The sequence below is a fragment of the Cornus florida genome, unplaced genomic scaffold (assembly GCF_030987335.1).
Source record: "Cornus florida cultivar Cherokee Brave unplaced genomic scaffold, ASM3098733v1 CherokeeBrave_3.0.0_Hap2_Chr03, whole genome shotgun sequence".
Lineage (NCBI taxonomy): Eukaryota > Viridiplantae > Streptophyta > Magnoliopsida > Cornales > Cornaceae > Cornus > Cornus florida.
Window position 1 is genome coordinate 16,350,554 of NW_026775573.1, and position 123,845 is coordinate 16,474,398.

At 35.3% G+C, this 123,845-nt stretch overlaps 9 protein-coding genes across 12 annotated transcripts; 7 read left to right on the forward strand and 2 right to left on the reverse strand.

Moving 5' to 3' along the window:
• The first annotated feature begins 361 nt into the window (after positions 1-361).
• On the forward strand, positions 362-18,661 carry LOC132299690 (mannosylglycoprotein endo-beta-mannosidase). Its single transcript, XM_059796455.1, has 11 exons — positions 362-695; positions 2,508-2,646; positions 5,162-5,389; positions 10,030-10,088; positions 12,437-12,485; positions 12,985-13,215; positions 13,555-13,724; positions 13,823-14,027; positions 16,468-17,136; positions 17,229-17,456; positions 17,578-18,661. Exons 1-11 carry the CDS (start codon positions 550-552, stop codon positions 18,373-18,375), a joined length of 2,922 nt encoding a protein of 973 aa, XP_059652438.1. The 5' UTR covers positions 362-549; the 3' UTR covers positions 18,376-18,661.
• A 1,642-nt stretch (positions 18,662-20,303) lies between these two features.
• Positions 20,304-24,959, forward strand: LOC132299691 (chaperone protein dnaJ C76, chloroplastic). Its single transcript, XM_059796457.1, has 7 exons — positions 20,304-20,688; positions 21,032-21,112; positions 21,839-21,876; positions 22,490-22,569; positions 23,611-23,694; positions 23,930-24,038; positions 24,413-24,959. The coding sequence occupies exons 1-7, from the start codon at positions 20,395-20,397 to the stop codon at positions 24,552-24,554; spliced, it is 828 nt and encodes a 275-aa protein (XP_059652440.1). The 5' UTR covers positions 20,304-20,394; the 3' UTR covers positions 24,555-24,959.
• A 9,267-nt stretch (positions 24,960-34,226) lies between these two features.
• Positions 34,227-66,493, forward strand: LOC132301174 (putative disease resistance protein At3g14460). Its single transcript, XM_059798449.1, has 15 exons — positions 34,227-38,130; positions 38,639-38,712; positions 38,902-39,048; positions 39,688-39,793; positions 39,943-40,068; positions 46,350-50,367; positions 50,482-50,559; positions 50,865-50,936; positions 51,205-51,285; positions 51,475-51,621; positions 51,733-51,817; positions 52,261-52,366; positions 65,257-65,426; positions 65,549-65,647; positions 65,956-66,493. The coding sequence occupies exons 1-6, from the start codon at positions 34,312-34,314 to the stop codon at positions 50,280-50,282; spliced, it is 8,205 nt and encodes a 2,734-aa protein (XP_059654432.1). The 5' UTR covers positions 34,227-34,311; the 3' UTR covers positions 50,283-50,367; positions 50,482-50,559; positions 50,865-50,936; positions 51,205-51,285; positions 51,475-51,621; positions 51,733-51,817; positions 52,261-52,366; positions 65,257-65,426; positions 65,549-65,647; positions 65,956-66,493.
• On the forward strand, positions 38,099-41,062 carry LOC132299692 (putative boron transporter 5). Of its 2 annotated transcripts, none has more exons than XM_059796458.1 (8): positions 38,099-38,218; positions 38,291-38,362; positions 38,639-38,712; positions 38,902-39,048; positions 39,688-39,793; positions 39,943-40,068; positions 40,191-40,289; positions 40,585-41,062. In XM_059796458.1, exons 2-8 carry the CDS (start codon positions 38,303-38,305, stop codon positions 40,594-40,596), a joined length of 624 nt encoding a protein of 207 aa, XP_059652441.1. In that variant the 5' UTR covers positions 38,099-38,218; positions 38,291-38,302; the 3' UTR covers positions 40,597-41,062. The 2 variants fall into 2 exon arrangements, with proteins under 2 accessions (XP_059652441.1, XP_059652442.1); XM_059796459.1 differs by having other exon boundaries at positions 39,712-39,793.
• On the reverse strand, positions 53,982-73,512 carry LOC132299693 (uncharacterized). 2 transcript variants are annotated; one of them, XM_059796461.1, is made up of 4 exons: positions 73,192-73,512; positions 72,584-72,672; positions 69,525-69,638; positions 53,982-54,326 (listed from the first exon to the last, which is right to left on the reverse strand). In XM_059796461.1, exons 1-4 carry the CDS (start codon positions 73,379-73,381, stop codon positions 54,117-54,119), a joined length of 603 nt encoding a protein of 200 aa, XP_059652444.1. In that variant the 5' UTR covers positions 73,382-73,512; the 3' UTR covers positions 53,982-54,116. The 2 variants fall into 2 exon arrangements, with proteins under 2 accessions (XP_059652444.1, XP_059652443.1); XM_059796460.1 differs by lacking the exon at positions 53,982-54,326 and adding an exon at positions 66,829-67,162 and having other exon boundaries at positions 73,192-73,511.
• Positions 73,513-75,874: 2,362 nt separating this feature from the next.
• LOC132299694 (kinesin-like protein KIN-14S) lies at positions 75,875-81,101 on the forward strand. Its single transcript, XM_059796462.1, has 13 exons — positions 75,875-76,064; positions 76,214-76,297; positions 76,390-76,422; positions 76,801-76,931; positions 77,049-77,148; positions 77,244-77,540; positions 77,641-77,920; positions 78,700-78,861; positions 79,005-79,220; positions 79,330-79,367; positions 79,632-79,795; positions 79,879-79,992; positions 80,108-81,101. Exons 1-13 carry the CDS (start codon positions 76,058-76,060, stop codon positions 80,876-80,878), a joined length of 2,397 nt encoding a protein of 798 aa, XP_059652445.1. The 5' UTR covers positions 75,875-76,057; the 3' UTR covers positions 80,879-81,101.
• A 919-nt stretch (positions 81,102-82,020) lies between these two features.
• LOC132299695 (mitogen-activated protein kinase kinase kinase NPK1) lies at positions 82,021-90,407 on the forward strand. The gene is made up of 17 exons (XM_059796463.1): positions 82,021-82,517; positions 82,630-82,671; positions 83,077-83,142; positions 83,224-83,334; positions 83,417-83,497; positions 83,603-83,680; positions 83,789-83,871; positions 84,699-84,780; positions 84,922-85,022; positions 85,247-85,286; positions 85,402-85,458; positions 85,547-85,596; positions 85,710-85,908; positions 86,009-86,245; positions 86,363-86,697; positions 86,781-86,848; positions 89,840-90,407. Exons 1-17 carry the CDS (start codon positions 82,248-82,250, stop codon positions 89,941-89,943), a joined length of 2,004 nt encoding a protein of 667 aa, XP_059652446.1. The 5' UTR covers positions 82,021-82,247; the 3' UTR covers positions 89,944-90,407.
• A 2,012-nt stretch (positions 90,408-92,419) lies between these two features.
• Positions 92,420-109,964, reverse strand: LOC132299697 (mitochondrial Rho GTPase 1-like). 2 transcript variants are annotated; one of them, XM_059796465.1, is made up of 15 exons: positions 109,619-109,964; positions 109,306-109,531; positions 108,754-108,886; positions 108,363-108,512; positions 107,651-107,827; positions 107,199-107,450; positions 104,499-104,567; positions 104,365-104,420; positions 102,916-102,997; positions 101,357-101,568; positions 101,163-101,232; positions 99,110-99,222; positions 96,581-96,731; positions 94,261-94,447; positions 92,420-92,823 (listed from the first exon to the last, which is right to left on the reverse strand). In XM_059796465.1, the coding sequence occupies exons 2-15, from the start codon at positions 109,527-109,529 to the stop codon at positions 92,750-92,752; spliced, it is 1,950 nt and encodes a 649-aa protein (XP_059652448.1). In that variant the 5' UTR covers positions 109,530-109,531; positions 109,619-109,964; the 3' UTR covers positions 92,420-92,749. The 2 variants fall into 2 exon arrangements, with proteins under 2 accessions (XP_059652448.1, XP_059652447.1); XM_059796464.1 differs by having other exon boundaries at positions 109,709-109,963.
• Positions 109,965-114,250: 4,286 nt separating this feature from the next.
• On the forward strand, positions 114,251-121,748 carry LOC132299698 (peroxisomal adenine nucleotide carrier 1). Its single transcript, XM_059796466.1, has 4 exons — positions 114,251-114,669; positions 119,565-119,796; positions 120,536-120,840; positions 120,920-121,748. The coding sequence occupies exons 1-4, from the start codon at positions 114,527-114,529 to the stop codon at positions 121,215-121,217; spliced, it is 978 nt and encodes a 325-aa protein (XP_059652449.1). The 5' UTR covers positions 114,251-114,526; the 3' UTR covers positions 121,218-121,748.
• Positions 121,749-123,845: the final 2,097 nt, after the last annotated feature.

The following is a 123,845-nucleotide window of genomic DNA, read 5'->3' on the forward strand; positions in this document are numbered from 1 at the left end:
CCTTTGTCAAGCATAAATAATTACTAATATATATATATATATATATATATATATATTTATAAAACAAAATTAAATTTTTTTCTCTCTATTCAAGATTCTATAATGTTAAAATGTACTGAGTCCAACCAACTCTAATTAGAAAAATGGAAGAAGTTTCTTTTAGAATCTTTCTTCTTTATAATTTACAAAAAGGATAAGAAATACAGGACGAAGTTTAGTATATTGTTCGTAATACAATAATCAGACATCAAAACGATAAATTATTGTTAGCTCCGTCAAGGCAGAGAATTTACTGTCTTACGCGGCTCATGGATGAAGCTGGGCCCACACTGATCTCAAAAGGCCAAATTCCACGCACACTCCGTCGTCTTGCTTCACGCTGTCACCGACCGACAAGGCGACAAAGGCCCATAAACACTGACCCTCACAGAGTCATGTATAGGGAGAGAGTGCAGAGAGAAGTAATGTAGAGAGAGAGAATTTCTCATCTCTGGCTTCCGCAACCCATTGTGTATGGTCTAGGGTTTTCTAGGCTCAGTTCGCCCAGCAATGGCGGAGATAGGGAAGACGAAACTCGATTCCGGATGGTTAGCAGCGAGATCCACCGAGGTCGACCTCACCGGCGTTCAGCTCACCACCACTCAACCTCCCTCCGGCCCGAATTCGCCTTGGATGGAGGCTGTTGTCCCCGGAACGTAATTATCATATCATTCCATTTCTTCTATATATATATATATATGTTTTGTATTGATCCGTTAATTGAAATTGAATTTTGAAATGGTATTGTTCTTGTTTTTTTGTTCTGTTAATGAATGCGCGTGAATTGATAGTTCGCCTACTTGCCTTTGCTCACAAATTCAACAATTAAATATGATCATTGGTTTGGTTCTAAATTTCGTGTAGGAAGGACATAGAGCTAAGGGCAATGAAAAAAGTTCAATTGGATCTGAAGGTAGTACTTAAAAAAAAAATGTAGAAGATAAAAAGGCAAAAGAGACTCTCTTTTTCTCTTAATAGACACTCATACATCAAATGCAAAAGGTGAACTAAGTGATCTATATATGTGTACATGTCAATATCTGACAGACACTAATTAAAGGATGTGTAGATAATAAATGCAGGTTTAATTGTTTACATTTTGATTCAGATATCAATTCAAATTTAGTTTGGAATTCAATTAACGTCCATATGTGGGTTAATTGCTGGTTTCGGATGTATATTTATTTTATTTTATTAGGATTAGAATATTATAGAGTTCGCGTTATTTATCTTCTTCCCTTCAGGAATTAGGGTTGAAAAATCCAAACTCACTCTTGTAAGAAGCATTACCTTTGAATTGTAAAACTATGATATTTTTTGTATGATATTTTGAAGAGTACAAATAAGTGGAATGAATTTCACCAGAACCTAATTATAGCTCAAGAGCATGATTGGAGCTCTTCATGTGAACATGTTATATCAATAAAAACTGTAACCAAAAACTGCATCAACACATTATGCAAATACCTTGGTCCTGTGGTTGGTTGCACAAGGAATTGGTGGAAAAGAATGAAAAAAAAAAATGTTGTTTAGATTTTAAAGAGATTAAAATCACATTGTATAAGGCAAGGACTTATAGTAGGCCAGTTGCACGGACCGCAATTGTCAAATCGAGAGACAATTTGTGAATTGGTATGAGACATCCCTTTCTATGAATTGCAAACTGAACAGCATCATGAACTGTGAGATATACTGACAATTTTAAAAATAGAAAGGTATATGTATACAATCAATGATATATTGAAAACAATAGGACAATATTGTATATCCTTTTCAGTGACATGATCTTGTCATCTAATGTTTAAGGGGCTTACAGTATTCACTATCTTACTTTCATTTATTTAATTATTTATTATTTTTTTTTTGGGGTGGGGAGGACTTATCTAAAATTGCATTGATGATGTTCTTAACATTGTCTTTTTTATTCTTCAAGAAGATGACTCTAATAACAAAAAAAGAAGGGAGATATATGTTGTTATGATATTTAAGTATTAGATAATTTCATCGTCTTAGGGGACATATGGTTCTAAATTAGATTAAAAACTGTCACGAGTATAAAAAATCTCAAGTAATTTGAATAGCTGATTTCTACTTAAGATTTTATTGGCGAGAAAGAATTTTGAAAAAAACAAAAAAAGAAGAAATAAGGGTTTTGATTTTTAATTCTATAGCGTGAAAGATCAAATTATTTATTTCATTAAGAGTCTAAAGATAGTCAGTAAACAGAAAAGAAAGCCAACTATGGAAGGACATTTTGTAAGACTTTAAAACTGTAAAAGTCTATACACCATAACAAATTTTAAAATCGCTTGAGTTATGATCCTTTGATCACATATATCATGTATGTATTCGTTATGTAACATCTACCATTCTGTATGTGAAAACTGAAAGGACAAAATAGTAGCTTATGCTTGTCTTTTCCTAGTTATTTGTTTACTTATTTAGGCTAACGATGATTTGATTGACAGCGTTTTGGCAACTCTTGTAAAAAACAAACTCGTGCCAGATCCTTTCTACGGGTTGGAAAATGAGTCGATCATAGATATTGCTGATTCAGGAAGAGAGTACTACACATTTTGGTTTTTCACAACTTTTCGGTGTAAGCTGGTATGCAATACTCTAGAACAATAGTTTATGTGCTTGAATACATGTGCTTACTCATGGTTTTTACTTTCAATATTGTTGGTTTTAAGTTTATGCATTCTTGATTAATTACAATTTGAAATATTTATATGCCGGTATATATGTGGACATCTGAACATCTTCTCGTTCCTTTTATTTTCTAGTGATGCTTTGAACTTACTACATTTTGTGGCAGTGTTTGATAACTGAATAAATAGGTAAATGGGAGGTTAAATAGTCTAAGTGATGGATAAGTGGCATTTTCTCTTCTTACTTTTTATTTTTTTGAAAAGCTAGTTTTTGTAGGTAATGTATCTACTACATTTTCTTTCTGAAGACAAGTGAAATTCTTCTTGTGACTATATAGTTAACGACTTTATTCCACTCATCCTCTTGCCAGATAAATCCATTCTCTTTCACAATACTTTCTTTTGTTCCTAGTCTGTCTCTAATGCTTCATTCGGTAGGAAGGAAGAAAATTGGATGGAAGGAAGAGAAGAATGGATGGATAAGACATCTCTAGGGAAGAGATTGCGTTCTTCCCTCTTTTTGATCGGTTGGATGAAAAAGGAGAAGAAGCTGGCAACTTACATTGTACGGTAGGAGAGAAGGGGAGTGAGAGTTTTAAATTGTTTTTACCGTTATACCCATTACTTACTTTGTTTACGGGGTTTATCTAATATTTATGAAGCATGGTATTGTAATTTAAAACTTCAATAATAGCCCCACTTATCTTCCCTCCTCTCTTCCGTCCATATTTGGAGGGATGGAAATTTGTGAAGGAGGCGACTCATCCATCCTATTATCCTCTCTTTCTTTATCTCCTCTTTACCGAATGAAGAAAGCTTGTTACTTCATTCCTATCTTCTCTCCACCACTCTTCCTTCCTTCCTACCGAACGAGGCATAAGCGACTCGCCTTCTATCCACAACACCAGTTCTTCAAAATCTTGCCTGAGTAATCAAAACTTGCTCCTCCTTCTCATCATGTTTATTTCATCATGATCTCACTCGCATTCTGCTTCAGCCCTACGAAGCTCATTCGTATGGAACCCCAAAATGTGGGATGGTCAGGAAGCATCAAGCTAATGAAAGGGACGAGGCAGAATGAGAATATAAAAATGAGTGAGCATCACAATGATAGATTTAGATATTAGCAGCAGCACCATTATTGGCTGAGGCGAGAGAAAGATGATCGAAATGTTTTGATCATGTGGAATTGGAGATGTATGTTTAAGTTGAAGGTGCTACAAGAACAAAAATGACGATAAAGATGATGTGGATCAAAGTTGTGAAAGAAAATGCAGTGGCCTATGATTGAACATATCTTTGGTTAGTGGGATGAGAAACTCACATTTATATAGCTGACCCAAGTAGCTACGATAAGCCTTTGTTTAGTTGTTTTAATTGAGGAAGCCCCAATTATCACAATAGATAGGCTGATTCAGATGAACAGTCTATGCACTATGATTGAGATTTTTCAACATTTGCTTTTTCATGGCATCCAAATCACTAATTGAAAAAGTTATTATTTTAATGCCTTTGAACTTTCAATATTTTATACTCATTATACTATCTACTGTGTTCTATATATTCATAGATAGATGATGTTTAATTATGAGTAATTTCCATGGCATCCAAATCACTAATTGAAAATGTATCTTTTAATGCCTTTGAACTTTCAATATTTTGTACTCCGTATACTATCTACTGTGTTCTATATACTCATAGATAGATGATGTTTAATTATAAATAATTATATTTCTATCGCTGATATGGAATCTAGATTTGTCTCTTGAGGCCCTTGTCTGCAATGGCTTATTTGAAACTTACACTAACATATGCTTGTGTCCGAAGGAGATAATAAAGACCTTGTTTTTCTGTCATTCTAGCACATGATTGAGTGTTTCTTTCTGGTGGTGAACAATTTATGTTCTTTTGACTGGACTGATGTCATAATTATTTCCGTGTTCATGCTCATACTTAAGGTTACTCCTTGTGAGGTATAGGATCTTAGTTTAGCTAAGAACAGAGGTAGATCTGCTAAAAAAAACAAGGTAGGGTAGATGCTATGAATATGTTTTGGAAGGGTGAAAGTTAAATTTTCAATCTGCAAGTTTTGTTACTAAGAAATAAATGGTTTACAAAGCTTATTGTGCTTTATGGAAAATATACATTACACAATTTTAGCATTGATATGCATTTGAATGAGAGAATAAAAGAAGAGGATCATTGCGATTGAGGACGATTGTCTCCATTTTTGCGCGCCTGTCCTCTGTATTTACAGTTCTTGTTTCTTTCTATTTCTTCCTTTCCTTTTCATTTTAGCTCATTTATTTTGTTTAGTTTATAGCATTGTTCTTGGTATTTTTGTTTTACTGTTACTATATTTTCAATATTTCTGTTGTGTTAACTGCTGCTACTAGTACTATCCTCTTTGTCGTTGTTGTTCTCGTTCTTGTCTGTAAATGACTTCTAGAACTTTCTTGAACTTCTTTCAGTCAGGTAATCAGCACGTGGATCTAAATTTCCGGGCAATTAATTACTCTGCGGAGGTCTATTTGAATGGGCACAAAAAGATCCTGCCAAAGGGGATGTTTCGGAGACATTCTCTTGACATCACAGACATTCTGAATCCTGATGGTGAGAATTTGCTTGCTGTTCTCATTCACCCTCCTGATCATCCTGGGACGATTCCTCCTGAAGGGGGTCAAGGTGGTGATCATGAGGTATTTAGCTATTTCCCTGGAACCCAATGGTTAAGTTGTTTTTTTTTCCTTCCCCTGTGCATGTCCATGATTAGTTTCTGTTGCTTACGTAGCGGCTTTCCTGATAGTAAACTAATTGAATCTCATGCGAGTAATATGATGATGTCTAAGAAATCAGAATCTAAAAAGACATGATATTAAAATGTCACAAAATAAAAATCATTTACCGGTTTAATTGAGGATCTGATGTAGGTATTTATAGTACAAGATTAAAAACTAAAGCAGAAAAAAAAAACTTGCTTAGAAAAGAGTAAATATTTTAAGGGGCCATTGCTTGTGTGCATTGGTAAAATGACTCGGGATGCCAAGTGTGAGAAACGGTTCAAATCCTGAAAGCAGTCACCTTGTACAAATTATAACCTGTACAAGTAATGCCAAGGTTGGGTTTTGTGATACCCCTCGATTCTAGAGCCACGGGTGATCAAGTCCGAGCACAGATCCAAGGGATATCAAACAATTAATATTTAAACAAGCATTGGAATACAAGATGAATTAAAAATAAATAGATAAGCTGAAAGGAAAACTAAATAATAAATTCTTATTTAAAAATCCTCAAATAAATAATGATTAAAATCCCATAATAAAATCCTCCAATCTTCTGATACCAGTAATTAATTAAACTACAACTCGGGAATCCATACTGTGGACCCCTAATAATATCCTAACTGAAATAACTGAATCGAAATAAAAATAATAAGTTACTAATGAAGAAGAGTCCTACGTAGAGTCGGAAGAATGAATGGCTGTCTCTGCTCGGCACGAACAATCTCTAAGACTGGAATTGACGAACACCTGAAAAATAATGGTGGGTCAGGCCCACATACAAGTTCTAATCTATTACATCCCAAACAGAGACCCGATACACGTACACATCCTAATTAATTCAGCAATAACTAAATAGTCCATATATAGATATATATACACACTAAAGGAACCTCACTAGACTATAGAGTTGTCTCAACCTGAATAGTAGGCAACATGCAAAACGCACATATAGTGGGCATGAGTACCTAGACCTACCAGGGTACACAACCACACTATATCTAGTTACACATCCCTGGCAATATACGCACCCTAACCACTGATCCTGAGACTCAAGCTCATATCATGGCATATAATTCTATATGTAAAATCCATCATATCCAACCATCCAAATAAACTATCCAATTATTATTTCAATAATATGTCATCCAACTATTCCGTTGACCTGACACGAATAAGTAGGACTTAACACTGTGGTTAATCCGTTCCCTTATTAAAAATAGGTAGGACTTAACTCTTAAGTTAATCCGTCCCTAATATGCCCCCATCCCATAATGGTGCATTAATCCATATCACAACCAAATAAAAGTTTCCAATTCAAGGATAATGTAAATAATATTTACATTTAATAATCCAAATAAATATGATATAAATCTTATATACATCCTTTGCATTTACTTAAGCAAAAATATCAATTCTAATTAGCATGCATTTAATTTACATCACAACAAATTAACATGCATCTCGACTAAATTGTACATCTCCATGTTCTGATTAAATTAATTTAAATCTAAACAATTGATTAAAATAATTTAATCCAACAATATTTAATTAATTTATCCTTTTAAAATTAATTAAATTCCATACATAGCATGTAAACTTAAATCATGCATTCCAATTCAAGGATAATGTACTTAAATTAAATAGATATTTAATTCAGATCCATCATTCAAAAATAATAAATACTAATTTAACATTCTAATATTAATCAAAATAACATTTAAAAAAAATATTTAATGCATAACTAAGTATTATTATTATTATTATTATTATTTTTTCATGTACAAGATTTATTTCTAACCCATATAGCATATCAGATTGTAATTGTTGCTTGTTTCCTCCTCGTGCAGCGTGTGAACCTTATGAAAACAATGAAACTTCAATTTAAAGAAAACAGCAAACTGATACATGATTCATATCACTTTGTAATGCTTTGTTTTCTTTCCCCTCGTGTGGCGTGTAGTCTTATGAAACAATGAGATTTAAATTACAATGAAACAAAACTGATATACCACATGTTTCCTTCCTCGTTCGGCGTGCGTACCTTATGATGAGTTACCAATTTTGATTTTTCTATCTATCACACACAGACACACACACAGACTGATACATACGAACATCATGTGAACAAAAATTTAAACACTACATAAACACATAATGGAAACCATAACTCAAACATATGTATCGATTTGTCAATATTAAAATTCATTACAAACCTATTATTAAAACACATGAACTGAAATTTTCAAATAGATCCATGTAATTAGATTCAATTAATTTATTTAAGAACATAGAATTAATCTAGCATGCATAGGGTACGAATCAAAGGAGAAGAGAAAGATTAAAACTTGCTTTCAGGGATTAGATAAAACCCTAGCCTCCTTCTTCCTTTTCTCTTCCTTCCTCTTCCTTCTTTCTCTCTCTAAAATATAGTACGTAATATATTTCTAACCTCTTTCACAACCCTATAATTATATATTTATAGGCAAATAAAAATAACCCTAATCCTTTTTCTAATCCAAGCCAAACTAATAATAAAAACAAAATAAAATCTAAATACCAAAAAGGTAACTAAAATATATGGTACGTATAATCTATGTGTAATCCTTTTTATATGTAATATATAAATATATATGACTTTCCTTATATATATATATATATATATATATATATATTTATTTATTTATTAAATATACATATACATGGGTAATTGTCCGTCCCCATTAAACCCCTTATCCAAGTAGTCCATGGAGCCCAATTGGTTGGTCCATTACTACTATTCATATCCAATTCCTTAAAAATATGAAAATAAAAATAAAATAAAAGAATTAAATTCCTAAATAAATACACACCATCACACAATTTCATTTAAACAATTAAATCAATTAACACATTTAATAAATAATTAAATCAATTAAACAAGTAAACAATTAGCCAAGAAATCAACTAAATAATTAAATGCAATTAAAATAATTTTTAAAAAATACCGAGACTATCCTTTTAAAATCAGGGGTATTACAGGTTTGTATTGAGAGTCGAGACCGCTCGTCCTAGCACTCTCGGTTAATAGGGAGGGCACTCAGTAATCATCCTTTTTTGTAGGAAGAGAGTATATATTTTGTTCTTATAAAAGATAATGTAACAAACATAGCTCGTCAAAATAAAAATATATCAATTTATGTGAGATACCATGAAAAAGTATGAAAAATGATCGCAAAAAATGTATTACCAGTGTTTGATTGGTACTGAGACAGAGAAGCCTTTTTTTGTTGTATTGTTTCTGTAGATTTAACCCATTGATATCTCAATATAATATTTATTGATTTAGATTTCTTCTACAGTGGGCTGCTTTATAGAAAGTTTTGTTATTTGGGAAGAAAGGGGTTCTAAACTTCCTAGAAAATACATTGGCATCATCAATGACATTTTAAGTATGACCATAAGACCTATCACAAAATTGTATGACTAACGATCACTACTGAGGAAAAGCAGTTCCCTTTCTGCTGTATTATTACTGTTAATTTAGTCCATGTCCATTAAATACGTTTTCTGATTTTTAAGATACTTTTCTTCAGTTTTGTCATTTGTGGTTAAGGGTGGTCTTTCCTGATAAGTTATAGTAAATTAGTAAATTTTAAACTGGCAATTCTGCTTTGAAATTGACGAATTACAGAATATGTTGGACCAAGGTATAACATACAGATCATGTTTGTGAGAGAATGAACCTGATAATAAGATATTGATATTGTTATTTAAAAGTTGATTTCTCTGATACACTTTAATAAGTAACAATGTTAGTTACCAGATGTACCACAGGCTTAAATTAGCACTGGTCTGCCAAAGATTTGTTTCGTTTGTTTGTGTGTGTGTGTGTTTTTTTGGTTTTGTTTTTTTTTTTTTTTTTTGGGGGGGGGGGGGGGGGGGGGTAGGGGGGATGGACTGGTATGTCAAAGTTAGAATGATATGTTAGCCTGTGTCATCTTTGAAGATTGTAATATACTTGTGCCTACCAACACTTCAGCATAGCTAAATTTTTAATTGAAGGTAATAGCCTTCATAACAGTAATGGCTGTGGTGTAGCAAACATGTTGGGTATCCTTTATGGCTGTTTTGAACTTTTGACTCTCAGGACATGTCTGAACAGAGAAATCTATGTAAATTTATATAAAAACTGGGATTGTTAAATATGCTTGCTAGGTGTATGTTTGACCACACATATAATTTGGTGCATAACTTACCACTAATAGATTGTTGTATGTCACATGGTTCCTTCTTTTACTGATTAGATCTTCAAGATTTGCTCTTTCTATTTGTTGTCCACATATTTTGATTAAACAGAAACTATGGACAACCTTGCATAAGTTGAATGGACAAATCATCTTTGAAGTTTTGAGCATATGAGCATTCTAGATAAACTCCATTTGTGGATATCCATGTATTTATGTGTATTTGATGCTAGAGCGCTCAAGAACGCACAGTTTCGCACAAATCTAGGCCTACTTAAGTGCATTGTTATTTTTCTTGTCACCCTAGTATGATCATTTTCTTTCTCAATGTAGATTGGTAAAGATGTTGCTGCTCAATATGTTGAGGGTTGGGATTGGATGGCTCCTATAAGGTGACTGATTTATCTGTCTGACAGATTACCCAAACTGCAGTTTTACGCTATTTGTTTCCATGTTGACATTGTTTCATAAGGTATTCTATTGTTCAGAGTTCCATTAAAAAAAATATTTTTTGCATTAATAATTATATTGATGCTTGAATAGAGCATGGCTTTCATCAATTTCTGAGCATATACTTCTTTGAAATTCAAAGGCAAAAGCCTTTATGGATAATTTGCAAATTCATTCATTTCATTGTTAATAATTTCAGCCTCACTTTAAGATAATACTTTACTGCAATGCTTTATGTGATTGAGAAATTGCTTGTCCAAGTCTTGGTTATAGAAACATTATAAATAAGCTTAATTCTCTATATTTACATATAGACATATGTATATATAAAACCATACTATTGGAAACTACAAGGCTTTGCTCAAATTGCTGGAAGAGTGGGTCCTTTGCTACGAGACAGAAAATAAAGTCAAGCTAGGAACTTGAGACGATGAGATGGTAAACTTTGTGTTCCCGTGCTTTATCAGACAAAATTTGTGTTACGGAATGTTGGGACACAATGATTCTTGACCTTACTTTAAAGTTCAGATTTTAGAATATAGAATTCCATCTGGAGTTATTTAATGATAATTAAGTACAAATTTGAAGTTGGTCCCTTGTGATCCCTGACAAACTTGGTGGTGAGGTTGTTGAATGCACTGGTTTTGAGAGTCTGAGAGAGGAAAGGGGGAAGAAGAGAGTTAATATGAGACAGAAGGGGGTTTGCTCCTCCGTATATCCTTTACCAGTTGCTAAAAATAAGACTGAAACTACAGTTATATTCCTAGTACATTTTATTACTTTTCGTACTCTTAACCTGGAATATGGGTGTCTATCATGCTCAGCTTGTTTTGTTTATGAAAATGACTCTTAATATAGGCTATGGCAATTCTCTTCTCCTTCATCTAATCCCAAGCAACATGGCAGTCTGCTTCTATATGCTCGCTTTTCATAAATATTATTTGGTGTCGGGTCGCATTGTGACCCACTTACGACCCGTTGGATGAGCCCCTGAGGAAATTTTTTGATCCATTTGTGCTCATGGGCTGCGGACCCTAATTAGTCTCTTGTAGCCCGATGTATAAGGGTGCTTAGGGTTTGGAGTGGGGTAAGAGAGACTCTCAAATTCGTACAAAAATAGAGTGGGGCTGAAAACTTGTAATTTCCGATTTTACACATAGTGAAACTTTCGCCGGATCCCAACCGTGGACGTAGGCTATTGCCAAACCACGAATAAATCTTTGTGTTCTTTGTGTGGCGTGTTTACTTTTCTATCGTGATTCTTGGTTCAACTTGGGTTCGTTGCGTTTGTCATAACATATTGAATTAGAAACAATATTTGTAGAAGTATGACTATTGTAAAACATTTTCACGGGTGAGCCATTGGCAAAATCCACTTCCTACAAAAGTGATCTGACTCTCATTTTCTATAATAGCTCTTTGTTTAGTATTCAAACCAAATCTTGCTACCACATTTTGTTTCTTGCTGTTCTATGTAGTGTGGCTTTCAGGCATGCTACCTAAAAACTGATATCTCCTACTGATCTCCATAGAAATGATCCACATCATCAAGAATAGTAAAAGGCCTAAATATTAGACCAACTTTGGAACTCCATTTAAGCACCTTTAGATAAGAACCAATGTCGTGGCCCTGGACTCTTCGTAAATTGCATACGATTCCAACTGCAAATGCAATACTGAATTAGTTATAGTTTCATATACAAGCTTTACTACCAATTTTTGCTTCTGCCTGTGAACCTCTTAATTGTCTAGTTCTTCTTATCTCTCACCTCTCTCAAGGGATGCCTCTTCCTTTTTCTTTTTTTTTTTCCCCCACACATTTCCCCCTTTTCTTTGATAGAAGTTTGCTTCCTACCAGAAAGGGTAGAAGAGAACAGAAGGATATATTCCAATTACTAAAAAAGTTCAGAGAGTAAATATTTTATATTGGTTTTAGTTGCCAAGCTTGCTGCTCTCCACTTCAATCACGTTGTATTTGACCCCCACCCCGAAGAAGGTGGGGAAGAAAGAAAGAAAATTAGTTTTGTTTTGCCAATGCTCTTGTATTATTTAATAACTGATTCAACAGATGGCTTTGTTTGTCATCAGTTACAGCTTGCAAATCTTTGCTAAGAATTCATCATCTAAAGATAAATAAGGCTAGTTTCTATTTTATTTTTAGAATTTTTGCTGCAATAACATGTTTTTTTCCCCTATTTTCTTAGTTTTTAATTGTAACTATATATTATTTTGATCAAATGGAAGCAAGAACTACTCGTTATTACCATAAATGACCTTTATCTCATTACAGGGATAGGAACACTGGCATCTGGGATGAGGTATCCATTTCTGTTACCGGGGTGAGCATTGGTTCAAATTTTGCAGTGTTTCATTTCCTTTAACAACCTTTTCTGTGGTGTTTTGTCATCAGTTCTTTGTTGGACAAACTATAAAGCAAGCTGTTGAAGGTGCAACTTGTTTAATGATGGAATGACTAGATTTAAAGTGGTTGTCTCATGATAAACGATTCTTAATTTGATATATCTTGAATTACTAGACAAATGTAACTTGGTCTTTTGACTATAGGTGCATGAGAGAAGGAAATAAGTATTATTTCCTTTCCTTCTTGATTTTAAATGCAATTTATTGGGTACAGTGTACACTATGTCCTGTGCTAGTTCCGAGCGAAAAGGGAAAATAGGCATCAACTACAAGCCTACAATATAATCTCCCTCTCTCTCTTTCTCTCTCACTTGATAAAAAATAAATAAAGCAATCTACTAAATAAAACTAAATTGCATTCGTCATGTAATTCATAAAATTTCCAATTCTTCATTGATGCATTGCCATTTGGTGCAGCCTGTGAAAGTAGTGGATCCCCACTTGGTTTCAACATTCTTTGACAATTACAGAAGGGTATATCTGCATGCCACCACTGAATTGGTAAATAGAAGTGCATGGGTTGCTGAGTGTACTTTGAACATCCAAGTGACAATTGAACTTGAGGGAAGCTTTTGCTTAGTAGAGCATTTTCAGAAAGAACATTTGTCAATCCCTCCTGGAGCACATGTTCAATATACGTTTCCTGAGGTCTGTTCTCGTATAGCTTTTGTTGAGCCAAGTAGATGATGATTATTATTATTTTTTCTAAGTTATTTATTTATTAATTTTTTCATAAACGAACTGTTTTGATAAAAAAATTAAAAATAAAAAATAGCATTTTTTGTTTTATTTTGCTGTATTTATAGCATAGCTACACCTCGATATTGATGTCAATTTGGGAGGTGTTACAATTCTTGATGGCAATGTAGCAAACTTCTTAATTTAAAATTTTAAAACATGTTATATGCTTAGCTTGACACTTGGTATCAAGTTGCTAATTTTGCTTGCAATACTCCAGTTGAAATGTTAATAATTTTGTATTTACAGCTTTTTTTCTACAAGCCCAATTTATGGTGGCCAAATGGCATGGGAAAGCAATCCCTGTATAATGTTGGAATGAGTGTTGATGTCAAGGGATATGGAGAGTCTGATTTATGGAGCCAACTTTTTGGATTCCGCAAAATTGAGAGCCATATTGATAGTGCAACAGGTGGAAGGTATATGCTTACTTTCTTTAAATTAGTTTTTTAAACGAACATTATTTCCGAGGTGGTTTATATGTATGCCTTTTACCTTATACTTTTCTACTGCACAGGTTGTTTAAAGTTAACGGGCAGCCAGTTTTCATCCGAGGGGGTAATTGGATACTGTCAGATGGATTACTACGCCTTTCAAAGAAACGTTATAAAACAGACATCAAGTTTCATGCAGATATGAACTTTAACATGATTCGCTGCTGGGGTGGTGGACTGGCTGAGAGGCCAGAGTTTTATCATTACTGTGACATGTATGGTCTGCTGGTAGGATCTCTCTCTCTCTCTCTGTTTTTGTGTGTGTGTGTGTTGAAAAAGAGGGTGTATGGATATGAGAGGGTGAATTAACTTGATATTTCCTGTGATGTTGAAGTCAGAGTGGTAAAATTTATTTTGCTGCTTACTTATCAAATATATATATATATATATATATATATATTTTGCTGCTTAGTTTCATCTTGTGGGAGATATGATCATATTAATTAAATGAATATTGCCAAAGAATCTCTGCCAACCAACTTGAAGACATAATTTTGGAAATCTAGCATAAATTGCATAGAAAACTTATAAAACCCACATATTTTTTAATCTGCATGAGAACTTTGATAAAGTGATATTGTCAATAAAATTATTTATAAACAAAAAGGTCCTTATCCCGTATGATCCCCATCAATTGAGGGCGTTGCCAAAAAAAAAACTTGGATAAAGACCTAAAATTTGACATTATATGCACGAAATGGTTGTGTATTCAAACAAGAACCCCTGTTCTCATGCTTGGTAGCGTGGTCTCTTTAACCACCACGATGAGCGATACCCCTTGCATGTATTTATAGAAAATGTAATGCAAATGCTGATATTCTTGTTCTGCCATACATTGATGACATGTGCTAATTGAATTGAGTCTATTGATGAAGAAAATATTAAATAATTTTGGCGTAGCACGAAAGATGAATGTTAACGTTATAAAATAGGGCATCCTGGTCAATTGGGTCCAGAAGCAACAGGCTATATATGATATTTTTGTATATTTACTATCTGTCTGTTGCTTGGTATGCCTTGATAAGTATATTAAGATTCTGGCTAGTGGCTAGTGATTGTGAGGCCCTAACTCTTGAGTGGAGAGGACACCAGAGACCTTTGCCCTTCCATACCTTTAAGAGAACATTCTCTAATCTTCATTCTCCTATACATTCCGTTCCATGTAAAGGATGTAGTGAGGCTGAAGTTCAGAGTTGGAGAATTTCTGCAGTTGTATATATAATCATTCCCAAGTATTAGCTTGAATGGTATCTCCTACGCACCTCCAAAACCCCCTCCCAAAAAAGGAGGTTGAGGGTTCAAGTCTAGAATAGGATATTTACCGATCAGAAGAATCTTTGTTCTTTCTTGTAGTGAGATGTTTTGTCTTGGAAGTGCCACAGAAAATAGGTAGAGTTCATAGATTTAGATTAAACAGGAAAGTATTAGCTAGAAATGTAGTTCTAGAATTATATTTTCCTTTCCTTTTCTTTTTAAGTAAATATTTCTGGAACTGAACATATTGATGTTCCATTGACTAGTGGTCGTCTAAATGCATCCTTTCTTCCCTTACTCTAGACAGGTTTTTTTTCTTTTCTAAATCATAGAAGGTTCGTATAATTACTTATCTTTCCTGGTGCATTTACTAGTCTTTGTTGTTCGTGAACAATCCATGTTACAATTTCCCCCTTAATTACTGCTAGCTTCCCAAGAATGCATTCATTTTCTTTTTGTATCTTCTTATGTATTGCCAGTTTCCAGGTATCCATCTCCCACCTGGGTTGTAGCTAAATTTGCCGTGTTCTTGTTTTTTTTAAACAATGTAATTTATATTTCCAGCAATACATTTTTACATGTAGTAAGGTGATTTAACAAAATAGAGTTCTGAAAGGCCTTTACTGGAAAAAAAATCTAGTCTGCAGATGAATAAACTCTTCTGGACTTTTCATCACGGTTCTAACCCAGGTGTGGAGTGTTGCAACAATGGCAGCTTTTGTTGGGCTTCATTTAATTTTAATTCAGGAATCTAATGTGATGCAAGGTCCTGTTCTGCATCTTCTAATGTAATGCGAGGTCCTGTTCTGTGTCTTCCAAGAGAATTGATGGAGGACCATCTCGCTCCAGAACATAACCTTTTGGCCCCTCCCAGTGGGATTATTTGAAATTTTTTATTTAAGAAGACTCCTGCAGGTTCATCAAAGCTTATGGAAGCAAAGAATGGCTGTTCACTATTTCAAAAGGGCATTCCAACACCTAAAGTAATAATGGTTTCATATCTAAAACAAACTACCAATTCCTTTGAAGCTACTATCACACTACCCAATAACTGGGATTAGGCACAAAAGAATAGGATTGAATTAAGATATATACTGACTTTCAGCTGACCCCAAGTAATTGGGAAAAGGCTTGGTGGTTGTTATTGTTGTACTGTCTTTCAGCTGACCTTTCCAAAAATGTTCCAATCCTTTCCAGCAATGGGGCCTTTTGACCAATATATGATTAGTTTAGGAAGGTTGGCTGGCCTACAACAGGCAAGGTGTGTGGGAGAAAGGATGCTAAAAAGAGAGGATTTTGTCCAATCGGGGTACAGTGGACCTCATTGGATTAATCTTATTCTGTTTGAAGTTAAATTTATAAAATCTGCCATTCTGCCAGAATTTTCATTCTTTCCCTGGTATGCTTTTTGTAGGTGTGGCAAGAGTTTTGGATAACTGGAGATTGTGATGGGCGAGGTATCCCAGTATCAAACCCAGATGGTCCCTTGGACCATGAACTTTTCTTGCTATGTGCAAGGGACACCATCAAGCTTCTGAGGAATCATCCTAGTCTTGCTCTTTGGGTTGGGGGGAATGAACAAGTTCCGCCAGAGGACATCAACACAACTTTGAAAAATGACCTGAAACTCCATCCACACTTTGAAGGCTTAAATGAAAGTGGCAAGTCACAAGAAGACATTACCAAAACTTTAATAGATCCTAGCCAATTTCTTGATGGCACGCGCATTTACATTCAAGGATCTATGTGGGATGGCTTTGCAAATGGTAAGGGGGACTTCACTGATGGCCCTTATGAAATTCAGAATCCTGAAAACTTCTTTAAGGATGACTACTACAAGTATGGATTCAATCCTGAGGTCGGCTCTGTGGGAATGCCTGTTGCAGCTACTATCAGAGCAACAATGCCTCCAGAAGGGTGGCAGATTCCATTGTTCAAAAAGTTATCCAATGGCTACGTAGAAGAAGTTCCAAACCCCATATGGGAATACCATAAATACATACCTTATTCAAAACCAGGCATTGTTCATGATCAGATTTTACTTTATGGGACACCAATCGATCTTGATGATTTTTGTCTCAAGGTAAATACAATCTCTATCTGTTGATGCAAGATTCCTTTAGTCTCCTCTTCTCTCCTTTTCTTGTATTGACTAATTCCAAATAACATTGTCAGGCTCAACTTGTTAACTATATTCAGTATAGAGCACTCTTAGAGGGTTGGACTTCCCATATGTGGAGCAAATACACTGGTGTCTTGATTTGGAAAACTCAGAATCCTTGGACGGGTCTTAGAGGTCAGTTTTATGACCATCTCCACGACCAAACAGCCGGGTTCTATGGCTGTCGTCATGCTGCAGAACCAATCCATGTCCAGCTGAATCTAGCAACGTATTTTGTAGAGGTAATTTGTGCATCTATAACAATTTTAATGTCTTTATCATGCAAATCATACATAAATGGAACACACTAGGTGTTTGAGATTGGAGAGGAAAGTTATGGTCGTTTCTTACTTCCATATGCAGGTGGTTAACACTACATCCGAGGAACTATCTAACGTAGCCGTGGAAGTTTCAGTGTGGGATCTGGAAGGAACATGTCCATACTACAAAGTTTCCGAAAAGCTATCAGTGGCATCTAAAAGAACAGTTCCTATTTTTGAGATGAAGTATCCGAAGTCTAAAAATCCAAAGCCAGTCTACTTTCTTCTTCTCAAACTCTATACTATATCAGACTATGGTATTTTATCTAGGAACTTTTATTGGTTACATCTGTCTGGAGGAGATTACAAACTGTTGGAACCGTACAGAAACAGCAAAATACCCCTCAAGATAAAATCTCAGGCTTTCATAAAAGGTTCCACTTATGAAATCCAAATGCATGTACAGAACACATCAAAGAAACCATCCTCTACAATTCCTCTTGACAAGAATAATTTCACTGTAATAAACAGTGATGATAATTTTGATATGGCCTCATTGGAACCTGTGCATAGTGAGATCGAGAAGAAACAGGAAGTTGGTTTAGTTCAGAGGATTTATAGGCATTTTTCAAGGGAAGACGGTGGTTTGAAGGTTGCTGAAATTAATGGAGCTGAAGTTGGAGTTGCCTTCTTTCTTCATTTCTCTGTTCATGCTTCGAAGACGGATCATAAGGAAGGGGAAGACACGAGGGTTCTACCTGTTCATTATTCTGATAACTATTTCTCACTGGTGCCAGGGGAGGTGATGCCTATCACTCTCTCTTTTGAGGTCCCTCCGGGTGTCACCCCACGAGTTACTCTTGAGGGCTGGAATTACCACGGTGGGCATACTGTTTATTGAGCAAGGTAAAATAGTTTTATATTTATTGTCTGTGGTGCTGCATAATGATTTCAACGAATTTTTACTGCCAATCTGACAACCGAGGATAAACTTTAATTTCTGTTTTTGCTGCTGTTGGAACATTATCACTGAAGTGCTCTTGGTGATACCAGAAACTAAGTGACATTGTAGTTCAAAGGACTCTCAATTCAATACCTTCAATTGGATGCTTATTCGCGCCAATACATGCAGTATGCGTGATATATATTTATGAGGATTATAAAATCCCAATTATTGATACCCTTCAGACTTTCGTGTGATTGGTGTTCCACATTATTTGGTTAGTGTGATTGCAATTTCAATCAAACCTAGAATCATTTTCAATCTCAGACCATTGCCTAATAGCAATGTACAAAAATCAGGCATTGAACTACAGAGGACAAACAATGCATCGAAGCATTTCTTTTACTTAAATTCTTTTTAGATATTGAACCTTTTTTTCTTCTCAGTTTTCCCGGATATGAGGACGAGGTAAGGTTGTTCCATTGTGACCTAGAGGTCACGGTTTCGAAACAAGGAAACAACATCTTCATATACGGAGGTAAGGCTACGTGTATCTCCCCAAATTCCGCAATAGCTGGATCCTTGTGCACTGGATCAAGGGAAAGGATTTGAATCTTTACCTTTTTCTTCTCAATTTTCTTTCTGGATATAGTCCTGAGAATAAAGAAAAGATGAGCCCTTATTTCAACTTTAAATGTTTTCTTCCTTCTTGTAATGAAAGGGTATCTCTACTCTTTGGGTATCCCTGAGGCTGGTCCCAAGATCAGGAAAACCAGTTTTTCCTCTTCATTTTTTTTTTGGGAAAAAAATAAATGAAAAGAAATTCCAAATATAACTGTGGCAGAAATTTCAAATTCAACTGTGGAAAAGTTTATCATGGGACATTGCTAAAATAAAAGGAGTTGATAATGCTAGATATTGTTTAAAAAAATAATGCTGGATATTGAGAAAAGAAAAAACAAATAGAAAGAAACAATAATGTTAACTTTTCTGAAACAATTCATAACTAGGAAGAAAAAATAAAGAGAATGATGGTGACAATCTCTTCATACGATTTCATAAAAAGCAAAAAGAAATAGTGAATTTTCATGGACCACGAAATTGAATAAAAGTTTTATGGGAATGGATTCTTTACAATAGTTTTCCTCTGCAGCATTTCTGGTCCCAGTTGACTAAGAACCAGTTCTTCATATATCTTCACGTTTCAATGCTAGTACATCACTATTTTGTTTTGGATTAAATTGGTTATGAAACCATTTTTTCTTGTTGGATGAAGCCCTGAAATTCTATTTGACATTCTCAATTTTATTATTATTTTTTGTCTTTTCGCGTAACTATATGGTTGGCCCCTATGTTACATAAAGTGGAAGAGGAAGCAGTAAATTTGAAAGCGAGAGCGCAAAATTGACAGATTAAATCATAAATAGTGCGAATGGGAGTTAAATCACGTGAAGAGTGAGAGGAGTAGTGCGCTTAAGAGTGGAAGACTTGGGTTGGCCTTTACAAAATTATAAAGAATTCTAAAAAAATATCTGTAAATAATAGCAAGTTTAAAAAAAACACACAAAATAATTGGATTAAAAATCTAACACATGGTCCCTCAAACTATATAAGAAAACTCAATTTAAGTCCTTTATGTTTTGTTTCTCAATTCGAAAAGCATAATAATTTCAAATATAAATCATATTCCAATTATATTTCTCATTCTATACACTTATTAGTTCTTTATGAAATATTTTCAATTAGTAAATTAACTTTTTTGAATCTACCTTTCCCAAAGTTCTATTGTAAAGAAAAATATTTTACGTATTAATTTTTTAAAATCCTATTTTCATTTATGCACCTATTAGTGTAAGGACACTCACTGAGTCACTTCCTCTCTTCAGAACATGTGGCGGTTGAACGAAGGAGAACCAAGTAATAACACAGTGGAAGCAGAGCATCTAGAGAGAGAAAGTGCGAGTCCGTTAGAGAGAGATGGGATGCTTGTCCCTCTACAACAAAACCGTTCCACTCCCTCCCTTTCGAAAAACCGTTGCAGATCATAACGGTCTCAAATTTCCCTCCATGCCCTTCTCATCGCCATCCCCTTTCAGCTTCCCAATTCTGAAGAACCCATTTCCTTTCTCTTCTCCTTCAACATCTCCATTTACAGTCAATTGCAGAGACACAACTGGAGATTCACCTCTCTCCACTTCTTCGGCTTACGACTTGCTCGGCATCAACCCCAATTGCTCTCCGTCCGAGCTCAAATCCGCTTTTCGAACAAAGGTAAGATACACTTGCGACTTTGCTTGGTTCAGTCTTTCGAGAACAGTGTTCTTTTTTTTTTTTCTTTTTTTTTAATTAAAAATCCATAATCTGTACAAAAATCGTTTAATAATTTTTAAAATCAATTTTAAAAAGAAAGTTGTTTTTAGTAAAGTGCCTTTTGTAGTGTTATGAGTTTCTTCTTGTTTTTAGAAAACTGAAGTAAGCAGGCCCTAATGTTTGGAATTAATTCAACAATTAATTATTTTTTCTTTTACCTATTTGATATATATAGATTTTGTGGGTGGGTTTGCTATATATATATATTTTTTGTTACTTTTTCTATATGGATTTGTTGGTACAGGTGAAGCAGTTTCATCCAGATGTAAGAAAAGATGGGGAAGAGTCAGATACTATGATTCGTCGTGTAATTCAGGCTTATCAGGTACAAATTTTTACAGTTGCTAATCAATTTAGTTTCTTTTTATACCTTCTGTCATAGTAGCAAGATTAAAGAAATAAAAGAGTTGATGAAAAGAAAGCAAACAAGTTTACAAATTTTCATAAAAGATCCAGGAAAGGGTAAGATAACCTCATTTGAACAAGTTACCAATCAGAATCAGTATGCTCTTTCACCTACTAGTAATGATATGACAATATATATATATATATATATATATATATATATATAGTAATGATCTCTTGCTCACCGGTGAGCAAGAAATTCATCCGCACCAAACATGATAACCACCAAACATGGTAACCATTAGATGTTAAAAAGGTAGTTTACCAAAATAAGATAGCAATCACATCCAACTATCATCATGCATGGTGCGGATAGATTTCTTGCTCGCCCGTGAGCAAGAGATCATTTCTGTATATATATACAAGTACATTGAAGAAATTTAAAGAAGTTCATGAAAAATTGCAAGTGTAATCAATATTAATTATATAATTTTTTGTACTATTTATTTCTAGAAGTTTTCCTGTTCTATTGCTATGAAGTGCCATTTTTAGTTGGATGCTTCATTTCAATTACCCACTTTGACTTCTCTCATTTCATCTGTGTTTTCCAACTATACCAACTTTATGGTGCCGGATTGTTTTTTTAGCTCTAAACATGTTACTATTGATGGTAATTAATGCATGGCGTGGCTGTTAATGTGTGCAGATGTTATCCAACTACAGCAGATCAGAAATTATTGAGAGGTAACCTCAGTGTCATTTTATTCAGAGTTCACTACTGGAAGTGTATCAATATGTTCTCTTTTCATTGTTTTTAAAGATTTCTGTCCATTTTGAATTCTTTCCTCATCATATTGGCACCATTACACTTCATCTTTTTCCGGTTTATCAGTTTTGTAATGAAACATATAAGTTTTGTCACCTTTCCAACTATCTCTCCAGTATGTAGGACTTTGTTGGCCCAATCACTGTTTTGTTGAGGAAAAACTAATCCAATTCGGAGTTGTTGATTTTTATACTGATCGATCGTAGAAGAAAACTCCTAATTCGTTCTTATTAAGCTTCCTTCCCTAGTGTATCAATTCATTCTCCTTTCATTGTTTTCACAGATTTTCTGTCCATTTTGAATTCTTTCCTCTGTATATTAACCATCATATTGGCACTTTTACACTTTTCAATATAGAATACTTTCATGGTTCATATTGTTTGTCTCAATTAAGTTGCATCGTGATCCATAAACCATAGTCCTCGCCTTCGGGCTGATTGGTGGTTTATTATTTCTTTTACCTTTTTTTTTTTGTTTTGTTCATGTTTCAACTTTGTGTACCCATTCTCACTGTTGGAGATGCATTTGTAGGGAATGCCTTGATCCTTTCGATGAACCAGAATGTGAGGCATTTGACCTCTTCGTCAATGAGGTTCTTTGTGTTGGCAGAGGTACCAATGTTTTCATTTTATTGTTCCAGACAGCCTTCTATCATCATTACTTAAGAAACCATTATAGTGGGATTGGAAGTTTTGGGTTTTAGACTAATAATTGATGTTCCTCTTTTAGACTGGGATTTTAAGAGAATAAATCATAGTCAAAGATACTCAGAAACTGTTTAAATCCTCTTTTCCGCGATGATGTGATTACAATTTGATATTCTGTAAAAGTGAAAGAAAGTTTGCATGGGGAAATTGTTTCCCACAGTTCGGACCGAGCTGGAACAGCAAAAGGTGAACTTTTACCTAGAAAATAATACTTATGATGTTAACATTATTGATATCATTGTTAAGCTGCAGGAGGTCAGTAGTAATACAATATGATATCGTCTCAGATATCCACGTTTATTGCACATTGGAATCCCTTACAAAAACATTTCATGAGCATAAAAAGCTCATATTCATTTTGTTACCTTATTACTTATTCCAGAAATTCGGGTGCTTATCCGTGCGCTGTGAATGGTCCTGTTTAGACAAAATTACTTTTTAATGATACTGAAGCCTTATATTTTTCCTTACTGGAAAGAAACAAGCCTGATTTATTATTATTATTCAAAAAAAAAAAAATTATTCATCTAAACACTCTAGCTGCACACTATGAAAAAGAAATCCAAGTAACTATTCGTAATTATATTGTAATGAATTCCAAAAGTGAGGGAAAATCATCCATCTGATTTACTAAATATTTATGCAGTATATATGATCTTTTGCTGCTTTGGCTAGTACATATATTGGTCTTGAAGAATGTGAAGTATGGTTCTGTTAATCATCAATCACACTAGAATAGTTTACTTCTAGATAATTAATGCACCAATGGATTGTCTACTTATTCTGTACAACCGGCTTTCAAAAAAAAAAGAATGTGTGAGAATGATTACTCTCATAAACTGTATTCTTTGGAAAAAGCACACTAATTCAATATTTCTTAAGTACTACAAAATGATATAAATTTATATTTTCTTTTTAAAATATCATTGTGCAAGTGATCTGCAGGGTGTCCATATTCATGTGTAAAAAGAGCGCCTCATGCCTTCACCTTTGCTTCTTCGACGGGAACTGCACGTGCAACTTCTCAAGGTTAGTTTATTCTTTCATTCTGTTATTCTAATATTATCTGAAAAATAGTAGGCAGGGAAGAAAAAAAAAGATTGCAAGATGGTTAGAAAATATGCCATTTACTGCACAATATTTTCAACGACCTAGGTTCTTGACATGATTTTTCTTGATAGTTGTAATGTATTATTATTTCAATAAAATAGAATATTAGTCCTGCAGTGCGTCATTAATTTCGACACTTTCCTCCTTCAATCAGGGCATGGCGAAGATTACCAAGTTCAGCTTGCCGTTGGTCAGTGCCCAAGAAATTGTATTCATTATGTTACACCTTCTCAGAGAGTTATTCTGGAAGAGCTGCTTGACAGGTTGTAACACATCAAACTCTTGAAACTTTCGTTAATGCACATGAACCAAAAAATTTTACCAGAGAGAAAATTCATCTGAAAATAACCATATAGAACAACTCACATTTAGCCACATTTTGTGAAATAATGGAGCTTGTCTCCTTTCTTGCGTCAGTTCGATCGCATGGAATATACATTATGAAATGGGGAATCCAATTGATTTGTCACCAAACCAGATTAGGATGAGCCTTGCCACGAACTTGAATTCCTGACATGCAGATGAATTAACCACCACTTGTGCCTCTTGTGGGTTGCTGCTAGCTTTACAATTTGTAAAAATCTCTTTCATGTTTATACCTAAATTCTCATTTATATCATTTATTTTGAACTTGCAGTATCTTGAACGTGCCTTATGCTAGTTTGGCCGAGGCAGACTTGCTTTATTCGCTTATCACAAAAGCAAAATTTGAGAACAACCGATACCAGAAGCCAAAGCAAAGACCTAAGGCTTCAACCAAACATGTAGATTGGTTTTAATATCCGAACACCTGGAGGTGATATGCTGCATAAAATTTCTCTTCATTCACCAAATTCGGCATGCAGTACATTTATATGGAGGAAACTAGGAACCACTAGTAACGGTGATCATTATCTATGGAATTAATTGGCAAGGGGAATTCTGCTTCACGTGTTGTTTCGGTTAAATGAAATCCAATGAAGTATGATCAGGGAAATATTTTGGTGAAGCTACTTCCTTAAAAGCTCTCTTATTAGCTAGGAAATGTGAAATTGCTACAGTTTCTATTTTCTCGTCTTTTCGGTATAAAATGAAATCGCTGTCTAGATGAAAAATGTGTAGTTATCATTAATGATATACATTACAAACATGGAATAACTCATCCCTGTATATACTCTAGATGAAAATTTTCTATTTAAAGCTCATTTATCTGTCTGCTACACGAAAATGGTGTTTAAGGACTTTCCTGATGTATTGAGATTACAGGCTTATGCTGATGTTGAAAATAAGGTCTATCTTAAGGGAAATTTCAAGGACTTGGTTGTCTATAGTTGTGTATCTAAATATACCATTACGGCATGTCTTTAAAAGTTACTTGCAGTTTGTGAGAAGCTATGAGCCACTGGTTATATTATGTTATAAATTATATGGGCACTTGGGTACAGTTGCTTGGATTCTTTTCAGTTTGTGAGTAGCTCCCTTGTTATACATACATCTATACATATGTAGGCGCTTGCACGCAGTTGCTTAGACTCTTTCAGTTTGTGTGTAGCTCTGGCAATTGTTATATTTATTTATATATGTGAAGTTATGGCCCTAATTGTAATGACCTGATTTTTTTTACCTGTTTTGTCTTGCGGGTCATGGGCCTGGTTTGTTGACTCTCTTGTGACCCAGTATATAAGGGAATATAGAACTTTGTTAGGGTTAGCCGGTTGTGAGAGAGAAAGAGGGGGTTGGGGGCTTGAAACTTGTAATCTCCTATTTTTTTTGCATGGTAAAACCTTTCGTTGAATCTTCATTGTGGATGTAGGTTATACGTCAAACCACATGAACTTTTGTATTTGCATAGACTTGACTAAAATTGCATTGATTGGGACACTTTTAGCTTCCTTATGTATGCAGGTTCTTGGACTCTTGATGAAGATTTTGTTTTCTAAAAAAACTTGGAAAAATAAAATTGAACTGAAATTAGAATCCCCAATTTGCATTTCCAGTATACAAAAATTGTCATGATGGAAGTTTATGGCATGTAATTAAAAGATCAATGAAATTTTTTAGAACATTATATCCGTTGTCGTACTCCACCTTACATTTATTAAGTTGATTCATTGTTAGGAGCCCTTTAATAGCTGACGAAAGACTTAGTTGAATGTGGTAACGAGAAATTATTATATGGTTCTCAAATCATATGCGTAGGTCAAGATATTCAATGTACCAAGTGCATTAGACTAATATCTACGTTACACTACGTATTGCGTACAACTAGGTAATGCCTACTCCGGTCACACAATTAAAGTTCAAGAAAACAAACATGCCCTTGCGGTTCCCACTCATTACTAGGTTTTATCTGAGTCTCTGTCTCTATTTTTAACCTGTGGATTACATAAATCTTTCTTTCGTTCGTGGTGGATTCCCTGCTATGTTCAATCAACTAGTTGGATATTTCTTTCGGTGCTTCAGGTAAGAATTATTGGTCAGAAAAGTATATTTATTTGGTCCATCTTAACTTTATGCTATATATATATAGAGAGAGAGAGAGAGAGAGAGAGGGTAAAGTGCAAAATCCTCCTTCAATTATGTCTAAATTTGCAAATAACCCCCTAAACTATGTTTTATGCATAAAACCCTCTTAACTATCACATTTAGTTGCAAAATGCCCCATTCTCTTACCTATTTTTCATTAAATGACCAAAATACCCTTTCTTAATGAATTACACTTGATATTTTTTTCTTGTTGAAATAAATTATGAAAAAAATTCTAACTAATTTGAAGAAATATTCTCCATTAAATTTGCATAAGTTTGCCTTTAATTTTTTAAAATTAATTATTTAAATAAAAATCTTAAACAGAAAATTTTGAAATAATTTAAGCAATTTCTTAATTTTCTTGAATATATTCCATTAAAAAGAAGAGATTTTTTATTTATGTAATTTATTAATTTTTTATGAATATTGTTTGAAAAAGAAGATTTTTTTTTTATACTACATTTTTTTTTAAAGTGAGTACAATAAATTTTATTATAGTAAGTTAATCATTTAAAAAATGATAGCTAAAAATCTTTCTTTTTTTTTTTTCATTTTTATAATCAATTGATACAAATTATAAAATTAAGGTAAATGGTATAATTAATATCTAAATAAGAGAAAATATAATAAGAAATAACAAATTAAATAAGAAAGGTAAAATAGTCTTTTGAGATGGGTTTGTCCTTAATTGCAGCAAATCAATAGTTTAGGGGGACAATCTTTAGTTCAGGGGGGGTTAGTTGTAAAAGGCCAATAGTTCAGGTTTTTTTTTTTTGCTCTTTACCCACATATATATATATATATATATATATATATATATATATATATATATCAAAAGGCAAATTAATTTTATGTAATTCATTATACCAAACATCCAATGTAAAAAACCAGAAAATTGAAAATTGTTTAGGCTTTCCCCTGGTAATACCAATTTAGCCCTAACAATACAAGTCAAAAAATTTACCCCAAACCCAAGGTTACCCTGATCCGTTAATTAAAAAAAAATGTCCGCAAATGCATTGTATAGTTGCAATCAATTCCTAAGTTATATCCACAAAACAACAAAATTTAAATATAAAAAAAATTACCAAAAATCCCAGAAGGAGTGATCAATTTTTATTTTATTTTTTTTTTAAAAAAATTATTCATACTCGGGCTGATGTTCCGTGAATAAATCCCAAATATGAGTTTCAACGTGTTTTACATATTTTGAGCAGTAGATAGCATTGTTGGTGCAGATTTTCATATCAATTTGGCAACATTAAACTATATCAAGTACCAGATGCAAAAATTATATAATGACATTTGCAAGAACTACTAGCTTCAATAGTTAAAATTAACAAGACATCCTCCACCCAACATAAGAAAACCTTTTTCACAATTATTTGTGGTCAAACACAAGATCCAGGTCTCAATACTTGATGGTGGACCTTTTTCTAAAGAATTAGAATTGGGCATGGATTAAAAAATATCAATCCAAATTTAATTAGGGTTGGGGTTGGATTGAAATGCTAACAACTCAAATCAACCCAAACCTGAATTCTAATATTATTTTCATATATATTTTTATTTTTAAATACATTATATATAATATTTAAATTATGATTACTTTTTTTTTTTCAACTTTTTTTTTATTAAATGTTAACTTATTGTATGTTAATATTTAGGAGAATTAATTTTCTAAAAATTTGTTTGTGAGTTATTAAAAGTTTACAAAAAAATCTTTAAACTTCTTCTTACTTAAGAGTAATTTAATTTAAAACTAATTCAAAATCATATTAAATTTTCAGTATAAAGATTAGTCATATCAATAACCCGAATTAACCCAAAATCTAATCCCAAGTTACAAGTCCGAATTTAAAAGTATAAGGATGGTTGGGCTCGGGTTGATTAGTTAAGGTTGAGGATAGAGTTAAGGTCAGGTTTAACATTTTATAGGGTAAAGTGCAAGAAACCCCCCTATATTTTCAGTAAAAAACACAAAACCCCCCTGAACTAAGTAATACTCACTAAACTATTCAAAATTTGCAATTTAAGGACAAATTCTAAAATCATAGGCACCGGAGCTTATCAGAAATATTAAATTACCAAATTGGCCTTAAATCAACCGACACCGTTTGGAATGTTTATTGTCGTTTGTTAAGTAGCAATCTTAAAAACCAATGATATGGCGACAACCCAACACCTTATCAACAAGCTTCACTTACCCTTCACCGTTTTAGCGCCAAACAACTTCCATACAGACTCCAATCTAAGAAGTTGACTCTGAAACTCAATTTGGAAACCATTGCTCATTCCATACAGAATTACACTACTCACTTTAGCACCAAACACCAACACTTGTACCAGACCCACCTGTATTTAAGCCACACACGCACGCATATATATATATATATACATACGGTCGACTTTCCATCTGCACCTTCGATCGAGAATTTTTTTCCTGATTTTTCAAAATTGCCAATTTGTTTCCTCAATTGCCTCCAAAATTTCTCTCTTAGGCAATCTTAACCGCCGCCGGCGCAATATTGCCTCCCCTCGGCAATCTTCATCGCCGCTGGGGCGATATTGCCTCCAATCGACAATCTTCATCGCTGCCGGGGCGATATTGCCTCCCATCGGCAATCTTCATCGCTGCCGGCGCAATATCGCCTCCCTTCGGCAATCTCCATCGCTGCCGGCGCAATATCGCCTCCCTTCTGCAATCTTCATCGCTGTCGGCTCAATATCGCCTCCCCTCACCACCAGTCAACGGAGGGAACTTTTCATAACCCGCCGTCGCAATATATATATATATATATATATATATATATATATATAGTTGAACAGAAGCCATGGATCTTGTATACTGTTGATTTGTTAGTTCCAATAAAATAATGTTAAGCCATTTCAATGCATACTTGGTTTTGGAAAACAAAGAGAACCCAAATAAAAGGGATTTTACAAACTTAATTGTGGAGAAGGAGTAGTTCAGATTGAGGTTTGTTTGTTTGTTGCGCGAATGGTACAAGTGCGGTGATTGATTTATCAAATAACTTCAGGCACCAGTGGTGAAGAAGATGAACGTGACCGGCGTGACTTGTCTTGTTGTGGTAATTGAAAGATGGAGTACATGTAGTTGGAGTTGGAGGGTCTCTTTCTTCCATTGGAGTTTTGACGCACTCTATCTGATCATTTTTTTTTTTCTTCAAAAGGTAACTCTATCTGATCATTTTGTGTGTCGCTTCAGTTGGGGTTGCAAGGTGAGACCTCCACAGGGATGGCAATGGCGATTTGTGAATTTGGGGTTTCATTAATTATCCCATAAGTAATAAGGGTAGTACCGGCATTTTGAAATTATAACCTAATTTACATGATAATCAGATGACGGAACAGTGTCATTTGGGTTTTTTCTCAAAAATTAAAATAGTTTAGGGAGTTTTCTTTTAAAATAAAAGTTCAAGGGGGTTTTTTACAAGAGAGAGTAAAGATTAGGGGGGTTTTTTGCACTTTACCCCATTTTATATGATAAATTGGGTTCAAATTATACCTCAAACCCGTCCGAGATGCAGCCGTACCAAGCATGTAGATTCGTTTTGACATCTGAACACCTAGAGGTACCAAGCATGTAGATTCGTTTTTTTCATCAGCAGGAAATGTGAAATTGCTACAATTGTCTTCTTGGTATAAAATACGATCGCTAGATAGACGAACTTAATTTGTAGCTATCATTAATGATATACATCACGATCATGGAATAAGTCTTCATCCTTGTATACACTAGAGTAGAAAATTTTGGATTCAAAGCTCATTTCTTGGTCTGCTACACAAAACCCGTGTCGTGTTAATGATATGTACTAATGCAAAGCTCAAGGGATGGTTCTACTGTCACGATGTGAAAATTCTAATAAAATTCTCAATTTATACAAATTTAAATATATCAAAATACACTCAGGATCATAAAAAAATATCCTCTTTTATACAAAATTCTCCAAATAAATAAAATAAATCCTACAATGCCGACTCTTCCATCTAAGCCCGAAACTAACAATCCATGTTCATCTTCGGTACCTAAAACTAGAGGGTGGTGAGACAAAAAGTCTCGATAGGAAAAATCATAACAAAAATTTCATGAAAGTTTAATAAAATAGCTTCACAAAATATACATGTGAGTATATAAACAAAATACATATACATTTAATTAAAATATTTTATAAAAACCATTGAATCAAAATCACTCCAAGCCATTCAAGGTATAAAGAATCCTACACTTAAAAAAGAATTTCCTCACTCGATCACAAAGTCTCAAGCCTCCGGCCTCCTCTGCAACCCTCGGCGCTCTCTCTCTCTCTCTCCTCTGTCCTCAAACTCGGCCCTCTCTGTCTCTCTCTAATTTCACTCTAATTTTTCCTTCTGTTTCATTTTCTAAAGTCACAAAACTGATACTGATATTTAGGACTGCAAATGAACCTAGCCGAGCCGAGCCGAGCTTTGGCATGCTCGGGCTTGGCTAGCCACAATTAGGGAGGTGCTCGGGCTCGGGCGAGCCTAGAATAGCCAAGCTCGAGCTCGGCTCGTCAGAAAATCGATGAGCTCGGGCTCGGCTGCACACATATTGGGGAAGCTCTCAAAGGATATAAGAAGAAACTAAGAACCACTAAAAAAAATGGCAGTATTCATGTAGTCACATTCGCGTAGATAGATGGAAGTCATCAAAGTAGACCTTGAAAGTGAAATCAACCTTTAGAATAACAAGCGGCTTTGCTTCTTGAATTAGATACACAGCGCGCACACACACACACATATATAGCCCACGTATATATACACAGCGCACATATATACAAATATATATAATACAAGACATATTAGTGTATATATATAACACAAATATATCATATATATATATATATATTAATGTGTTGGGCTATGGATCTCTCTCGCCCTCTATACATATATATATATATATATGCACATACATACCTTCAGAATCGTTGCAGAGAAGGAAACTCGTTGCAGAGAAAGAAAGAAGAGAATAGAGAAGATGACAGGCTGTCGCTGGCCCGCTGCTTCATGAATGAAAGTATAATAGGGTTTGTGTGTTAACATGTGATTAAGTGGGTTGGGTCTTAAAAATGAATATGGGCCATTTATTTTGGGCTTTGTTATTTAAATTGCAGTAATGATTTTCAAATGGACTTATCATGTATAATTGTACTGGACTCACACATATGAGCTGGATCAAGAACTTATAAATGGCTAATAAACGAGCCTTCTATGAGCTTTGTTCACAAGCCTAAACGAGCTTTACATGAGCCTTGTTCACGAGCTCATACCAGTCGAGCCTAATGTTGTTTGGGCTCGGCTCGTTTACTAAACGAGCTTAAAAATTGGAATCGAGTTCGGCTCATTTGCTTAACGAACGAGCCCGAGCTGAACTTCAACGGTTCATGAACAGTTCGATTCATTTGCAACCCTACTGATATTTAAAGGCAAACCCACCGACAAACCCACGTGAACCCCGTTACTTTCCTTCCTTACATTGTTTTTCCAATTTTTTTTACTTCACAAACACTCCAATTAGACGACAACCCACGTGAAGGCAAAACAATTTTGCCCAAAAATCAAAAAGTTGCAAAAAAGCTTCCAAGTAGGTACCGCCCACCACCTTTCCAATCTTTTCTTTCTTTTTTTACTTCATTATATTGGCAGACCACCTTTCCTCCACCATCATGCACAATATATATATATATATATATATATATATATATATAAACATGTGACAAATATCAAAACCCATAAAAACTCTTTTGCATCATTCAAGGGAACCCGCGCCAATTACCATTTCCTTTGTTCCACTTCGGCTGCCTTCTTCAAATCTCTCTCTCTTTATTTCCATTACACAGCGCACACAAGATATATATATATACACACACAAAAACAATGCGACAATTATCAACCCAAATAAATATCTCCAATTGGGTAACTCTCTAATTAAAATAAAATACTCAACCCTAACTAAAAATAATGGAATGAATTAAATTAAAATGTTAAAAAAATCTTGGTTATCACACCTACAATGTATATCGAGTTATCAATTCCAACACAATGTAAATCAAGTTCTCAAATCCTTAAAAGTTACTTGCAGTTTGTGAGAAGCTATGAGCACTTGTTATATTATACATTTTATATATATATATATATATATATATATATATATATATATTATTATTATTATTATTATTCACTGGGACTCCTGTATGTGCAGTTGCTTGTATTTTTGCATCGACTAGGCTAAAATTGCCTTGACTTGGAACACTTTTAGCTTAATGTCCGTTTGACATGCGCTTTGTTTTAGGCATTTTGTTTTTGACTAAAACAGAAACAGTGTTTTTGCTATAAGAGTGTTTTGGAAAAAAAAAATCAAGAGTACGTTTGGGAACGATATTTTAGGTGCCTTGTTTTTGACCCATGTTGCGCTACTGTTATGGTTTTTGACATTAAAAATTGTCAAAATAAGAAAAAATAACTTTTTGATGTTTTGATTTTGACACTGTTCACCAAGTGTTTTGGCACTATGTAAAATAAAATAAGGTTGCACCAAACATACTTTTGTTGCTAAAATCTTGTAGGCAGCCAAAAATAAAAATAGAAGAAACAAAACACATGTCAAACGGGACCTTAATTATGTATGCAGGGTTTTTTGGACTCAAAAGAAGAATTTTATTACCTAAAAATCAAAACTAGAATCCCCAATTTGCATTTTCCTGGTTTCTCCGGTTTGGTTTGTTTACATTAAATATGCTGATCATATATCATTTGTGTTCACTATTTATGTCTGGTAAGACGCAGTAGATAAACCAGGTGCAAGCTTTAACAACAATGAAATGTTAGTTAATTATCAAAAAAATAAAAATAAAAATTGTTCGGCTTGTGAACATCAAAATTCAATGAAAATTAAAGAATTATTGTAATAATAGAGTACCGACACGGTCTATATGTCTTTTCATCATAAGTCGTCATTTTACGAGTTCATTTCCTCTTTATGAGTGTAGTATTTTTTCTACCCTATTTTTATCCTATCAATTCGTAAACTACCTCTATCCAATCTAAAAGTTCCAAACACATCATAATTCCTATTAAAATAAAATATCACTAACAATAATTAAAGTCTAATCAGCAAGCATGCACTGTGGATTCAAGACAATTAAAGTATAATCAGCAAGCATGCAATTCAGCTACCAAACAAATACTACGTAGCTAAGAAAAGAGGACTTCTATAAGCAATTAAGATTATTTTTGGATTCAATCTATTTTAATGGGCCCACATAGAAGAGTTGGACAGGATTTTCCCTATAATAATGAGATTTCATACTTGCCACCGAAAAAAACCAAAAGAAAAATTACTAAAAAAATCTAAAATAAATTGTTATTATTTGGGGCCATCTCTTAATGGCCCAAATATTGTCAATATATATATATATACAAATTATTAGGTACATTTTACAATTTGTGCACATAAAGATAGAATTTTAATTTAGTCAAAAATATACTAACAATCATACACCCAGTCAACATTAGTAGTGAGGACCTAAGTCATATAAAACGAAAGCAAAAATGAATTTGAGAGCGAGAGCGAGAGCGTAAGAGTGACAAAATTAAGTCATAAATAATGAGAATTTGAGTCAGAGTGCGTGTGAAGCGTAAGAGTAAAAATGCATTGTATAACTTAGGTGAAAACATGTAATCTTAACCTTAGATACAAGAGAAAAATATATGTTCTTGGTTTAAGTCATTGGGTCTTTGGCATGGTCGGCGAAAAAATATGTGCAACAGTGCAAAACCTCCACAAATTATTCCAAGTAGTAGGTGAAATGTTGTTGTCTAAGCAGCTGGACTAATTAACGATTTTAATTGGAAGGACGCTGCATTTTGGCATTTCTTTATATTCTCAATACCCTCTCTTGGTCTGAAGAAGTCTCCTTCTTGACAACCACTCTCTCTCACTCTCTCTCTCTCTCTCTCCCCGGTTACTCTGCAGAAGAAAAGAACATGGCTGAAGCTTTAGTGGGTGGAGCTTTTCTCTCGGCTTCCCTTCAAGTTCTGTTTGATCGGATGGCTCCTCATGATTTCAAAAACTTCTTCTCGAGACGAAAAGATGGTGATAGACTCCTAAAGAAGCTGAAGATGACTTTGCTGGCCCTTAGAGCAGTGCTCAATGACGCGGAGGACCAGCAGATTACCAACCAAGCAGTGAATGATTGGCTCGACGAGCTTCAAGATGCTATCTACCATGCCGATGATCTACTGGATGAGATCGCCACCAAAGCCTTGCAAAGCAAGCTGGATGCTGAGTCCAGAGGCAGCACAAATCAGGTACAAGCCATCATCTCTGCTTCTACTAGTTCATCTAATACTAGTGATTTAGAATTGAGGATGGAGGAGATCATTGATACGTTCGAATCTTTTCTAAAACAAAAGGATATCCTTGGTTTGAAAGAGGATGTTGGAAAGAAAAAGTGGCAAAGGCTGCCAACCACTTCTTTGGTAGATGAATCTGATGTCTATGGTAGGGATAATGAAAAAGAGAAGATAATTGAATTGTTGTTTTCTGGGAATGGTATTCAAGTGATCCCCATTGTAGGAATGGGCGGGGTGGGCAAGACAACCCTTGCTCAACTTGTATACAATGATGCTAGAGTCGGTCAGAATTTTGAAATGAAAGCATGGGTCTGTGTTTCTGATGAATTTGATGTTTCTTTGATTACAAAAAGAATTGTTGAGGCTGTGACGACATCAACCACTGAAACTAATGACCTTAACCAACTTCAAATCAAGTTGAAACAGAGCCTAGCACGGAAGAAATTTCTAATTGTTTTGGACGATGTTTGGAATGACAATTCAATTTACTGGGACCTCTTAAGAAGACCATTCAGAACTGGAGCACCGGAAAGTAGAATTATCGTAACCACACGGATTGATAAAGTTGCATTAGTCATGGGCACTGTTCCTAGTTATTGTCAATTGAAGCAATTGTCATCAGAAGATTGTTGGTCATTATTTGCAAAGCATGCATTTGAGAATGGAGATTATATGGCTTATCCAAACCTAGAGACAATTGGTAGAGATATTGTGAAGAAGTGTGGAGGCCTGCCTTTAGCGGTAAAATCGCTTGGAGGGCTCTTGCGGTCTAATTTGGAAACTGAGGAATGGAAAAATATATTAAAAAGCAATATATGGGATTTGGATCCTAACATTCCTCCAGCTTTAAGATTGAGCTATCATTATCTTCCTTCGTATTTAAAGCGATGCTTTGCATATTGTTCAATATTTCCCAAAGATTACAAATTTGAAAAGGAACGATTGATCCATTTATGGATAGCCATAGATCTTGTGCAGCAACCCAAAAATAACATATTATTGGAAGATGTAGGTAATTACTACTTTCGTGAACTATTGTCGAGATCTTTCTTTCAGAGATTAAGTCACGACTCCGATTCTAATTTTGTAATGCATGACCTAATCAATGATCTAGCTCAACAGATATCTAGAGAGTTTTGTTTTAGGTTGGAAGATGGCAAACCCATTAATCATATCTGTGAGAAAGTTCGCCATTTCTCATACGCTAAGGACAATTGTGACGGATTCCAGAAATTCAAGGCTGTTAACGAGGTTAAGTATTTACGGACCTTCATATCATTTAATTCAAAAGATCACTATAATTGTATCTTAGGCAATAAGGTACTACGTGATATGTTGCCAAGCCTGAGATGCTTAAGGGTTCTATCTTTGTCTCAGTATCGTATTTCTGAATTGCCTCAATCGATCGAAAGTTTGATACTTTTACGCTATTTGGATCTCTCTTATACAAATATCATACAATTGCCTGATGCAGTAACAACATTGTGCAATTTACAAACATTAGATTTGTCATATTGTTGGAAACTCACTAAGTTGCCTTCAAATATGGGAAAACTAATAAACTTGCGCCATCTTCATATCGAAGGAACTGAATTGACCGAAATGTCGACGCAAATGAGCAAACTGAAAGATCTTCAGCATTTAGCATATTTTGCAGTTGGCAAGAATAGTGGCTCAAGGATTAGTGGGTTGAAGGAACTCCATCAACTTCGGGGGCAACTCCGTATTTTAGGGCTGAAAAATGTGACATGTGGTCCGGATGCATCAGAGGCGAATCTAAAGGGAAAGGAGCACCTTGAAGTGTTAGAGCTTAAGTGGGATGGCGATACTGACGATTCACAAAAAGAATGTGATGTACTTGACAAGTTACAGCCTCATCCGGGAGTGAAGGATCTTAGCATCATTGGCTATGGGGGTACAAAATTTCCAGATTGGTTAAACAGAGCTTATTCATTTCATAATATGGTGTCCTTAAAACTAATAAGGTGTGGAAATTGCTGTTCTTTGTTGTCGATTGGTAAGCTACCCTCTCTGAAGCATCTAAGAATTGAAGGGATGAATGCAATAACTAAGGTGAGTCACGAGTTCTATGGGGATGCTGCTTCTTTTTCTTTGGTCAAACCATTTCAATCTCTAGAGATATTAAGTTTTGAGAAAATGGAAGAGTGGGAGGAATGGCATGCATTAGGGGCTGGAGAGTTCTCTCACCTTTTAGAATTCTCTTTGGTGGATTGTCCTAAGTTGATCGGTGAATTACCCATTCGCGTCCCTTCTTTAAGGAAAATAGAAATTTCTGGATGTCAAAGGCTTGTGCCAAATCAAGTGAGGCAGCTGCTGCTGCACGTACCTTATCTTGAGAAATTGACGATTTCGGATGTGTCGGACTCGGTGGAATTGCAGCCGGGATTTTGCAAATTAATAAAACTTGAAAGGTTGATTATAGAGAAATGGCCGAGCCTTGTGTCATTTCTGGATTTGGAGTTGCCGAACAATTGTCTTCAAGAGTTGCACATCTCTAAATGTTCATCTCTTCTTCAGTTGCCTTTAGCCATTGGTTGCCTACCTGCTACATTGAAAAGACTTTCCATCTCCTCTTGTAGTAGTTTAGAGTTTCACCTGATGGAGCAAAATCACCATACATGTTCCATTGACAATCTGAGCATAATCAACTGTGACCTTCTGAAGACTTTTTCATTGAGTTTCTTTCCAAAGCTTACAAAGCTCACGATCGCAGAGTGTATTAATTTTGAAACGCTTTCAATCCCAAACAGCGAAGAGCTTCAAAATCTTCAATCTCTTGAAATAATAGATTGCCCTAAAATTGTATCTTTTCCCCATGGAGATGGAGGATCATTGGCTGCTCCCAATCTGACCACGTTTTTGGTTTGGGATTGTAAGAATCTGAAGTCGCTTCCGCAACGAATGCACACCCTCCTCCCATCTCTTCATACGCTGTCGATTCAAAACTGTCCAGAAGTTGAATCATTTCCAGACGGTGGTTTGCCATCAAACTTAACTAATTTTGTGATTCGCAATTGCGAGAAACTGATGAAGGCCCGGAGGGGATGGAGTTTGCAAACACTCCCATCTTTTCAACATTTCAGAGTAGAAGGTGAATATAAAGAAGAAGTGTTGGAGTCATTTCCAGAGGAGTGGCTATTGCCCACCACTCTTACTTCTCTTACAATTGGTAATCTTCCAAATCTGATATCTCTGAACCACAAGGGCCTTCAACACCTCACCTCTCTTAAAGATCTGTACATCCACAGATGCCCTAAGCTCCAGTCCTTGCCAAAAGAGGGGTTGCCCAATTCCCTCACTGTACTTTCTATACACGGATGCCCGTTGCTGAAATCACGTTGTCAAAGGCAGAAAGGGGAAGATTGGCCCAAAATTTCTCAAATCCCCCGCATACGGTTCGATTTAAAGGAAGACGTCATAAACTTAGAGTGACAAACACTCATCCATGCTCGCATTGGATGGATTCCTCTGGTTTCTATTCATACAGGAAGAGCCATCCGTAATTCCTTCCACTCAGGTACTACACGTTCTTTCTTTCTTTCTTTTTTTTTTTAATGGACCCAACCTTAGGTCTCTATTTGATTCTCAGAAACAATGATGGATGGCAAAGGAAAAGGAAAAGGAAAGAAGAAAGCAGAAGTCGAATAAAAACAATCCACAGGTAGAAGTTTTGTATTTCTTTTACTGATTTCCCCACATATCCTTATTGCTCTGTATGCTAAATTGTTTTCTTATAAGATATAGAAGTCCTTTTTTTTTTTCTTTTTTTTTTTTTCACGCACACAAAATAAATTGGCTCTAATGGATAAGAATTTGACCCTCCTGCCTCGGAAAGTATCATAATTCTTTGAGGGAGGGTGTGTGAGTACCAACTAGGATAAAAAAAAAAAAAACACTCAGTTAACTTCTTCTTTCCATTTTGATTTCAAGTTTTCAGTGGATCTTCCAAAGAATTGCCAGCCTCCGATTTTCTCGTAACTTGCACTATTTCCAGGCAAATATTGATATTGGGTAAGTCACATTCTCAATACAATCATTGATCACAAACATCAATATCAAGATTTTTGAAATTCTCTCAATTTCTCTTGCATGAGCCACTCAGGCTGTTAGGCACACGTTAAAATTCTAGCTTGCATTAGTTATTCAAGATTTATTTGTTTTGATACAATTCGTGACACACATGTTATCTTCTGCCTGCAGAATGTTTTCGACAATAGACTTCCCGAGCTATGGGACAGAAATCAGTTCTGTTTTGGTTTATGAAGCAAGCAAATCCCTCAATGTTCTACTAGTTACAGTATACATTTTATGTCCTGAACTATTGAACCCATTCAGTACAATGATCAGGTATGCAAACATGTAGTAACAGCTTTTTGGAACATATGCAGAATTCTATTTGAATCATTTTTTGGTGAATATTCCACTACATATTGCCCAACTAGCCTATATTGGTTTCAGAATGCTAAAAGCTCAGCTTGATTACCACGAGGACACGGGTTTGAGACTTTGAGGCTAACTACTTTGCAAAAAAATGTGCCCAAAGGTTATGTTTGTCTCTAGTTCTGTCCTCCTATAACAGTGTTAAATAATCTCTCAACTGAGGAAATTTTTCTAGCATCTTTTCAAAACACATGCAGACTATAGTAGAATCATTTTCTTGTGAATATGCTTATACTTGGAGTTGCAGAGACAATACCACAATAGATTTGCTAAGATATGCTTCGTTTACTGGTCATGTATGCTTTATTGTTTGAAACTCTAGATTAAATTCATTCCTTACATGTTATGGATTTAGATTTCTAATTTAAATATCTATTGCTTACTCTTAGCAATCATGAGCTGCTTATAGTTTGGGGGCTACCTCCTCTGTCCTCGTAATCAATCGGTTTTGTGCTGTTAAGATTACAATTATTTTTGTGCATTTTGATAAAAATACTTGGTATGTTTTTATCTTTTAGTTTTCTGAATCTAAGATGTGCTTTCAAGGTTGGCTATGGGGATTTATTGCAGATTACGACGTCCCACTAATGGTGCTTGTGTGGAAATCTGTATCTTACATACCGGTAAACAACTTCCCAAGAGGGACACCAAGGTAGCTTTTCAGTTCAAATCCATGGTCTCATGGTGCAGATTACATCAGTGTAAAAAATGATTCTTTTTTTTTTTTTTTTTTTTTCCCGCCCTATTAAGCTCTATTGCTTCCTAATTTTTCTTGAAACTCGTGGTTGAGTATTTGAACAGGAAATGTTGATTGTTGTACTTTACCACTTTGATAACAGCGTCGCATCTCAACTTTGCACAACCAAAGGAGTTCTATCTGAAAAAACCAGTTCATATCATTACGATCTTCTTCTTTTGGGATTCTTGGTGAGCTATTATCCTAAAACTTCAATGTTTCTTTAATCTTTGCATTTCAATTGAAAGTCACACCAATTATTGAACCAGAGGTTTTTGTATTTGATTCTAAGAAAATTTAGTTTTTCAACCAGGTCATACGATACAGTCTCATTGGCTTCCTCCTTCCAATGGAGTTATTCCACAATCTACAATGCATGCACACAAAAACCTTACCCTGCCTAAAACATCAGGTAATATCTGATTATTCAAGTTAGTGAAAGTTACATCTCATGTGTTGTGTTATTGAAAGAGTCCTCTTTTCTGTAGATTGTAAATTAAAAAATTTTGAACTATAGGATTTTTTTTCTTCTAGTGTTGTCTCTTTACCTTTCCTATCCCATGAGCAAACACCCAAATTTCGATAGGAAGATGTCTTGCCCTCTTATTGATATATATGCCTGCCCTCTCCATAAAAGTAGTAATTGTCTCGGTATTTTTAGCACTGTTTCCGAGTTATGACATTGATACATGCTTTTTTTTGTACAGGACTATCTATAGATGTGAGTCGATTCTGGTGTTCAAAACTAATGCGAGGCACAAAAAGATGGCCTCCTCTGTGGGTTGCAGTAAGGCAATGGAAAGAGATTATCCCTTCATTATTGGACGCATTTCTTGAATGAGCGTACCATGTTGTTCTCTCATCTCATTTCTACCTCAGCAACGGCAATTTCATTCAGAGTTTACGTATAGTTTACAAGTTTATTTCAAGTTTTATCATCAAACTGAACTGTATATTATTTTAACCATAGCCAAGGGAGACTATTATTGTATTCAGAACTAGGATCGAAAAACTGTTTTCTTTATCTATTTTCATTTTTGGAGGGTTGGAGAGAGCATAGTAAGAATTGTAATCTTCGTAAGAGACTAGCTTTTCTTTTCATGTTTTCTTTTATCACTAAATTACACTGGTACACTAATTTGTGAGTTAATACTGAACTTTTGTGATCAACTCATAAAATTTTCAGGTGGGATCTTTGTAGTGCATTTCTAAGGTGTCGTATTTCCTAAAGGTTCTGGACAGTTTGATTGCTGAGCAAAACAAAAGCGACAACCTTGAAACTGTCCAGATGAGATTTGCCAATGTGCTCCTGAGTTGTGTAAGCCACATCCTGCAAGTTTTAATCTTACAAACTGCATCCACCAAAGAAAACCCTAAAATCTACTTGTTTGGGGAGAAAAAATAACTCAGAATGATGAAAATGGCAGTCCAAAGCCTGAGCTTTACAAATACAGCTCCGGGTCAATGGAGTCTATTCACCAAATTCATTCTGCGGGATATCCATCAAAAAGCCTCCTAGTCAAAACCCAACTTCAGCATATCCATTCAATGGATGTTTATGACCTTGATTCAATGTCTGGATATCAATTTTACAATTTGTCCACAACAATTATTTAATACATTTGTCGAGAGAAAAACAGGGGAAAAAAATGTCTCGAGTTGCACCTTAGTTCCTTCTACCCCCATTCCGCCTAGAGGCAACCACCGTCCACCCATCCTCCACTTGAGCCGCTTCATTAGGTCTCGGGTCATCAACCATCACATCTGTGCAATTCGAATTCAACTGAAGTTCCGGACCATCAACTGCCATTTCTGTTAAATCATCATTGTCCAAGCTCTGATCATCATCGCTATCATCATCATCATCACTGACAGTCTGACACATGGTAGGGAAGCAAAAGCAAAAGAAACAAACATAAAATAACAGATATAGTCCCTGAGATGTGGTAGGGAAGCAAAAAAAATAGAAACAATACACAATCATAAAACTATTTTGAGATCTAGCATACAAATGTTGGTTTCTTGCATCTAAGGAACACTTGGTGAGCAAATATTTTCAACCAGAAAAGTTTTTGTCCTCACAAAAAACTGTCATGATGCTATTTCAAGAATGGGTTTGAAATGCACCTAGATCATAAGAGTAATTGAGACAAAATATCCTCATCACAGAGATATCGATTGTATTTGCAAGGGTGTTGGACCACCTTGTTGTCCAGTTCAGGATGTGGGCACTGGGGCCTGAAGGAGGTGCAAAACCAGAATAGGACCCCAAGCATTCCTTCATTCTCTCGACATGCCGTGAGGAACCCTCTCCCACTGTGGACGCCAAAATAATGTGGTGAAGAGGGTGGTGTTGATTAAAGGTTTTCGCAACAAAATTGAGAATCAAAGAGAAATGGTTGGCATTCAGCTACAGTCTTCACTCTAGCCATTTCTCTTTGATTCTCGATTTTGTTGTGAATAACTCCAATTAACACAACCCTCTACACCACAGAGACCATTTCCTACTTCAAAGAAGGGAGCAGGAAACATGCTAAGATGGCAGCCTTCGCATGCCAAAGAGGGTGAACAGCACGTCCAAAATGGACCAGTAAAAGATTATAAATAATGGATTGATAAGAGACTAAAAGTCAGTCTCCTCAATAGCATCATCCACTCAGCACTAATCCAGGAACAATTCCCTTCACAGCCCCGACTATCAATAATCAAAATTGCCTCCAAGGCCATTGCATAAATGAAAAGGAGATATTGCCATGTCGCACCATGGTTCGCCCTTGCAACCACTACACATGGCATCTCTCCAGCCACATCAAATGATCTAAACATGGGCACATCTCTTGCGCACACATGGTGTATCACCATTCTAGCACACTACCTCAGTGCCATACAAGTCCCCCTGAGGTTAAAACAAGTGGTGCCTGAATCGCAAACCTCAACCTTGGGAGGCATGAGTGGGGTTTTCCTGCACTTTGAGTTCACATCCAACTAAGTTTATCAACATGACTGTGTGTTCTGACATCGTCCCTAGTTCAAGAATTCCCCCGTTGATCTCAGCCTTGATCTACTAGCCTTGCTCTACAACACCTCAAACCCACTAAACCGCCAACTTACACACGCAACCTGACACACCTATGCCCATTTGGGTGATGAAGATCAAGAAGCTCCTCAAGCCAGCCATGATGTGAGCTCTAAGTTGCACAGTAGTCCTTCATGAAATTATAGGGATTCTGTAACTTGGCCACCGACTAAGGGTTCACCAAAGCGTAACTCTGGTTTACGTTTACATCTTGATCAGACTTGGACAAAGATAGCACATGCGTTCCGAAATTATATTCGCCATGTGTTGCACTCGGCATTTCTCCACCTTGCCTATGTATATTCTCCCAGCCTCACTGGTTTCTGCACCTCCCAAGTGCTTGATATATCTGCAGCTATTACCCAGTATCCTTCCTTCTCTCTCTCTCAAGCTGCCTCGAATTTCACCTCGTTCATTCTCCTGAGACCTTCATTTTTATGTGTAAACTCTTCACCTTCAAAACCCAACTCAGACACCTAACTGTACCTTAACTTGCAAAACACCCTGCCTAGAAAAACCTAGTGCATTATCACCGCACGAAACTCTATAAAATGACATTACATCATCACCTCAATTTTGCCAACGGTTTCAGCCTTCCACCATGAATCATCCTCCTCAAGCACATACACTCATACACCATATATTATCTCAAAGAAGCATTATCGACCGTGAATCGTGCATTATCGGCTGCCTACACCACCGTCCTCCCAGCCAAAAAACTTGGCATCCTGATATTTTTGAAAGCTCGGGCATTACATAATAGCCTAGTTGGTAAAACATCTAGCCCTACAAATGGATGTGTCCGTGTTCGAAGGAAAAAAAAAAAAAAAAAAATTATGAATGATAGAAAATATATTATCTTCACAACATTTGCAGATAGGAATTTGCCACAACATCCCTTCCTAGTAGTTGACTCAATTATAAAGTTCTCATTGTTACATAATAGTAGTAAAACTTTAAGCAGCAAATATCACTAACTCTACATTCTACTAACAAAATTATTTGGAACAAAAAAAAGGACAGTTATATTTAAGTATCACATCTAAAAGGAAATTATATTCTATAGGGATCATCCGGCGAGAGTAATTCACATTTTATTATTGTTAAATATAAAATTCAATCTAATGTAAAATCAGATGTTGGAGATACCATACAACACTTCTCAATTTATTCTTATGGGAAAATTAGAATTTAGTACCAAACACAAACAAAATTGTTCTGAAGCGAACCCGATGAATAGTAACCAAATTCTAATCTTTTTATTTCCATTACACAGCACACACAAGATATATATATATACACACAAAAACAATGTGACAATTATCAATCCAAATAAATATCTCCAATTGGGTAACTCTCTAATTAAAATTAAATACTCAATCCTAACTAAAAATAATGGAATGAATTAAATTAAAATCTTAAAAAAATCTTGGTTATCACATCCACAATGTATATCGAGTTATCAATTCCAACACAATGTAAAACAAGTTCTCAAATCCTTAAAAGTTACTTGCAGTTTGTGAGAAGCTATGAGCCCTTGTTATATTATAAATTATATATATATATATATATATATATATATATATATATATATTCACTGGGACTCCTGTATGTACAGTTGCTCATATTTTTGCATAGACTAGGCTAAAATTGCCTTGACTTGGGATACTTTTAGCTTAATGTCCGTTTGGCATGCGCTTTATTTTAGGCGTTTTGTTTTTGGCTAAAACAGAAACAGTGTTTTTGTTGTAAGAGTGTTTTGGAAAAAAATCGGAAGCACGTTTGGGAACGATATTTTAGGCGTTTTGTTTTTGACTTATGTTGCGCTACTGTTATGGTTTTTGGCTATTAAAAATTGGCAAAATAAGAAAAAATAACTTTTTGGTGTTTTAGTTTTGATCACTGTTCACAAAGTGTTTTAGCACTATGTAAAATAAAACAAGGTCGTACAAACATGCTTTTGTTGCCAAAATCTTGTAGCAGCCCAAAAATAAAAATAGAAGAAACAAAACGCATGCCAAACAGGACCTTAATTATGTATGCAGGGTTCTTTGGACTCAAAGAAGAATTTTGTTACCTAGAAACCGAAATTAGAATCCCCAATTTGCATTTTCCTGGTTCCTCCGTTTTGGTTTGTTTACATTAAGTACGCTGATCATATATCATTTGCGTTCGCTATTTATGTCTGGTAAGGCTCAGTAGATACACCAGGTGCAAGTTTTAACAACAATGAAATGTTAGTAAATTATCAAAAAAATAAAAACAAAAATAAAAATTGTTCGGCTTGTGAACATCAAAATTCATGGCAAATTAAAGAATTGTTGTAATAATAGAGTACCGACACAGTCTATATGTCTTTTCATCTTAAATCATCATTTTACCAGTTCATTTCCTCTCTATGAGTAGTATTTTTTTCTACCCTATTTTTAATCCTATCAATTCATAAACTACGTCTACCCAATCGTAAAAGCTCCAAACATATCACAATTCCTATTAAAATAAAATATCACTAACAATAATTAAAGTCTAATCAGCAAGCATGCACCGTGGATTCAAGACAATTAAAGTATAATCAGAAAGCAAGCAATTCAGCTACCAAACAAATACTACGTAGTTAAGAAAAGAGGACTTCTATAAGCAATTAAGATTATTTTTGGATTCAATCTATTTTAATGGGCCCACATAGAAGAATTGGACAGGATTTTCCCTATAATAATGAGATTTTTCATACTTGCCACTGTACAAAACAAAAGAAAAATTACTAAAAAAATCTAAAATAAATTGTTATTATATGGGGCCATCTCTTAATGGCCAAAATATTGTCAAAATATATATATATATATATATATATATACAACTATATACAAATTGTTAGGTACATTTTACAATTTGTGCACATAAAGACAAAATTTTAATTTAGTCAAAAATATAATAACAATCATACACCAGTCGACATCAATAGTGATGACCTAAGTCATATAAAACAGAAGCAAAAACGAATTCAAGAGCGTAAAACAGAAGCAAAAACGAATTCAAGAGCGGGAGTATAAGAGTAACAAAATCAAATCATAAATAATGAAAATTTGAGTAAGAGTGCGTGCGGAGGAGCTTGAGAGAGCAAAAATGCTTTTGAAATGTAAAAGTGACACTCATGAAAAAGAACTGTGTGAGTTAGGTGAGGGCATGTAATCTTAACCTTAGATACAAGAGAGAGATATATGTCCTTGGTTTAAGTCATTGGGTCTTTGGCATGGTCCGTAAAAAAAAAGTGCAAGAATGCAAAACCTCCACAAATTATTCCAAGTAGTAGGTGAAATGTTGTTGTCTAAGCAGCTGGACTAATTAATGATTTTAATGAGAATTTGAGTCAGAGGCTGAATTTTGGCATTCCTTTATATTCTCAATACCCTCTCTTGGTCTGAAGAAGTCTCCTTCTTCACAACCACTCACTCTCTCTCTCTCTCTCTCTCTCTCTCTCTCTCTCTCTCTCTCTCCGGTTACTCTGCAGAAGAAAAGAACATGGCTGAAGCTTTAGTGGGTGGAGCTTTTCTCTCGGCATCCCTTCAAGTTCTGTTTGATCGGATGGCTCCTCATGATTTCAAAAACTTCTTTTCAAGACGAAAAGATGGTGATAGACTCCTAAAGAAGCTGAAGATGACTTTGCTGGCCCTTAGAGCAGTGCTCAATGACGCGGAGGACCAGCAGATTACCAACCAAGCAGTGAATGATTGGCTCGACGAGCTTCAAGATGCTATCTACCATGCCGATGATCTACTGGATGAGATCGCCACCAAAGCCTTGCAAAGCAAGCTGGATGCTGAGTCCAGAGGCAGCACAAATCAGGTACAAGCCATCATCTCTGCTTCTACTAGTTCATCTAATACTAGTGATTTAGAATTGAGGATGGAGGAGATCATTGATACGTTCGAATCTTTTCTAAAACAAAAGGATATCCTTGGTTTGAAAGAGGATGTTGGAAAGAAAAAGTGGCAAAGGCTGCCAACCACTTCTTTGGTAGATGAATCTGATGTCTATGGTAGGGATAATGAAAAAGAGAAGATAATTGAATTGTTGTTTTCTGGGAATGGTATTCAAGTGATCCCCATTGTAGGAATGGGCGGGGTGGGCAAGACAACCCTTGCTCAACTTGTATACAATGATGCTAGAGTCGGTCAGAATTTTGAAATGAAAGCATGGGTCTGTGTTTCTGATGAATTTGATGTTTCTTTGATTACAAAAAGAATTTTTGAGGCTGTGACGACATCAACCACTGAAACTAATGACCTTAACCAACTTCAAATCAAGTTGAAACAGAGCCTAGCACGGAAGAAATTTCTAATTGTTTTGGACGATGTTTGGAATGACAATTCAATTTACTGGGACCTCTTAAGAAGACCTTTCAGAACTGGAGCACCGGAAAGTAGAATTATCGTAACCACACGGATTGATAAAGTTGCATTAGTCATGGGTACTGTTCCTAGTTATTGTCAATTGAAGCAATTGTCATCAGAAGATTGTTGGTCATTATTTGCAAAGCATGCATTTGAGAATGGAGATTATATGGCTTATCCAAACCTAGAGACAATTGGTAGAGATATTGTGAAGAAGTGTGGAGGCCTGCCTTTAGCGGTAAAATCGCTTGGAGGGCTCTTGCGGTCTAATTTGGAAACTGAGGAATGGAAAAATATATTAAAAAGCAATATATGGGATTTGGATCCTAATATTCCTCCAGCTTTAAGATTGAGCTATCATTATCTTCCTTCGCATTTAAAGCGATGCTTTGCATATTGTTCAATATTTCCCAAAGATTACAAATTTGAAAAGGAACGATTGATCCATTTATGGATAGCCATAGATCTTGTGCAGCAACCCAAAAATAACATATTATTGGAAGATGTAGGTAATTGCTACTTTCGTGAACTATTGTCGAGGTCTTTCTTTCAGAGATTAAGTCACGACTCCGATTCTAATTTTGTAATGCATGACCTAATCAATGATCTAGCTCAGCAGATATCTAGAGAGTTTTGTTTTAGGTTGGAAGATGGCAAACCCCTTGATCATATCTGTGAGAAAGTTCGCCATTTCTCATACGCTAAGGACAATTGTGATGGATTTAGGAAATTTAAGGCTATTAATGAGGTCAAGTATTTACGGACCTTCATATCATTTAATAGAAAAGGTAATATCTTAGGCAATAAGGTGCTACGTGATATATTGCCAAGTCTGAGATGCTTAAGGGTTCTATCTTTGTCCCTGTATTGTATTTCTGAATTGCCTCAATCGATCGAAAATTTGATATTTTTACGCTATTTGGATCTCTCTTTTACGAATATTGTACAATTGCCTGATGCGATAACAACATTGTGCAATTTACAAACATTAGATTTGTCAAATTGTTGGAATCTCACTAAGTTGCCTTTGAATATGGGAAAACTAATAAACTTGCGCCATCTTTATATCGAAGGAACTAGATTGACTAAAATGTCGACGCAAATAAGCAAACTGAAAGATCTTCAGCATTTAGCATATTTTGCAGTTGGCAAGAATAGTGGCTCAAGGATTAGTGGGTTGAAGGAACTCCATCAACTTCGGGGGCAATTCCGTATTTTAGGGCTGAAAAATGTGACATGTGGTCCGGATGCATCAGAGGCGAATCTAAAGGGAAAGGAGCACCTTGAAGTGTTAGAGCTTAAGTGGGATGGCGATACTGACGATTCACAAAAAGAATGTGATGTACTTGACAAGTTACAGCCTCATCATGGAGTGAAGGATCTTGGCATCATTGGCTATGGGGGTACAAAATTTCCAGATTGGTTAAATAGAGCTTATTCATTTCATAATATGGTGTCCTTAAAACTAATAAGGTGTGGAAATTGCTGTTCTTTGTTGTCGATTGGTAAGCTACCCTCTCTGAAGCATCTAAGAATTGAAGGGATGAATGCAATAACTAAGGTGAGTCACGAGTTCTATGGGGATGCTGCTTCTTTTTCTTTGGTCAAACCATTTCAATCTCTAGAGAGATTAAGTTTTGAGAAAATGGAAGAGTGGGAGGAATGGCATGCATTAGGGGCTGGAGAGTTCTCTCACCTTTTAGAATTCTCTTTGGTGGATTGTCCTAAGTTGATCGGTGAATTACCCATTCGCGTCCCTTCTTTAAGGAAAATAGAAATTTCTGGATGTCAAAGGCTTGTGCCAAATCAAGTGAGGCAGCTGCTGCTGCACGTACCTTATCTTGAGAAATTGACGATTTCAGATATGTCGGACTCGGTGGAATTGCAGCCGGGGTTGTGCAAATTAATAAAACTTGAAAGGTTGACTATAGAGAAATGGCCGAGCCTTATGTCATTTCTCGATTTGGGGTTGCCGAACAATTGTCTTCAAGAGTTGGACATCTCTGAATGTTCATCTCTTCTTCAGTTGCCTTTAACCATTGGTTGCCTACCTACTACATTGAAAACACTTTCCATCTCCTCTTGTAGTAGTTTAGAGTTTCACCTGATGGAGCATAATCACCATAAATGTTCCATTGATAATCTGAGCATATTCAACTGTGACCTTCTGAAGACTTTTTCATTGAGTTTCTTTCCAAAGCTTACCTGGCTCAGGATCAGAAAGTGTGTTAATTTTGAAACGCTTTCAATCCCAAAGAGCGAAGAGCTTCAAAATCTTCAATCTCTTCATATAAGAGATTGCCCTAAAATTGTATCTTTTCCCCATGGAGATGGAGGATCATTGGCTGCTCCCAATCTGACCGTGTTTTGGGTTCGGAATTGTAAGAATCTGAAGTCGCTTCCACAACGAATGCGCACCCTCCTCCCATCTCTTCATACTCTGTGTATCGAAAACTGTCCAGAAGTTGAATCATTTCCAGACGGAGGTTTGCCATCAAACTTAACTAATTTTGTGATTCGCAATTGCGAGAAACTGATGAAGGCCCGGAGGGGATGGAGTTTGCAAACACTCCCATCTTTTCAATATTTCACCGTAGAAGGTGAATATAAAGAAGGGTTGGAGTCATTTCCAGAGGAGTGGCTATTGCCCACCACTCTTACTTCTCTTACAATTGGTAATCTTCCAAATCTGATATCTCTGAACCACAAGGGCCTTCAACACCTCACCTCTCTTAAAGATCTGTACATCCACAGATGCCCTAAGCTCCAGTCCTTGCCAAAAGAGGGGTTGCCCAATTCCCTCACTGTACTTTCTATACACGGATGCCCGTTGCTGAAATCACGTTGTCAAAGGCAGAAAGGGGAAGATTGGCCCAAAATTTCTCAAATCCCCCGCATACGGTTCGATTTAAAGGAAGACGTCATAAACTTAGAGTGACAAACACTCATCCATGCTCGCATTGGATGGATTCCTCTGGTTTCTATTCATACAGGAAGAGCCATCCGTAATTCCTTCCACTCGGGTACTACACGTTCTTTCTTTCTTTCTTCAACTTAGGTCTCTATTAATATTTCCACGCAATGTCAAATACCAGTGCTGTTTTTTATTTTAATTTTTTTTTTTCCCTTTCTCGCAGCTCCATCAAAGATTGACGATCAAATCACATTAATTTATGTCCCAACTTGCCCAGATGAAATTTTCAATTTTCAATCAGGTATGTGCTTCCAGTTTTGCCAGATATGATCTTAATTGATGTTAATTGCGGTTATTAGTTTTTGATGTTTGGTTTTGGGCTGCTCCATGTTTGGGCCTTCTTGTAGGCTTCAGTTGCCAATTTCCTTGGGTTGTATTGGGCCAAATGGCCCACCTTTTGTCATTACTTTTACTTATATATCATTTGCTTTAAATTCCAAAAAAAAAATCATGATGATTTCAACAAGTTTGTTATCGGCCACACCATCTACATTATATCAGGTTTCATTTAATGGACCCAACCTTAGGTCTCTATTTGATTCTCAGAAACAATGATGGATGGCAAAGGAAAAGGAAAAGGAAAGAAGAAAGCAGAAGTCGAATAAAAACAATCCACAGGTAGAAGTTTTGTATTTCTTTTACTGATTTCCCCACATATCCTTATTGCTCTGTATGCTAAATTGTTTTCTTATAAGATATAGAAGTCCTTTTTTTTTTTCTTTTTTTTTTTTTCACGCACACAAAATAAATTGGCTCTAATGGATAAGAATTTGACCCTCCTGCCTCGGAAAGTATCATAATTCTTTGAGGGAGGGTGTGTGAGTACCAACTAGGATAAAAAAAAAAAAACACTCAGTTAACTTCTTCTTTCCATTTTGATTTCAAGTTTTCAGTGGATCTTCCAAAGAATTGCCAGCCTCCGATTTTCTCGTAACTTGCACTATTTCCAGGCAAATATTGATATTGGGTAAGTCACATTCTCAATACAATCATTGATCACAAACATCAATATCAAGATTTTTGAAATTCTCTCAATTTCTCTTGCATGAGCCACTCAGGCTGTTAGGCACACGTTAAAATTCTAGCTTGCATTAGTTATTCAAGATTTATTTGTTTTGATACAATTCGTGACACACATGTTATCTTCTGCCTGCAGAATGTTTTCGACAATAGACTTCCCGAGCTATGGGACAGAAATCAGTTCTGTTTTGGTTTATGAAGCAAGCAAATCCCTCAATGTTCTACTAGTTACAGTATACATTTTATGTCCTGAACTATTGAACCCATTCAGTACAATGATCAGGTATGCAAACATGTAGTAACAGCTTTTTGGAACATATGCAGAATTCTATTTGAATCATTTTTTGGTGAATATTCCACTACATATTGCCCAACTAGCCTATATTGGTTTCAGAATGCTAAAAGCTCAGCTTGATTACCACGAGGACACGGGTTTGAGACTTTGAGGCTAACTACTTTGCAAAAAAATGTGCCCAAAGGTTATGTTTGTCTCTAGTTCTGTCCTCCTATAACAGTGTTAAATAATCTCTCAACTGAGGAAATTTTTCTAGCATCTTTTCAAAACACATGCAGACTATAGTAGAATCATTTTCTTGTGAATATGCTTATACTTGGAGTTGCAGAGACAATACCACAATAGATTTGCTAAGATATGCTTCGTTTACTGGTCATGTATGCTTTATTGTTTGAAACTCTAGATTAAATTCATTCCTTACATGTTATGGATTTAGATTTCTAATTTAAATATCTATTGCTTACTCTTAGCAATCATGAGCTGCTTATAGTTTGGGGGCTACCTCCTCTGTCCTCGTAATCAATCGGTTTTGTGCTGTTAAGATTACAATTATTTTTGTGCATTTTGATAAAAATACTTGGTATGTTTTTATCTTTTAGTTTTCTGAATCTAAGATGTGCTTTCAAGGTTGGCTATGGGGATTTATTGCAGATTACGACGTCCCACTAATGGTGCTTGTGTGGAAATCTGTATCTTACATACCGGTAAACAACTTCCCAAGAGGGACACCAAGGTAGCTTTTCAGTTCAAATCCATGGTCTCATGGTGCAGATTACATCAGTGTAAAAAATGATTCTTTTTTTTTTTTTTTTTTTTTCCCGCCCTATTAAGCTCTATTGCTTCCTAATTTTTCTTGAAACTCGTGGTTGAGTATTTGAACAGGAAATGTTGATTGTTGTACTTTACCACTTTGATAACAGCGTCGCATCTCAACTTTGCACAACCAAAGGAGTTCTATCTGAAAAAACCAGTTCATATCATTACGATCTTCTTCTTTTGGGATTCTTGGTGAGCTATTATCCTAAAACTTCAATGTTTCTTTAATCTTTGCATTTCAATTGAAAGTCACACCAATTATTGAACCAGAGGTTTTTGTATTTGATTCTAAGAAAATTTAGTTTTTCAACCAGGTCATACGATACAGTCTCATTGGCTTCCTCCTTCCAATGGAGTTATTCCACAATCTACAATGCATGCACACAAAAACCTTACCCTGCCTAAAACATCAGGTAATATCTGATTATTCAAGTTAGTGAAAGTTACATCTCATGTGTTGTGTTATTGAAAGAGTCCTCTTTTCTGTAGATTGTAAATTAAAAAATTTTGAACTATAGGATTTTTTTTCTTCTAGTGTTGTCTCTTTACCTTTCCTATCCCATGAGCAAACACCCAAATTTCGATAGGAAGATGTCTTGCCCTCTTATTGATATATATGCCTGCCCTCTCCATAAAAGTAGTAATTGTCTCGGTATTTTTAGCACTGTTTCCGAGTTATGACATTGATACATGCTTTTTTTTGTACAGGACTATCTATAGATGTGAGTCGATTCTGGTGTTCAAAACTAATGCGAGGCACAAAAAGATGGCCTCCTCTGTGGGTTGCAGTAAGGCAATGGAAAGAGATTATCCCTTCATTATTGGACGCATTTCTTGAATGAGCGTACCATGTTGTTCTCTCATCTCATTTCTACCTCAGCAACGGCAATTTCATTCAGAGTTTACGTATAGTTTACAAGTTTATTTCAAGTTTTATCATCAAACTGAACTGTATATTATTTTAACCATAGCCAAGGGAGACTATTATTGTATTCAGAACTAGGATCGAAAAACTGTTTTCTTTATCTATTTTCATTTTTGGAGGGTTGGAGAGAGCATAGTAAGAATTGTAATCTTCGTAAGAGACTAGCTTTTCTTTTCATGTTTTCTTTTATCACTAAATTACACTGGTACACTAATTTGTGAGTTAATACTGAACTTTTGTGATCAACTCATAAAATTTTCAGGTGGGATCTTTGTAGTGCATTTCTAAGGTGTCGTATTTCCTAAAGGTTCTGGACAGTTTGATTGCTGAGCAAAACAAAAGCGACAACCTTGAAACTGTCCAGATGAGATTTGCCAATGTGCTCCTGAGTTGTGTAAGCCACATCCTGCAAGTTTTAATCTTACAAACTGCATCCACCAAAGAAAACCCTAAAATCTACTTGTTTGGGGAGAAAAAATAACTCAGAATGATGAAAATGGCAGTCCAAAGCCTGAGCTTTACAAATACAGCTCCGGGTCAATGGAGTCTATTCACCAAATTCATTCTGCGGGATATCCATCAAAAAGCCTCCTAGTCAAAACCCAACTTCAGCATATCCATTCAATGGATGTTTATGACCTTGATTCAATGTCTGGATATCAATTTTACAATTTGTCCACAACAATTATTTAATACATTTGTCGAGAGAAAAACAGGGGAAAAAAATGTCTCGAGTTGCACCTTAGTTCCTTCTACCCCCATTCCGCCTAGAGGCAACCACCGTCCACCCATCCTCCACTTGAGCCGCTTCATTAGGTCTCGGGTCATCAACCATCACATCTGTGCAATTCGAATTCAACTGAAGTTCCGGACCATCAACTGCCATTTCTGTTAAATCATCATTGTCCAAGCTCTGATCATCATCGCTATCATCATCATCATCACTGACAGTCTGACACATGGTAGGGAAGCAAAAGCAAAAGAAACAAACATAAAATAACAGATATAGTCCCTGAGATGTGGTAGGGAAGCAAAAAAAATAGAAACAATACACAATCATAAAACTATTTTGAGATCTAGCATACAAATGTTGGTTTCTTGCATCTAAGGAACACTTGGTGAGCAAATATTTTCAACCAGAAAAGTTTTTGTCCTCACAAAAAACTGTCATGATGCTATTTCAAGAATGGGTTTGAAATGCACCTAGATCATAAGAGTAATTGAGACAAAATATCCTCATCACAGAGATATCGATTGTATTTGCAAGGGTGTTGGACCACCTTGTTGTCCAGTTCAGGATGTGGGCACTGGGGCCTGAAGGAGGTGCAAAACCAGAATAGGACCCCAAGCATTCCTTCATTCTCTCGACATGCCGTGAGGAACCCTCTCCCACTGTGGACGCCAAAATAATGTGGTGAAGAGGGTGGTGTTGATTAAAGGTTTTCGCAACAAAATTGAGAATCAAAGAGAAATGGTTGGCATTCAGCTACAGTCTTCACTCTAGCCATTTCTCTTTGATTCTCGATTTTGTTGTGAATAACTCCAATTAACACAACCCTCTACACCACAGAGACCATTTCCTACTTCAAAGAAGGGAGCAGGAAACATGCTAAGATGGCAGCCTTCGCATGCCAAAGAGGGTGAACAGCACGTCCAAAATGGACCAGTAAAAGATTATAAATAATGGATTGATAAGAGACTAAAAGTCAGTCTCCTCAATAGCATCATCCACTCAGCACTAATCCAGGAACAATTCCCTTCACAGCCCCGACTATCAATAATCAAAATTGCCTCCAAGGCCATTGCATAAATGAAAAGGAGATATTGCCATGTCGCACCATGGTTCGCCCTTGCAACCACTACACATGGCATCTCTCCAGCCACATCAAATGATCTAAACATGGGCACATCTCTTGCGCACACATGGTGTATCACCATTCTAGCACACTACCTCAGTGCCATACAAGTCCCCCTGAGGTTAAAACAAGTGGTGCCTGAATCGCAAACCTCAACCTTGGGAGGCATGAGTGGGGTTTTCCTGCACTTTGAGTTCACATCCAACTAAGTTTATCAACATGACTGTGTGTTCTGACATCGTCCCTAGTTCAAGAATTCCCCCGTTGATCTCAGCCTTGATCTACTAGCCTTGCTCTACAACACCTCAAACCCACTAAACCGCCAACTTACACACGCAACCTGACACACCTATGCCCATTTGGGTGATGAAGATCAAGAAGCTCCTCAAGCCAGCCATGATGTGAGCTCTAAGTTGCACAGTAGTCCTTCATGAAATTATAGGGATTCTGTAACTTGGCCACCGACTAAGGGTTCACCAAAGCGTAACTCTGGTTTACGTTTACATCTTGATCAGACTTGGACAAAGATAGCACATGCGTTCCGAAATTATATTCGCCATGTGTTGCACTCGGCATTTCTCCACCTTGCCTATGTATATTCTCCCAGCCTCACTGGTTTCTGCACCTCCCAAGTGCTTGATATATCTGCAGCTATTACCCAGTATCCTTCCTTCTCTCTCTCTCAAGCTGCCTCGAATTTCACCTCGTTCATTCTCCTGAGACCTTCATTTTTATGTGTAAACTCTTCACCTTCAAAACCCAACTCAGACACCTAACTGTACCTTAACTTGCAAAACACCCTGCCTAGAAAAACCTAGTGCATTATCACCGCACGAAACTCTATAAAATGACATTACATCATCACCTCAATTTTGCCAACGGTTTCAGCCTTCCACCATGAATCATCCTCCTCAAGCACATACACTCATACACCATATATTATCTCAAAGAAGCATTATCGACCGTGAATCGTGCATTATCGGCTGCCTACACCACCGTCCTCCCAGCCAAAAAACTTGGCATCCTGATATTTTTGAAAGCTCGGGCATTACATAATAGCCTAGTTGGTAAAACATCTAGCCCTACAAATGGATGTGTCCGTGTTCGAAGGAAAAAAAAAAAAAAAAAAATTATGAATGATAGAAAATATATTATCTTCACAACATTTGCAGATAGGAATTTGCCACAACATCCCTTCCTAGTAGTTGACTCAATTATAAAGTTCTCATTGTTACATAATAGTAGTAAAACTTTAAGCAGCAAATATCACTAACTCTACATTCTACTAACAAAATTATTTGGAACAAAAAAAAGGACAGTTATATTTAAGTATCACAGCTAAAAGGAAATTATATTCTATAGGGATCATCCGGCGAGAGTAATTCACATTTTATTATTGTTAAATATAAAATTCAATCTAATGTAAAATCAGATGTTGGAGATACCATACAACACTTCTCAATTTATTCTTATGGGAAAATTAGAATTTAGTACCAAACACAAACAAAATTGTTCTGAAGCGAACCCGATGAATAGTAACCAAATTCTAATCTCTTTATTTCCATTACACAGCACACACAAGATATATATATATACACACAAAAACAATGTGACAATTATCAATCCAAATAAATATCTCCAATTGGGTAACTCTCTAATTAAAATTAAATACTCAATCCTAACTAAAAATAATGGAATGAATTAAATTAAAATCTTAAAAAAATCTTGGTTATCACATCCACAATGTATATCGAGTTATCAATTCCAACACAATGTAAAACAAGTTCTCAAATCCTTAAAAGTTACTTGCAGTTTGTGAGAAGCTATGAGCCCTTGTTATATTATAAATTTTATATATATATATATATATATATATATATATATATATATATATATATTCACTGGGACTCCTGTATGTACAGTTGCTCATATTTTTGCATAGACTAGGCTAAAATTGCCTTGACTTGGGATACTTTTAGCTTAATGTCCGTTTGGCATGCGCTTTATTTTAGGCGTTTTGTTTTTGGCTAAAACAGAAACAGTGTTTTTGTTGTAAGAGTGTTTTGGAAAAAAATCGGAAGCACGTTTGGGAACGATATTTTAGGCGTTTTGTTTTTGACTTATGTTGCGCTACTGTTATGGTTTTTGGCTATTAAAAATTGGCAAAATAAGAAAAAATAACTTTTTGGTGTTTTAGTTTTGATCACTGTTCACAAAGTGTTTTAGCACTATGTAAAATAAAACAAGGTCGTACAAACATGCTTTTGTTGCCAAAATCTTGTAGCAGCCCAAAAATAAAAATAGAAGAAACAAAACGCATGCCAAACAGGACCTTAATTATGTATGCAGGGTTCTTTGGACTCAAAGAAGAATTTTGTTACCTAGAAACCGAAATTAGAATCCCCAATTTGCATTTTCCTGGTTCCTCCGTTTTGGTTTGTTTACATTAAGTACGCTGATCATATATCATTTGCGTTCGCTATTTATGTCTGGTAAGGCTCAGTAGATACACCAGGTGCAAGTTTTAACAACAATGAAATGTTAGTAAATTATCAAAAAAATAAAAACAAAAATAAAAATTGTTCGGCTTGTGAACATCAAAATTCATGGCAAATTAAAGAATTGTTGTAATAATAGAGTACCGACACAGTCTATATGTCTTTTCATCTTAAATCATCATTTTACCAGTTCATTTCCTCTCTATGAGTAGTATTTTTTTCTACCCTATTTTTAATCCTATCAATTCATAAACTACGTCTACCCAATCGTAAAAGCTCCAAACATATCACAATTCCTATTAAAATAAAATATCACTAACAATAATTAAAGTCTAATCAGCAAGCATGCACCGTGGATTCAAGACAATTAAAGTATAATCAGAAAGCAAGCAATTCAGCTACCAAACAAATACTACGTAGTTAAGAAAAGAGGACTTCTATAAGCAATTAAGATTATTTTTGGATTCAATCTATTTTAATGGGCCCACATAGAAGAATTGGACAGGATTTTCCCTATAATAATGAGATTTTTCATACTTGCCACTGTACAAAACAAAAGAAAAATTACTAAAAAAATCTAAAATAAATTGTTATTATATGGGGCCATCTCTTAATGGCCAAAATATTGTCAAAATATATATATATATATATATATATATACAACTATATACAAATTGTTAGGTACATTTTACAATTTGTGCACATAAAGACAAAATTTTAATTTAGTCAAAAATATAATAACAATCATACACCAGTCGACATCAATAGTGATGACCTAAGTCATATAAAACAGAAGCAAAAACGAATTCAAGAGCGTAAAACAGAAGCAAAAACGAATTCAAGAGCGGGAGTATAAGAGTAACAAAATCAAATCATAAATAATGAAAATTTGAGTAAGAGTGCGTGCGGAGGAGCTTGAGAGAGCAAAAATGCTTTTGAAATGTAAAAGTGACACTCATGAAAAAGAACTGTGTGAGTTAGGTGAGGGCATGTAATCTTAACCTTAGATACAAGAGAGAGATATATGTCCTTGGTTTAAGTCATTGGGTCTTTGGCATGGTCCGTAAAAAAAAAGTGCAAGAATGCAAAACCTCCACAAATTATTCCAAGTAGTAGGTGAAATGTTGTTGTCTAAGCAGCTGGACTAATTAATGATTTTAATGAGAATTTGAGTCAGAGGCTGAATTTTGGCATTCCTTTATATTCTCAATACCCTCTCTTGGTCTGAAGAAGTCTCCTTCTTCACAACCACTCACTCTCTCTCTCTCTCTCTCTCTCTCTCTCTCTCTCTCTCTCTCTCCGGTTACTCTGCAGAAGAAAAGAACATGGCTGAAGCTTTAGTGGGTGGAGCTTTTCTCTCGGCATCCCTTCAAGTTCTGTTTGATCGGATGGCTCCTCATGATTTCAAAAACTTCTTTTCAAGACGAAAAGATGGTGATAGACTCCTAAAGAAGCTGAAGATGACTTTGCTGGCCCTTAGAGCAGTGCTCAATGACGCGGAGGACCAGCAGATTACCAACCAAGCAGTGAATGATTGGCTCGACGAGCTTCAAGATGCTATCTACCATGCCGATGATCTACTGGATGAGATCGCCACCAAAGCCTTGCAAAGCAAGCTGGATGCTGAGTCCAGAGGCAGCACAAATCAGGTACAAGCCATCATCTCTGCTTCTACTAGTTCATCTAATACTAGTGATTTAGAATTGAGGATGGAGGAGATCATTGATACGTTCGAATCTTTTCTAAAACAAAAGGATATCCTTGGTTTGAAAGAGGATGTTGGAAAGAAAAAGTGGCAAAGGCTGCCAACCACTTCTTTGGTAGATGAATCTGATGTCTATGGTAGGGATAATGAAAAAGAGAAGATAATTGAATTGTTGTTTTCTGGGAATGGTATTCAAGTGATCCCCATTGTAGGAATGGGCGGGGTGGGCAAGACAACCCTTGCTCAACTTGTATACAATGATGCTAGAGTCGGTCAGAATTTTGAAATGAAAGCATGGGTCTGTGTTTCTGATGAATTTGATGTTTCTTTGATTACAAAAAGAATTTTTGAGGCTGTGACGACATCAACCACTGAAACTAATGACCTTAACCAACTTCAAATCAAGTTGAAACAGAGCCTAGCACGGAAGAAATTTCTAATTGTTTTGGACGATGTTTGGAATGACAATTCAATTTACTGGGACCTCTTAAGAAGACCTTTCAGAACTGGAGCACCGGAAAGTAGAATTATCGTAACCACACGGATTGATAAAGTTGCATTAGTCATGGGTACTGTTCCTAGTTATTGTCAATTGAAGCAATTGTCATCAGAAGATTGTTGGTCATTATTTGCAAAGCATGCATTTGAGAATGGAGATTATATGGCTTATCCAAACCTAGAGACAATTGGTAGAGATATTGTGAAGAAGTGTGGAGGCCTGCCTTTAGCGGTAAAATCGCTTGGAGGGCTCTTGCGGTCTAATTTGGAAACTGAGGAATGGAAAAATATATTAAAAAGCAATATATGGGATTTGGATCCTAATATTCCTCCAGCTTTAAGATTGAGCTATCATTATCTTCCTTCGCATTTAAAGCGATGCTTTGCATATTGTTCAATATTTCCCAAAGATTACAAATTTGAAAAGGAACGATTGATCCATTTATGGATAGCCATAGATCTTGTGCAGCAACCCAAAAATAACATATTATTGGAAGATGTAGGTAATTGCTACTTTCGTGAACTATTGTCGAGGTCTTTCTTTCAGAGATTAAGTCACGACTCCGATTCTAATTTTGTAATGCATGACCTAATCAATGATCTAGCTCAGCAGATATCTAGAGAGTTTTGTTTTAGGTTGGAAGATGGCAAACCCCTTGATCATATCTGTGAGAAAGTTCGCCATTTCTCATACGCTAAGGACAATTGTGATGGATTTAGGAAATTTAAGGCTATTAATGAGGTCAAGTATTTACGGACCTTCATATCATTTAATAGAAAAGGTAATATCTTAGGCAATAAGGTGCTACGTGATATATTGCCAAGTCTGAGATGCTTAAGGGTTCTATCTTTGTCCCTGTATTGTATTTCTGAATTGCCTCAATCGATCGAAAATTTGATATTTTTACGCTATTTGGATCTCTCTTTTACGAATATTGTACAATTGCCTGATGCGATAACAACATTGTGCAATTTACAAACATTAGATTTGTCAAATTGTTGGAATCTCACTAAGTTGCCTTTGAATATGGGAAAACTAATAAACTTGCGCCATCTTTATATCGAAGGAACTAGATTGACTAAAATGTCGACGCAAATAAGCAAACTGAAAGATCTTCAGCATTTAGCATATTTTGCAGTTGGCAAGAATAGTGGCTCAAGGATTAGTGGGTTGAAGGAACTCCATCAACTTCGGGGGCAATTCCGTATTTTAGGGCTGAAAAATGTGACATGTGGTCCGGATGCATCAGAGGCGAATCTAAAGGGAAAGGAGCACCTTGAAGTGTTAGAGCTTAAGTGGGATGGCGATACTGACGATTCACAAAAAGAATGTGATGTACTTGACAAGTTACAGCCTCATCATGGAGTGAAGGATCTTGGCATCATTGGCTATGGGGGTACAAAATTTCCAGATTGGTTAAATAGAGCTTATTCATTTCATAATATGGTGTCCTTAAAACTAATAAGGTGTGGAAATTGCTGTTCTTTGTTGTCGATTGGTAAGCTACCCTCTCTGAAGCATCTAAGAATTGAAGGGATGAATGCAATAACTAAGGTGAGTCACGAGTTCTATGGGGATGCTGCTTCTTTTTCTTTGGTCAAACCATTTCAATCTCTAGAGAGATTAAGTTTTGAGAAAATGGAAGAGTGGGAGGAATGGCATGCATTAGGGGCTGGAGAGTTCTCTCACCTTTTAGAATTCTCTTTGGTGGATTGTCCTAAGTTGATCGGTGAATTACCCATTCGCGTCCCTTCTTTAAGGAAAATAGAAATTTCTGGATGTCAAAGGCTTGTGCCAAATCAAGTGAGGCAGCTGCTGCTGCACGTACCTTATCTTGAGAAATTGACGATTTCAGATATGTCGGACTCGGTGGAATTGCAGCCGGGGTTGTGCAAATTAATAAAACTTGAAAGGTTGACTATAGAGAAATGGCCGAGCCTTATGTCATTTCTCGATTTGGGGTTGCCGAACAATTGTCTTCAAGAGTTGGACATCTCTGAATGTTCATCTCTTCTTCAGTTGCCTTTAACCATTGGTTGCCTACCTACTACATTGAAAACACTTTCCATCTCCTCTTGTAGTAGTTTAGAGTTTCACCTGATGGAGCATAATCACCATAAATGTTCCATTGATAATCTGAGCATATTCAACTGTGACCTTCTGAAGACTTTTTCATTGAGTTTCTTTCCAAAGCTTACCTGGCTCAGGATCAGAAAGTGTGTTAATTTTGAAACGCTTTCAATCCCAAAGAGCGAAGAGCTTCAAAATCTTCAATCTCTTCATATAAGAGATTGCCCTAAAATTGTATCTTTTCCCCATGGAGATGGAGGATCATTGGCTGCTCCCAATCTGACCGTGTTTTGGGTTCGGAATTGTAAGAATCTGAAGTCGCTTCCACAACGAATGCGCACCCTCCTCCCATCTCTTCATACTCTGTGTATCGAAAACTGTCCAGAAGTTGAATCATTTCCAGACGGAGGTTTGCCATCAAACTTAACTAATTTTGTGATTCGCAATTGCGAGAAACTGATGAAGGCCCGGAGGGGATGGAGTTTGCAAACACTCCCATCTTTTCAATATTTCACCGTAGAAGGTGAATATAAAGAAGGGTTGGAGTCATTTCCAGAGGAGTGGCTATTGCCCACCACTCTTACTTCTCTTACAATTGGTAATCTTCCAAATCTGATATCTCTGAACCACAAGGGCCTTCAACACCTCACCTCTCTTAAAGATCTGTACATCCACAGATGCCCTAAGCTCCAGTCCTTGCCAAAAGAGGGGTTGCCCAATTCCCTCACTGTACTTTCTATACACGGATGCCCGTTGCTGAAATCACGTTGTCAAAGGCAGAAAGGGGAAGATTGGCCCAAAATTTCTCAAATCCCCCGCATACGGTTCGATTTAAAGGAAGACGTCATAAACTTAGAGTGACAAACACTCATCCATGCTCGCATTGGATGGATTCCTCTGGTTTCTATTCATACAGGAAGAGCCATCCGTAATTCCTTCCACTCGGGTACTACACGTTCTTTCTTTCTTTCTTCAACTTAGGTCTCTATTAATATTTCCACGCAATGTCAAATACCAGTGCTGTTTTTTATTTTAATTTTTTTTTTTCCCTTTCTCGCAGCTCCATCAAAGATTGACGATCAAATCACATTAATTTATGTCCCAACTTGCCCAGATGAAATTTTCAATTTTCAATCAGGTATGTGCTTCCAGTTTTGCCAGATATGATCTTAATTGATGTTAATTGCGGTTATTAGTTTTTGATGTTTGGTTTTGGGCTGCTCCATGTTTGGGCCTTCTTGTAGGCTTCAGTTGCCAATTTCCTTGGGTTGTATTGGGCCAAATGGCCCACCTTTTGTCATTACTTTTACTTATATATCATTTGCTTTAAATTCCAAAAAAAAAATCATGATGATTTCAACAAGTTTGTTATCGGCCACACCATCTACATTATATCAGGTTTCATTTAATGGACACAACCTTAGGTCTCTATTTGATTCTCAGAAACAATGATGGCTGGCAAAGGAAAAGGAAAAGGAAAGAAGAAAGCAGAAGTCGAATAAAAACAATCCACAGGTAGAAGTTTTGTATTTCTTTTACTGGTTTCCCCACATATCCTTATTGCTCTGTATGCTAAATTGTTTTCTTATAAGATATAGAAGTCCTTTTTTTTTTTTTCACGCACACAAAATAAATTGGCTCTAATGGATAAGAATTCGACCCTCCTGCCTCGGGAAGTATCATAATTCCTTGAGGGAGGGTGTGTGAGTACCAACTAGGATAAAAAAAAAAAAAAAAAAACACTCAGTTAACTTCTTCTTTCCATTTTGATTTCAAGTTTTCAGTGGATCTTCCAAAGAATTGCCAGCCTCCGATTTTCTTGTAACTTGCACTATTTCCAGGCAAATATTGATATTGGGTAAGTCACATTCTCAATACAATCATTGATCACAAACATCAATATCAAGATTTTTGAAATTCTCTCAATTTCTCTTGCATGAGCCACTCAGGCTGTAGGCACATGTTAAAATTCTAGCTTGCATTCGTTATTCAAGATTTATTTGTTTTGATACAATTCGTGACACACGTGTTATCTTCTGCCAGCACAATGTTTTCGACAATAGACTTCCGGAGCTATGGGACAGATATCAGTTCTGTTTTGGTTTATGAAGCAAGCAAATCACTCAATGTTCTACTAGTTACAGTATACATTTTATGTCCTGAACTAGTGAACCCATTCAGTACAATGATCAGGTATGCAAACATGTAGTAACAGTTTTTTGGAACATATGCAGAATTCTATTTGAATCATTTTTTGGTGAATATTCCACTACATATTGCCCAACTAGCCTATATTGGTTTCAGAATGCTAAAAGCTCAGCTTGATTACCACGAGGACACGGGTTTGAGACTTTGAGGCTAACTACTTTGCACAAAAATGTGCCCAAAGGTTATGCTTGTGCTATTGTTGTCAATATTACTTATTGAGCTATGTATTGTGGGTTCCATTAACTTGATGTTTTATCAATGGCAGCTTGCAAGCTGAAAGGAACTAGGGCTTGATTCATGTGCCATTTGAGCTCCATGAACCTAAGCAGGATCTGAACTCCGAAGTTGCCCATTTAATTCTCTGATGAGGTAGGGAATTTGTATTTTTATTTTTATTTTTTGCTTCCCCTTGGGCATGAGGGAGGAAATTTTTCTAGCATCTTTTCAAAACACATGCATACTATAGTAGAATCATTTTCTTGTGAATATGCTTATACTTGGAGTTGCAGAGACAATACCACAATAGATTTGCTAAGATATGCTTCGTTACTGGACATGTATGCTTTATTGTTTTAAACTCTAGATTAAATTCATTCCTTGCATGTTATGGATTTAGATTTCTAATTTAAATATCTATTGCTTACTCGTAGCAATCATGAGCTGCTTATAGTTTGGGGGCTTCCTCCTCTGTCCTCATAATCAATCGGTTTTGTGCTGTTAGGATTACAATTATTTTTCTGCATTTTGGAAAAAATACTGGGTATGTTTTTATCTTTTAGTTTTCTGAATATAAGATGTGCTTTAAAGGTTGGCTATGGGGATTTATTGCAGATTACGACGTCCCACTAATGGTGCTTGTGTGGAAATCTGTATCTTACATACCGGTAAACAACTTCCCAGAGGGACACCAAGGTGGCTTTTCAGTCCAAATCCATGGTCTCATGGTGCAGATTACATCAGTTTAAAAAATGATTCTTTTTTTCCCGCCCTTTGAGCTCTATTGCTTCCTAATTTTTCTTGAAACTTGTGGTTGAGTACTTGAACAGGAAATGTTGAATGTTCCTCCTCTGTATATTATTAAAGGATTTAATCCTGCAGCTATGATTGCTGTACTTTACCACTTTGATAACAGCGTCGCATCTCAACTTGCACAACAAAAGGAGTTCTATCTGAAAAAACCAGTTCATATCATTATGATCTTCTTTTGGGATTCTTGGTGAGCTGTTATCCTAAAACTTCAATATTTCTTTAATCTTTGCATTTCAATTGAAAGTCACACCAATTATTGAACCAGAGGTTTTTGTATTTGATTCTAAGAAAATTTAGTTTTTCAACCAGGTCATACGATACAGTCTCATTGGCTTCCTCCTTCCAATGGAGTTATTCCACAATCTACAATGCATGCACACAAAAACCTTAGCCTGCCTAAAACATCAGGTAATATCTGATTATTCAAGTTAGTGAAAGTTACATCTCATGTGTTGTGTTATTGAAAGAGTCCTCTTTTCTGTAGATTGTAAATTAAAAAATTTTGAACTATAGGATTTTTTTTCTTCTAGTGTTGTCTCTTTACCTTTCCTATCCCATGAGCAAACACCCAAATTTCGATAGGAAGATGTCTGGCCCTCTTATTGATATATATGCCTGCCCTCTCCATAAAAGTAGTAATTGTCTCGGTATTTTTAGCACTGTTATTTTTTAAATTTCCGAGTTATGACGTTGATACATGCTTTTTTTTTGTACAGGACATATAGATGTGAGTCGATTCTGGTGTTGGAAAACTAATGCCGTAGCACGAAAAGACGGCCTCCTCTATGGGTTGCAGTAAGGCAATGGGGAGAGATTATCCCTTCATTATTGTGCGCATTTCTTGAATGAGCGTACCATATTGTTCTCTCATCTCATTTCTACCTCAGCAACGGCAATTTCATTCAGAGTTTACATATAGTTTACAAGTTTATTTCAAGTTTTATCATCAAACTGAACGGTATATTATTTTAACCATAGCCAAGGGAGACTATTATTGTATTCAGAATTGGCTGGTTTGTCAAGTTTGGAGATGGTCGTACCAGAGAACTAGGATCGAAAAACTGTTTTCTTTATCTATTTTCATCTTTGGAGGGTTGGAGAGAGCATAGTAAGATTTGTAATCTTCGTAAGAGACTAGCTTTTCTTTTCATGTTTTCTTTTATCACTAAATTACACTGGTACACGAATTTGTGAGTTAATACTGAACTTTTGTGATCAACTCATAAAATTTTCAGGTGGGATCTTTGTAGTGCATTTCTAAGGTGTCGTATTTCCCAAAGGTTCTGGACAGTTTGGTTGCTGAGCAAAACAAAAGCTACAACCTTGAAACTGTCCAGATGAGATTTGCCAATGTGCTCCTGAGTTGTGTAAGCCACATCCTGCAAGTTTTAATCTTACAAACTGCATCCACCAAAGAAAACCCTAAAATCTACTTGTTTGGGGAGAAAAAATAACTCAGAATGATGAAAATGGCAGTCCAAAGCCTGAGCTTTACAAATACAGCTCCGGGTCAATTGAGTCTATTCACCAAATTCATTCTGCGGGATATCCATCAAAAAGTCTCCTAGTCAAAACCCAACTTCAGCATATCCATTCAATGGATATTTATGACCTTGATTCAATGTCTGGATATCAATTTTACAATTTGTCCACAACAATTATTTAATACATCTGTCAAGAGAAAAACGGGAAAAAAATGTCTCGAGTTGCACCTTAGTTCCTTCTACCCCCATTCCGCCTAGAGGCAACCACCGTCCACCCATCCTCCACTTGAGCCGCTTCATTAGGTCTCGGGTCATCAACCATCACATCTGTGCAATTCGAATTCAACTGAAGTTCCGGACCATCGACTGCCATTTCTGTTAAATCATCATTGTCCAAGCTCTGATCATCATCACTATCATCATCATCATCACTGACAGCCTGACACATGGTAGGGAAGCAAAAGCAAAAGAAACAAACATAAAATAACAGATATAGTCCCTGAGATGTGGTAGGGAAGCAAAAAAAATAGAAACAATACACAATCATAAAACTATTTTGAGATCTAGCATACAAATGTTGGTTTCTTGCATCTAAGGAACACTTGGTGAGCAAATATTTTCAACCAGAAAAGTTTTTATCATCACAAAAAACTGTCATGATGCTATTTCAAGAATGGGTTTGAAATGCACCTAGATCATAAGAGTAATTGAGACAAAATATCCTCATCACGGAGATATCGATTGTATTTGCAAGGGTGTTGGACCACCTTGTTGTCCAGTTCAGGATGTGGGCACTGGGGCCTGAAGGAGGTGCAAAACCAGAATAGGACCCCAAGCATTCCTTCATTCTCTCGACATGCCGTGAGGAACCCTCTCCCACTGTCGACGCCAAAATAATGTGGTGAAGAGGGTGGTGTTGATTAAAGGTTTTCGCAACAAAATTGAGAATCAAAGAGAAATGGTTGGCATTCAGCTACAGTCTTCACTCTAGCCATTTCTCTTTGATTCTCGATTTTGTTGTGAATAACTCCAATTAACACAACCCTCTACACCACAGAGACCATTTCCTACTTCAAAGAAGGGAGCAGGAAACATGCTAAGATGGCAGCCTTCGCATGCCAAAGAGGGTGAACAGCACGTCCAAAATGGACCAGTAAAAGATTATAAATAATGGATTGATAAGAGACTAAAAGTCAGTCTCCTCAATAGCATCATCCACTCAGCACTAATCCAGGAACAATTCCCTTCACAGCCCCGACTATCAATAATCAAAATTGCCTCCAAGGCCATTGCATAAATGAAAAGGAGATACTGCCATGTCGCACCATGGTTCGCCCTTGCAACCACTACACATGGCATCTCTCCAGCCACATCAAATGATCTAAACATGGGCACATCTCTTGCGCACACATGGTGTATCACCATTCTAGCACACTACCTCAGTGCCATACAAGTCCCCCTGAGGTTAAAACAAGTGGTGCCTGAATCGCAAACCTCAACCTTGGGAGGCATGAGTGGGGTTTTCCTGCACTTTGAGTTTACATCCAACTAAGTTTATCAACATGACTGTGTGTTCTAACATCGTCCCTAGTTCAAGAATTCCCCTGTTGATCTCAGCCTTGATCTACATAGCCTTGCTCTACAACACCTAAACCCACTAAACCGCCAACTAACACACGCAACCTGTCACACCTATGCCCATTTGGGTGATGAAGATCAAGAAGCTCCTCAAGCCAGCCATGATGTGAGCTCTAAGTTGCACAGTAGTCCTTCATGAAATTATAGGGATTCGGTAACTTGGCCACCGACTAAGGGTTCACCAAAGTGTAACTCTGGTTTACGTTTACATCTTGATCAGACTTGGACAAAGATAGCACATGCGTTCCGAAATTATATTCGCCATGTGTTGCACTCGGCATTTCTCCACCTTGCCTATGTATATTCTCCCACCCTCACTGGTTTCTGCACCTCCCAAGTGCTTGATATATCTGCAGCTATTACCCAGTATCCTTCCTTCTCTCTCTCAAGCTGCCTCGAATTTCACCTCGTTCAATCTCCTGAGACCTTCATTTTTATGTGTAAACTCTTCACCTTCAAAAACCAACTCAGACACCTAACTGTGCCTTAACTTGCAAAACACCCCTGCCTAGAAAAACCTAGTGCATTATCACCGCACGAAACTCTATAAAATGGCATTACATCATCACCTCAACTTTGCCAACGGTTTCAGCCTTCCAACATGAATCATCCTCCTCAAGCACATACACTCATGCACCGTATATTATCTCAGAGAAGCATTATCGACCGTGTGACAAAACTATTCATAAATTTTTATGATCATAAATGCTGTAATATCTGAACTCCACCGGGCATGTACCAAAAGCTTATTGGTCTTAGCAATGTTCCTATACCCCTCTTAAATCTTAAGAGGATTGTCAAAAGAAAAAATTACAAACTCCCAATTCATCATCAATACCGTGATTTATATGTTACGAAGCAACAACAGATTTGACAAATACTACAATCGCTTTGAACAAACTTTAGAATTTTAACTGGCTGAACACTAGTACTAGAAAAATTGTCTGCACAGCCACCAAATGATGTTCAACTATTCAAATAAGTTTTCTTCTATGTATATTTTATATACAGAGTTTCTATCATGTCATAAACTTAGTCTCCAGTTAACAGCACAAATACAAACTGCTCAGAAAAAATGCCAAAATATTCTTACCCATCGCAGAAAATGATGAATTACTCGTAAAACATGTGATTTTTTTCCAGCTAAAAAGGACAACAATTACCTGTCTGATGGGAGGAACCGCACCCCTAGGAGGAATGGTTTCCTTCAGGCTATCAATCGACTTATAGTTACCATCAAGACAATCTTCATGCATAACCATTAATTTTTCTGCAACCTGCTTAGAGCCAATAAAAACAATAATAAAGAAAAGGAAAGAAAGAAAACGGATATTACAAGAACGACAAATTAGTAGAGATTATAAAAGACACACATGTAGACTTGCTAAGCAAAAAAATTTGTCACGAACAGTACAATAGAGCATGTATAGATGAAACAACAGCAATAACAAGAAAAAGAGACCCAAGCAAAGATGAAGGTGGATTGGGCTGTAGAGACTTCGAGGCATTCAGTGTGGCAATATTTGCTAAACAAGATTGGAGAATGGAATGTGAGGCCACGGGTTTCTTGGTAAGGGTATCTAAAGGTAAATACTTCCCCAACTCATCCTTTTTTAACTCGAGTGAAAAGAGGAGCATCTTGGGCATGGAGGAACATAAGCACAATCAGATAAGTGTTAAAGAAAGGAATCAGATGGAGAGTGACTAATGGGAGTTGATTAACATTTGGAAGATGCTTGGCTTCCAGAATCTCTGGATTTTAAAGTCTTTACCCCGTCAGAAAATTGTTCTATTCACAAAGCTTGTGATTTTGGTGGACGGACATTCGGAAGAACGTATCATTATTAAATCAGTTCTTTACTCACGAAGTTGTTCGATAGATAACTAAGATACCTTTGAGTGAGTTTTCTGCCACAGACAAGTAGATCTGGGCTTTCACAGAATCACAAGTGATGGTTCCTTTCTTGTTAAATCAGCTTACAAACTTGCTTTACAACTCAAGCGGACTGGGAATTCTAATGACATTTAATGCGCAGAATCAAGGTGGAATGGAGCTAACAAGAATGTGGAAGCACCTCTGGAAAATAAGACAAAAGGAAAACTTCTGCATTTTTATGCAGCTGTTGCAAGGTAAATTACCAGTTTATTCTCATCTAAAAAGCAGAGGTGTAGTGAATGATGATATCTGCAGTAAAAGTGGTCTTGGTCCTGAGAATATTAGGCATCTATTGCTGCTTTGTCCAGTGGCAATTAAACTTTCAAGATTGTGACCTTTAAAGTTAAGGGTTAAGGACTCTTCTATCATCTCTTAATTTTATGGTATTCAATGAAATTGATCTTGTTTGCTTTGGGGAATATTGCTGGAAAGATTCAGACCAAAGAAATTAACCCCCACCGACAAACAGGAGGCCTCTAGCATACATGGAAAAATACATTCGAGGTGCACCTTGATAGGGCCACTTTCCCCTGTTTCAAGGCCGATTGTGAATAGTTCTTTTTTTTTTTTTAACATGGACAACACAAGACTTGAAAAGAAAAGAGAAAAAGATTTAAGCAGTCTCTAATTGTTGTTTTGCACTCCCTTAAATGTTACTCCTCATTGCCACGCTATTGCCTTGCAATTTCTTTAATCTAACTAAAATAACAAATCAAATAACAAACCCATTTCCAAATTATAATGAAAAAAATGCACTCTTTTGGACAAATGATGTTGGCACATGAAATATGAGCCAAGAAGAGACAAACTACATAGATATTTGATGCATTGTTTCAACGGGTGGGGAAGCAGAAAAAAATCACGAGGAAAAAAATTAAAACGAAAACAGGTATGGTCAACAATGAGCATTGGAGCTTAATCCCACATGGTGCCCCTCTTAATTTGAATTACATTTTAAAGAACGTAGTTTAACAAGCAGGCACACTGATACAAGAATTTGTCCATAAGTTTAGCCCTTTGGTAAAATCTTGGCACCATAAATCCAAATGAAAAAAGAGGGACGTCAATTCAAGGTGCTGAAGGGGGTGGCTTTTTTTACAGAACATGCAACCGGCTCCACAATCAAGAAGTGGTTGCCCAATGGCCCCAAGAGGGAGATGCACAAAATATGAAGAGAGCAAAAAAAGAGAGAGATGCAATGGATGGAAAAACTAAGTTTACAACTACCATAATAATAGAAGGACATTACCAGAAAAACGAAACAAAAGAACCCAACAAAATGTTTTTACATAGATAACTGATTTGTCTTCTCTAATTTGGCTTCAAATTTGGGTAACTAAAGTTGAAGGGAAGGGTAGTAAGAGTAAGAAAAACTGAATATCCAGTAAAGTGAGGCTAACTTAATGAATTTGCTCACATTTCATGACTGAAGTGTAGGAATAGTAGTTACTTTTTTGAGTGTATTTCCGGTGAGGTCTTTTGGGATTTGGGAAGCAGAAGATACTTATGTGAATATAAAGTGATTAAGAACAACATCAAAGGAATAGCCACAAAAATGACCTAACAATAAAAAAGAGCTAACATTTTGGACATCTTGATTAAATAATCCCGCATAATTGAGATAATAGAAAGATCTTGATAGAATTAGAACATCCAAGTAAAAAAGTAAGGCTTATTCTGTATTGTACCGTCCTCGATATGGAGTTAGGTGACACATAGAAATGATATGGAAAATCAACATGGAAGCTTCAGAGGCAGCCATTTTTCATGGTACAAAAGAAGCTGAGTAGTCTAGGACATTACTACTTCCAAAAGGTTTGCCATCTTATGAGAGAGAAGAAAGCAATGTGCCATGTTGCAAATAAGACAGATATGATGTTTGGAGGAAACTGCACGATATATATGCCAGATTTAATTGATTCTAGAAGAATTGAATTTAAAATTGGTGAAATAAGAACAGGAGAAGCATAAACATTGATTTTGTATTAAAATGATTAGTGTGAAAAATGAAAGTGGAAATCACTTTGAAGTGTGAACTGAATGTTACACAGTTCATACAATGCAACTAGCTAAAAAATAAATAAATAAATAAAGGAGTCAAAGTTAATGACCCCATAAAAATGAACAAGCATCAAATGTCTAAATCCTTGACACAAAAAATAGCAAAAAACACCAAGCCCAAAGCACACAGGGATTTGATACACAATTTGATAATCTGAAATGCATTCATACAAGTTCATGGATAAATGACAACTGAAGTTTACAAGCAAGGGAAAAAATGCACACCTCCTCAATACTGCCATCTTCAATCTGAGTATTGATGGAAAGCATAAACTCATCCAGCATTTCTTCTAAATCATCAATAAATAGAGGCTCTGAGAGAGTACGAAAAATTAACAATCCAACAGGGAAGCAATTTAAAATTAACGTTAAGCAACAAATCCAGAGAAGAAGACGCTAATTTAATCCTAAAAACAAATAAAGTACCAATTCATATCACAAAGTAACCAAATACTATATAAAAATTATGTTACAACGACTTTTTTCTACAAGTTCATGAATATCAAACTCCAAAATGAATTCTCAGTCTCAATTGACAGAAGATACGAAAACAGCAAACCAACACATGGATTTGTGCTTTCTTCTTTCCAGAACAAAATTAAAAATTCACAGTTCAACATGGGAAACACCCAAAAGTTTATACATTTGCTATAATTTCCGAGAAAATAGAGTATAAATTTCATTGTAATCAAGCCCAAAGCTAATTGAATAAAAAGAAGAAGGAAAAAAATAATAATAAACCCATAAAATATTAGTTGGGAAAAGGAAAAAAAAAATCAGCATGAAACGTGTGTGTGTGTGTGTGTGTGTGTGTGTGTGTGTGTGTATTGTACCTTTTGATTGGGTGAGCCAAGAGAAGATATCGGCGGCGAGTTGTTGGGATTGTTGGCGAGAGTCACGTCCGCCCCACTCGTTCTCGACGGCCATCTGAAGCGCGGTCCATCGAGACAGAACTAAACCGATGCCTTCTTGGAGCTGTCCCACACCCTCTGCTGAGAGCTCTGTTACTCCGCCAGAAACCATTTGAAAGAATGTCTCTGCAAAGCCCTAACCCTAACCTTAACTTTTGTATATAAATTGAGATGGTGGAGTGTCGGCGATCACCGGCAACTTCTGTATACACTCCCTCCCTGTCTTGCAATTGTATTTCCATCAAGGCATCAACAAAATAAGATGAAAAAGGGTAAAACTACAGTGACCTCCCTTTATGTTTGTCATAATTACACAAATGTCTTTTATAGTTTCAAAAATTATTCTGATCACTCTTAAAAAGTAAATATATATATATTTTTTGGGTAAGTAAAAAAAAAAAAATTTAAATCCATTAATGCAAGGGAGGTCACAGTAGTTTTACCCTTTTTCATCTTATTCACCATGTGTATATACATATTTGGAAATGTGCTATAATGCCCCAGAAATTTCTCTCCCTTTTATACTATACTTATATATATTTTCTTAAAATATATATTTTAAAATTGTTTCATTATATTCTATAATTGTTTCACCAAATTAGCACAATACCTTCACATGGTATAAAAGTAAGAAAGTTTGTCCCTGAAGTTTCAAAAGTGAACAATTTGCTCCCTTTCATTTGACCTGGAGCCACCATTTTTTTTTTTTTTTTTTTTCTTCATATTGTGATGCACACTATTGATACTTTTTTATTTATCCCGGAAATACCATTCAATATGGCGGTTATACCCCATCTTTCTAGAAAAAAGGCTTTTGCATTCCTTTGTTCCAATTAAACCTATTTTTTTGTTCTCTCATTTCCATTTGCATCTGCTCCGTCTGCTCTCCCTCCAAGGTTAGTTCATTTAAGAATATATATATATATATAAGTGAAATAAATACACGTGAACATATATATATATATATATATATATGTTTATTTCACTTCTGTCTTTTCTAGCTACCAGAAGAGTTTTGGAAACTAAATTGAGGATAAGTAGTTAAAGCCTCTCTTACATATGATTTGAAATTTGGGATTATAAATCCCTATTTAGCCTCACAGCCTTTCTCATTCCTCATCTTAAAATAACTTTTAAGGATTTCATTTGCTCGAAACTTCATGAAGTTGCTAGTTAGTTTTGTGTTCTGAATGATTTTTCGTATTTTCATTCTCTATTAAATCAAGCTATGAATACAAATGAGGAAACGTTACAAATAAATAAAAATACAGATGAGGAAAAAGTTAATGAACATGTATTCTTCAATTCTATAGAAGTAGGAAACCCATTCGGCTCGAGTTCACATAACCAGATAGAGGCTCATACGAGGAGTTACAACACTTGAGTCAATTTAGGGCTATTTAATACCTCAATTTATTATAGAAGTCATATAAGATATTTTGACTTTTATTTATTTATTATAGGGTAGTGTGGTAAATAATTGTAGGTAAAATGCAAAGGTAAATTGCTCACTTTCGAAATTATAGTGAACTTGCTCACTTTTATATTCCATATGATATTATACTCACTTGGTGAAACTTCAAGGAGATTTTTTACACTTTTACCTAAATTGTTTCATTATGTTGTATACATGTCGTTTTTTTAATTTACCTCATCCCTTGAACCTAGATTAAACCCCAAATAATGATTAGTTCTAAAACTTCCTACTAATTCAATGTTATTATGCGAGAAATCTTATCACCTATTAAAGTGTTAAGCCAAGTTGACAGTCCATTATTGACGGTGATAACAATGTTATGAAGGTTACTTTTTATGTTTTAAAACTATATTAATGTTCGTATAGTATATGATAAACATCCCAAAAAGTTAGTGTAATTAGTTTAAAATAAAAATATTTTTGTTGGAGAGAACGAAGTCTATTTAAACAAAACTATTAGTTTTAGAGAATATAAAAAGGAGTCTGACAATTGAGCAAATCCAAAAAAATAATTGTGATTAAAAATTGTTGTTCATTCGATAAATTTAAAAGAATTATTGTCAGTGAATGTTATGCACAATGATCATTTCGAATTTGTCCTCTTTAGAAAGGAAATAAAGTTTACAATATAAATATTAGGTCAAAAGGCATGTCTCATTTAAAAAAAAAATTAGAAAAAAAGTTTCAATTTATAAATAGAAGCCAATTTTTATACTAAAATATAATTATATTTTGAAAAGAAATTTAAATTGTAGTTGATTGACTAGAGAAATAAAAATTGAGATGGTTAGGAACACAGAACATTAAAAAACGCAAAAATAAAACTTTAAATTCTACTCATTTATACAAATTCAAATAAAAGGAGAGTAATTATATAATAAAGAAGAGAAATCTGGATATTATTAGATAAATCCTTTCTCACATGAGGCCTTGGTTTGGTTTCTATATGGCCCAATGATGAGGTTTTTGAGTAGACCCAACCGATTTAAAGCCCAGCTCAAAAAGTCCAGATCCGTCACACAAACGCTCCGAAAACAGAAATAGCCGTTACAGCCAGCTACAGCGATCGAACGGCTCTCGTCGATTTCCAGTTCAAAATAACTTGAAATCGAATGAAAACGCTTTTTTTGACCGTTTAGGGATACATCACTCTGCACTCTCTCTCTTTCTCTCTCTATCTCTCTCTTCCATTTTACATTAGCTTTGAAGTTCTCCCATATTCTTCAACTTTCTCTCTCTCTCTCTCTCTCTAGATTTTACATTATAGCTCTGAAGATCTTGACTGATTTCCGAGGCAAAGAAAGAGTGGTCATGGAGGGTATACAATCTCTTTTCACTTATTATTTGAAATATATATGTGTATATATATACGTGTATAATATGTATGTATATTCCATAAATACATCAAATTTCTGTTTGTATATATGTATATGGTGTAGAATCTCATTGCGCGTTGTTTTCTTTCAGATCAAACCCTAGAAACCCTTTCACACAATAGCGAACAAATTATCTCCGGTCACAACACCGATCCATCTTTAACTTGTGAAACAGGTTCTTTCGCTCTCTAATTTACTTTTTATTTGTTTATGTTTTTGTATACTGAATTGATTATTCATATGAAGTTTCTTGATTTTACTCTTCAGATCAAACCCTAGAAACTGCAACATGTGGCACAGGTTCGTGCTTTCTTTGATTTCAATTCTTTTAGGTTAAAGAAATTTTTGATTTGAGATTTCTCTTTCCGGCCCTAAAAATTTAAGTTCCGTTATTTCTTTTATATTGGGCTGTTTGATTTCCAAGAATATTGTGTAAAATGAATAGAGTGTAAAGCAATATTTTTTTTCTTATTTTGGTTTCTATAGTTCACTAGTTTCAAATCAGGCTAAATTGAGTGAGACGTTTGTCTTCTTCTAATCCAAAAAAATTTCAATATGGTTTTCAAAGCAAAAATGTTCTTTTCTTGTCCAACAAATGTTCAGCAGCATTAGAATTTTATTGTTTCTCTTGCTTTTTGCGTTGTGTATATTGATTTGGGGATATGGGTATTGCTTCAGAACCAGTAGAAGTGAATAGTGATTTGATGGATGAGAGTAATGTTTCAAATGGAACCCAAGAAACGTGTTCAGATGGAGAGCAGACGCTACCAATTCTGCAGAAAGTCAAAGACTTGAGCAAAAGAGTTCAGGTTTTTTTTTCTTCTTCAAGTTACACTTTAATAATTTTATAACAAAATAATTTGTTCTCACTTTGCTCATAATTGTCTCTAAAACTTCAAATTTTTTTTTTTTTTTTTGTTTTTCAGTTTTTAAAGAAGGAGCACGCATCTCTATGCATTGAAGTGAAAGACTTAACTGCTGATTCTTTTCCTGGATTTGAAATTTTAAATGCTCTTCAGGGTCTAAGTATGTTTCCTTTGCAAATAACTGACTTGTATTTCCCTTCTTTGTCTGTGGGGCTAAATCAGTGTGTTGCTTGCTCTGTTGGGTGTTATTATTAGGTGCTGAACATGAGCTTTTGAAAAAGAAATACGATGAAGAGTGTAAACTTTTGAAGAAGAAGTACCTTGAAGAGTCATTTGAACGTAAACGGCTATACAATGAAGTGATTGAGCTTAAAGGCAACATCAGGGTCTTCTGCAGATGTAGACCATTAAACCAAGGTGAAATCGCAAATGGGACCACCTCCATTGTTGATTTTGACTCATCTCAAGAAAATGAGTTACAGGTCATTGGCTCTGATTCTTCCAGAAAGCACTTCAAGTTTGATCATGTATTTAGGCCCGAGGACAACCAAGGTTAACTCAAGACCCACATTTGATTTTCTTTTCGTCTACGAAGAATTTATCCAATGGAACTTCTTCTGTTTACGTTTTTTATCCTCTCTTAAATTTGCAGAGACTGTTTTTGCACAAACTTCTCCTGTTGTGACCTCGGTGTTGGATGGATACAATGTCTGTATATTTGCTTATGGGCAAACTGGAACTGGGAAAACATTTACAATGGAAGGAACATACGAAAATAGGGGAGTTAACTACCGTACTTTGGAGGCATTGTTCGGGATTTCCATTGAAAGGAGCAGTATAACGAAGTATGAACTTTTTGTAAGCATGTTGGAGGTTTACAATGAGAAGATAAGGGACCTCCTGGCAGAGAACTCCAACCAACCAGCTAAAAAGTAAGCTATTTTCAGTTTCGGCTTTCTTGACTCAGCTTTGCCATTTCATGCCCTCTATTTAGATTAGAAAACAATGCAAAGCTAGTAAAATAAATGGATAATACAATCTTGGCTTTGGAGGATTCAATGATTTGTTGCATCATTCAGTATCTAAAATTCAGATATATATAAAATTTAAGGCCATGACTTCCAGCAACAATGTAAGTGGCCCAACAGGTGTGTGAGTTCCAACTAAGAAAAAAAAAAAAGGTGCCGCGTTGACTTACAATTTAGGGAAAACTTATTATGATACACAACATTTTTTTATTTTCGCTCTGAAAAAGGCTCATAATCGTTTGTGGTGAGTGATAAGGAATTAAGTCCCATTTGGTTTATTATAACAGTTTTCTACTCTTGGGGTACAAGGTTCCATTTGCTTGAGTCAACTTTATATTTGGACTGGTAAATGTAAACTTACACTGACTAATCTATTGCTACTCTTAAAATGACTCACTATTGGCTTGCTACTATTGTTATCACAGATTTAACATGCACACTAGAGATAAACAAGTACATTTCATGTTTAGCTCCCGCCCTTCCTCTGAAACAACAAAATGAGATAGGCTTTTATGGATGATTCAGAATATTCTTAAAATGCTATTTAACGCTTAAAATATTTTACAAATAGAAATGTATTTAAGTACTGATTTATCTTTAGCTATACTTGTATCAATCAAGTCACTCTTTTGATGGAGACCATGTATTTATTTATTTATTATTTTTTTTTTTTGTGGTCGAAGGTTGGACATAAAGCAATCAGCAGAAGGAACCCAGGAAGTTCCAGGACTTGTTGAAGCTCGTGTTTATGGTACAGATGAAGTGTGGGAACTGCTCAAGACCGGAAGTCAGGCCAGATCTGTTGGATCTACCAATGCTAATGAGCTTAGCAGCCGTTCTCACTGGTAATTGTAACTTTATATATTTTAGACAATGAGTGATGATCTGTCATGAACATATTTTTTGTTATTAGAAGATATGATCATATGATGCAACCAAAGTGTATCTTCAATTTGTGATAATGACCTGAAAGTCCTTTTCACTGTAGCTTGTTGAGAGTAACTGTAAAAGGAGAAAACTTAGTAAATGGGCAGAGGACAAAGAGCCACCTTTGGCTGGTGGACTTGGCTGGAAGTGAGCGTGTGGGTAAAATTGAAGTTGAAGGTGAAAGGCTGAAGGAGTCTCAGTTTATAAATAAATCCCTGTCAGCACTTGGGGATGTAATCTCTGCTCTTGCATCCAAGACAACCCACGTTCCGTACAGGTATCTCTCTCTCTCTCTCTCTCTCTGCGTGCGCACGCTTTTATCTTTTGCTGATCTACCTTCTATGTAATATCTTCTTATCGTCTCTCTGTTCTTTTTTCCAAACCAGGAACTCAAAACTCACTCATATGCTACAGAGCTCTTTAGGTGAGCTTCTTTCTAGTAGTTATTTTTGTTAAAATGGATATTCTATGGTTTGCGTCATCTTCAAATCTTGAAGTGCCACTTAATGATGCCACCACCATGATAGAAGACATATAGCAGTCATCATGATGAATGATTATTAGCTACAGCCTACGGGAAATGCCGCTTCATAGATCCAAAATTTAATGTTTTATTTTTTCAACAAATATACAGTTTTTTCTGCATACTGTTTTTAACAAGCAATACTTGTTGAAATTTGAATTGCAGGAGGAGATTGCAAGACGCTGATGTTTGTCCAGATAAGCCCTAGTGCATCAGACTTGGGAGAAACCCTTTGTTCACTAAATTTTGCAAGCCGTGTACGAGGGATTGAGCATGGTGCCGCACGCAAACAGGCAGACCTCACAGAGCTGTTTAAGTACAGACAACTGGTATGCAGCAGCAATATCAATATTTCCTGGAATTTCTTTGTGGTTGATAACTGCTGCAATTCATAATTTTTATACATTAACAGGCAGAAAAGGCAAAGCATGATGAGAAGGAAACAAAGAAATTGCAGGATAGTTTGCAGTCCTTGCAATTAAGACTCGGTGCCAGAGAACATATCTGCAGAAATCTTCAAGAGAAGGTATTGGTCATATTCACTTGACTTAAGAAGCATGTAATATTTGAAGTTGTTCTACATGGAGTTTCCAATTAGTTTCTACTTAGACAAACGTCTTCTTGACTGAAAATTTCAACAGGTTCGGGATCTTGAGCTCCAATTAGCAGAGGAGAGGAAAACCAGACTAAAACAGGAGAGTAGAGCTTTAGGTACTGCTGCTTCTGCTCATTCTCCGGCCATGGCATCCCTAAAACAATCTCAGAAGACTGTGACAACAGATAGAAGGCCGCCATTGGGTCCTTCAAGACTGAGGCTTCCATTGCGGAGAATCACCAACTTTATGCCCCCGCCAACTCCTCTCCCCCCACCCCACAAACCCAGGACTTCTTCCATTCTCCCAGTTTCAACAGATGACAAAGAAAACATATCAAAAACAATGATGGCAGCAAGCAAGACTAGAACACTTTTGAAACCAAGGCGGGGTTCTATTGCTGTCAGACCACCTCCTCCAACAACAAATCAGGTTCTTCAGCCTAAAAGGCGGGCCTCCATTGCAACCCTACGCTGCGAGCCAAACATGATGACTCCACTCAACAGTTCAAATGCCCGATTGAAGAAAGACCGTGTGATGGGTCGGCAATCATTTGTTTGGGACCCACAAAGGGTGTGGCGTACATCGAGGAGGCACTCCCCATTGCCGGAGCTCAAGGAAGCAGGTGCAGCAGCAGTGGAGGCAACTCCATCTGGGCCGAGAAGCAGCAAGTTTATGGGAAGTCCACCAACGGGGCAGGCAGGTTCTTGGAAGCCTAAGCATCCAACAGTTGTTGCACTACAACGGAAGCAGTTAGTGTGGAGTCCTCTGAAGCTGAGAGGCATGAGAAGTAACAGGAATTCATTGCTGCCTTCTTGATTCCTGACACAGACATGGATCAAGATCTCACACAATCTGTTTCATCCACCACCCTAAAATGTCAAAACCTACTTCTTCTTCTTAGGATATATTGCTGTGTATGCTTCTTGCTTACTATACCAACCATTTGCTACTGAGTTTTTCTTTCTTAGCCTTCATTTTACAGTGTATGATTTTGATTGGCTATTTTAGTAATAAGCATCTCTCTCTCTCTCTCTCTCTCTCTCATGGCTATTGTTTAATTTGTTTCTTGTGTAGTTGTATACTTTTATTGGCATGGCCCTTGATCTTTTTAATGTAGGATTTCTTTGCTTTGCAATGGTAAAGGAGAAGTACTTTTTATCCTGCACTATGATGGAATCCAATAGCCAAAATAATCATTTTGAACTCATTTAATCGTTAAAATTATCGGCTAGATTATTAAATTTGAGTAGCATTGTCCTACATTTTTCTTTTTCTCTGTATCCTTTATTTAAGTTCAATTTTAATAATATTTGCAATAAAGTGCCCTTGTTAGAGGCAACAGCAACAGTATGTCTTTAGGAAATAGGAATAGTTTCACCATGCAATGAGGTCAATTGAAATCCAATACATCAAACTTGTAGATGTAAAACATGATCAAACAGATAAGGTTATAATTGAGGATGTAATATGTGCAATTGCACAAAACAATGAGCCCTCAAAAAATACTTTTTATGTTGAAAAGATAATTTTTAGTCTGTATTGTCATTTTGGGTGGTAAAACCTAATGGTTAAAAAAAAAAAAAAAAAAAAAAAAAGAAGAAGAAGAAAATTGGTTTGGTTTGTAACTAAATATGATTTTGAATTCAACTTGAATATGTCCAATATTATTAATAGTGGCACAACGAAAGACTCATTATTCAAATTTAATTTGTTGTATAATCTTAACACAAATTAAAAAAAAAAAAAATTACACTAGACTCGTTGATTTTATACTTAGACGTGTACAATCTACCTCATTTTTGTAGGGGTTGTCTCCTTTGTGAAAAACATATAATCGTGTCTATTGGATGCATTCATAAAAGTTGTATTTGTGATTGAATTGGTTTGAAAAGATGGTGATATTTAGTTTGTCACTAAAAATAGTTAAAGTCAAATGACCAATCAATTGAAGGTCAAAAAATGTGCAACACTTGATCACTCCCAAAGAAGCAACCTTTTTTCCTTTCTTCTTTACTTTTTCAAAAAAATACCCTCACCTTTTTCCCTCTCTCTCTCTCTATTTTCTCACTCCAATTCCAGTGTGAATGTAACTCTTATCAGAACACCTTAACTTCTCTCACTTCACAACTACACTTTCTCGTCTATAAACCCTAAATTCTCACCCATTTCACGCACACAAATCAAAATGCAAGACATATTCGGATCAGTGCGCCGATCCTTGGTCTTCCGAGTACCCGAAGGCGATGACCATGGCACAGTCGAAACCCTAGTCGACAAGATCAATTCTTGCATCAGAAAATCCAGAGTCTTCTCTAAACCTTCATTGCCGCCGGCCAACAGAGAGAATGCGCCTCAAATCCGGTGGCGAAAAGGTGAATTGATTGGTTGCGGTGCATTTGGCCGTGTCTACATGGGCATGAATCTCGATTCCGGAGAACTTCTCGCCGTCAAACAGGTTGATTTTGGTGGAGTTTCAATTGTGTTTTTTTTTTGTTGTTGCTAATTGTGGGTTTGGAGTTAAATTTTGAGTTGCTTCATGCTCAATTTCCTTTTTCTTTTCTTTTTAGGTTTTGATTGCGACGAACAGTGCTTCGAAGGAGAAAGCACAGGTTAAATTCTAATTCAGAGTGTTAATTATTTAGTATTTTTGTGTTTTTTTCTGCAAAATTGATTCATTATGGTATGGTTTGTTTGATTCGTCTTAACCTTTTATGATAATTCACTGTTTAGTTGCTAGAGATTTTATTATTATTATTTTTTTTTGGGGGGGGAGGATGAATGCAGGCGTTTTATTAGGTTCAGTTCAGTGGGAATGTCTGTGATGAGTAAAATTAATATAATTTTCTTCTATATTTTTGCATTTTCTCTTCAATCAATTGGAGAATTATAGGGTTTACAACTGTTTATTTTTACTTCATTGGATCAAATGAAGATTTAGATCTTTTATGTCTATGTTTTTTTATGGGGGCATTGTATTGAATCAGTTTGCATGATTTGGTACTGGCTCTAAACAGGCCCACATAAAGGAGCTTGAGGAAGAAGTGAAACTCCTTAAAAATCTTTCCCATCCGAACATTGTTGTAAGTGAAATCATTCATTATTTCCAGTGATATACAGTATCTGTAGCTTTCCCAACTGTGTCTATTGTGTTGTTTCCTCAGAGATATTTGGGCACGGTTAGGGAAGAGGAGTCCTTGAATATTCTGTTGGAGTTTGTTCCAGGAGGATCAATCTCATCACTATTAGGAAAATTTGGATCTTTTCCTGAGGCTGTAAGTACAAGTTAATAGCCAAAAGGTGTACTTTTGGAGCTTTCAATGCTAATGTTATTTAAAATATGAACTTATTATTCAGGTCATTAGAACATACACAAAACAATTATTACTGGGATTAGAATATCTTCACAAGAATGGAATTATGCACAGGGATATTAAGGTACTCCTTTTGCTCCTCTGAGTCCTCTCTCCCCTTTGCTTTTTTTTTTTATTTCTTTTAAATTAATTGTATGAACAAGTAATACATATTTTCATGCATATCTAGGGGGCAAACATCCTTGTTGATAACAAAGGATGTATAAAACTTGCAGATTTTGGTGCATCCAAACAGGTCGTTGAGCTGGTACATACACCATCTTCTCTTTGACTTTTTGTTTATTTGTCTGTATGTTTAGCTTTTAAGATTGCTTATCCTTTGAGTAACCTTACTAATCAAGAGGTGTTACAATAGGCTACTGTTTCAGGTGCCAAGTCTATGAAGGGTACACCATATTGGATGGCTCCTGAAGTCATTCTTCAAACTGGCCATAGCTTGTAAGGATAAACAGACTTGTTTTCAGCATTAATGTGATCAAATGCATGTGATATCCTGTGGTGCTTGACTGACAATGTCCTAACCGAGTTACACACCCTTTAAGTAGTTCATAGTTACTAAAAAGCAACATACCCTAGCAATCTGCACTTTGAGATGCATGTTTAGAAACCAGGAACACTAGATTTAGCTATGCGATAAATTTCTTATTTTTTGACAGAAAAATAATCGGGAAGGATCATAACAAAGCAAGAGATCAACATAAGTAGGTATACATAATCAATGTTTCTACATGTTTCATTCCAATAAAATGATTTTTGTGTGACTAGACAGACAACTTGTTCACTTCAATACTAATAATGGTCACCATACATTCTTCTTTTCATTTTTGCATTGTTTAATTACTAAAATGAGAAGGCTGACAAGTTTGAGGATGCAAGTTCGAGTTTCAGAGTAGCCACTTGGGCAAAATAGTGACAAATGTTAGCTTTATATCATCTCCTTACAGCTCTCTCTTGAGAGCACGTTATTAATTTCAATTTCTTGAATTCATTTCCTTTTTAATTTGGTTTTCAAATGAAGTTCTTGGTTTTGCCATAGAAAATTCAAGATATCACAAACTCAGAATAATATCTAAGGGAATCTTGTTATATAGTGGTGTAACAATTATGCTCTCCTGTAACTTTTGTTTGGTATGCTCTTTAGCTTAGCTTTTGCATTCTTGATCGTCCTCCATAGATAGTGAATATCTCTGCTTTTGCAATATTATAATTCACTTACCTTTTGATGAACTTAAATTTCTTGATTATCTATTGAAACAATCTTCTAGCTCTGCTGATATATGGAGTGTTGGATGTACTGTAATTGAGATGGCCACCGGCAAGCCTCCTTGGAGCCAGCAGTACCAAGAGGTAAACACATGCTACGAGTTCTGTTTTAGTCAGTGTTTTCTTTCATTCTGCGTACTGGGGTTTTTATTTAATTTGGACCTAATACAGTCAACTTTAGAAGCTTTTCCCCCTTACATGACATTGTCAACAAATTCTTATTAGGTTGCTGCTCTCTTCCATATTGGAACTACGAAGTCTCATCCGCCAATCCCTGAACATCTCTCCGTGGAGGCAAAGGATTTTCTGCTGAAATGTTTACAGAAGTATCTATATTTACAACTCACTTATTTTTAGTATATTTGATACTAATCCCTTGGATGTGATAAAGAGCATCCCCACTATAAGTAACTTTTTAATTTTGTTATTTTTGTGTTTTAATTTTGATCATTAGAAAAGACTGTCACAGGCTGAGGCTCTCTTGTTCATAATATGACCTTTTTGTTACTTGATTTATACTTCTCTAATTTATTACATTTTGTAATTGCAGGGAGCCAGAGGTGAGGCGACCAGCAAATGAATTGCTAAAGGTGATTCTGATTTGATTAACAAACTGCAGTGTTTTTCAAAGTTATACCATAATCATGAGATGTATCTTTTGTGGTGCGTGGTTTGATTTTTTTTCAATTTACTAATCACATGCAGCATCCTTTTGTTTCTGGGAAATCCATGGAGTCTCCTGTTTTTCAGACTACATCAATCGTAAGTATGGTTGAAATGGGCTTTGTTTTATGTTGTCATGAATACTTTCTGTCAAAAAAAATCAGCACAAGTTAATTTCTACCATCAGGAGAACTTTAAAAGCCCTTCATCAACATATGGAGTGAACCTGGAAAGCTCGTAAGTATCCTATTTGCTGACTTTTTAACTTAGGAGTCTGTTCAGTGCCTAGCTGCCATTAATTTAAAGGGTTGGGATGTGTAGCATTAAATTTTCGCTAATCACTTAACCAGACCTGGGTCGGTGGATATGTGCAACGTGGGAAATCTTAGCTGCTCAGGTGCAAATTCTATGAAATTGTCAGACGATAGACATGTTTGGGGAACAAACTACGCAGATGATGACATGTGTCAGATTGATGACAAGGATGATTTTATGGCGGGTGGAGAAGTAAATATTAGCTCTGTTTTGATGCCTGATGACTTTAATAAGGTATTCAACTGCTCTCATGTCCTAGAATATTATAGGCGTCAAGCATATCGGGTTTTCAGGGACTAATACTTGCATGTATTTCATTTTTCATTTAAACTAGAGTTTCAACCCCATGTGTGAGCCTGCTGATGATTGGAGGTGCAACAATGATGGGAGTGCAGAACCAGGAACAAGAGGCATTAGTACTGACACTGATCAACCAGTTCATAGGTCTGCTGGTAGCCCTGAAATATCTGGTGTGGGGGGGAAAGATTTCTCATTTCACTGTGGGCGATCACTATCTGAGGAGGATGATGAACTTACTGAGTCTAGAATTAGAGCCTTTCTGGATGAGAAGGTATTTTCTTTTGTGTTTAAATAGAGTAGATAAATTGCCATCATAAAGCCTTGGCTTCCAGTTTTGGGTTTCACTGGAATGTTAGGGCATTTAACTCTTTCCTTGTCACTACGTCAGGCTCTAGAACTTAAGAAACTACAAACACCTTTGTATGAAGAGTTCTACAACAGCAGTTTGAATGCAGCTAGCTCCCCGAATTTCGCTGAGACCATGCACGATGACAGTTCTCCGAAATATTTGAAATTACCTCCTAAAAGCAGATCACCCAGTCATGGTCCAACTGGTACCCCATCTCCAACAGTTGATGCTGCTAGTACTGCAAGCCCTGGAAGTGGTAGCAGGCACGTACTAAATGTTGGTAGCACAAGTAATCAAAGTTTACAGGACAGTCCATCACATCAGCATAAAAAAGAGCTTGCAGTTGATGTTCAGCCAGAGCCTGGTAGCCCAAGGTTAGTCCACAAGCGAGTTATTTCTCTAGATGACCATCTATTAGTCGTTGAGTGATCTGAAATAGATACTCTACCTTCCACAGTGTGAGCTTTTCTGAAAGACAACGAAAATGGAAAGAGGAGCTTGATCAAGAGCTTGAGAGAAAGCGAGGTAGGTATTCTTACTCTTGTAAATTTTGATTGCCAACAAGACTGTTTGCTGGACTGGGGTGAATCTTTTTTAAAATGTTTATCACCGATCTTTTAAGTTTTGAGTACTTGAAATTTTATATTTAAGTTGCCAAATCTCTTAAATTAGTCAAACAGCGTTAGACTTGGGATGAATTTCCATATTGGTGGTCCTCAGTATCACCTGATTTGTTCTCTTAGAACTGTGGAATACTGGTTGTGAGACAAAAACATTATGAGCCGCGTTTAGAAATGTCGTAGTGCACTGTGCACGAGTAATTAGAGTCTACAGTTCTATGATTGTCTATGAGAAGTTGGGAACTGATTTCCCTTTTTTCTGTTTTAAATACAAGAATATCATGAAACTGTCCTGAGACTGAGAGTGTAAAAGCTAATTGTTGGGTCTGTTCTAATGAGTTGACATTGGTTGAGGACATCTTGCAGACTTAGTTATATTTATATATCTTTTATTGTAAGTTGATTGTACCGCTTAATGAACCTTTTGCATTTGAGGTTCAATGGTGCACAGTTATGTTTTGCTAAAACAAAAATGGACCCAAGGATTTGGATTTTCTATGTTTTAGAAGGAAAAAAATAAAAAATAAAAAATAAAAATAAAAAAAATTGCTGTTTAGTTCCTTTGTATATATTTATTAATTAATTCAAAATTTTAATGTTATACACTTATCCAAAAGTTATTCATTTGTGGATGTGTTTGTGTGTGTGCATATATTGAATTTTTTAGAAGAAATAAGAACATGGACCTTGTGTAGCACGGACACCAATATGACACAGGAATGTCAAACAACAAATATGGAATGTCAAACAACAAATTCTAAAAGATAGAATATGGAAATTTATAAGCATATAAAATCACGTAAATAGGAAAAATATATGTGGACAAAATGGTGTAACATAAGCAAATTCTAAGCAAGGAGTTACTTTATATTGATCCTGATTGCTGGTGTGATTGTTTACATAAATCCTCTAGAAACCATTTGAGCAAAGGATGAACTCTTGGTCTCACATACAGATTTTTTTTTTTCTTCCACTTGTCTCCGCATTTCATCTCCATGTGTGGGTGGTATTTTGCAAGATATAAAATTTGAAAATGAGTATCTGTCTTATCCATAGAGACACATTTCGTAGAATATACCATAATTATGATTTGGAGCTATTTATGGATGGCCATGTCATCATCTCCTACTGACTCAAAATTTGGCAAGTATTACAAGCATAGGAAAAGTATGTGATAATAAGGTTGCTTTTATAAACTTGGGTCGGACAAAAAGAGATTGAAGAGTGGAAGACCAAGACCAAAGGGGAGGTGAGGGGTTCGAGCCCCATAGTGGGCAATTTGTGAAATGTGTGCGTGAGAAATTAACTAATCAAAGAAGATTTTTTTTTTTTTTTTTTTTTTTTTTTTTTTTCTGGAAGGCTAAGATGTTATATGGGAAGTAATTTGATTGTCCTTTGTACATATTTGTATATTTGTATTTATGTGTGGGTATATATGTATATGCGTAGGCAAATGTAAACTCGTAATTTTGGTGCCTCCTCTCCTCCCACTCGCTCTCATTTAACAAAATAATGACTGATTAACTTTTTTTTTTTTTGTTAAATACTGTCAAACGAACCTTTTTTTATTTTTTTTGCCTACAGTTGTACTTTTTTCTATTATCAAAGGAGACCATTTTGTCATGTTCCAACATTTGTCTGTTTCGTCATGCAGGAGTTTCCAATAATTGTCATCGAAGTGTTGATTTCTTTCTTCTTTTTTTCAAATTATGCACATGTCAAAGGCATGTCTATGAGGTGCTGATGTTGACACGTCCAACTTGCACATTGATCCTTGCAAGTTCCATCAGAAGTCCTGTACCTTTAGCATCTAAGCTGGTCTCATGCTTATCTTCAAGGTCATCCTTTTGTTAATTGATAGTACTTCCATTAGGGCTGCCACATTTTTTCTTATCACTTGATAACTTCCTTGGTCCTCCAAAGATCATCAACCATGCGTCTTCAACCCTATCCCCTTTGTGGCTTAAGCATGCACCTAACTCACTAGTATACAGATGAAGAATATAATGCTATATGTTAATGGGCTAAAAGAAATTTTATCCAAACATGGACAAGGCTACTGCTTGACTCCACCTTGGTTCATGTCAGGATGCTTTGTCAATCTGTTTCTTCCTTATATTTGTGTTTGCACTAATTTGATGAGTAGTGGGCTCATTTGGCCTTGGTTCACATTAGAATGCTCCAATGTCAATCTATTATTATTATTATTTTTTTTTTATTTATTTTTTTTTTTCTAATCGCCCTTAGTTTTAAAGCTAGTGCTTGAGCTTGCAAGTTGCAACTTTAGCTTGTCATAGAACTCAAAGTTCACATCTCACTCTCAGCAGTGTTACCGGGTATTTTCCATTTGTTAAACCATTGCTTCTCACAGAGAATGGACAAACAAATATCAGGATCTGTAGTTTGTACAATTTTCTCAGATTTAAATTTGCTTCTATGATTCTAAAATGATGTGTCATAGTGTTTGTTCTTTGTATCCTTTTGATGCTTTGTGATGGAAAAGGATTGTTCTGAATATTCAACCACCATTAACCCTGTCAATGGAGCAACATACCTTGTCGCTGAGTACTTGGGCTTCATATTGTCAAACCTCTGATGCTTTTTCAGTTTTTTGAAGGCCACATACTCTTCTTTCAAGTTGCTTTAAGCTAATTCTTTACTTTAAGCTCTCACTTTTTAGTTTTCATATCATGACACACATTTACAGCTCTACCTCCTCTGTGTGTGTGTGTGCGCAATCACACACGCATTGTTACAATGTTACACTATTCCTATTTTATTGTAGTATGCAAGGAGTTTTGTTTTTTATATTATCATAAATTGTGCGTGTCCTGTCACCCAAAATGAACGGTTTTCCGTGTCTTTCAATCACATGATTGTAAAACCATGGTTGCAGAGATGATGCGCCAAGCGGGTGTAGGAGGGAAGACTTCGTCACCAAAAGATCGAGCTTTGAATCGACAAAGAGAGAGATCAAGGTTCGCATCTCCAGGAAAATAATTATATGTATTATGCATATCCTGTCTGCCTTTTTGGAAAAGATTGTGCATTCCAATCAGAAATCTATCAAATGCTGCTGCAGTCTTGGTGAAAATGTTATGACATAGGGCGTGGCCAGCGTACAAGCTTTGCATGAAAATAACTGCTACGAAATCTGTCACGCATCCGGTTCATTTTATCATATGATTTGTCCATGTATATTCTTTTAAAGGCCAAGTCAGTATATGTTACATTGTATCAAAGAACCATTGTTAAAAGTATATGCCTCTGAAATTTTTTCTTTTTGAGGTTGCGGAGGGGTGGAGGAGGGCATTTATGTTTTCCAGTTGGTGTGTTCTATATACTACAATTTTGTAATTCTTAATGTAGAATAATCAGGATTGATATGGCACATGACAGCCTCAGAAATCCTGTCCCACTTTCTTTTTCAGCAACTTATTCACTTCATTGTTTTTGTGCTTGAATTCTGTTGATTTCTTTAATGCTTAAGAATTTCACAAGAGTATTTTTGCGCTTGATTGCAGAATTTCATAATTCTTCATGAATCCTGTCCCACCTTCTTTTCTTCACTTCCATTGCTAGTTGGCTATGAGCCTATAGTGTAATGGGTGGGAGTTTGTTCATTTGCCTAAAAGCTCAAGTTGTTGGGTAATATACCCACTTCAATCCCTATCCAAATCTGATGTGGGACAAGTCTCACTTGCAACATTCTTTCTCACCCGAACCCGCTCAACGCTCTCGTTGCGGCCGGGCCACCTTGCATACCTGGACGCCTTCCGGGTCGGGCACTAGGTGTGATGCCGGATTAAGGACTAAGTCTGGCTCTGATACCAATTATAACGGGTGGGCGATTACCTAAAAGCTCAAGTTGTTGGGTAGTGCTACATATCCATCCATTTATACACACTTCGAACCCTATCCAAATCCCATGTGGGACAAATCTCACTTGCAACACCTAGAAAGCAAGAGTATTCTATTGTGGGTGCCCTGGCGATGTCGGGTGGACATGTAGGGGTGAAGCCATACAAATGGTTTTTTTTTTATTTTTTTTTATAAACATATATAAATGGAATTTTTTATATAATGCCCCCTAGAATTATTATTTTCTAAGACTATCTCTAAATTTTCTAGTTTTTTTCTCTTTTACTTCTTAAATTCATTAAAAAAAAAGTTAAACTTTCCATGTTAAATTAAAGTCCCTTTTTTTTTTTTTTTTTTAAGTCGTCGTTTTTCTTTTCATTTTTTCCCCTTCTACTTCTTCAAATAATTCTTCTTCTACAAATCACTCCCTTAACGAATCCTATCCTTCGTTGAATACCCATGAACATGAATATGAATTGACGAATAAAAAATGCTATGAAATCTTGAAAGAAAAACGGAAAGATCCCTCGAGTCTAGTCATGCCATTTAAAAAATGCTATGAAATCATGAAAAACGGACACAGCTGGATACACAGGGTTCATAATACGGTGCGTCAATTTATGAATTTTATTTTTTTTTAAACCATGGAGCTCAACTCAAATACTAAAATCTAATAGGGTAAAAATAAAAATTAGACTAAAAAAGTCTTACAACAATAAGTGTATTCACATCCATTGCCTCAAGCTTTGTTCTAACTTCATATATTAAAATGTAAGCCAAATCAATCGGGGAGAGAAAGCAAGAAGTTGAAACATCTTTTAGAATGTGAAATCTGTCATTGAGAAATTGAAAACAGCCATTTTTTTTTGTATGTCTATGCTTCCTAGCTAGTTGGTTGGTTTATTTATTATGGATTGATACAAGTCTGATTAATATTGATCAAAGGCTGTCAAACTACCTAATCCAACCTTCCTCCTTTATCTGGGTTTGGAATATTCGGGCATGTAACTCATTTTATAAAAGGGATCGCCCTATTCTCTTAAAAATCGATTATGTAGTGAGTCAGCCATTGTTCATAATGTTATTATTATTGTCTCCTAACCACGTCTCATAGCCGCAGGCATTGTTCTAAAACATCCACATCCGGAAAAGCTTTGGGTGGACCCCTAAACGCCCACCGAAGTGAGAGGAACGGTGCTGAAGCAGCTGGTGGTCAGAGAAAGCGTGAAGCAGCATTAACGTTCCTCTGACCATCAGCTACTTTAACGTACCTTTATTTTCTAAACGTTTTAGAACAATACCTGCAGCTATGAGACAAGGTCAAGTTACACTAATAAGATAATAAATAATAGCTATATTACCATCACCACATTATCCATTTTTATAGAGAATATGATCGATGTCTCGTTTATGTGTAATATGACGGAATGAGCCCAAATAATAACTATCTAGTAGGTCTGTTTATGTGCACATGTTTACCATTGTAGAGTAAACTTGTGATCAGAAGAGGTCCTAAAATGGAAGGCACCAACTATAGATATTGATCTAGTGGATGCCAAAAGCAGTGCTGTGAAGTATCAGTGAGTCACCTCTTGATTGACCTGAACAATTACTCTTACCATTCAAATAGAAAACCAAAATGTATTGAAATACTTATTGCACAGTATTGCATTCCATTGTATCAATGGCACTTCTTTTCCACTTACAAATCCCATCCACCAAAAAACTGCCCACCATTAACTAAGCGAATAAAACCCTACAAGGAAGGCGAGCTAAATCTAGGAAAATTCCAAGGAGCAATTGTACTTAAAAAAATGCAAATTCTTTACAAAATGGCCTGCCTTGAGAAACATAACAAGGAATATATGAAATCAGGATTCGCAACGTGTCGAATTTTACTTGCTGAGGTGATTGTGAAACAAAGAGCTGCAAAAACCTTCACCCTTTAACTGGAGGTGTTCTTTCTAGCAGCATAGACACGGTAAGCTGCCAGTCCAACAACAGCTACTGCAGCTCCAACTGTATTAGTGAAAGACATAAGTAGTAAATACGAAGTGTTGGTAGCACAGAACATAAAGGGAGTATGAATGGAAAAAACAGAAGATGATGATGATGACGACAATGCCAACTACCACTAAACAATAGACAAGAAGATTAAATATGTCTTCACAGCAAAATAGCAATTCTTTAAGAAACAAAAAACAGAATAATTCTTCTAGAAGCCAATAAAAATAAAAAAGGCTAACAAAAAAACTTAACGCTTTGTTTAGGTTTGCCGGAAAGGGACTTGTTTGGAAGCCACAATAATAGACTTCGATCGAGCAACATTTTAATAAAAAATGAAAACAAAATATAGACAATCATTATATTTAAAATTAACAAACTAAAAATGATCAAATACAAAACTAAGAACGACACTTTGTCCAGCACACGTCTTAGACATGCACATAAGTTGAAAATGGAACTCCTAATTTCTGACACATGCCTTACACTTCTTGAATGTGCTAATATGTTAGCAATAAAAAGCCTTGCATATGCTGGATAAGACTTTCTTTTAGCATTGAGAAAAAATAAATAAATAAAGGTACCATAGTAAAATCAAATAAGAGTCTACATAAAATTAATTGAAGTTTGACCAAATTAAAAGAATTTATATAGAATAAGGTTACATTAAGGAGTGGACATGGAAACAGGAGAGAAGTTGTCCTATTATGTGCATGCATATAAATAAACAAATTCACATACATACACAAGCACAGGCACATAGATATATGTCATGTCCTTCTAAAATAATTAATTATCTATCCCACAGGATTGATTATAATTTTATTATTCTACAAGTTACAAATCTAATTTTACATTCATAAAATATTTATGCGTTGTGTATAATATAAATTTTTTAAAAAAAATCTACATATAATATTTTGTGTTTGTATCCTAATTTTTCAAGATTTACCATATCAATTAGTCCATGTCGTGTCAATCTCCATACATCAGCGTCTTAGATGCAACACACACATGCACACAACAACAACAAAACTGAATATCTAGACGAGTTATCTACAGAACAAATATTAAAATAAGGACTTATTTGTATATGTAGCTGCAGTACCATCTCCTCGAACAAATTTGAATTTCAAGTAGACGCTTGGAGGCCTTAGAATAAATAATTCAAGTAGAGTGAATATTTTAAGCTTACCCTTCAATAAATAGGTTGTGAAAACAAAATAACAAATAAATACCCATTCTCCTGATTACCAAAGATGGTGAAATAGACCATACTCTAATGAAATTTTGAAGAACAAGAATTATGCATCAAACAAAAAATCAGACCAACTAACAATGAAAGTGAACAGATTTTTGAAATGTGCAGCATATCTTTAAGATTCATGGTACTAATCAAACAAAAAATCAGGAGTCCAGTGTGGACATCCACCAATTTCAAAGATTAAATACCTGATACAAACATGAGAGAACGGTTAATAAGCCGGTGGTAGTGCTTGCGGCTTCTCCCAGCTTCAGTTTCAGGAATACTCAAATGAGGGTGCTCTGCAGCAGTTACTATCCTACGGAATACATTATTAAAATCTCCCAACTTCGTGCTGATAGGTATAGGGGCCTCTATTCCCATATCTTGACTAACCTATAAAAGCAAAATAAGTAGCAGATGTTATTATAGAGACATGAACCATAAATAGATTCACCAAACTAACAGTCAAATTAAAAATAATAGCATCGTTAGCAACACATTGAATTTGTCCGCAGGGTCCTGTAACAGTTGCCGTGTAGCCACCGCAACAACATGCACCACTAGTTGGTCACAGAATTAAGTTGACTTGTCTGATCAATAGTTGCATTGTGGCAAAAATGTTCATTTCAAACTTCTCAATTTGTATATTTTGGATGAGCAGATTTTATAAAATAAATTCTGCCTACAATGGAGAAAATGTTGACAAACTTGAAAATATGCATCAAGCATTTGTTTCTTTATTATTCAATCACACTTCAAAATGCAGCTGCATTATGATAAATCCTAAAAGTTTGGGGAGACTTAAAAGTTTGGTGTCCTACAGAGTGCTTTTTCATCTTGTACAAGGGATGGCCAAGGATAGCTCATCTCAAAATTCAGTTTCTGGTAATAGCTTAGCCCATGAGTTTAACTATTACTGGAAATATGTTTGGAGAATTAAAACTTGAGGAAAATTCATTTTTCCCCCTGGCAAAACTGTCATGAAAAATTGTCAGTGTTAAAGAAGTTAATGATGCAGTGTGTCAATTTTGGGGATTTGAGGAAGAGACTGTTCTACAGGCTTTGTGTCATTGTCCTTCAGCTAAAATTGTGTGGAAAATGAGTCCTTTTAGGTTGGTGTTTGATAAACCCAGGTTCTATCATGGAAACAACAGTGGATTCAATTTATTAATACGTGGTCTGCTGTGGAGCAAGCTGACGATAATCGAATCTTGCCTATTTCTTGTGTTGGTCTATCTGGAAGACCAGAAATGGGAATTTTCAGAAAGATAAGGATCCTCAATTTGTATTGAATATGGCTTTGTCACATTTTTCTGATTTTCCTGAAGTTGTGAAAACTCTCTCTCTTGATGTTGTGCAAATTTAGAATTCTGTTGCTGCCACATCTCAGTGGATTAAACCAGCTGAACTATGTTAAAAAATTAATTTAGATGCTGCTTATAATTGTTTAACAAAGGAATGTCATGGTGATATGGCTTTAGGCGAAGTTCTGAGAGTTGATTCAGTGTTTTTAAACTTTGGTGCTAAGAGAAGTGTTGAAGATGCTTAAATTACGGGAATACAACAATGTGATTATTGACGGAAAAAAAAAAGTAAAAAAAAAAAAGGTGACTGTCAACCTGCACTGTGGTTGAGGCTTGTGTTTCTGGAATGGGGGTGCCTATTGAAAACGTCAAGCTAATGCTAACTCGGGGTGTGCGCTCAACTGGGTAACACGGCAACATTGTAGCTCATTGTATAGGCAAAATTGCTTTGGCTGATAGGAAGGGGAATGAGGGATTGAGATATTTGGCTAGCCTCTTTCTTACGGGCTTTGGCTTCTAATTGTCTTCCTATAACGTTTGTTGTCTTTGGCCAGGATTTAAAAAACAAATAAATAAAACTAATAATCCTAAAATTTGGATAAATCATTGTCCACTTAACCTAGGTTGTAACGGGTGGACGCTTACCCATTTACCCGAAAGCTCAAGCTATTGCGTAATGCTGCATTCCCACCCATTATACACACTTCAACCCCCATCCAAATCTAATGTGGGACAAGTTCCACTTATAACATTCTCCCCTACCTGAACCCACGCAACGCCCTCGTTGTGGTCAGACCACCCTGCCTACCCGGGGACAGACCCGGGCGTTTAGCGTGATACCGGATTAAGGACTGGGTCTGGCTCTGATACCAAATGTAACAGGTGGACGCTTGCCCATCTACCCAAAACCTCAAGTTGTTGGGTAGTGCTGCATACCCACCCATTTATACGCACTTCAACCCCCATCCAAATCCGATGTGGGACCAGTTCCACTTGTAACAGTAAACCTGTAAAACTGCAAAGATGTTGCAACCATCTACTAACAGCAAGAAATCCTGTTTGCCAACTTAGCAAGTGAGTAAATCAGACTTTTCTGGGATGACGTGTAACAATGACCTGCCAGGGTCATTTAATTCATGTATTTGAGTATTATTTATCAAAAAAAAAATTCATGTATTTGAGTATGCAGGAAACAAATATAGCCACGGATCAAAATATGTACCCTTGTTGAATCTTGTATTGCAGTTGGATATGGATCCAGATCGTCTTTAGCCGCAACAATGAGGCAAGGCACCTCATAGCCAGTTGCTTCCCCATGACTAGCAACTTCCACAAGCAATTCAGCTGATCTCTTCCACGAGGACTCATCAGAACTGGAAAGACAAAAGCATCAACACATTTAATTTCAAAGGTGAAAGATATGCAGCTAGCACACACCAGACGCAATGTGCATGCACACAAGCATATATAAATACTTTTAAGCAAGGACTTCCCAGCAGGGAAAATCCAAAAAATTGAACAATGCATTTTACCTTGTGTACAGTTCATAAAAAAATTGGAACAACATACTAACAACATCAAGGTGAAGAAATAATAAAGAGGGGTGTGGAGGACTAAGGGTTTCAATAAAATACAAAACAGGATTCATAACTAGAGATAATACAATGAAGGACTACCAAAATGTTTGGAGCAGAGTTAGTAATATACAGTACCGAAAAAAGGTGTGTGTGTGTGTGTGTGTGTGTGTGTATATTTTTCCCCCCAAAAAAAGAGTTGCAAAAAATCGGCAAAAATAATAATGATAATAAAATATAAGGAAACGTAAAAATACGAATACGGAAAACCAAAAACGCAAAAATACGAATATAGATACGTACATGTGTTATTCGTTGTATGGGTCGAAACCAAAATTAGGAAACGTAAAAATAGGAATACGGAAAACCAAAAACGCAAAAATACGAATATAGATACGTACATGTGTAATACGTTGTATGGTTCAAAACCAAAATTAGGAACCGTAAAAATACGAATACGGAAAACCAAAAATGTAAAAATATGAATACAGATACGTAAATGTGTAATACGTTGTATGGGTCGAATATTTGTTTTCTTGTATGTCATATCTTCATAAATTCTCTCTTTATCCCTTTTGAAAATACGAGTCATCCAACAGTCTTTATAATATCACTACAATTGAACATAAAATTTAAAAGATCTATAACAATCTAGTGTCATTCTCCAAACAACTCATAACCACAACATATATATTGCTATACATCTGTATGTATGCCATTAAGTCATAAGTTCATAAAAATCACAGAGAACTAAGAATTTGATCTAGAATCTCCTTCTCATCTCTTTCTCGAAATTTCTATACCAATGGCCAACTCACACCCATATTACAATGGAATTAGCAAATTAAAAATTAATCGTCGATCGACACAGTCGATACCGTTGTACTTTCAAGCCTTCGCCGTTGATTGCACAGCCAGTCTAAAAAGTGTGAAGATGGTGATTCAAAGCAACAGACGGTAGGTAACGCCTTTAGGATTTTTGAGCAAAATATGAAATTAGAATTGTAAAAGAAAATGGAAAAGGGCTGGGAAATAAGGCAATCTAAAAACAATGAACTGAACGCTCACCTCTTATACGATAGACAAATCAAGTGTTTCATATGGTTTCAAGGGGAAATATGTATGAGGGTTTCTTAAAGACCCTCAATCATTTGATTATACCATTCCACACACACAGAGAGTCTATAATGAGGGGGTCAAAAGAAGTGCATTCGAATAGAAGTAATTCAAGATTCTACAGAGAAGGCAATCCCGGACTACTCGTAGCCAGCTTATTCACAATAGTTGCCAAGATACAATTTAAGATCCTTAATTCTGAGTCAGTGAGGGTGGGCCTTAGTGCAACGGTAAGGTTGTTTCATTATGACCAAGAGGTTACGAGTCATCTTTAATTTTGCGTCCCTTGTTTGCCAATTGGTGGAGTGGTGGTGGAGGTTGTGGAGTGTGAATGGTGGTGGTGGGGGTGAGTTTCATTTGGGTTTAATTTAATGTTGCAAGTGAAGGGTACTTTGGTCCACTAATGCATGATTTTTTTTTTTTAATTTCATGAGCCTATAAGGGTAATAGGGTCTTTTACACTTAGTTCATTGGCATTTTGGTCTCTCTAACCAATTTTTCTGACGAAAATGACTGATTTATGGACGGAAGGGAGGTCTTTGCAAAACAGTCAAACCTCAGGGGACATGCTGCCAAAAAATGTACAAGATTCATCCGATTGTAATTAGGCCAAACCTCAGGGGAGGTCATTGTATTTTACGCTTTAAAAAATTACTTACCAAAAAAAAGTTTTGTTTAAATATGAAAACAAACAATTAAAATAGAAGGACAATTGTGCAATAACATTTTAAAAATTCAAACTTAAGTAATATGAAAGGCCAAATTTTATAATTTCTATAATCCAAAGTTCCTTAGATATGCTCCAAAAAGATATTACTCATTAACCTTAGAAATAAGGGGTATGGTAAAGTCTAGAACTGACAATCCTAAGGTCCCAAATTCAAGTTTGAGAGTAGAAAGTTTGTGCAAAATAAAGGTAAAAATAAGTCTCTCAAGTCTTTCCCCCCAAAAACCCTCCAAGCAAGATACACACTGAGTAATGCACTTTGTTAACTTTAGAAACAAACGGTATCTTCTTCTTATAAGGAGGAGCCCAACAAACATAATGACATTTTAGTTACCTGTCATGAACAAATACTGCTATGTCACAGGCTGCCAAAGACTCCTTCTTAGACAGCAATTTACTAACTCCATGTTCTGGTATCTCCCGCAGTACAAGAGTTTTCTTAGTTCCCTGTCAATGCAAAGTAAATATATAAAACACTTCATCAATGAGCTTAAACAAAGCATACATAACAGACCGACAACTAAATATAAAAACTTGCATGACGGGAAGGGAGACTGAAACTGCATTTTGGTCATAAAAGCAGAAACCGAGAATAGGAATTTTAGAAATGATGAAAACATCTTGTGCTTATTATAGCATATGAGGCGCATATAGCTAGTCCTTATTTATTTACTTTGATGAAACAAGTAATATTTTCCCATCCAATTTAAGCTTAGTTGTTTTCAGCAATTAAACTAATGTACCAGAAGGTTAAAAGACTCGAGGACAGGGACACTTAAAAGGCCAATTAAAAATTCATGGAATTTTGGATTTTAGTGACATCTTTGTAGTGCCATGAGTCTATTTTCATTGCTAGACAGAGGGGCTAATTTTAGTCTTTTTCATATCCTTATCCTTCTCTTTCATTGTCCTTCAATCACTGTTTAAAAAACGAATCAGCTGACGGTTGAACCAGATATCAACAAAACAGGTCTCTGGATTTTGGAACCACCATAAACATTGCAATAAAGGACACTAGTAATTTTATTAAATCTGATAAGGCGGGCAATTAACCATTTCAAAAATTTGGAAAGTCACAATTCAAAAGACACAGAAGGATATTTTAGTAATCATCTTTCTTTCGTTCTTCCCTTTTTCTTCTTCTCTATTACGACAAACGTAGCGAACCAAGAACAAATCACAAAACATGACAGAAAAATCTTCTTCTCTATTACGACAAACGCAGCGAACCAAGAACAAATCAAGAAGCATGACAAAAAAAATACACACGCCACACAAAGAACACAAAGATTTAATGGTTCGGCAAAGCCTACGTCCATAGCGAAGATCCAGGGAAAAAATTCGGTATATGAAAATCTGGAGATTACAAGTCTCAGGCCCCAAATCCTAGCTCTCGCTCACTATTTTTTGCGATTTTTAGTGTATCTCGATATCCCACTCCAAACCCTAAACGCCCTTATATATCGGGCTACAAGAGAGTACTAAACATGGTCCACGACCAAAAAGAACAAATGGGTCAATCCAGGCCGTCAGGCCAAAAAGGTCGCAACGTGACCCGAAACCAAATTCGGGCCACATCACACTCTCCTTTTTTTTTTGGCAAGTTAGTATTACACATTGTTTAGGCATCTAGCCACGTTGGAGGCTTTCAGGTTGCATCCTTGAAAGCTTCCAATGAATTATATTTGGTTTTCTATTTCCCTATTATTAGTTAATTTATGGGTAAATTACACTGACACCCCCTAATGTTTGCCCTTGTTACAATTAGATGCAAATTTTCTAAAAAAGCCACATTGAGACCCCCTGTCAGCTTTCCGTCACTAACGGTGTTAAAAGACACGTAAAATGTCATATTTGCCCCCTCTTTTTTTAATACTTTTATAATAATTTATTTAATGGTGAAATAACCGAAAGCCCAACAATCATTAACCCACTGACTCTCTCTCTCATCCTCTCGTTCTCCTCTTAACCGTCTAATCCTAATCCTCATCAGACCCTAAAAGCTCTATCGCCACCATCCTCTCACCGGCAGAAGCCTCCAATGAATTCATACTCGGCGATGTTGACGGTTGGAGGCAGCCTGCCACAAATGAATCTTCAATGTTCCCTCAGTGGGCTGCCGGGAACAGATTTCTTGTTGGAGATTCACTTCTCTTTTGAGTTCAAGAATGACTCAGTTCCTGTGGTCGACAAATGGGGTTACTATCACTGCAGCACATAATTTCTCCCTAAATTCTGTATTCCTCTCTCCATGGCCACTGTAATCTTTCATGGACATTACGGAAACCCAAAAGATCTTTACCAAATTATTTCAAGCAGGAAGAGAAAGAAGGATGTATACACTCTATTAGGTTAACAAGCCGCAAGGTGCATTACATAAAACTTACCACAGGTTGATCAACTATATTGACTGCATAACGTTCATCAGTGGTTAAAGAATAATCATCAGAGAAAGACCTGCATTTCAAATCAGCAACAATACGTCGTAAGACTTTATTAACATTATGATATACAAAGTAACATAAAATTTAAATTTAATTAAGATGAACAAATTCATCAGATATGGTTTCAGATGAAATGCCTTGCGAGGAACGAATTCAATAATGCAGATTTTCCAGCCTTTTTAGGTCCAAAAACGAAACACTGAAAAACATTTCTCTCTGATTGTTGCTTTTTGCGATCTAAACGTCTTCTCCGAGTAACACGGATGGCAGAGGAAGGATCACCAGCATATCCCAAGTATATTAGATTCTCCACACTACGAATTGGGTCTAGAAGTGTCAAGAGGGCCCACTGCACCAAACATATTTGTAAGAAAACCAAAATTGGTTGCTTGAAAGAACAACATGCACAAAATTAAATCATAAGTTAGATGTATAAATTCATACACTTAAAATTGATCAAACAAGATAACATGTTTAATTTTAATGTCAACAAGTTTTAAAGGACTGCAATGACATTAACTAACAAATCATTAGTTACATGATAACAGCAGCAAGTCAAACAAATTCTTCTTCATTCAAGGGCAACTGGACATACCCAGTTCTGGTCCTGCTACAGCAGGGTCGTGGAGAGGGAGGACTTGAAACAGACCAAACGTTTGGTATTTCACAAAGTGGCTGCTCTGAGACTCGAACTCACACCAATGGCGCTGATGTTTAAGCGCTAAACCACTGAACCAAGCAACAGCCCTCAAAACAATTACTTCATTTAAGTAACTCAATTGAGATGTCCTCAGCCTTTTGTATGCCCAATACAATTTGCTGGGACATCTAGCACCACAACTATAAAAGTCATGGATAGAGAAATGGTATTCTTGTTACATTGCACTAAACAATATGTACTAAAAAGGAAAGTTCTCTTCAGCATCACTCATGATTAATAGTAGTAGTGTACAGTTAGGTAGTAGTAGTAGTACTTTGTACTACTAGTGTAAAGTTCATAAAAACAGTAGTAGTAGTAGTAGTAGTAGTAGAAGAAGTTTGTACTACTAGTACTATTAATCATGAGTGTGATGCTCAAATGAACTTCATTTTTTGAGCATCACACTCATGATTAATAGTAGCAGTAGATGTAGTAGTAGTACAAACTGTACAATATTTGCTGAATATACCAACTTCAGAGTTATCTTGCCCTCATAAAATCTGTCTAAGAAACTAAACTGAGTCATAGAAAATTAGCTAAAGTTAAAAAACCTACACGTATAGTTAAGAATATGTTCTATGTGCACAAGTTCCAAAATAACATAAATGAAAATAACATCTAATTATCCTCTGAATGTAAAAATACAGATTTAAAAATCGAATCCCTGATTATATTCTAGCTGGCAATGAAAAAATATGAGACAAATTGGCACTTTGACACATCTAGATGCAGATAAAATTAATAATAATAACTAATGAATAGTGAAGGAAAAATAACTTCAATGCTATCCAATAACTGCAATTACAACACAAAAGTTGATATAGTGATAGCATGCAATTGGTCATGAACACAGTTCAACTGTAAGGCTCTGTACATTAACTAACCAACTTAGTCACCACACATACATGTAGGGAAATATCATTTCAATTGGAACCCCAGAAATTAAAGAATAAATATGAAAAAAAAAAAAAAAAAAAAGGAATAGGATGTAGATACCTCAGATAAAAACCCATCAAGTAATAGCCATCCCAAGGCAGTTTGCTCAGAAGCTTTCTCGTAAGGAGCTTGACTCCAAGGACTGAATTTCAAAGAAACGCTATTAACAACAAAATCAACATCTAGAGAAAAAAAAAATGATGTGGACTACAAGAGTCCAATTGCCTCGAATATTATATAATATTGAATTAATTCCATGATGGTTTGAAAAGGATACATCTCAAACATGGATCAATTTGGAAGAGTGCAGGATTTACTCATCATTTAACTAGAATAAATAAATAAATTAGAAGTTAATTTGGATGCTAGATTAGGTTTTTATCACTCATTCAAAATGATAGTAAAACACCACCATTTAAGTTCAACCACCTGTATCCAAGTTATCACACATTTAATATATTTCAAATCATGTAATCCGAAAATCTGAATGAACTAAAATCCGAAAATCTGAATGAACTAACGTATACATAAGATATTCCATACACCACATACAAAGCTAATAATAATTGTTATTGAAATACTTAAATGATGAATAGAAAGCAAATTCCTTCAATAGCATGTATTCATCAACATGAGAATAATAGATGCACAAAGAGATTAGCAATCACCAAGCCAAACATCAAGACACCAGCACTTTATCATTGATTTTTCTTTTATTTTCTCTTTGCTTTTTTTTTTTTGTTCCCCCTTTTCTTTTGAGCTCCTATCAGAACAGTGTGTTGAATGAAAACCAGAAAACACCCAATCAAAAAAAGATAAAAAGAATTCCAAAAAAAAAAAAAGAAAAGAAAAGAAAAAGAGAGATGCACATCAAAGCAAAAAAATTAGTAAATGGGTATAAAAGAATGACCTATTCTGTAGATATTCATGAAAACAGCTTTAGCCAAATTCTAGATTCTCCCTTATCCCTTCTGCAAATTCTAGACTTCATAGAAGGTTTTAGAATTATTTAAACTACTATAGGTTAAAAGTGAAACAATAGTGGATTTAGTGTATTTTATAGGTATAATTTGAGTACATGTCTCAAGGATAAGACTGGCACTGGCTATCACCAGTACATCAGTTGGAGTCTTTCAGACTATATCACTTCAGTTTAGACAACCTTAAAGCTTCGATGGGTCACAAATCTCTAGACAGCAACTTACTAACACTGATATATTTCGTTCCTACTATGGTGTTTCTATTTGGGCTGAAATTTGAATTTGCATATAATTGATGCATCTGATGACGACTCTCTGCAAATGAGCATTTATTCAGTCACACAGTTTAATTACACTCGATATAAATTTTTCAACAATAGCTTCACAGAATTCATTACACTCACCAACAAAAAATAAATAAATAAGAAAAAAATATATATAGAAAAATTTATGATATTAGCTGAGCAAAAGAAATTTATAATAAAGAAATCAAAGCTATTCACCACCGATATTGAGAAAAATAAGATACCTTTCTGGTGCAGTAGAAAAAAGATCTTCAAGCTCAGCTGGCCGAAGCATCCCATCCTGGTGAGAATAAGAACCATAAGGTCAATATTTGAGAGTAAGCAACAAAAGATATTTTGCAAAAGGACTAGTACGTACACCATCAATGTCAAACAAGAAAAAGATTCCCTTGAGGAATTCCACAGCTTCATTTGTCAGCTCCACACTCTGCAAATACGACAATTATGCATTAACATTTCGAGGAAAACACTATATGCATCACAAGAAGTCGAAAACAAAGAATACAATCAGAAACAATCACTCAAAAAGTCAAAACTAATTGTGGAGACCTACAAGAAGGGTGGAAATTACTACACAATCATTAAAAATGACTCAAATCTGATTTGGTAAGTGATTTTGGTTTGGCTTTGAATGGGATTGGTCATAGAGACCTTGATGTGATTAACGATAACCAGCACATTACATGGGTTGTTAGGTTCTATGTTACATGGACACTTAAAAAAATGCACGAATTATCCATGTCGGGCAGACAACACTTGTCTAAGCATCTAGTTCGACATAGACCTAACAGGTATATCAAACAATTCAATTTATTATATTATAGATAAAAACTCTCTTAATATGTTCCTTTTATTAATTACATTATTACTTTAAAATGTGTGATACGCCTATAATATAAAGAATGATGGTAAAAAAATAAATAAGAATATTAATCATGTCCCCACGTTCTTGGTTTTGGACATTTACAAATCGGATGCTAAGAAACGTATTTGCACCCGACAGATGTACCAAGGTCCATAAAGCATAAGGTAGGCTATTAAGTCTCAAACCATTTCACAGCACTCGATCAATTTAATATATATTTGTGCGACACGTGTGCTAACAACAACAATTTCCAGGGATGAAGTCACACATTGGGTTCAAGGTGCTGTACCTGGAACAAAAAAAATTTGTTTACCAACCCTCCATTTTAGAACTTACATTTTCTGTAGTTTCATCAAATTATAACTATCATCGTCAATATCATACACCATTGAATCTCATCTTGAATGTGTCTTGACAGTTTAATCATAACTGAGGTAAAAAGATGAGGCTGACCCTTAATGTCAGCCTACAGAGTTGGAAATTATTGTATTCCCAGTCATTTTAACTATATATGTCCCTTTTATCATGTCAATATGTCCCTTGTAACCTTTTTGTGTTTTCAGTTGGGAGGTTGTGGCAGTGATATTTGGATTGCTTTGTTTTACTTATTTTGACAGATCCAGTGATTCTACTGTTTGGATTATATCTGCGAAATTTGAATGTAAATATTATGATAAAGTTCTAGTGGTGGAAACTCACATGCCTTTCCTTGTGAAGCATTTGGTTTACCTTTTTTTGGGGGGGTGTACTTAATCACCATAAAGGTGGAAAGCTTTGCTTGAATGGCAGCTGCAGGAAGAATTTTAACCATTGAGAACTTGTGAAGGGGTATGATTCTCCCAGATGTGTTGCATGTGTTAGATTGTAAGGCAATGGCTCGTCGCCCTCAATATTTGTCAATAAGAGAGGTGAGGGCATATTCTTCTCTCTGTTTGGAATAGTTTGGGTGATTTCAAAATTGGTGCCATAAATACTAGATGATGGCAAGGCAGGATAGTTCATAAGAGAAAGGAAGGAATGTGGAAAGCTGATCTTCTTTGTCTCTTCTGGTTAGGAAAAGGTAACAGAGTTGCCACATGCAAGTTGAGAACGAGATTTTGGGTGTGTTGTAAATCTGAGTTTCTGATTCTTATTATATTTTCTATTTCATAGATAAGTTGCAGGGAGATTTAGTTTGTCGTGGAATGCTTTTACCCTTAATATTTAGGGTTTGGATTTCACACTTGAATATTCTGTATGTGTATCGCACCCTGTGGCACTTTAATGAATTTTAATTAGCAGAACAAAAACACCTGCTACATACAAATGTGCAAATACCCCCCTGATGTTCAATTAAGCCCCCTGCATTTTTTAAATTGTGCAAATAAGGAATTCTGTCAATTAGCGATTAAAATGTCTAAAATACACAAATGGAATCGAGTAAAATATCATAATAAAAATTTCTTGACAAAAATCCCCATTACACAAGCACTGGAGATAGGTAATATAGACCCAAACCGGGTAGAGCAATCTTAACCCATCTTGGCCATACAGTGAAGGCCAAGACCAGCCAGCGCAAATCTCTCAGGCCCAAATACAGTGAGGTCTAGAACTGGCCATATGAGCAGTAAACTCAGTTTGGCCCAAAAGTATTCTCAAGTTCTATTGCAGGCAAATAAATGGTTGGTCTTTTTGTGTTTTCGGATTGCATAGCAAATTGGGTTTTCCTTTTCGTTATGGATATTAACAGAAAGAAAACACCATAAGGCTGGTTAAACTTTCTAGAACATGTTGGAATGCCAAGGAACAACATATATATAAAATAATGAGTGTAGTCAATGTTGAAATGATGTGGGTAATGAATGCATTTACAAGAAGCTAGAGATGACACCAGATGGAAAGAAGATGAAGAAAAACCATCTAAGATAATTTGTCATTTGAAACAAAGTCTAACGAATGCTCAAGTAATGAAGACTGATTTGACTAAAGTTGAAGGTGACACGTGGAAAATAAGGCCAAAAAGAATGTGTCAGACGACCCACATATTATAAGATTTAATGTAACTGAGTATGCAGTACTAGAAGATGTCTATCCCAAATTTTAATTAATTTCCCAATTCTCTTCCAAAAAAAAATGAAATTTTTTCGTTAGGCATAAGAAGCATTACAAGTTTTGAGAAACAGACAGTAATAACAATCAAGATTTACATCATACCTGATCAGAAGATCGTCTAATTGGAGGTGGGAGCTGATCATCGCTGAGTCTAATATCATTATTGTATCCAAATTTCCTTAGGACTGTCCATGTTGTCTCGAGACGTCCCTTTTCTATGAATAGGGCATGAAGAAAGAGGAATCCAGTCAGAGTAAGACCACGGTCATTTACGCCATCCTGCAGTTTTTCTTGCACAACCCTCTTAACACCCACTATTTCAGAAGGTTGTAATGGAGCATTAAAACATTTGACCTGTTTACAATCGTCACTAGATTATTCCAGAACCTCAATCATAATGTACAATGACTTTGTGCAAGTAAAAAATTCTTGCAGAATCACAAAAAGATTATTAAGTCAAAAAGATTGCACAGAAATGAGAAATTTGTTTCGAACAAACTCACTATAACACAAAAATTTACAAGACATGTATACATAATAAGCAAAAAGGAAACCTGAAAATCATTCAGCTCTGCATCACTAAGGGCACCATCTCTGTCGTGGTCACAAAGAATAAATATCCTTTTTAAAGCCCTCACACATCTAGGCTTCAAAGTTTGTTCTTCCTGGTCAAAAAGAGGAGCTGTCGGGTGAAGCACTGCTTTTTGTGCATAGTAGAAAACCTCAGGGATCTGAAATATAGAAATTTCAATAATTTAAACTCTGGAAAAATAAATGTCAATGCCATATGATGAGGAAATTGCTATTTAAAATCCCAAATCAGAAGTCATCGAACAGATTAATCGAATGATTCATGATACTGACCATCAAAAACTTGTCCTTCATAAGCTTAAAAAACAAACTCATAATCCACAGTGTACAGTTAACTATCAGCAATTTTTAAGAACTAAGGTCATAATAGTGCTGGTCTCACCTACTGGGGGTACTACAAGGGGTGAATTAAACACACTAAAAAATTAAAAATGGACTCGAACAAGCAAATTATACATTTATCCTTGTACTACTTATATTTATACTTGGATGATGGAATAAACACACAAAAACACAGAGTTATAGATTTCTACTAGTACTACGTAAAAGTAGTACAGACTGCTATTAGTTGTGGACATAGAAACCAATATCACAGAAAATGCAAAGAGTTGTCATGTCAAAACAGAAACTGGATTTTATTACCATAAAAAGATAACAAAAGGAATAAATATTTACCTGAATTTGCTTTAATGCTGAACACTCTATACAAGTTTCGATCTCCCGAAATTGTTGCATTATTGGAGACATGACCTGCTCCAAGCTCACTGGATGCTGCTCATCCCTCAAATCCAGCTTACAGCCAACCACTATAACCGGCACCTTCACCTGTTCGATATATGAAGGGAAACATTAATATTAAAAAACACTGATATTGAAATTTATATGTGCATGAACATATGATAATGTCCAAGACTGTCTAGTCAACATTTTTGAAGTACTTCTCCAATACTTGAAGGAAGTAATACAATATGAACTCATGATAATCTCAAGACTTCTCTCATAATTTGTAAAAAGTAATCTTAAGTAATTTCATCAGTGTAACCAAACGTTGTTGTGGTATACAAACCTCTAATCTACGAAGTTCTGGAAGCCAGAAAGTACTCAATCGGTCAAGCGTTGCAGGCTGATCACAGGCGTAAGTGAGGACAACAGCATCAGCCCTCTTCAATTCTTCAGCAAGTTTACCTCCGCTCTCCGTACTGAATAAGAGAAACATCACACAAATATAATCCAATTCGAGCTGAGATAAATTTTTGAGAATGTTACACGAAATAATAAAATTACATAGAATAAACAAAATTCAAAACCAATACATTTATATACACATAACATATCCATATATAATTAGACACACTTAAAAGCACTTCATAGTTTCATTCAGCAGCTTTTCCTCTATCCACTATAGAGATTCAGAGTACAAAGCATAAGAATATCAAAATTATACCATACACAGAGAAACATAAATCGTTTATATATGTGTGTGTGCTCATTCTCTTGAATGTGTATAGAGGGTAGGGAGGGTAACCACTGCAACTCACATCTGCAGATCGTCAATAGCTTTCAAATCGTACTTGCCCTATATATATAAAGAGAGAGAGAGAGGAGAGAGATTGAAAACCTGGAAGAGGTATCAATGATTGTGAGAGGCACTCGATCGGGGTAGAGATCATCGGGCAACCTCGTCGGGGGCAACACCGGAGGCATACTGGTCGGAAAAGTATCGGCGGCGGCTGTGACTATCAAGCTCGATTTTCCGGTGCCGCGGTCTCCGGCGACGACGATACGAACGGGTTGGCGACCACCGGAGTTCGCCCTCGCAGCAGAACCACCTCCAGCCATCATAACTGCAAGATATTCAAAACCCTAAATCAATATACATAATACATAGAGATATATACGCGCACACAGAGAGAGAAACGATAGTGACTGACTTGGCAACAAAATCCCTAGGCTTGTTCACTAAGATTGAATAGAATGGATCAAATAAATGTATATGTGTATATGTGTAGATGTATACGTACAAGTTTGTGTATGTAGATGTGTGTGGCTTTGTAGTTAGGGCTTGGATGGGCCACCGAAACCCTAGGATGGGGCGGTGGCGAAGCTTGGGGAAGAAGATATGATGATTTGAGTTGAGGGTATGAGGGTTTTGGACTGCTGTCACAAAACTTCGATGGAGCCGTTTCTGTGACGGGTTTAGTGGGTTGATAAGGATTGTTTGCGAGTAGCAGCACCGTGACCAAACAGGGGTGTAGGGGCCTCTTTGCGCAGTTGGTGCACCGTTTTAGTAAATGGAAACATCATGTCCAAATAAAAAATTCAAAATTGGAACATCTAATTTCAAGGCCAGTCTTTAACACTATTTTTCCAAGTCACTCTCATTAATTAAAAAAAAAAAATCACTCTAATTATTTTTCTTTTTCTTTTTCTTTTTCTTTTTCTTTTTCTTTTTTACCTTGTTAAGTAGTAATAATTATCTAATGAACAATAATGCATCTCAGCCATAAGTATAGATTAAAGTGGTGCATCCCAGTATACATTCCATGATTCCATCTACTATTTCAATTGAAATTTAAAATATTAGACATCGTTAATGGATATTAAAGTAGTGTATTTTAGGACGGAATCAGTGTAGGACCGGGGCACGTGCCTCTGGATTTTTTCTTTCTCTTATTATATATATATATATATATAGATATAATATGTATATATTTTTTTAAAATGTGCAAAAATGTATTCCCTAAAATTTCTCATTCCCTTATAAACTATACATGTTTCCTTAAAAAAAAATTCTTAAATTTCATTATATTCTATATATGTAATTTATTAATTGATCTCATCCCAAAAATATGAATCTCTATATATATCCACCAATGTCTCTTCCTGTATATATATTCCATAAACATTAGGTGTTTGTTTAATTGCTCAATTTAGGACTTACTTTTAAATGTTTCAGCACTTATCCAATTAAGTGAGTGACAAAGACATCATCATTGAATATTGAACTCTAAAAATTAAAATATATTTCAAAATATATTTGTTTTTTAATTACCATTTAAAAACTTCAACTCTTAAAATTTTCAGTACTTAATTTTCACTTTTATCAAACAACACCATTTTATATTTATTTAGTGTATCTAGGGATGGCAATGGGGTACTTTGATGCCATTTTCATCCCCATCCCGTTTAGAATGGCTACCCTGTCACTAACACCAAAACCATTTATTAAACGAGACAAGGTAAGGTGGGACGAGGTCGGGTTTTGTAAAGCATTTGCATAATTATAATATGAATCTGACAAAAGTAAATAATAAAACAAAATTTTAACAATGATTTTTTTTTTTTTTTCTTTATGCAGATAAAAATAAGATTTAACTTCTCAATTGAAACTCAAGACTAAAATTATTATTGGAACATCAAAATAATACATAAAAGTTCTCAAATAAAAATACTACAAAAGAATATTTAGTGATTGAAATATAATAAATTATAATTTGCTTAATATATACATAATATTATTGAATATAAAATAAAATATAATGACAAAATTATAATTATGCATATTTTCAATAAAATATAAGCAGCGGGGCTAGACGAGATTGGGCGAGGTGACCGTTTCCATCCGCATGCCTCATATCTATGCATATTTTCAATCATAACCTTCATCCCTGACCCAAAATCATTTAACCATTTCCATATCCATTATGAAGGGGGCTAGATATTTTGTCATCTTGGACTATTTTCAATTCTAATGGTAGGGTTAAGTAGAACCGTTTTTGTTTAATACATGCTAGATAAGAAATTGTATGTACTTATGATTTATCATGAGATGATCTAAAATGTGCATATTTAAAATTTTGATAAAATAAAAATTGGTCAAAATAAAAAATAGTGGAAAATGCATAAAACTCCCCTCAACTTTTATTTTTTGACGAGAAACCCCTTAAGAAAAAAGTTGACATAAAATGATAAAACCCCCGAAATACCTAATTTGTTGCGGTGATGTTACAATGACGAAAATACCCCTTAATATAAATTTAAGGAAGCTTTCCATTTTAGGTTTTTTTTTTTTTTTTTTTTTTTGTACTTTTAATATTTACAATTAGAACTTTAAAAAATTAAAAATTATACACCATTAAAGTGATGTTATAATGAGAAAAATGCCCCTTAATATAAACTTAAGATAATTTAGATTTTCTTTTAAATCATTTTCATTTTAGGTTTTCTTTTTCCTTATTAATTTTTAAAAAATAAAAATTTAAGAAAACTTTGAAAATTGTTCCAATTTATTTTCACTTTCTTATAGGTGCACCATTAAATATTTTTTATTTTATTTTATTTAACAATACTATATCGAAAGAGTTATTTATATTAATTTTAATATTAAAAGGCAACTTTTTCTTAAATTATATTAAGGGGTATTTTCATCATTGCAATACCACTTTGCAACAAATTGATTAGTTAGGGGGGCTTTATGTCAACTTTTTTCTTCAAGGGGGTTACTTGCAAAAAATTGAAAGGAAATGAGGGTTTTGTGCAATTTGTCCTATAATAAAAGTGTCGTTGATAGATGTTCTATTATAGGGAAGCTTGCCACAAATATGTGGAATAAATTGACCTTCCAAAATATATATACATGTGTGTGTGTGGAATAAAACTTCTAAAAAATTTGGAGCACAGAAATATGCTTAACTTTTGTTTTGTTAAAATAGTTTTAAGTTTGTAAAATAATTGAAAGGTGTTTTGCAATGACCGCGCAAGAAATTTAGTTTAGATTCTTTAGATGGGGCAACTGCTACAATCATATGGTATGAAATTTTGAACCAAACTAATAAATAGCAATGAAGGGATTTTTTTTTTTTTTTTTTCTATTTGAAAATTTGATGGGATCCGTTAGATGAGAAAAACATATATGGGTCTCTCGGAACTTTGAAACTCTTGTTAGGAAAATAAGTTAGAAAATGAAGGGTTTTTTTTTTTTTTTTTTTTTTTTTTTTTTTTTTTTTAAGTTTTTAAGATCTCTTGCGATTTTTTTTTTTTTTTTTTTGGGTTTTAGCGGGGCACTTTTAGAATTATCAAAATTTTTGTTATAAAATTAATAGAAAATTAATACAATCATAGAAATCCAAAAGGGAAATTACATTAGTAAAATAAGTAAGAAAATATTGACATGATTGTAAAGGCATGTGTAAACACATTGATCTATGTCCAAGACTATATAAGTTTCTTCCAAATGAAAGATATGAATGATTTATGTATATATAGTATAAATACATAACGATTAGGGTATTATAATAACAAAATTATTATTGAAATAATATACCTTATGGATATAATTTAACTTATGTAATAACAACCATCATTATAATTATAGTATATATTATTTATATTTTTATTAAAATATTAATAACACATATCTTCACATTTCCCATAAATTACCACCGAATGTTTGAAAAAAAAAAAAACACTTAATAGGCCACTGTTTGTAAACATTCCATTATCACTGTTTGTAAACGTTCCAACATACACACCTTAAGAATTGCCATCCAACACGATCCTAAGCTCGAATACCCGACTTTTTCTTTGAAAAAAATTAATACATGAGCATTAGACAAGTTAAATCTAGACTATTAGATTAAGAAAATAGATTTCACATGAATGTATTAATATATTACAAATAAATCTCAACACTAATATTCATCGGATCAATCCACCAAGTGTCAAATGGATTAGTCTACCAACTGTCAAATGAATCAGGTTGTATGGCCATTGTCCATTTGGTAAAAAAATTATTTAATTTTCTCTCTCCTTTTTTGTTATATTTTGAAAACCAAGGCACTGTGCTAAACAACAAATTGTGTGACTATTTCTTGTATAAATCTAAAGTAAAGATTTTGCTTTGTTATAACTTGCGAAAATTTATTTAGGTAAATTATTTTGTCTTTTAATCTTTCATCAATGTAATAATGCTATACCTCGCTGCTCAAAAAGATTTTTTAAAAAATTGAATTTTTTGAAAAATTTAAACAATTGAAGGACAATTGAAACAATTATTGAAGAAAATTTGATTTAGGTTGATTTTTTTTTTTTTTTTTTTTTTTTTTTTTTTTTTTCAAGATATATATAATATGACTATATATTATAAAAAAAATTATATTACAATTGATTTTTTTAATAAAAAAAATTCAATTCCAAATTACACAATACACATTCAGCCCCCTAAATTATAAATGTTGGCTCCGCCCTAACTAGTAAAATGATTACATCAATCGGAAATTATTGGCCCCAACCAATCAGAAAAAAACATAGACAATACTTATACTTACTCAATAGTGAGAAGGTGATCTCAACTGTTTTTGGCATAAATTCACCACCAACTCTGTTTTCAGTGTTTATAACCCTCTTTTAGTTTAATAATTGATACAATATGCATTTATAATCAGATCATATCACAAATAAGTTTTAATCCAAAAAAAAAACAAAATACTACGTATTAAATAAAGCTTACATGGTTCGGACCGCACCATATAATAATTTCTCCATACACACCACCGAGTCTAAAAATGATGGAAGAAATCTTTACGTTTCTTAAAAAAACCATATGATTGTAGCGATGGGACAATTGCGTTTCTCTCTCTTCCCATCGCTTTCTCCGACACATGCATTTCCATTTCCAGCTACCTTCTACGCCTAATTTCTCTCTCTAATTGATCTATGCCGGGGTTTGATCACTCGGTGCCTCCACTTCATCTCTTTCTCTCTCTATATATATAGCATATATATAAGTTATATATTTATATTTGTTAATTTGATCGCCTTCGCTATAGAAGAAGAAGAAGATGACTGTTGATTTTGAATCTATATCGGAGGCGACATCAGGAGCTATTGGAGCTCTGTTGAGCACAACAATCTTGTACCCACTCGACACCTGTAAAGCTAAGTACCAAGCAGAGGTTGGAGGCCATGGTCAGGCAAAATACAGGTGATTCATATTTATTCTTTCAATTTCCTTTTTCTTAATATATTTTTTATTCTAAATTAGTTTTTTTGGATCATCTGATCTGTAAATCGTTCTTGTGAACACCATCTCATGTTTGATTACTTTGATCATGCTGATTTTCGTTAGAATAAATTGGATTGAATTATTGATGATCACCATGATCACTTATGCTGTAATCTGCACAGATGGACCGTGCTAAACGTTATCAGCAATACTGGTTTAATTATGCTTTATTACCAAAAAAAAAAGAAAAAAGAAAAAGAAAAAAAAGAAAGAGTAAAAAAAGAAAAATCAATAATAATAATAATAATAAATGTTATTTATTTATTTATTTAAGGGGTTCACATACCCATTTGCTACAATAAGGCTCCGTTTGGATAAGCATGAAAAAATTCATCTTGATTGATGAGCTTTGACTACACAATTAAACTGCACTCTTAGCTCACACATTATTTCAAGGTGGTCCCAAATGCTTAGTCATGTCCCCAAATTTGAGTATAAGGTGATCCTGTCGTGTACTCTTCCTAAAGGATTTATGGGACGTTGAATACTTGATAAGATAGTGAAGAATTTCAATTAGTGAAGATGTGGTTTGTTGACATGTGCACTCATCCTCAATGCCATTTTGGCTCCCCATTTTTGTTCAAAAAATATCATCTAGAGTGAAAGGTAGGGCTTCATACTTGTTGGTCAAATTACAAAATAAAAAGAAGAATAATAATATACTTATTGGTCACATTTATAGATGTAAAGATTGATTCCTTAACGAATCCCACATGTGTTCCCCCTTTCTTTGCAAGCGATTATATTCCGTCAATATACCAACTTAACACTTTGTGGCATGCTACTGAGCCAGGGTTTTAAATTTCATCTTTTGAAAATATAAATCAGGAACTTAATTTAAGCCCTAACTTGGACTAGGATTTCAACATTGACTTTGGGTTTCATTCATTCAATTGAAAGTAATTCATAAAATTGAATAGAAGTTGAAACCATGTATAGGACAGCTTAGTGCGGCATTGAAAATGAATTATTGTTCTTCTCTTTTCAGGACAGTCTCTTCTAAGGACGTTGACATAAAGGAGTAGTTTACACTTTACACTTTCCAACCTCTTCCTACTTTACTCACACATACTTACAGGGAAAAATAGGACAGAAAGAAAAAATTTAAAAGAAAACACTTTCTATGCAAAGATACCTTGAATTTTTCAGTCTATGTTAACCCCATGTCTATATCATTATACTTGATATACGGACTGATTAATTTAAGAATGCAGCATGTCAACAACCTGCATTACACGAATTTGTTGTCAAGACCTACATCCACTCGTGTGTTAAGCAACAGACAAGATTCCAAGTTGTTAGAACCCTTGCTATATATCCTTTTGTTATATATCCATGCAAACTTCAATAAGCCATTCGATATATAATTTCCAGATTCTGCATCTTTCAATTTTTTATTTTTTTATTTTTTTTCCTCTCTCTCTCATCATCCTTTTCTGTTTGATCAAAAAATATTTATGGATTGGCAGCCACTCCAACTAGAGTTTGGATGGACGTGAGTCACGTGACATACAATTTGCTGGGTTTTAGTCATGCTATGAGTTGTCTTTTCTTATGCCTTTTATTGTTCTTAAACCACATGAGCCACCTATATACACAATTTAACAGCTATATTACAATCACCATTCCAGTAAGATCCTAGTATGATCCGTTCCTCGTGCTATTAGTTATCTTTTCTTTCATCCTTGAGTTGGTTCTGAACCTTTATGAAGCAATGAGCTATTAATGCAAAATTTTGCAGCTATTTATGCAATCAACTTTCTCTTCATATTTCACAGCTAGGTACTGGGTCCTGAACTTAATGGAAAAACATTGATTCTTACAGTTCACCAAAATCTTTTTCTTTATGCATACTAATTCTAAATCCTAGCAGAAAAATGTTGATTCATATTGGTGATAATGTCTTCTTTTTCTTTAATTATCCAGATTATTGACAGAAATATTATTGATTTTTACTGGTGATATAATATTTCAACTATTGGGGTTTTTCGTTCTTGTTTATATACTACTTAGAGACATTATATATATATATATATATATATATATATTCCTAGTTTGAAACCTTATATCTGTATTCATATAGAAAACACATCATGCTTATCCCTCTCTATCTTGTCATTCATAAAATGATGGCATGGCTGGCTTTTATGCAATCACTCAAAATAACTAGGATAGAAAGAAAAATAAACAGATCCTCAAAAGCAAGCCTTTTTACAAATGGCAGCGTTTTTCTGTTTACATTTGTTCATTTTGAGAACATTATGAGCAGTGATTGGTTATCTATGACAAAGTAATGGTTCACAGAAGTTGAGCTTTGTAAAAGCAAGTACATGCTGAAATACTGCATGGCCACAAGTACCCATATGGTGCTATTTTGTTTATGGATGCCAATGACTCTGTAGTCCTGTATTTATGCTGTGGAATAATAGTTCTTAGGGTACCTTACTATATTGAGGGGTCATTGGTAGTGGGTTCCAGTATGAGGGAAGTGACTCTGTGCAAAAAAGGCTAAAGGTTAGGTTTGTACTCAATCCATCTCTTTCGACAACCTCGCTTATTTGGGAAGCGCATTAGGTAATGGAAACTACAACGTTGCCTCCATGTTATGTTACATGATAATGAGTCTGTGCACTTACCTTCATTATTTCCATCATGACACTACACTTATTGTGTGGCCATAAATTATAATATTTCCCAGGAGATGGGTGGGTGGTGGTCTGCTCAGTTATTACTTTGCTTCCAAGTGTGAACTTGTCTGTGTGAGCACCTCAAGCCTCACGGGGCATGGAATGCTTTAGAATGACTTTTGTGGATTGAGTTTCTTCGACACAATGTATCATCAACATTTGTTTCTGATTTCCACAATGTTGTAAAGAACTGACAGGATGCATGAGAATGGTCAGCAGATTACCATAAAAGCTACTATTCATGACTACTGCATTAGATTAGAAACTTGTTTCTGCATGATGTCAATTACATTAGCCTATTGCTTTTGAGTTTATTTATTTGGTTCTTTTTTGCATTATGAATGTACAATTGGAAATTAGTGTAATTGAGGGTGAGTACCAATTGTTATTAAGATTCAGTTTTATATATTTTTTGTAAACAAAAGTTAGGAAATAATTGGAAGGAAGGTTCGTGTAACAGCTTAACAGTTTGGGTTTTGCTTTGTTGGCGCTCCTCCCGCCCTGCTCCTCTCCTTCTGAAATTAAGGATTTGATGATGTTCAGGATATTTTTGCGACTTATGTATGATAGTGTTGTTAAAGGCGCGCCTATGCTCGAGGCACAGGTCTAGCGCCTATTGTCATCCTAGGTTCATTGATGTTTACTAGGCACCTGCCTCGGTTGCGCCTTGTCCTATTTGTCTAGGTGCGCTGCTGTTTTTTTGTTTTTTTTTAAATGATTGTTCGATCTCTTAAGCCAAAAAGGGTACTTTTGGTAACTTAATAAACAAATAAGAAAGCCTAAGTATATTAGAGAAGGATCTTTTGTTCAAAAGAATAAACAAATAAGAAAGTCCAAGACCGAACATAGAAAGAGTGAGACTGTGAGAGCAATGGCGAAGCCCTAGTGACAGAGACGAATGACGAAGCCATGTCAGTTATTTCTTCTTCTTCTCTCTCTTCTCCTCTACTTCTCTCTCCTCTACTCCTCTTTTCTCATCTTTGTTTACTTCTCTCTCTGTCTAGTTCTCTTCTCTTTTCTTTTTTTTTGGGCTCTATTTTTTTCTCCTTTTTCTTCTTTAACACTCTTTTCTCATCTATTTCTTTTGTCTCTACCTCTCTTTTTTTTTGGCTCTATTTTTTTTTCTTTTCTTTTCTTGTAAACATTTTTTTTTTTAATATATTTATTTTTTTTTGTACTCTGTTTTGCCTTTCAAGAAAACAAATTTGTGCTATGTTTTTTGGTTCTTGAATGCTTATATAGTTGATGGATTTACTTTTTTATATTTGATATTAATTTTTAGAATATTGATATGACTTGTGAGATACGAATGCTATTATGGTAGCTTAAAATTTCAATTGTGCGCCTCACTTCACTTAGGCGCGCACCTCGCCGTGCGCCTCACACCTAGGCTCCAAAGGACCTCTAGCGCCTTGGTGCGCCTTGAGCCTTCAATAACACTATAATGTATCTATACATTTTTTTTTTCTTAAATGGAGAAAAGGATGCAAATGTGTATAGAGAGTTTTGAAGAAGATATTATTCGGAGCCCCTCATTTTGGTTCCTCATCTTTACGATCTAAGTCATTCAATGGTCAATGATCAATTTAAGTGTTACAATCTACGTTTGCTGGACATGGGAACTTGTATTGGTTGTGGTTAGGTGTCAAGTGTCAGACCTCCTTGGATCCCAACATTTTTGATATGGGAACTCTAGTTGAAATGTGTCCAAAACTTGGATACAGGTGCATGTAAACGTCTTGCACTGTTAAAAACATAATATGCTCGGTAAAAGTGTAATCTATCGTATTATTATTTTTAATGCAATATTGTGAAAAAAGAGAGGAGAGATTTCACCTGTCTCAAAAGTAGGAAAGTCTTAGTGGCCATCAAATTTGAGCTTTTCTTCTTATTCCATCATCACAATTAGAGGATTAGGTATTGGTTCTGGGTCTATGTGATTGACAAATATTCCATGACGTGTCATGTCGACACGGGTACATTGAAAGGACTAGGGGAGTCCAGTTAACATAGGTTATAGTGACAAATTCATACCAAATACCTTGTGTGGGAATATATTTATCAAGTCAACATAAGACTAGACTTGATCTATAGTGTTTCTGATTTCACTCTCTCTGGCTTGTGCAGGAACCTATCAGATGTTTTTTTGGAAGCAATATCAACTGGTAAGGTTCTTTCATTGTACCAGGGCCTTGGGACAAAGAACTTGCAGTCCTTCATTTCACAGTTCATCTACTTCTATGGCTATAGTTATTTCAAAAGACTATATGTGGAAAGGAGTGGTTCCAAATCCATTGGAACTAAAGCAAACTTACTTCTTGCTGCTGCTGCTGGGGCTTGCAATGCATTTGTGACTCAGGTAAGCTACCTTGGAAAAATCATATTGATTGTGTTTTCAGAAGTTTGCCTTGATTCATGCTCTATAACACAAGTGTTACTAATTGGTTTCAAATCTAAAATACCAAGTTGTATGAGCTTGAAATTTGAATTGCTAGTACTATGGTAGCAAAGAACTGTATCAGATTATCAAAACGAGACCCTTCATTTTGAAAAATATAGAACCCTGCTTTGCAAGATGCAAGTCTAGCTTCTATTTGGCTGTGCAACTTGTCCCTTAATGTTATTTGTTGATTTCATGAAAATGGGGAAAAAAATTGATGCAGAGTAAGTGGAAATTTAGTTTGTTGTTGAATTTAGCAGGGATATCAAAACAAAATAGGTTCCTTGTAATTGAATTATATAACCTGGGTATTTTGAATTGGAATATAAAATGGCCATTTAGTGTGGCAAAACTCCAATTTATGCTGCTATTTGGTCATGTATTACAGTTTCAACTTTCAACTGATGCTCCATTGGATTGCTCCAAAGGTGGAGGAAAGAGATACGATCATTTGTAACTACCTGGATTTGCAATTGTTGATTTAAAGTTTTAAAACACTTTTTTCGTTGACCTTTTGATCAACTATTATGGGTTGGAAAAGTTGCTGCAACTTCCAAGTGTTCTTTATTCATTCTGTATCATATTGTGTGAATCAAATGTAGCTTGTTTATTTCGTTTCTTCAATTTTAGTGTTTGACTATATGATATTATTGTGTAGCCCCTGGATACAGCTTCCTCAAGGATGCAGACAAGCACGTTCGGGAAATCGAAAGGGCTATGTCAAACCCTTACAGAAGGCAGTTGGAGTGAAGCATTTGATGGCCTTGGCATCTCTCTTCTTTTGACTTCTAACCCTGCCATTCAGTATACAGTTTTTGATCAGCTGAAACAAAGACTCTTGAAGAGAAAGCAGAATATAACAACGAAGGACTCACCCCAAGAATCCCTTTCTGCCTTTTCAGCTTTCATTGTAGGTGCAATTTCTAAGAGCATTGCTACCATTTTGACATATCCGGCTATCAGGTTCACTGCAGTCTCACCCCCTTTTTTTTAAAAAAAGATCTAACAGCTCTGTATATCTAACCACGGCATCTGATGGCAGGTGCAAGGTTATGATTCAAGCTGCAGACTCAGATTCTGATGAGACCAAGAAAGCTAGGCGAAAGTCCCGCAAAACGTTGTCTGGCGTTTTTTATGCTATTTGGAGAAAAGAAGGGGTGCTTGGATTTTTTAAGGGACTGCGAGCTCAGATCCTGAAGACTGTACTAAGCTCAGCGTTGCTTTTGATGATAAAGGAGAAAATCAGCGCGACAACTTGGGTCCTAATACTTGCAATAAGAAGGTATCTACTGTTCTCACAGGCTAAGACGCAGGGTAGAATAAAAAATGCTTTACAGTAGTGATAGCAAAGGTCAAATGCTTAGGTTACCCTAAAAAATAAAATAAAATAAAAAGAAGTCATGGGTTGATTGTACATAATGATTTCATTTGGGATGAACAAAATGAAAGACATCCGAGGAGCTGGTTTCATCCCTCCAACTGGAAGTATCGAGCGGAGGCTAACATTGTGCTTTTTGTTCAAGAATAATCAGGCATAGGCTTGCACAAGACAGTAAGAATAGTTTCTTTTGTTGGTTGATCCTTAAAAGTAGTTTCATTTCTAGAATAATCTGATGCAGGACATATTATTATGTCAAAAAGAAATATCAATAAAAGAAAAACAAAATTGTCATCATTTGTGTCATTTGACTCTCAGAAATTGGGATCCTGTGTTCTGAACTATTCGTATGAATTTAGGATTCATTTATTAGGTTTGTGTTTGGGCATCATATGAAAAATGTTATGTCTTACAAAGTGTCGTGGAAATATTTTACAAGGCAAATGAATGAATTTTACTTGGAAGAATCTATATACATACAGGTTTTGTCTTATTTTATATGTTTCTGTTTCTAGTTAATTCATATTAATAGCTTCTTTTCCAAGGAAATAAAAACGAAAAGAAATTGCCACATTTCAATATGATGATTGATCTGAAATTCTTTTGCCCGGGAAACCCAAATTGATTTACATTGTTACATACATGGATTGTATATTTTGATGAATTTGAGATTTTTGGTTGCAGTTTTCTCTATCTTAGGTATATTAGGAAATTACTCTTTATTGTTGTATGAAGTTTTAAATAGAAGCAGTCTTTGATTTTGCTAAGAAACAATTACCATCAGGGTCCTCGCTTCTCAAGATAATTTATTTCACAATCGGGATTTAAATTTGGTCATATTATATATGTAATTATGCATTACATGATTTATATATGCATAATTGTAACTGGAGGAAGATTTAGGGAAAAAAAACAATTGTAACTGGAGGAAGAAGGTTCTCAAATTAATTTTATGGACTCGGTCTTTTCAACTTAAGGCTCCATTTGTTTCGACGTAAAATGTTCTTTTTGAAAAATATTTTTTACTTTCAGGTAAAATATTCTTTTATTTTTACTTTGTCGGTGTTTGGCAAAGGTCTGCGTCGAGGTTGAGGTGGAGTCTATCGGGCGAGATATGTAAAATAATGTAAAATAATTTACCGAAAATTGATGGATAAATTATTTATGTTAACTTTTAATATATTTTTTCTTCGTAAATATTCTACAATAACTAAATATCAGAAAATAAAAAAATATTTTACGTTCGAACAAATAGAGCCTTAATGATTAAGGGTGGATTGACTTCTTATTTAGCTACCAAATTAAGCTGCTACCAAGTTATATTACTCCTTAATGGAATGGAATGCTTTTTCATTTTTAAGGGTCCGAAGGAAATCTTGATCTTTCTTGTTTTTTATTTTTATTTTTTTTATATACACAGAATCGCATTCTCCTTTTAAGATTTGAACACAACCTTCACTTCAAAAGATAATAGAAAAATTATTGAATTAAAGCTCTTGGGATATTAATTGATTTATTTATTTTGACAAATAGTTACAATTTGTAGACAATTACGGTACAACTGGCTTGATGATGACATGTTTATTTGCATAAACATGTTACTTTGCAACAACATGTGCTTGCATTCAGCCAGCACCATCTGACATCTAAGAAAATCATAGCAATAATATTAATAATAATAATAAAAAAGTAATAATTAGTTAAAACGAGGGGATCACATGCATGGACGTTTACATTGACATAGTCATCATATAGTCACGAGGGATTTAACCATAATAACAAGATTTGCAAATGAAAATGTTAGGGCGTGTTTGATTTGTAATTTATCAATGAAATCTGAATTTGTAATTTATCAATGAATTCGGGAAAATAGTTTCATTCATAAAGTTTTCTATTTAAGGACATCATCAATGATTACTATGCAACATTTTAAAAAGTTAAATTTTAAAGGGATATTTATTTTGGGACAGCAAAAATATATAGTTTTGACTTTCAATTGATTTTTCATAATTTATCAATGAATTCCGAGGTTAAATCCGAATTTGAAGAGTCTATCTATATGTATGTGTGTGTGTGTATATATATATATAAATTCTTAGCAAAAAATACACTCATGCACCCTATGCAACATTTTAAAAAATGAAAATTTGTGAAGCATATAATATTGTCAATTTTTTTTTTTTTGGTAAAAGAATTCTTGATTTTATTATTATTTAGGGCCACTCTCACTTTAAAAAAAACTGATAAAATTATTACTTAACTGAACTCATGTGCCAAATCAAAGGCCTAATTGTTCAAGAACTCTAATCCAATCATGTGGAATCCAAAAAAAAAAAACATTCTGATTGGGTGCATCGGTTAAGTGCATCTATCAATTTTTTAAAATTAAAAAGTTGATATATGTACTCTGATAGAGTGTTGATAGCCGTTAGTTACACCACCTCACTATTACAACAATTGCAACGAATAATTTTCCCTCACCTTAACATAATAAATTGAAACACTCCACCTGTGGGAGCTGACATAAGCTAGTACATACGAAGAAACAAATTAAACATAGTAAAATATATATGCAATAAACCTAAACCCA

What these genes read in the sequence shown, in the direction of transcription:
- LOC132299697 (XM_059796465.1), bottom strand. Translation starts at nt 109,529, where the DNA reads ATGATGGCTGGAGGTGGTTCTGCTGCGAGGGCGAACTCCGGTGGTCGC. An exon ending in CAGCATTAAAGCAAATTCAG is followed by an intron (nt 107,828 to 108,362) that starts GTAAATATTTAT and finishes TCTATATTTCAG; the next exon opens with ATCCCTGAGGTTTTCTACTA. An exon ending in TTGAATTCGTTCCTCGCAAG is followed by an intron (nt 101,233 to 101,356) that starts GCATTTCATCTG and finishes TTTGAAATGCAG; the next exon opens with GTCTTTCTCTGATGATTATT.
- LOC132299698 (XM_059796466.1), top strand. Translation starts at nt 114,527, where the DNA reads ATGACTGTTGATTTTGAATCTATATCGGAGGCGACATCAGGAGCTATT. An exon ending in CATGGTCAGGCAAAATACAG is followed by an intron (nt 114,670 to 119,564) that starts GTGATTCATATT and finishes TGGCTTGTGCAG; the next exon opens with GAACCTATCAGATGTTTTTT. An exon ending in GCAATGCATTTGTGACTCAG is followed by an intron (nt 119,797 to 120,535) that starts GTAAGCTACCTT and finishes ATTATTGTGTAG; the next exon opens with CCCCTGGATACAGCTTCCTC.
- LOC132299695 (XM_059796463.1), top strand. Translation starts at nt 82,248, where the DNA reads ATGCAAGACATATTCGGATCAGTGCGCCGATCCTTGGTCTTCCGAGTA. An exon ending in CCAAACAGGTCGTTGAGCTG is followed by an intron (nt 83,681 to 83,788) that starts GTACATACACCA and finishes GTGTTACAATAG; the next exon opens with GCTACTGTTTCAGGTGCCAA. An exon ending in CTGCTGAAATGTTTACAGAA is followed by an intron (nt 85,023 to 85,246) that starts GTATCTATATTT and finishes TTGTAATTGCAG; the next exon opens with GGAGCCAGAGGTGAGGCGAC.
- LOC132301174 (XM_059798449.1), top strand. Translation starts at nt 34,312, where the DNA reads ATGGCTGAAGCTTTAGTGGGTGGAGCTTTTCTCTCGGCTTCCCTTCAA. An exon ending in CCATTCAGTACAATGATCAG is followed by an intron (nt 39,049 to 39,687) that starts GTATGCAAACAT and finishes TGTGCTTTCAAG; the next exon opens with GTTGGCTATGGGGATTTATT. An exon ending in TTCTTCTTTTGGGATTCTTG is followed by an intron (nt 40,069 to 46,349) that starts GTGAGCTATTAT and finishes GCATTCCTTTAT; the next exon opens with ATTCTCAATACCCTCTCTTG.
- LOC132299692 (XM_059796458.1), top strand. Translation starts at nt 38,303, where the DNA reads ATGGCAAAGGAAAAGGAAAAGGAAAGAAGAAAGCAGAAGTCGAATAAA. An exon ending in CAGGCAAATATTGATATTGG is followed by an intron (nt 38,713 to 38,901) that starts GTAAGTCACATT and finishes TTCTGCCTGCAG; the next exon opens with AATGTTTTCGACAATAGACT. An exon ending in TTCTTCTTTTGGGATTCTTG is followed by an intron (nt 40,069 to 40,190) that starts GTGAGCTATTAT and finishes TTTTTCAACCAG; the next exon opens with GTCATACGATACAGTCTCAT.
- LOC132299694 (XM_059796462.1), top strand. An exon ending in ACTTGAGCAAAAGAGTTCAG is followed by an intron (nt 76,932 to 77,048) that starts GTTTTTTTTTCT and finishes TTTGTTTTTCAG; the next exon opens with TTTTTAAAGAAGGAGCACGC. An exon ending in GCAGAAATCTTCAAGAGAAG is followed by an intron (nt 79,993 to 80,107) that starts GTATTGGTCATA and finishes AAATTTCAACAG; the next exon opens with GTTCGGGATCTTGAGCTCCA.
- LOC132299690 (XM_059796455.1), top strand. Translation starts at nt 550, where the DNA reads ATGGCGGAGATAGGGAAGACGAAACTCGATTCCGGATGGTTAGCAGCG. An exon ending in GAGGCTGTTGTCCCCGGAAC is followed by an intron (nt 696 to 2,507) that starts GTAATTATCATA and finishes TTTGATTGACAG; the next exon opens with CGTTTTGGCAACTCTTGTAA. An exon ending in TTCAATATACGTTTCCTGAG is followed by an intron (nt 13,216 to 13,554) that starts GTCTGTTCTCGT and finishes TTGTATTTACAG; the next exon opens with CTTTTTTTCTACAAGCCCAA.
- LOC132299693 (XM_059796461.1), bottom strand. Translation starts at nt 73,381, where the DNA reads ATGGTTTCTGGCGGAGTAACAGAGCTCTCAGCAGAGGGTGTGGGACAG. An exon ending in TTGGCTCACCCAATCAAAAG is followed by an intron (nt 72,673 to 73,191) that starts GTACAATACACA and finishes GTACTCTCTCAG; the next exon opens with AGCCTCTATTTATTGATGAT. An exon ending in AAGATGGCAGTATTGAGGAG is followed by an intron (nt 69,639 to 72,583) that starts GTGTGCATTTTT and finishes GGCTCTAAGCAG; the next exon opens with GTTGCAGAAAAATTAATGGT.
- LOC132299691 (XM_059796457.1), top strand. Translation starts at nt 20,395, where the DNA reads ATGGGATGCTTGTCCCTCTACAACAAAACCGTTCCACTCCCTCCCTTT. An exon ending in AATCCGCTTTTCGAACAAAG is followed by an intron (nt 20,689 to 21,031) that starts GTAAGATACACT and finishes TTGTTGGTACAG; the next exon opens with GTGAAGCAGTTTCATCCAGA. An exon ending in AGATCAGAAATTATTGAGAG is followed by an intron (nt 21,877 to 22,489) that starts GTAACCTCAGTG and finishes ATGCATTTGTAG; the next exon opens with GGAATGCCTTGATCCTTTCG.